Genomic DNA, 144179 nt, shown 5'->3' with positions numbered 1-144179 from the left:
TTAGGGGCTGAGAGAAGGCTCGTTGCCTCAGCTACACACCCAGTTGATTTGAGGAAATACAGCCCGACAATCTGGGTTTTTATGTGAGTTAAAAGGCATTTTATGATCTAATTCAGATGGCTGGTTAGGTCTTGAAACTCTGAATACTTGCAGGACATGAACAGTGAAAAGAATAGAGTTAACCCTTGCCAGAAGGCTTTTGTTGAATTTGACTAGGTGCCTAACTTGGTGCCACTAGGCACCAGGTTTACTAGTTTCTGCATCTCAACTGATGGTGGCAGGGGAAAGTAGCCCCCAAAAGCTAAAGACTAACAAATTATGAGATGATGTCAGAGGGCAGCTCAGGGAGCATGGCTTCTAGAGAGCAGCAGAAAAACAGCACTCAGCAGAGACATGTCCAGGAGACATTGTCCACTCTGCAACCTAGGGGATGTGAATTGTGTCAGTTACAGATGAAAGCTGACCATGGCTGTTAGTTTTCCATGCTGCTAGTAAGGTGGCATCCAGGAGAATATATCTCTGTATAAGGAGGTGCCACAAGGAAGAATCTCATCTTATCACTGAATTTTCTGTGCTACTTCATTTAATATATTTTGTTTTGTTCTATTGTGTCCTTTCTGATAAGGTTGGTAAAAGTAAACATAGTAGAGGACTGTGAGCTAAAGTTTTGAGAGAGTAGTGACGCATTTCCCCATCTTGCCTTAAATCTGGAGTAGCTCATAAGATTTTTGATTGAAAGTTGGAAGCGACCTCGGAGGCGATCTAGTCCCTAGTTTCTTAAACTGTGGATTGTGACCCCATATGGGGTCTTATTACTGAAAAATTTGGCAACAGTAAAAGCTTATGTATACCTATTTTATATACCTATATACCTTGGATCATGTAAAAAATTCTCCAGTGAAAAGGGGTTGTGAGTGGAAAGTTTTAGAAACCCTGATCTAGTCCCAGATCCTGATGGTAAGGGACATGTTCAAGGTTTAACAGGTAGTGGGTGATCCTCAGAGGAGAAATTTGAACCCAGGACTTCTGATTCTGGACACTAGAATCAGTGCTGTTTTCATTGTACCAGATGGTCTCTACTTCCTGGGGACCCATCCTTGAGGAGGGTAAAGAATACTATACACCTTTATTTGAATATTGTAACACTGATATAGAGCTCACTTCTCTGAATGGGAAGAAGAAATAAGTGAAGGAATGTGTTTAATTCAGTTAATAATTGTTCAAAAGGACCACAAGAACATGTGGAACTGCTCTAGGAGCTCTTTAAACAAAGAACAATACATCAAAAGAACATAGCATCAATCAGAACATGCAGGACTAGATGAGGGCCAGCTCTTTTTGTACAAGTGAACAGTGCTAGAATGCATTTCCATTCCAAGTAACCATTCCTAGCTGTCCAGATTAGGTAGCATAGAGAGGAATATGTACTCAAAGGCAGTTTTGATCCAGACTCCCAAAGCAATTCCTGCAAATATATATTATCAACCCCATAAAGCAAGTGCTCTAAATAAGCATACTGTCTGAGTATTTGTATAGAAAATTAATATAATTTTTTTCAAAATAGGTGGCTGAATTGTATCTTTTAAGATCCTCCTCCACCTCCATTTGCCCTAAAATATCAAATTTTGAGAAGTGTTTCTCTTACAGGCAACAAACAGTATGCAGCTTAAGCTGAAGAATGGAAAAGGTTGGTTCCCATTGGATTAGAGTGAAAATAGGCACTGGCAAGCTGTTTCTATCCCTGTAATGAAACACCATGAATTTAGAGGATAATGGTTATTTGTTGTGGTTGTTTATTGGGCAGGGTTAAAAAGCCTTTTGTAAAAATCCCTCCCAGATTTTTCTTGATCCAGTTTTGTTCACAGCCTACTTGAAAATATGCATCAGGGTCCCAGGTGCTCTTTCTAATTGAAAATGGCCACTGCTGGGCCCTGAGCCACATAAGTCCTCATTAGGTAGAGCCTTTGTAAAATGTTACCTTCCTTCAAAGCTCCATGCCTGCCGCCCTCACAGGAATCTTTGAATGGAAAGCTTAGAAAAGAAAAAAAGAAGTTGGAGTGGCATTTGGGAACCTGGTTTTTCTCCAGCCTAATCGTTTCCATTAATTAAAGCTGCACAAATTGTCATTTTGCCACTGTGGGACCTTGTGGGAGATGGACAGTTCCAGAAATTTCTTGGTTGCCAGTGAGAGTGAAATGAAGAGTTTTTATTTATTAGACATGGTTAATCTTATATGACAGGGGAGAGCTAGAGATGACAGGTTAAAAAAGTTTGTTTTGCACATCTTATCTAGAAAATGCCAAACTCATAATTATTCCTTTTTTTCCCACTATCTTGGGCCAAATCTAATGAACAGAAATTACACTACATCTATACACTTCGATATCCGAATGGGATCTGCGATCTCATTAATATGGGGATTCCTTCCAACAATGCAGATCCCAACCTCTGGCTATATGTCCAGGCTATGTTGCTCTTTCCTAATTATCCCAAAAGTTCACTATAGGGAACCTGATGGAGTCTTCTCTGTATTTCCTTGATGTCCAAAGTCAACGGGCAGCTAGGTGGAACAGTCAATAACAGTGTTGGGCCTGAATGCAGGAAGACCTGAGTTCAAATCTAGTTTCACATTTAATAGGCATGTGACCCTGAACAAGTCATTTAACCTCTACCCACCTATTTCCTCATCTGTAAAATCTGGATAATAATAGCACTTACCTCTCAGCATTGTTATGAGGCTCAAATGAAATATTTGTAAAGCACTTAGCATAGTACATAGCATATAGCATGCACTGTATAAATGTTAGATATTATTATTAAATATACCAAATGGAGCATGTGGGCCATCCACTCTCACTATGTGCCTGGCTCATCTTTTTCATTATTCATTTCTATTTTGCTTTCTTTCTGATATCCTGAATGGTGGTCATACTTTGCCCTTAGAGAGGAGTAGTGCTTTTTGGAAACAAGTGAAAGCCATTCAGAATTGATGAAGATGTACAATAAATGCTAGTTGTATCATTTTAACTCAAAGATGTGCTATAATTATAGACAGTGAAGAAGTAGATTTGTAAAACTAGGACTTGAGTTTTAGCTGTGTGACTTTACAATAATGATATGACTTTATTGAGTCTTACCACACTTAATTTTAAAATATAAGTATAACCTAAATAGCATTATAACCATAAGTGGAGGGATGAAGGAAATGCATTCCCTCCTTCCTCTGGCCCTTATCTTCAGAATGTGGGCATTGCTAGTCAGGTCCAGATATTCCTTTCTCTTTGGATATAAATGTACCTTCTCCTCAGCTAACTCCTTGAAATCCACCCCTGTAGAGAATGAAGGGGAAAGGACTAAATGAGGAGTCATAATTTGTCTCAAACATCAAATACATCTCCGAATTACTTTAGTCTGAAGGCAGAAAAACACATGCACACATGTCCAATTTAGTTCTGCCTTTTAAGCAAGCTTGTGAAAAATAATCTATACATGAAAACTATAAGATTCATTTTCAATTTGCTTATATCCTAGTCAGGAGTAAACCTGGGGCTTTGGAATGAGGGTTTATATCTCAGTACTTTCTTTTCAATAAACATTTATTGAACACCTACTATGTGCCAGGCACTATTGTAAACAAGGAGCATTATTTTCTCAAGTGAGTTATAAACTGGTTCTGAGAGTAATATTGTAGTGGAAAGAGAGGCTAAACTTGACTTCTTACAAGATTTACTATTTAAGAATAAAAAATGAAGTTTAATCATGACATTCCTTGGTGATTAAAACTTTAGGTTTCTCTCAGTTGATGATCTATGGATTCTATCAACCAGTATTATGCTGTGCTTTCAATAATTCTGGGCAAATTTTCTTAAGTTGTTATAATATTGAATTCAGAATTTTCACTTCATTGTGTGTGTATAAGACTTTGAATCTTTAAATCATCTCAATTGTCCTTAACTCCAAGGTCAATTACTTTGTTTTGTGTAGAACTTATGTTTTTCCAATGTTCCAAGTACTTGGCTCTCTTTTTTCCCCCAATTTCTCCTATATTTGTATTTTAAGTTCTTAAATCCATTTATTTATACAAAACTTATGTTCTGCTGGAGAAATTCTCTGTTGCACATTCTAAATTTTCTATTATTTCCTTCAATTTGTTGTGTCCTTTGAGTAATTTTATTTCTATCCTAATTTCAATCTTAATTTCCACCTTTATTCCCCCTTTTTAATATTTCTCTTTTGAATCATTGCAAAATTTCTTGTCAGTGATTCGTTATTTCTTTATATAATGTGTTGTTTTGTTTTCTTTTTCACTGGGAGCTTATTGTTAATTTTACATAATAGGATGATTTTTCATTGCACTTTAATCTTGTTTTCTTTTTTTTTTCTGACTATGTCTCTGAGTCTGGTTTTTGTCCCCTATAAAGGGAAGCATTGAGAGGAGTTTAGTACTCCACCCTCCAGACCTTCAATCAAAGCAGAGAGGAGGCTAAGGGAGGTGGAATCTATCAAGGTTTGAGTTAACAGCATGGTATTGAGATTAGAAATGATGAACTTCTATAATAGGGAAGCATAATTTCTCCTTTAGCTCTCTCTGATGATCTTCTAGCCTCCTAAACCCTTGTCTTCTGATGTTGTAGTTTTGTATTAGGTGTTAATCACACATAGATATCTACTATGTTTTCTTCCATACCTACTGATAGCCTCCAGGAATTTTCTTATCCAGGTTAAGAAGCCTAAATAAATTCAGAGCTCTCCTCATGTTGGAGGTTCTGAAAAAGTCTAGTTGTCTACAACATGGACATTTTTTGTATGGCGATCAGCTACAACTGTGTTTCAATACCTCTCTTCCCACTTCCATTCCATACCAAAAAGAAGGCATAGATGATGGTAACATCTTGCTCCACAGAGTTCTTCCTGCCTTCCAGTGGGTCTAGGTAAGTGTTCTAGTCTCCCTTTTTCTGATCTTGTCTAGGAGTCACACTAGTTTGATGTCATTGAGTGTATATTATTTGACATCTCAGGTAAAACTGCAAAGTAAAGCTGATGTAGTCAGTTGTATAGAGTATGGGGGCAAGGTGATAGATGAGGTATTCATCTGGTGGCATGAATTCTTAACTCATTCATTCATCACAGTTATTTTATATCAGAAAGCTCTTACTTGTGCAGTCACTCCTCTTCTCTTCTTACTATACTTTTTTATGAATTATATGATGCTTTCATTTGAAGTGATAGACTCTGAGAGTTATTCTGAGACCCAGCTTACTCTGACATCTTTATTTACCTGACTCTCAGAAGATAAGCTTTAGGGAGTTGTGTGATTCAGATAGAAATTAAGTGACTTAGCCAGTGTCACAGCTAGTAGGAGGATAGATTTTAATCAGTAAAGGATTTACATGTCATCTTACCTAATGTCTTCATTTTATAGATAGAAAACAGGTCCACAGAGGTTAAGTGACTTACCTAATGTCACACATGTAGCAAGTGGGAAAACATCATAGATTTGACAACAGCTTTTCTGGCTCCAAATCCTATACTCCTCTAAGTGACAGAGTTCTTATTTGAACACATTTTGTTTTGTTGTTTTGTTTTTTTGGCGGGGCAATGAGGTTTAAGTGACTTGCCCAGGGTCACACAGCTAGTAAGTGTCAAGTGTTTGAGGCCAGATTTGAACTCAGGTCCTCCTGAATCCAGGGCCAGTGTTTTATCCACTGTGCTACCTAGCTGCCCCTGAACACATTTTGTTTTACTGAAAACTCAATACATTTTCTACCATGTCATGCTGTCTACCACAATCCCTTGTTTGTGGCCATATGCATACATACAACATAATCTCTAAAGAATCAGAATTTAAGGAAAAAAGACAATGAAGAGACAGCAATTTTATGCAAATAGGTTATAGCACATAATTAATAACTCATGTGAAAGAAATGTCATAAAATATATCATTGTGATATAACAACAGAAAAGTACCTGGATCAGTTATGTAGTAGGATTAAGGGGTAGCAAATTAAATTCCTGTCTGCTGCACTAATACTTCTTTAATGATAAAAGACCTGGAGGAAGTCCCTTAGGACATTGGGTAATTATTCCATGGGTAATGTTTTGGTGAACATGGAGAAGATGAAGAACACAGAGAAGACTCATATAGTTTTATAAAAGGCACAGCTAGGTGGTTGGAATCTCCATAATTTGAGAGACTACCTAAATTGATGAACAGATTTTCTGAAAGATATGCATACAAAGACATTACTTTTCCATGTTCCTTACCTTTAAATTGTTCTTATCCCATTTTTTAATCATAACCAGAGAACCAGTGCTTCTAGTTCTCCTATGACATCCAATGAGCTCTATGTACTGCAAGAGTGCTGAATAAATAATTTAATTTTTAAAATAACATTTATATTTGATCCTAGGCTGATATATTTTGGCCTGACATAATTTATTTCATTTCTTGGACCTCAAGTCATGTTAATTTGTCTTACTTGGGGTTAAACTAACAAAATAAGAAACTGAAGTCACTCCTTTATACCTTAATCCTTTTGGACCATGAAGAATTCTACCTTTTTTTAGTCCTCCAGGTAAGTAGCCTCCCACAGGGAAGCCATTATAACTCCAAAGGGTATGCAATCAACCATTTGTAGGGGGGGAGGATGGATAACATTCCATCTTCCTTGAAATAGCCTATGATATATTTTTTTTTAGCAAAGCTGCATTTATCCATTTCCTGCAATATTCTTCTATTCATCCTTTTGTTATTTAAATTCCCAACCTTGCCCATACTGGCTACTCATGGCAATTATAATTTTCACACTACAGAGGTATCTATAGCAAGAGCTGTGAAGATGCCATTGGAGATCTCTTTCTACTTAGCATATCAACTGCTTACTTTCTAGGTCACCTCTTGGCTTTGTCTGAGACTCTTTTGATAGTAGGATCTTCACTCTTTGGAAATGATGAATGAGTAATGACCCACCTTTAACATTTTCCTTTTGGGTGGGGAAGAGGGAGTCACACAGGATGAGCAGAAATGGATGGATTATAATCTTTACTGGGAAGCCACCCCCCCAAATCTAACCCTCATTTAAGCACCCCTATTTTTCTTGATGAATCATCTTGAGTCACAAACTTGGTGTAATCATCAATTCTTCCATCTTATCTCACAAATATAATCAGTTGCCAAATCTTGTCTTTTCTACACCAAGACATACTCAAATCTTCCCATATTGCTTCTTTACTATTTCAGGCATCCATGACCTCTTGCCTAGACTATTGCAGCATCTCACTGTGGGCCAATTTCTACCCTCTTCACACAAAGCTGACAAAGTGGTTTTCTTAAAATTCAGATCTGTCCTTTTCACTCTTCCTACCTGATAAACTCCAGGACCTCACTGGTTTTATAGTGTACATTATTATTACTACAAGAGTATATGCTTAAAGGGTATTCCAAACATCTTAGTGTTCTTTTAATCTATTGAACTTTAAAGTTTAAGATTGTTATCAAAACATTTAAGATATCAAGTACAATTTGAAAAATAAGCAATTATACCCATATTGTCAGTATGTGCAATTTTTTCTCTTTCTTCTAACTTATGGGATATATGATCAATAAAGTGTGGAGACACTATTTTCTTTTCTTTCAGCTTAACGTCACTGAGTATAACCCTTATTTGTGCTTGTGTATGTACAGTACAACATAAATAAACATATATATTTATCACATATATCTTTGATACTATATATCCATATATATGTATACACAAATGTATATATACACATATGAGTGTGTATGTCTACATCTATTTATCTGAATGTCATAGATATTTTGGAGGGGTTTTCTCATAATGTACGAATTAGGTTGAGTGACCATTTAGATCTCTTCCAAATCTGAGATTCTATGATTCCTTAGAACAAAACCTGAGAAAAAGATCTCATCTGCAATCTAGTTGCAGAGATGATAGTTACTCAGTCCTCAAACCTGTGAAGGGCATGTGATCCCAAAGATCTGGTCATCATCTAGAGAAGCAATCTCCAAGTCAAAAAGATCACATACCTCTTTAGTAAAAACATTTTATGTGCATATAGATATAGTACTACATTAATAATTATGAACTAAATAAAACTTATTTAAAATATAATTCAAAAAAAGATAAGAAACCACCAGATCCAATTCAGTAGTGAGCCACTGGTGTTTAGAGAAGGGAAGTGACACAGTCAGACTCCAACTTTAGGAAAATCACTTTAAAGTGTGTGAAGGATAGATAGGAAAAGACAAAAGATTGAGACTGGGAGGGCAATTAGAAGACCATTGCAGATGAGACAGAGACCTTGACCTCATCTGTGAGATGTGAGAGGGAGTATACAAACACACACACACACACACACACACACACACACACACACACACACACACACACACACACACCCTGACCATAAGCAAATTGACACCTAATTTAGGATAAGCAATTAATTCATAATTTAATTTATATATATGCATATATGAGCATATATGCATGTTATGAAACACCAGTATAAAAACATAAATTAATCATCTTTACCAAAACATACACAAAGGCATTTCCACACAGTATCTTTCAGATATAATTTCATTTGCAGAATTTGATTTTCTTTTACAACTTTGTAGGAATATTTCTATGGCAATAAACAAGGTTCACTATTGTGTAAAGTTCTTGCTTCCCTGGAGTCCCTTTTTGAAGAACAATGGCCCCCCATTCATTAATTCATTCATTAATTCATTTCTTTGTTCTACATCCATTTCTTAAGGAAACACTATCTCTGGTGTTAAAGGATGAAAATTGAGCTGTTTAGGAATAAGTTCCATTGCAATTGCCAGGTGAATCTGATCTTTGGAATTTTTGCAAAGCAAAGCTGTTGCTACCATACTATCAAAGTGTTAACATTTATATTTGGCTGGCCATGAAAAATTCCCCATTATAAGAATTCATTTAAAATTACTTTCACTGGAGAAAACCTCTCACATTACAACTTGTGATTTACTTAGGAATGTCAAACCACTGTATCCCATTGGATTCTAGTTGTTTCAGTCTTCAAACTCCTCTCTTGGAAATTAATTACTTGGTCAGAATCAGAGCCTGGTTTACTTAAAAATGTCCTGGAGTCTAAATATTCATCTTTTATGGAAATGGAAACTAAACAAGCTCAAAGGTAAGAGCGGAATCCCCCCCGCCCAATTTGACAGGAAGTCTTGAAATTCCCTGTTTAACTGGCTTAAAATGGATGAAAATTAAATAAGTCTAAATGAGAAACTCAATTAAAAATCTTTAAAAAAAGAAAAACCTGGTCACTGTTTTATTGCTACAGGTTGGCATTTGTATTGGAATCTCACACTTGAATGGTGTTATTCAAGACAGGAGTTTGGCCCCCACTTTTTTAATTGAAACCTGTCTATTAAAAGAAACTGCAATCTGGATTTGAGAAGCCTAACCAGAAACATAGATGGCATCAGTGATGCATTAAGTCTTTTAAACTACTCCAGTTATTTATTGGGAGTGAAGTAATTTAGTTTGAGTGATGCAAATTTTACACTGTGTGAGGCGAGCAGCATTAGAATTCAAATTGTTTTTACAGAGAATACAAAAATCAGAGCAAATTCACATATGGTAATTTAGAGGATCAGCCTTTTCACTCCAGACTTTCTCTTGCTCTTCCTATAGGCTTGCTCACCCTGGCAAGCATTGTTTCTTTGATGACACCTGCGGGGTATAACAAGCTTTTTTGCCTATGTAGATTAAAGGAAAGGATGATGTATGAGGTCATACAGAAAGATAACATGCTGGAGACAATATGGACAAATGAACTTTAAGGGACTATGTCCCTCCTGTTTGTGTCTTGAGCAGGTCTTTCCTTTTTCCTGTCTGGGGGAAATTATAATTTCCATGAATGCTAATAGGAATGTAGGATAAACTTAGCCTCTTGCATATCTCATAAAGGAGATGATGTCTCTGTGAGGTCTACTTTATAGGGTGCATAAAGTATACATCTTTAACTCTTTTGGGAAGAGCTATCCTTCTTACTTTGAGTAATACAATTTTGACCCGTGGTGGAAATAGCTTTGTAGAGGTACCAGTTCTTTCCATACCCTCTTCCAAAGTTGGAATCTAGAGCAATAGTATAAGCTAAAACAGTTACCATGCAGAAGATAGGAGATAGAAACACAGGATAACCCAGAAACAGAGTTTTTTGGAGAACTTTAAACCTTAAGAGCATCAGAGGTTATAGAAGAAGGACAGTAGTAAACAGGACTAAGAAAGTAAGCTGATTTTTGTTGGAAAACAAACTTATTGGAGCAGTATAAGAAGGACATATTTACATTGTGACTGAAGGAATTCTTTGTATGGAAAATAGTATTGTGGAACTTGTACATAAAACCACAAGAGGTTTTAAAAGGCTGAAATTATTCTGCTCCCAGGCCATGAAAGGACTCTAATAGTCAATCAACAAACATTTATTAAGAGATTATTAGCAGAAAGAAACAATTCAAGTACTGTGGAGCCACTGTCAGGATAGCAGAAGATCTAGCAGCTTCTACATTAAAGGATCAGAGGGCATGGAATATGATATTCCAGAGGGGAAAGGAATCAGGATTAAAACCAAGAATCACCTATCCAGCAAAACAGTATAATCTTTCAGGGGAAAAATGGGACTTCAAAGAGATTATTAGCATCATTATCTAAGGCACCAGAAAAATTTCTCCATGGGCCAAATGATTGAGAGCTGATCCTTTAGACAAGATAACAAGTGCTATCTGCTATAGAAGAGTCAGATGGAGTGGAGACAGCAAAACTGATTTGAATGACAGTAGCAATGAAAGAATCTATAATACTTAATGGGAGTGGATGAGATAAAAGTTTTGGGGGGATCGTGGGGAAAGAACAACATTGGCATTCTCTCTGTGCATGAAGTACAAAAAGCTAATAATTTCTGGACTTGTTTTAGTGATCATTTCATACTTCAAAAGGTAGAGAAAATAGGAAGAGTAATCATATTCTAGAACTGATTTTCACCAAGGGGGTAGAATTTGTTGCTGGAGTGGACAAGATGCAAACACTATGTAAAAGTGATCATTTGAAGTCTGTTTTCAAGGAGTGGAAAGCCAGGAATAGTCTGACATCTAATGTAGATATAGGGAGAGAAGATTTCAGAGATTTAGAGAAAGAAGAGATGGGATTACATGAACACACATCTATAGTGAAAATCATTCCAGGAATAATGGGTCAAAATGGAATTCTGAAGACATAAACAATTATATTGATGAGGCAAAGGGGGAAGTTGTTTAAACAGTTAAATATAGTTGCATAAGAAATTCACAAACCTAGATTTTTAAAAGACATACAGAAAGGGGCAGCTAGGTGGCGCAGTGGATAGAGCACTGGCCCTGGAGTCAGGAGGACCTGAGTTCAAATGCAGCCTCAGACACTTAACACTTACTAGCTATGTGACCCTGGGCAAGTCACTTGACCCCAATTGCCTCACCAAAGGAAAAAAAAAGACATACAGAAGATGGAAGCAATGGCAGGTGACAAATCGACTTCTGTACTAGAAGAGTGACAAGAAAAGTGTCAAAAGTTCTAAAGTTCAAAATAAACTAAATTTGGTAAAGAAAGTCTAAGAAAACTACACTGTTTTTACTTTTTTTTTAACTGGATAGGGATAAAGCTAGATCAAACATTTTAAAAGTATGTGCCAGGAACAGCATTCTAATTGCTAAAATTACAAATGTATGCATGATAAAAGACAAACACTACCCTCAAGGAGTTTACATTCTAGTGAGGGAGGAGAGCACAAACAAAGGAAATGGAAAGTAGGGAGATTAAGGGCAGGGTATCCAAGTCCAGAAAGGCAGGATACAAGCCAGGAGAGAAGTGAATGTGAATGACATAGGCACTTTCTGAAATGGGCCCTGGCTAATAAGTCACCAATTAAAGAAGGGAGCTGCAGGCATGGAGACATTTACAAGGTGTGAAGTCTGTTGGTATGGAAGTAGAAGAGTCCTGACAATCAGGAGCAGACCTCCAAGGTAAGTTGCATTAAGGGAAAAAATAGAGTATCAAAGACAGGCTAAAACTTTTGGTGGAGTTGTGAATTGATCCAAATATTCTGACGAGTGATCTGGAACTATGTCCAAAGGGTTATAAAACTGTGCATACCTTTTAATCCGACAATACTATAGCGAGGTTTATATCACAAATACATTCCAAAAAAAGAACTATTTGTACAAAAATATGTATAGCAGCTATTTTTGGGGTGGCTAAGATTTGGAAATCAAAGTAATGCCCATCAATTTGGGAATGGCTAAACAAGCTGTGTTATATTATTGTAATGAAATATTTTGCTATAAGAAATGATAAGCAGGATGATTCCAGAAAAAACCTGAAAAGACATGTAAACTGTTGTATAGTGAAGTGAGTAGAAGCAGAAGAACATTGTACTCAGTAACAGCAATATTGTTTGATGAAGAACTGTGAATGTCTTAACTATTCTCAGCAATACAACATTCCAAGACAATCTCAAAGGACTAATGATGAAGCATACTATCCACATCAAAAGAAAGAATTAATATTAATTGAACACAGAGTGAAGCATGCCATTTTTCACTTTCATTTTTTCTTTTGTTTTCTTATGAAAATGACTAATATGTTAATGTTTTACATAATTGCATATGTATAACCCATATCTGATTGCTTACCAGCTCAGGGAGGGATAACAGGAGGGAGGGAGGAATAGAATTTGGAACTCATAACTTTAAATAAAATGCTTATTAAAATAAAAGACTACCATTTCAGGGAGCGAGAAAGGGAGGGAAGGAAGCAGGGATAAAATTTGGAACTCAAAACTATAAATAAAAATCTTTATTATAAATTTTTTTTTAAAAAAAAGACAGGCTAGGGCTACAACTCAAAGTTGATATCACCTGACAATATAGAAATATGAGGCTACTCCATTTTTGCATTTATTCTGTTTTTTCTATCTAGGAGAATAATCTTTAGACGGGAAAGGATAGAACAAAAATGACATAGGGTAATTGGTAACCAAGACCCATAAGGAAAGAAGAACTAGGTACTGCTGATCAATTCCATTTATCTGGTTTAGATGAACTAAACCCTCTGATTGTAAAAGAACAGATTGTGTGTGTGTGTGTGTGTGTGTGTGTGTGTGTGTGTGTGTGTGTGTATGTACAATCACTGAGCTTCTCTCAATGATTTTTGAAAGAAAAGGGGAAAAGTGACACAGGATAAAACAAGGGCAAATGCTGGCCTAACTTTCCCCAAAGAGAATGAGATCTGCAAAATATAGGCCAGTAAGATTGACTTCAATTTCTGGCAAAATTGTAGAATGCATTATCAAAGGATTGGACCTAGAAAAGGAAACAGCATGGATGGCTTCATCAAAAAAGAGGCAATGCTACAGTAACATTAATGTGTTTGTTTTTTCATGGTTTTTGAGTGGGTGGCTAAGAGGAATTTTGCAGTTATAGTTTATCTAGATTTTAACTACACATATAGTACTAACAACTTTTATGTTATTCTTATGGAAAAGATAAAGGTAAATTTGAATATAGTAGTTAGTGAAATTCTTAAATGATTGAATGGCTAGACCCCAAAAATAGTTTCATTAATAATTCAATTTCAGCTTGATAGAAGATTTACAGGAAGGCATCGTAGAACTCTCTGTTTGACCTTGTAATATTTTTAATATTTGAACTGATAATGCCTTTCTTCACCAAACCCATTTGTAAGTATGACTGATGCCACATTTATAAAATCTCAAGTTTCTATGAACTTGGGAAAAATACCTAGCAAACTAAATCACAAAGTCAGAATTCAAAAAGATTTTAACAGGCTAGTAAATTAGGTGGATTCTAATAAGATATAATTTGGTAAAGATAAATATATCTTTAAAGTAATAATAATAAATAATCCTCTATAATAATTTTGTTTGGAGTTTATCTGCAAAATATATTGGTATTTTAGTAGATTGTAAATTCAGTGAGTCAATGGTATGCTATGGTAGTACCAAAAACCAATCTAATCTTTGACTTCATTTAAAGAAGCATAGATTCCAGGAATATGGGAATTACAGTTACATCATATGCTGCATTAATCAGTTCATATTTAGAATATTGTGTTGAATTTGGGTACCACATTTTGGAAGGACATGTATTTGATCAAATATATTTAGAAGGGGCAACCAAAATTGTAAAGAAAATAGGCTCTGGGAAAAGAGAGGGGATAAGGATTATTGCTATCTTTATTCAAAGGGTTGTTTTACAGAAGAGGAATTAGAATCGTTTTGCTTGATCCAAAGGAAAAAAAAAACTAAAAATAATGTTTGGAAATTGAAAAGAAGAAAATTTATTCTAATATAATGGAAAACTTGGTAACAAATATAACTATCTGAACATGCCTCTAAAAGTTCTGCCTCAAAGAACAATAGGTTCACCTGAGAGAGCCATCAGTGGGGATTATTCACATGAATTTAGTCAACAATTTGTTTGTCAAGAAACAATGGGCACTTGGCAAGTCACTTAACCCCCATTGCCCGAGGGGGAAAAAAAAAAAAGAAACAATGGGCAAATAACTGAGTCATGTGGATTTGTATATGGAATTTGAGGGACTTATGATAGCTATACAAGACTGGGTCATTAACGCTAGAAATTATCCTTAAGTTATCCTTAAGTAATATGAACTTGTTTATCATTTTTGATAGTGCAAATAAATGGTAGAAATTTTGAAATGCATGACTACAGTGTTCCCAAATTTAACATCTACCAAATGTCTAGGAAGATATGACCCATTGTTAGAATAATATATACATAAAATGTATGTAAGTATATATTTTTATAAGAAACTTGCTTTCTTTTTTGGATGGACAGATGATAGATCTCACTACAAGCAACACAGATAAAACATTCTTGAAAACTCAAACAATAAATGCTATTGGATTAGCCCATAAAAATTGCAGAATAATGTTTTTAATAGAGGCCACCATGCTAGATAATCATAATCTCCAATATAGAAACCTAAAATAAATTAACATCATGTAGGTACATGTCTTTTTTGTCATCCTGCCTGCTACTGCTTTTGAATCAAGGTTGCTTTCAGTGAGTGGGCGGGAGGTGAACTTATATCCCATTTTATCCATCAGTGCAATAGACCATAGAACATTAAATATAAAATGAAATCAGGCTGTCAAACTATCTCAGGAAAATGTGGAATTGAATTTCATTAAACTACTTATAAAGAAGGAGAAAGAGAAGGAGGAGAAGAAAATAATGGACAAGTACCTCAGTCTCCTCCAGGAAAGACACATTGAACATAAAGTTATGAATAGTTTTGACTATACATAAAGAGATTTTTGGCATCATGAAATTAAAATTTAATGAGAACATATTTAAAGTAATTAACACCTATGCTATACCAGAGGTATATACTTTTAGAAGTGTTAACAAGTTTTAAAAGTATCCTAACAGAAAACTGTATAGTACTAAGAAAACATAGGATTTTTTGCCCAAAGGCAGCTATGGAAAGATCAGCACTTCTTCATGTACGAGGAAGAGATTAATAGACTTCTCAAATCATACCTATCTGTCTACCTTCCTCTGGACTTCTCCATCAAGCTTCAGGAAAATATTCATCCTGCAAGATCACATCAGCCCTGGAACTCACATTTTATCAATACCCTTTGTCTATGGGGCCCTTTTGATTGTAGGAAAGAGGGGAGAGAGCTTTTTCCAGAATTTTCATTTAATGAGGGAGTCCAAGGAAACCATCTCTTAATATCCCATTAGGTTGTACTCCTATAGAGTGCTAGGTACTTTCCTCCTTCCTTTTGAACTTCTTTTCTGTTTATCTTCCACTATTAGATTATAAGCATCTTGAGGTCATGGACTCTTCTTTTTCCTATTTCCATTCCTAGTCAGTGCTTGGCACATGGGAGGTACTTAATCATTCATTGACTAGCTGACATATTAAGTAGATTAAATACATAACAGAAATGATTCTGGCACATGTAGATATCACTTCAATGAGCAGTAGTAAAGCCTGAAAATAGGTACATGCTAAAGAATATGTAGAATGAAAGTGGAAGTGGCTTACCTCCAGATGGAGCCTAGGAAATGTCCATGATCAAAAGATGGAATCAAAAGCCTCACAATGGGCAATATTCTCGTGAACCAAACCAACAACATGCAGATAAAGTAGCTTCAAACAAACAGTTTAGTCATTAAGATTTGTAAAGAACAATGGCATTCTGGATAGTACTTAAGAACCAGGTCATCTCCATCAGAAAGTACAGACTGAATATCCTTAAAGAACACAGATTTAATGATCAATGAATATCATGAAGGAAATGCTAGAAATTGCAACCATCACTTCAAGGTTATACAAATTTAGATCTACTGATTGCTTAGTAAGACATTACCTTGTAGCTAGAATTAGACATCCAAATTTCACTACCTTATATTAACAGATGATATATCTCCATACTACACACATATATGGACCCTAAGCTGTCCTGAAACTGAGCTATCCTCAGAGACAGCACTATTGCCCACAATAAGCTGGAAATAACTTTGATATATAAACATTTAAGAGCATTTGAAAGTCTGTTACCAAACTAAACACTGATAAGCTCCAAGTTATGAAAATAAAAAGCTATGGAATTGGGGCAGCTAGGTGGCGCAGTAGATAGAGCACTGGCCCTGGAATCAGGAGTACCTGAGTTCAAATTCGGCCTCAGACACTAAACACTTACTAGCTGTGTGACCCTGGGCAAGTCACTTAACCCCAATTGCCTCACTTAAAAAAAAAAAAAAGCTATGGAATTGTAGAAATCTAGCAGAAGAATTCAAAATTATGTGGAAAAAGGATGACACCTATAATCCCTGTCATCTCATCTGCTACTGGAATTGTACAAAAAAGTGTTTTGGGTGAACTTAAAGATAATGAGTTTGCATCCTATTACTTGTATTCAATTACAAAACAGTTATTTTATCTACTTATTCAATAGTCACCGGAACATCAAATATAAAATAATGATACCAGGATAGTTACATGGCTCTGGCCATTTTCTATCTGAGCTTCACTGAAAAATATGAAGAATGATGATGGTGGTGGTGCTAGTGGTGATGGCAATGATGGTGATGATGATGGTGGTGATTGATGATGAAGATGAAGATGAGGAGGATAAGGATGAAGAGGAGGATGAAGATGAAGAGGAGGATGATAGCAGAGTTTAGGCCTGGAAGAGTATTTAGGGATGATCTAGGATTCATCAACCCACTTATATAGGAAGGAAACTCAGACCTAATAAATCAACTAATTTATTCAAGATCATACATGTAGTAAATTGGGGCTTTATATATTTCTAAGCATACATTTCTCATTGTGTTGCCATAATAACCATAGGAGAAATAAAGGGTAGCTAAATTTTCCAGCAGGCTATTGGAATAATTCAGGCTTGAAGCAATGAGGATCTACACTAGAGTGGTGGTAGTGTCAGAAGGAAAAACAAAAGTGTGCATTTGATAGATATTGCAAAGGTGGAATCAATAGATCTTTCTAACAGATTAGATATGGGGAGGTGAGAGATGGTGAGGAATCCAGGATGACTCCTAGGTTGCAAACCTGAGGGATACTTGGAAGATGGTGTTGCCCACTTTAGTAACAGGGAATATATGAGGAGGGGGAAGAAATAGGGTAAAAATAACAGTTTCCTTTTAGGACACGTTGAGTTTAAGATGTCTACTGGAAATCCAATTTGAGATGTCTTAAAGGGAGTTGGAAATGTGAAATTGGAGGTCAACAGAGAATTTGAGGCAGGATAAGGAGACTAGAGAATCATCAGCATAGAAATGGTACTTAAAAACCTCTGAGTGCTGATGAGATTACCAAGTGAAGTAGTATAGAGAGAGAAGAGAAAAGGGTCCAGGGCAGAGCCCTGAGGGGCATATAGAGTTAGAAGGCATGATCTGGATGAAGATCCAGCAAAGGAGAGAGAAAAATAACAGTCAGATACGTAGGAGGAAAACCAGGAGAGAGTAGTATCTCAAAAACCTAGAGAGAAGAGACTTCTAAGGAGAGAGGGATGAACAATGTTAAAGCCTGTGGAGAGGTCAAGGGAAATGAGAAAAGTCATCATCTCCTATTCATACTATAGACAGCTTGCTGTCTATATATTTGTTTGCATTGTCTTCTCCATTAAATCAGAAGTTTTTTGAAGGCAGGGACTGTCTTTTGGCTCTTTTTTATTCCCAGCACTTAGAACAATGCCTCGAATATAGTAGGCACTTAATAAATGTTGATTGATTGATCCTGTCTCAGGAATCTAAGGACTAGGATTTTGAAGTTAAGGTATAAAATGAGGTATTTTGCTAAGTTTTATTTCAACTGCAATCTGAGAGGTTATCTTATGTTTCCTCAGTCGAAAAATTTCATTAAATGAGTATAAAACTGTTGAAAGTCTTTCAAACCCCAGCATGCACTAAATGGGAATGAAAAGTGGTATATAGCCCATAGAATGCCTGGCAGGCTTCCTTGTCAGAAAGAACCTGTCAGAATAGGTGTTTTAGGATGTAGGGAAAGAAATAGCATGATGGAAGGTGAGAACAAGATTTATGAGAATAAGATTCTATGAGTTTCCTTTATAAGTTTCCATACAGGAACTCTGCAGGCTTGAGTATACCACAGAGAAGATACTAGATGCAGAAAAAGTATTTATTGAAAACACTATCTCATTCCATAACTCTCATGGGGCACGTAGGACTTTGTCAAAAGATATCAATTTCTAGAAGGGGTGTGTTTTCTTTCCATCTGGATATTGACATGGAAGGGGAAGAGGCAAACTTTCAGTCAGGTAGAGTAGGGACACAGGACCAATAGAGGACCATGAGGAATAGTAGACCCAATCTTGCAAAATTACCTTTCCTGTCAAGACAATCCCACTTTTGAATTGTATTAAAAATTTTCCAGATGACCTTCCTTTTGGGGCTTTTAACTTGGAAATTTACATAATTTAGATTTTTTTGTTTTTACCACAAACATTGTTAAAAACGTGCCCTTCCTAGGGTAGTACATTTTCTTACAAGATTTTTGCTGATATCAACTATGATTGTTTAAATCTGGTTGGTTCCCTGAGAGACAGAGCATAAGATATAGATGGATAATGGCTCAGAGGTAGAAGGAAAAGAATGCCATTTATATTGACTGTTTCATATGTAGGACAGTAGAAATGCTACCTCATATTCAAGGGATAATGTAGGTTCATATCTATTCAAAACATAGCTCAGAAGCCTTTAGTCAGCCAGAAGATATAATTAATTCAATGCAATGGTTTTTAATGAAATAGAGAAAGAAAAATAATAATAGAACATTTACTGCCCCCCAAACCTGGGTCACACTACACTATACTTTCCAGAAAGAAACATAGCATCTGTAGGAAGGTAACTCCCACCTAGGGAACACCTGTGTATATATCTGCATCTGTCTGTCTGTCTCTGTTAGAAAATTCCCTCCCACATTTTGAGACAGGGTTTATATTAGATAATCTCCCCTATAAGTCTTCTCTACTCCAGTAGTTCATGGGGTTAACAATATTTCTATTTTACAGATGAGGAAAATTAGATTCAAAATGAGGTTCAGAGGAACTGAGTGACTTTTTCAGGTCCAGCCAGCAATGTCCGAGATGGACTATATCTTCCTGACTCCAGATCCAATACTTTATCCCCTTTGTCACAGTGGGAATACAAGAGTGCAGCCTATTCTCATCTATTTTCTCTTCTCCTGTCCAGAGAAGATGTGTATTCAGAGCCATCACTCTGAGGCATAGCAAGATGATCACCAAAGAATGATGAAATTATATTTTCTCCTAACCAATACATGGCACCCCTGAGAATTCAAAGTAATTGATGTTTTATTATAAACCAGGAGATGAAGGAAAACTTTCAGGAAATTGTGTCTACACATTTCATTCAAAGGGGAGGGAAGGGAAGACAATTTATCTAAGGAAGAAATTTGAGCTATCTTATGGTACCCTTCTCACCCTCTTAAATGACAATCTTAGGATCCCTCTCTATGTTAATATCAAATCCCCCACTCAATAAGGAGTGTGTGAAGACCAGGTAAAGGGGCCAATGTTCAGGTTCCTTGTTGCTTAAATGGTCTGTGGGTGATAGTGGTTTAATTTGTCAGAGATGGGAGAAGGTCTCCAAATTTTATGGTACTTGAAAGAATAGTTGTGGCAGTCACCCAATAAAAGAATAAATATTTGCTTCCTATTATTTGTTTTATATGAAATGTATGAGACATCTGCTGCCAAACTGGCATGATGAAGGTGTTTTCACTTTGTAGGAAAGGAAACTTAGATGAAGGGAAAAGTGAGACCTATGAAAGAGGAGAGGCTATTCCCAATGGACAGCAGGGAGAAAAGAGGCAAGAACCTTAAGTGCAGGATTAGGAGTGGGAGTAGATGAAAGAGAGAAGGGGAAACCATTTAATGGAGTCATGTACTTATAAGAATGGTTATTGGACACTGAATTATAATGTTCTATGATCCTTCATTTGAGTTCACATAACTTCCTTCCCTCATACTTCCTTAAAGTGTTGTATTAACATATATTTTTAAACTCACCTGGTCCCCACTTTAGTCTGAGACTTCACCATCTCTCACCTGGATGGTAATAGCAGTGTCCTAATTGGTTTCCCAGCCTTTAGTCTCCTGTGTCTCTCATCCTCTAGACCCACAACTCCCAAATAGGAATTTCTAAAGCACAGGCCAGACCATGTCACTCTACTACTCAAGAAACCCATGGCCCCCTATTATCTCCAGGAAAGCATACAAACCCCTCAATTTGATACTTACATTCATGTAGAATCTGACTTTAACCTATCTTTCCCATGTGATTAAACTCTTCTCAAACTCAGTATTTCAGCATATTACCCTTTTTAGTGTTCCTTGTATGTGCCATTTCCTCACTCAACTCTATGCTTTTGAACTCACTGTTTCTCATGCCTGAAGGACCTTCCCACTTCACCTCTACTTTTTGGAATCCTATCTTCCTTCCAGACTCAGATCAAGGGCCACCTTCTATGTAAGGTCTTTATTGATCTCCTCAATTCTTAGCCTCATCCCCTGAAATTGTTTTGTTTCTACTTTGTGTCTACTTTGCATTTACTTAGTGGTAGTATCTGTGTTTTTTCCCCCAGGTGGAACATAAGCTCCTTGAGAACATTTCATTTTCTTTGTATTTGCCAGTATCTGTTAGAGGCACTTAATGAACATTTGCTAAACTAAATTTTTGAAGTTCTGGGTTTCCAAGTCCCAATATATACAATGACTATGACTGTAGAGATGTAGCAAGATGTACTGGAAGGAATATATCAATTCCTGGTCACCAAGCTAATCAAAGAGATAGCTGAATCCCAGATCTTTAAGAGAGAATCTCTGTATACAAAAAGGCCACCATCCAACAGGCAACTTCATTCATCTTTCTTACTTTGATTGGGATAACAGTTCAAAGACTATGAGCTTCTTGAGGGCAGTTTTTTAATTTTAATTTTTACCTTTCTTTGTATTCCCAGAGTGCCTGAGCCCAGTGCTTGACAGATAGTAGGACCTTAATTAATGCCTGTTGAGTATTTGGCGGTAAACCATTATGTTTTCTAACACAAAGCTAATAATCAACCAATCAATTAATTTCTTTGCTCAATTCATTAAGTTCCTAAAGTGAACAGAGTAGCGCTGAAGGAATTAGGGAGAGAAACAAAGATAAATTAAGATTGGTCTTCAAAGAATTTATAATCTACCAAGGTGGTATTAATAGTCACATATATGTAATTGTCTACATTATGTGACAATTCTGTTGCAGAATGAAATATACTGCAATAAAAGCATAAGAGAGATAGAAACAACCATGTGAGGCCATGCATGTGGTCAGTGCTCAATAAATATTTGTTGCCTTAATAGGTGATTTCCTGCCATATCCAGAGCAGCAAAGATAACTTGAAGGGGCAATTTTTTTTTCCACCTTTGGCTTCCAACAGTCTGGTTGCTGCTTCTGTTTTGCTTCCCATCTCAATTATCTCCAAGCATTATCTTGTCTTCTATAAGCTGCAAGTGTCATGGGGTATGACACTAAGGAATCTGGCAATGTGTTCTTTCCTCTTATTATTTCTGCACACTGATCCAGCAAATCTATGCCAGATATTTTGCTCCATCTGCTACACATGTGTCAGCTGAGAAGATGGAGAACCCTGGGGAGTCTCAGTGTGAAAATGTTTTATTTTATCTCTGGAAGGAAAACCACTGATTCTGGAGGTGAAGGCCACCTACCCCAGAGTCACAGATGGACAGAGAGATGATGCTTGTAGGACAGAACATCAGACTCAAATGTTGCGCTCTGATTCCTGGTGCTTAGCTCAGTTTACTTCTTCCACTTCAATAGTAGGGCTAAACAACAAGAACAACAATAAATCATTCTTATTCTTATTATTTTGTAGGGGAATGAGTCCTTGAAGAAGGCATCATTTGCTTTTGGGGAGGCATTCTATTTTTAATTCCTGAAAATAATGAGCATGGGGTCGAAGAAAGGTGAGTTTGGGACAATAATGGATAAGGAAGGACTCAGTGGTCTTTCTAGATATTTGAAGATGTTGTAACATTACCAGGTAAGCAGAATAAAGAAAGTGTGTGTGTGTGGGGGGGGGGTCAGGGAATATATACAGCCATGTGGAAAGATTAATGTTTCAGTAGAACATTTATATCAGACTAGCTGTCATTTCCCTGATACCATAGTTAGTGTATGAGGGCAGCTAGGTGGTGCAGTGGATACAGCACTGACACTGAAATTGGTAGGACCTGAATTAAAATCTTATCTCAGCCATTTACTAGCTGTGTGACCCTGGGCAAGTCACTTAACTCCAATTACTTTGAACATTCAGGATAATCTCCAGTTGTCCTGATATATATCTTGCCAGTGGACCCAAATGTCTATGGAGGAGAAAGAAAGGCTGAAGACATTGCACAGCCCTTCATCACTTAAATCTAATTCACTACTAGTCATGACATCGCCCCAATGTCTTGGTTCTCTTTGAGAATGAAGGACCACCACCACCAACAACAACAAGTTAATGTATACCTCTTCATTCTATGCAAAAATTCCCTGGCTGAAATCCTGTACAGTATCTTTCATTCTTACTACTGTCTCTACCCTTGGACATTGGCATTCCTAAGACACTGATTTCTGATCTGGTCTGATTTCTAGTTTACTACTTTTCTTGGACTGAGGCTTGCATCACTTCTCTCTTTTCCTATAAGAAGTTTCCAGGGGCAGCTAGGTGGTGCAGTGGATAAAGCACTGACCTTGGATTTAGGAGGACTTGAGTTCAAATTCGACCTCAGACACTTGACACTTACTAGCTGTGTGACCCTCGGTAGGTCACTCAACCCTCATAGTCCTGCAAAACAAAACAAAACAAAAAGAAGGTGACATGTAGAGGAGCCAGCATTTGGGGCAGCTAGATGGTGCAGTGGATATAGCACTGGCCCTGGATTCAGGAGGACCTGAGTTCAAATCTGGCCTCAGGTACTTGACATTTACTAGCTGTGTGAACCTGGCCAAGTCACTTAACCCTCATTCCCCCCACACACAAAAAAATTCCTTCTGAGGCCTGGTGATTTCTTTAAGCAATGCATATGTTGGCCAACTTTGGTCATTCAAGAAAGGAATGTCAATCATTCAATAAGCATTTATTGTCTGCTATGTACCAGCCACTATGCTAAGTATTGGGGGATACAAAGAAAGGTAAAAGACAGTCCTGCTCTCAAGAAGTTTAATGGGAGAGACAACATAACAAACAACTACACAGAAACAAGATAAATACAGAATAAAGTGGGGATCATCTCAAAGGGAAGGCACTAAGGTTAAGGAGGACTAGGAAAGGCTTCTCACAGAAGGTGGGATCTCACCTGAGATAGTAAGAATCAGAAAAAAAAATATTTGCATTCAGGTCTTTTAACTGAAGATCCAGTACTTTTTCCTATGTTGCTATGTTCATCACATTGAAAAACAAGGTTTGTTAGGATTCTGGCTTTGGACTCCTTTGTCCAGGAATAACCACTACCTAAATTCAAGAAGGACCTGCCCATCATTTGTAGGTGTTTCTGTGATGTGATCTGGCCCCCAAAGCTTCTAAGATCATAGATTTCTCCTTGAAACTATCATAATGACAGTGCCAGTTCTTATAATATAAAAATAATTCTATTGAGTCTTGGGAGTATACATTAATTGAAAATATATAGCCCTGAGACTATTTTTTTTTTGGCCAGGGAACATGGCTGCTTACTTTAGTTATGTACAAACAAATAATAAGATGGCATTTAAATCTTTCTAGCCTTACACTCTTTATATGATAAAGCACATTCTTTGGAATACCCTGGCTTCTGTCCTGATGAAGTCTGTTTAAAATAATTTTGGTGGGAATTATGGTGAGTTGGAGAATTTATCCTGTAAAGACAGGTAGCATCACCATTGGGAACTCTGAACTTTCTTAAAGAGCTCTCAGACTTGGGTGTAGTGAGTATAAGATATTTGGAGTGAGTTGTTTCATTTCTCAGACAATTCCTTATAATGATTCTAAATCAATTAATCAACAAATTTGATTAAATGCTATCATAGAGCCAAGCCCTGGTAAGAATCTCTGGTTTGCCTGACATTCTGAAGAAAAGATGCAAAATAGCTGGTTGTCTTTTTTTTGTAGCCCACTGATTCCTGAGAAGGCCATTTACTCTGGCTTAGAGTTTTTTGGTCTTACCTTAGGTGGTAGAAAGACCTTTGAAATCTATTTAAATCTTTGCTTTAATAGCTGAATCACACAATACCTAGTCCTTGCTTTATTCTGACCACCTCTTTCAGTTTTCCACTGGGTCTTATTTAAGTCTATTATCTTTTTTTTTTTTTGGCAGGGCTATGGGGGTTAAGTGACTTGCCCAGGGTCACACAGCTAGTAAGTGTCAAGTGTCTGAGGCCAGATTTGAACTCAGGTACGCCTGAATCTGGGGCCAGTGCTTTATCCACTGTGCCACCTAGCTGCCCCCTATTATCTTCTAAAGTCTTTATTTTGTGCCCTTTTTTCTATTCTCTTTGAATCTTTTTTTCCTCCAAAGGGAAGCATCTTCTACCTCCCTTTCCTCATCATCTTCATTAAAAAACATATAACAATGAGTTTTAAGAAACAAAAACACAAGAACATATATTATAGATTATTAAAAACTGTTCCTGGGTCCAATGTTGGATCTCTTGATACTGTTCATTAAAATTTAATGAGGAAATAGAATATGTCTTAAACCTAGAACTACAGAAAATCCCCTCTAAAACTATGGCCAACATAGGAGGGGGCTACAGAAAAAGGACCTTTTTCCTTCAGTCTAGGATAAAGATCATTAGAAGTGACGCAGAAGAGAGGGAAATACAGTTCAACAGTTTTCTTTTGTTGTTAAGCTAGAATACTCTGGAAATTTTCTCTAGGGAGTGTTTATTTTGCTTTAGGAAATGACTTTCCCTTTCCATTGACAAAACCCAGGTGTGTTTTGAGAGAAATTCAATTTAAAAATGTATTTTTGTAGCTAAATGGAGGTGCTCATTCTTGTAAACAGCAGCAAAGACCTCCATGGATAATAATGGTGTGGGTCTGTTGATATTTTTCTTTAGGAGGTAGGTCAATCTTGACTGGGGAACAGTCTCCCTAGAGATGGAATTGCCTTGAGGAAGTCTGACCAGCAGATCTGTCATCCATGATGTATTGGGTTGCCTGCATTATGCAGTTCACACTCTCTATCCACCTGCTTCCCTTCCCTCAGATGGCTAACATTTCCTGGTGGTAGGTGAGTGTTCAATATTTAAAGCATGGTCTCAAACCTGCTGTTATCTTTTTTCAATGAAATGGCCTTTTAGTCTAATCATTTTTTTTTGCATGGATAGCCTAGAGTCCTGTGCCAAGCAGGATTATCTGTCAAGCTAAAACTTGAAGAACACCTTGCAAACTCCACCCCCCCCCCAAACCTCTAAGGACTATATCAGACTAAGCTGCTGGGCCAAAATATTAATGACCATTCTTCTTGAAAAGTTAAATTTATTTCAATTCAATGGAGTAAGTATTATTTTCTCTGTCTACTATGTGCCAGGAGCTATGATTTTTTGTGGGGTTACGAAAAAGAGGAAGCCATAGCCTATCTTTGTAACAAAGGGGCTTGGAGAGACATGACAGGGATATAAATAACTATAATGCAGATCAGGATGTGGCATATGCAGAGGTAAATTGCAAACAGAATGCCATGTTGAATCTAAAGAGGAGGCGATGACTTCAAAATCATGAAAAATGGCATATGTGGCAAGATATCCTTATTTAATTTTCATTTGATCCCAAATTGGGAAAGATAGTTAACAGATTATATGACACAGTTCAGATCCAAGAAATATCTTGACAGACTAGAACACTAGGCTAAATCTATTGAGGTGGAATTTATTCTAACTCCAAAGCTAATGAATCTGTGATATTATTAATTAGGGCATATTTTCACCCACAATGAAGTTATCTATTCCTGTTCATTCTATGCAAATCTATTCCATACATTCTTATAAATTTTCCATGGGGAGTGAGCAGGCTTCCACCCAATGTTCTGCAACTTTCTTCCTCTACATGAATAAAACTGGGATCTATGGGTTGTTCATTGCTTCATCTATCACTCTCAATGTGTTATATACTTGTCTTCTTTTTTTCTGGTCACACATATCCTTAAAGATATTATGTTTCTTCTCCAGCATAATTCCTAGTTTATAATGAATTACAGGCTGCTCACATACATTGTGTGCTAATCCGTTGTCCCATGGTTGATTCTCAACTTCAATTCTTCAGAGATTGTCATATTCTAAGACTTACAGCCATACCTTATCAAGAATAGTATTATGAAAAAGATGGGCATTTGTTTTAAGAAGGTTAGGGGTAATTGAAAGAACTTTACATTTTCCCAAAGGCCTTCTCTCCTCCTGTTCAATTCTTATGTAATCTCATTACCCATTTGAAGTGCCTGTCCTACACACACACACACACACACACACACACACACACACACTCACTCACTCATTCATACACACACACACTTACTCATTCATACATACACACACACTCATTCATATCTTAATATGTGGCATTATATCGATGTATATATGAATATAGATTCATATCTGTTTATTTGCAAAAATGTACACAACAGATATATGACAATGTTGCAGCACTCTTGGTGAGTATATGTGTGTGTATTATCACATACTTTGATTCTGATAGATGAGTTTCATAGGTTCAAATTGTTGACTAGACAATAAACATTCTTTTTCTATTTAGTCTTTTTTTTGTGTGTGTAGACAGACTAACATTGTACTTATTGCTCTCATATAGGTAATTCTGGAAAGTTCTAAGGATTGGCACAGTCAGTATTATGTCATATGCAAACAGGAGCTCCTCCAAATAGATGAGCTGACAATTTCACAGAGAACTCTTCGTCCATTTGGACTCTATAGTAGATGAAATTTAAGAGCTAAGAAGTCATATTATAATATAGGATGACAGATTTAGAAGAACAAGGATACTTAGAGATCCTTAAGTCCAAGGTTTTTTATCCTTCCTTTGCGTGTGTCACAGACCCTCCCCTTCTCTTTGGAATCCGGTGAAGCCTGTGGACACCTCCTCAGAAAAATGTTTTTTAAATGCATTAAATAAAATTAGTTGGATCACATAGAAAATGAATTCTACTGAAATCAAATTATCTTCTTAAAATTCTATTTCTTTATTCGTGTATTTTCTTGCACATTAATTAATTGTTTAATTTGATTTTTTAAAAATAAAAGTGTTTTATTACTTTCCAGTTACACCTAAGGATACTTTTCAACATTTGTTTTCATACGATTTTAAGTTTCAAATTTTTCTCCCACACTCTCTTCCCTCCCTCCTCCCCAAGATGTAAAGCAATCTGATATAAGTTATATATGTACAATCACATTAAACATATTTCTACATTAGTCATATTGTAAAAGAAGAATCAGAGCACACGGGAAAACCCTCAAAAAATAAAGTAGAAATAGTATGGTTCAATCTGCACTCAAAATTGACAGTTCTTTTTTCTGCATGTTGAGAACATTTTCTATCATGAGTTCCTTGAAATTGTTTTGGATCATTGAGCTACTTAGAAGATCCAAGTCTATAACAGTTGATCATCACACAATGTTGCTGTTACTGTGTACAATATTCTCCTGGTTCTGCTCTTCTCACTCAGCATCAGTTCATGTAAGTCCTTCTAGGTTTCTCTGAAATCCTCCTGCTCATCATTTCTTACAGCACAATAGTATTCCATTACATTCATATACCACAACTTATTTAGCCATTCCCCAATTGATGGACATTCCCTCAATTTCCAATTCTTTGCCACCACAAAGAGAGCTGCTATAAATGTTTTTGTACATGTGAGTCCTTTTTGAAATCCAATTATCAAAATATTTTTCCATAAATTCTATAAATAGGTTCACAGGCTAAGAATTAGGTTAAGAATTTCTAATTTAATCCAACCCTTCATTTTATAGATATGTTCTTGAGAGACTTATACAGGGTAGCCCATATAATAAGTGACAGATCCAATATTTGAACCCAAGTCCTTTGACTCTAAATAATTGCAGTAAAAAACAATATCACAAGTACAAGATGGAAGAAGCATGATTAGCTAGAGTGTTGTTTTCTGCAAAAGATATGTATATTTTAGAAGCCTGTAAGAGCAACATGAGTCAACAGGGTGATATGGTACCCTACAAAGCTAATCTCATCCTGAGAGAGAGAGGCAGAGCTTCCAGGAGTAAGGAGAATTAATACCATTTTTGTCATGATCACTTCACATTTGGAGTCTGGTGTTCATTACTGGCCTTAACACCTTAGAAAAGTGTTTAATGGCTTAAAGAGGGTTCAGAGAAGACAACCACGATGCTGAAGCCTTTTAAGTTCATAGCAAAAGAGGATTGGTTGAAGAGAATGGGGATCTTTTGGCTAGAAAAGACAAAATTGGGGAAGGAAGATTAGAACTACTTTCCAATATTTAAAGGGCTCATGTGTGGAAGAGCTCTTAAAAGAGATCGTGTTTGGTTTTAGAAGATAGAACTAGGAGCAATGCATGGGAATTGGAAAGAGGGATATTTGGGCTTGATGTGCGGAAGGGCTTCTTAGCAATAAGAGCTACATAAAAATAGAGCCGCTTACCTTGGAAGGTGGTGGGTTCCTCCTTATCAGAGGCCTCCTTCCAAATGATAGATTCCATCTTCTTGGGAAAGTATGAGATTGCTACTGAAATTCTATCCAATTTGGAGTTTCTGGCTGTGCATTGATGGCAGAGGTGGAAGAGGCAAGGAAGGATTCATGCAGAGACAGAGATGCCTAAGAACAACGAGAAATGAGCTGCAAGCTTAAGTCAAGCAGACTAAAGGAAACAGTGATCAGGCTGTAATGTACTCACATGTTTCTAGAAGCCAAAACGAGCAGTGGGGAAAAAAAAAATCATAGAACCAGAATTCAGAGAATCTGAATTCAAATTCTGCTGATATTCAGCTATGTGACCTTGGAGGTTGGACTAGGTAATCCCCAGGTTGCTTCCAACTCTTTAAACCTCTGTATAGCAATCGTAGTCATTTGATGGAGCTATAGCTCTATCTTATGAACAGGAAGAACTGCTTAGCCATTCCATAGCCAGCAAAGAATACAGAATTTTTCAGATTATTTTGATGCTAGTTTATGTCTCCTATGATGAGAACATTTCCTAGTGTGATAAAGTAAAATGTGATAAAATAATGGGACTTAGCAGATACTCAAAGGCCCACCTGGAGATTAATCTAAACTGATTGAATTAAGTGAGAGTGATTGACTGCTGATTAGCCTACTTCCGTTTAACTAGATTGTAATCACACCTGGCTAGCCCTTAAGAAGGTCTTGTTCTCAGAAGCTAACTCAAGAGAGACCACCTTCAAGTCCAGTGAACCAAGGGATTTGGATGATCCCTACCAACCATCTTCAAGCAGTGTGTAAGGACCACCCATGCTCCAGACGTATAAAAAGCTTCCACACTCTGTTTGAGAGGAATTCATGATTGAAGCACGTCTCATGGCAGAGGACTTGAGGAAGAACCCGACCAGGCTGGAACTCAAGGCTAGATAGGCCTTTTCTTAATTTTCTGAACTCCAGGTGAATACCTGGTATGCTTTAATAAATGCTTAATGCCCAAAGACTGGTGCTAAAGCTTCTCATTTAAGGTGGCCACACATTAGATTTTTTAGACATCCAATTTAGATTTTAAACATCACACTAGGTAATTATTGAGTGTGGACTTTGAAAGTGAGATAAGAATGAAGTTGAACCTACTATCCTACATTATTTAGTAATTGGTCTCATTCCATTTTCTGGTGTGTGTGTAAGGCTAGAGAATATAGAGAAAGAAGAGAAGAGAGGAGAGGAAAGGAGAGGACAGGAGAGGAGGGGAAGGGAGGGGAATAGAGGGAAGGGGAGGAGAAGAGAATTTTGTTTTTTGCTTTTAAACCTATTGCTCTGAGAAGGGGTCCATAGGCCTCACCAAACTGCCTATAAGGCACACACGAGTGCACACACTAAATGGAAAAAAAAATAAGAAGCATTAAGAACTCCTCCCCCAAATGAAAGATAGAAAAGATTGTCCTCTCTTAAAGTGAAATGAAGAGAAAATTGGCAGAATAAGATTTACTAAGCAGAAATGTGGAGAAACAATTTGCTATTTTTTACTTAATATAAGAGGTTCAGAAATTCTGAGTTGATTATTAAGTTAGTTATTTTTAAATTAGATTATGTGTTGGTTTTGATAAGATATTTCAATGTTTACTAAGATATCATCCCTTTTTGGAACAGCCTTTTAGTGTTGATATTTCATTGTATATGCAAATCCGAGGTTATTTCTTCACTTCCCACTATAATTGGTGTTTTGCTAAGTCACTAATTACAGAATTAGCAAAGGCAGTTTATTTAAATTAAATCATCAATGGATGTCAGAATGAAGACTATAACTCTAAAAGTGCAGGGGATTTGAACAATAGGCTGGCATTCATTTTAAACCTTTTAGTTCAGATAACACAGTTGGATAAGCCAAAATTAGAAGGGGAAAAAAGCAAAATAATCCATTTGTTGAGTGGAACAAAGTCAATGTTATTGGAAAACAAATATGTTCCCCTAATGTCAATAATACACATCTTCTGCTCTATTAAGTTAAAAATATAAGGCTCTTCAAAGGTCATTGGCTTCTCTCAATCAGACTTCTAAATGGGCAAACTGGAGGGAATGGCTGAACCGTCAAATAATCCTGGTATAGTCTCTACTTTTTTCATGTGATATGTTTTGTTAAATAAGCACAATCTTTAGCATACTTTATCATTCTTCCCCCTTTGGTAATAATTACGTTACAGTGTGTAGTGAAGGGATGAGTACATAGTAGATATTCAATACTCATTAATTCTATAAACAATTGTGCTATTTTGTTTAAAGCACTTTAGTTAGTGCTGGGGATGCAAAGATTAACAATAAAAACAATAAAGATAGTCAGATAGTTTAATAATCATCTGCTATGAGCCAAGCACTCTGCTGAAGGCAGGGGACACACAAAAAAGCATAAGACAGTACCTGCTCTCAAGATGCTTACAGTCTAATGTGGGAGACAACATGCTAACAACTATGTACAAATAAGATATACACATACATGTGTTGTTGTTATTGAGTCATTTAACTGTATCCAACTCTTTGTAACACCATTTGGGGTTTTCTTGGCAAAGATATTGGAATGGTTTGGCATTTCCTTCTCCAGCTCATTTTACAGATGAAGAAACTGAGATAAATAGCTTTAAGTGACTTGCCCAGAGTCACACAAATAGTGTTTGATGCCGGATTTGAACGCAGGTCTTCCTAACTCCAGGCCCAGTATTTTATTGTGCCACATAGCAAACATAGTTGTATGTACACACACACACACACACACACACACACACACACACATATATACTCATTTTATTATATATAAATTAATTTTATGTATAATAAATTGGAGGTAAGCAAAGAGGAGAGGAAGATTAAGATTAAGGAGAACTGGGAAAGGTCTTAGAAAAGGTGGATATTGAGATTTGAAGGAAGCTAAATCAAGAAGTATGTGGGGTGGGGTTGGATATAAAGTGTAAGGAGATAGGAAAGTTTGGAATTCGTCAGGTTGTAGAGCACCTTATAAGCCAAAAAGAGGGTTTTTTAGTCTGCTGGCTAGAGGGAGTCACTGAAGTGTGTGTGTGTGTGTGTGTGTGTGTGTGTGTGTGTGTGTGTGTGTGTGTGTGTGTTTTTAGAGAAGGGCACTAGAGTTAAGGAGAAAGACAAGGGAACTCATGAGAGGATGAGATCATCAGGAGAGAAAATGTAGAAAAACACAGAAGTACTGAGGATAGAACTTTATTGGGTTTAATTGAATTAATTTAATAGGATGGGAATCTCTCCCTAGTTCCTTTGCAGAGGGAACATAACTATTCACATACAAGCAACTAATAAAACTTTGACATTTTTATGTTTCTAGACTTACACCCTTTCTGTGGAGAAGAAAGATCTTTGGAATAATACTTGTTTCTGTTCCAATGGGTCTGTTTAATATTTTCTTTTTTCTTATTTTGGCTGGGGACATATAATTTTCAGGTCTCAGGAACAGGGTGAATTTTCTTGAAACTAGACCAGATGGGACTATTTATTTAATGCTTGGCATATCGGTTTATTCCAACAAACATTAATTATATAGTGCAAAGAGAAGAATCAAGGGAAGGGGCATGATTGTTGTCTTCAAGTATTACAAAGTCCACCACTATGGATTTTACTTCTACTGCTTGGCCTGAGAGGGCAGAACTAGGAACAGTGTAATGTAGTTAAAAAGAGATGAGTTGGGGGGCAGCTAGGTGGCACAGTGGATAAAGCAGGGCCCCTGGATTTAGGAGGTCCTGAGTTCAAATCTGACCTCAGACACTTGACACTAGCTGTGTGACCTTGGGTAAGTCACTTAACCCTCATTACCTGGCAAAAAAATTAAAAACAAAACAAAACGAAAAAGTGATGAGTTGGGGTTTACTGTAAAGAGAAACATCCAAGCAGAACCATCCAACGATGGTGTGGGCTGCCCTTGAATGTGATGAGTGCTCTCTCATTACATGTCTCCAAGCAGAAGCTTGATGATACCAGGGAAGGATTCTTATTCAGCTATGGGTTGGTGGCTAATATTGCTTTTCTTTCTGTTCCCAGTGCTTAGCAGAGTGCCTGACATATTAATATGTGCTTATTAACTGAATGACTGATGATCTCTGAAGTATCTTCCAACATAATTTTCTTGGTGTAGTAAAGGCCCTGATAAGTGAAAGAAAATTACACTTTAATATTTCAGGAGAAAGGTGTTTTTTTTTTCTTTTTACAAAAAGTGGTGCATGAACTAGGAAAAAGTAGACTGAGATATTGGTAGAATTTGCAAATGAAGGGGAAGCTTTCTAGTTTAAAAGACCTAGAGACAGGGAGTCCTGGGATTGGATACTGATTTGGATGTAGTTTAACCATGTAATTGGTTAATAGTCTTCAAGGAAATTTTGCAGATTGTCTTGGAGTTGTTCATGTGTCTTTGTTAACTTATGAGAGTTTAGAGTTTTGTGTATCTGGGAATAGAATTATTCCATTTTATGTTTTAGATATTTATGAATTCTTCATACAACTTGGTAGGTAGACAAGGGTTAGCTTAAGAGGTGGTTAGTGCAATCAAACTATGTTCTCATAAATAACCGTGACTAGAATGTGTAACTAAATCTGTGAAAACACAAGGTTGTAGGAATCAAGCAAAAGAAGAAGGAAATCTTGTAGGTCCGGAGCTGGAATTTATTAACAATCGCAACCCTCATATATAGGGAGTGTTTTAAGGTTCACAAAGGGATTTCCTCACACCAAATCTGTGAGGTGGGTAATGCTGATATTATTATTTCCATTTTGTGGATGAGCAAAACTGAGCTTAGGAGGTGTTAAAGGACATATCCAAATTTGCCCAGCTAAGTCTTAGAGCAGAGATACAAACTCTGGTTTCCTGTCCCCTTTTGCTCTGCTAAACCAAGCTCTTAGCACCTGTAGTTTGTTATCAGCTCCTTTCTCTTGGTCATAATCAGTCAATTCCTTTGTTCCTTTAAGTAATAAATGGATCAGCCCCAAGAGCTGATGCTAAAGACCCTTTTGTCTGGTGTTTGATTATGTCCTGAGAAAAAAAAAAACAAAAAACAAACACTGCCGTCTTCCCGCTAAAATGCTCCTATTTCATTTATAAAATGAAGCCTAGTGCTTCTGAATTGTAAGGCTTATTTGGAAAGTGAGTAATTTATAAGCATTTTTCCCTTTAAAATACAGAGAAGTATTGAAGAAAAAAAGGGAGCGGCATTACCAGCCAGTAAATTGGTTGGGTGGTGGGGATTTCTATTTTTTAAAAATTAACATACACACATAAACAGAGAGGACAGAGAGGACCTTTCTGATATGGAATTTTAGGGTTCTTTCTCTGTGTTACCTTCTTTGTAACTTTCTATAACAGCAAGAGTGTGGCATGGGCCTGGCAGGGAGAGCTAAAGGTAGAGTCAGTCAGGATTCCCTGGGACACTTAATGTATACCTTATTGATTGCCTGTGGACAAATCCCTTAACCTCTGTTAGTCTCAGCTTCATCATTTGTAAAACGACAGTCTAAAAGGTACGTAGTCTTGGATTATCTGAGATAGATGTGTGTGTATATGTGTGTGCATGTGTTTGTGTGTGTGCATGTGTGTGGTTCCTTTACCAAATGATGACTCACTGTGGTACTGATTACAATCATGTTGCTATAGTACAGTCATTTCAGTCACATCCAACTCTTCATGACCCCATTTGTAAATTGCTAATAATAATAGCTGGAGTCGCTTTTTCAGAGGGTAGTTGTGAGGGATCAGATGGGATGGTGGATACAAAGTGCTTTCTAAGCTTTTCAGTGATGCAGAATTGCCAGTGATTCTATTCCACCATATTGAAGCACAAAAGACAGAGTGAGGTGGCAGAGAGAAGTTTGACCTTGAACTCAGGAAGATCCAGACATGAGGCCTGTCTGTCCCTTACATACATGACCTCTGTGGCCATGGTAAAATCATTGAACCTTGCAGCATCCCCTAGGCAATTCTAAAACAATTAATTACAGAGTAGTTGCCAATCTGCCTAAGTAGAATTTTCCCACTAGGAGTTGCCCACACTGATGAATAAACCACCTTCCCCCATGAAACACATGTCTATAATTTTCTAGTGAACACTAAATTATCAGAGTGGCAACAATTCCAAATATTTAGAAAGGGTTCCAATCCAGTACTTTTGGTATATAAGGCAAATCCCCTTTTCATCCTCAGAAGGGTCTGCCACATCTGTATGAGGCAGCGAATAATTCCCAGGAGTTATTCAAGCTGTAGCTCCTATCATGTTATCTATAAAGCCAGAGTTCTGCCTACTTTACATGTCACTGAGTTGTAGCATAAAACATATGTGCCATTATTGTTGTATTATTATTATTGTAATTAGACTTTCTGGAGGAATGTACCCTTTATTTTATCTTATACTACTTGCTGTAATTTTTTTTTTCTATAGAGACTGGAAGGTGGCATGGTAGAGTGGATAGAGTGCTAGTCTTGGCATCAGGAAGACCTGGGTTCATATTTTACTTCTGACATATTATCTGTGTGACTCTAAGCAAGTCACTTAACCTCTAATTATCCCATGGCATCTATTTTCAAATATTTGAAAAAAACAGAGTAATCTGCCTTAGTAGAGGGAATTTCCTACTACAAAGAAATATATATTTAATATACAATAATCTAGATTATTGAAATAGATATGTGTGTGTGTGTCGTGCATGGTGCCTTCATCAAAAGATGACCCACTGTGGTACTGATTATAATCATGTTGTTCAGTCATTTCACTCATGTTTAACTCTTTGTGACCCCATTCGGGGTTTTCTTGGCAAAGATACTAGAGTGTTTTGCCATTTCTTTCTCTAACTCATTTTACAGATAAGGAAAATGAGGCAAATAGTGTTGAGTGACTTGCCTAGGGTCACACAGCTAGTAAGTATCTGAGGTCTGATTTGAATTCAGGGAGATGAGTCATCTTGACACCAGGGTTGACTCTCTATGCACTGCATCACCTAGCTACCCTATAATCATACTAGTACACTAAACCCAGGGAACCAGAAATTTTGAAGTCTAGGCTATCCAAGAAAGCTTTTAGAATGATACCTATCATTTGGAGTAGGATCAAAGATAAGGAACACAGGCAAAGCAGGCTTTGGAGTCTGGGAATATGCTTCAAACTGGGTATGGTGAGAGAGTATAGGAAAATGAATTAGAATAGTATAGTTTTGGGGGCAGCTAGGTGGTGCAGTGGATAAAGCACCAGTCCTGGATTCAGGAGCACCTGAGTTCAAATTCGGCCTCAGACACTTGACACTTACTAGCTGTGTGACCCTGGGCAAGTCACTTAACCCCCATTGCCACGCCAAAAAAAAAAAAAAGAAAAAAAAAAGAATAGTATAGTTTTGAAGCCGAAGATCCATCTTGGACTGACAATATGCCTCTGTTACATAAATATGTTGTAACCTTACTCATCCCTTCTTAAGAAATCATTTCCATATTTACCATGATTAAGCTTTGAGGAGAAGGTAGGGGGCCTGGAAAAGGTTTGGGTGGTTATTAGTTCCTTTAGCATGTGAACCGTGGTAGCATGAAAAAGAAGATAATAGGGGAGAGAGAATAGAACATGATATTTTGCCTGGACTATTTAGGGTTTTAAGCCAGCAAGACTAACAATAGATGACATTTATATAAGGCTTTTAGTTTTTAAAGCTTTGCAATGTGATACACAGGCATGTATAAAAATACATATTTGTATGTATTTATACATAGACACATGTCTATGTATATATGCATACATTTATGTATATAATAGCTAGCATTTATGTAGAAATTTAACATTTGACTTTACATATGCTTTCTCATTCGGTTCTCACAACAGTTCTGTGAGATACGTACTATGATTATCCTCACTGTACAGATGAAGAAACTGAGATTGAGAGAAGTTAAATGACTTCCCAGGATCATACTCATAGCCAAGTGTCATACCAGGATTTGAATTCAGGTGCCCTTGACCCCAAGAGCAGCATTTAATTCAGTATCCCAAGAGTTCTTTTGATTGATAGAATGGAAGCAGGCAAGTCTTTCTTTGGATATGTTCATGGGAAGGTGTAGAAGTTGGTCTACAGTATCAAGGACACAGAGAGAACCGACTAGTTAGCTAACTAAACTGACATAAAAATGAACTTGTTTTTTGTTTGTTTGTTTTTTGGCAGGGCAATGAGGGTTAAGTAACTTGCCCAGGGTCACATAGCTATTAAGTCTCAAGTATCTGAGGGTGGATTTGAAGTCAGGTCCTCCTTAATCCAGGGTCGGTGCTTTATCCACTGCGCCACCTAGCTGCCCCCAGTGAACTTGTTTTAAAGAGGAATAGGGTCAGATTCAAATAAAGTTGATGTCTTTTGAAAACTCAAGCTTTTTTTTCTGTCCCCCTTAAATAATTTACAACAGATGGAGGTTTTCACAGACACAGGAGCCAAATGATTCCTTCATATATTACACTCAATCTTTTAATCATTCCTTTATAGAAAGATTTCTTTTTCCTGTTCCTCCTTAGCATTCAGGCTGGAATTTTTCTAAGTTTATCCATTGATAACAGTTTTAAAATCTTAGTTTTCAAAGTGAGCATCTAAACATTCTCTTGGTATTTTGGTGTATCCCTTCCTCCTAACTCATCCATTTTTCTTATGTTTATACATTGGAGCTGGGTGAAGAAGCATTTTGTATGCATTCTATTTATGACATTCAGCTTTGTGGGGTAGCATAAAGGGCAGTAAAAGACTCAAGAAGCCCAAATTCTCTATCTCTGCTTTACTTTTGCCATCTTAGGCAAGTAACTTTACTTCTCCAGGTCTCAGTTTCTTTAACTATAAAATGAGAGACTTAGACTAACTAATCTCTGATATCTTCCAGTTCTAAAGTCCTATGTGTCTATGATGCTTTTCCCTCACATTCACAGAATTTAGGGCTAGAAGTAACCTTGGGGGTCAATGGGTCCCCACTTCATTTTATCAATGAGGGAATGGAGGCACAGAGAAGTTGAATAGCTTGCTGTGGGTCTTGCATCTAGTACATTTCTAACGAAGGATTTGAACTGATGTCTCCTTGACTTCAAGTCCATTGTCCTCTCCATTAGACCACCTGGATGCTTCAGATGGTGGAGGTGAGCACTGCAAAGATCTCTTTCACACATGTTAAGTATACTTGTACTACTGTAACAACCTGGCCCAACACAGGGGTCCTTCCTTCCTTCCTCCCTCCCTGCAATATAGGCTGCACTATAGCATGCTGTTTGTTCTGCCTACCTCAAATCTCTCCCAGTTTCAATCCATCCACCATTCAGCCACTGAAATAATTTCCTCAAGAGCAGATCTGACCATGTCAATGACCCCCCACCCCTTCCCCAATTTAACAAATTCCTGTGGCTACCTATTGCCTCCAGGATCAAATAAAAATGCTTTGCTTGGGGGCAGCTAGGTTGCACAGTGGATAGAGCACTGGCACTGGAGTCAGGAGGACCTGAGTTCAAATCTGGACTCAGACACTTAACAGCTGTGTGACCCTGGGCTAGTCACTTAACCCCAATTGCCTCACCAAAAAAGAAAATGCTTTGCTTGGCATTTAGCTTTATAACTTAGCCAACACCCCCCCCTCTTTTCCAGTCTTCTTACACATTACTCCCTAATATATACCCTTCAATCTAGTGTCTAGTGTCACTAACTTCCTGGCTCTTCCACAAACAAGACACTCCATTTCTTGGCTCTGGGTATTTTCTCTGTTCCCTATGCCTGAAACATTCTCCCTCCTTTGCTCCACCTACTGACTTTTCTGGTCTTCTTTAAGTCTCAAGTAGCACCTCACCTTCTATAGGAAGCTTTCTCCAATACCACTTAATTCTAGTGCCTTATGTCTGTTATTTTTTTTCAATTTATCATGCATGTAGCTTGCTTTATATATATATTTATTTACATATTATATCTTCCATTAAATTGTAAGCTTTAGGGCAGATATGGTCTTTTACCTCTTTTTGTATTTCCAGCACTTGAAACTGTTTATTGATTAGTTGAGATTCCAAAGATCCTGGCAGAATTTCAATGTTACAACTTTAGGAAAATGAGTAGCCTAACCAGCTCAACTTTATGTACTCATTACTTAATTTATTTTTGTGGTTCAATGAATATATTCCTTCTATTTTGGGGTGGGGTAGGGCTTAATATCATTTTATAAGAAGTATTATCAGATACATTGGAAAATTTATGAACTCTTTTCTTTCAGAAAACCCCAATGCCCTTCCATATGTATAGTCAGTGGAGGTGGTTATTCCAAATTGCAATAACTTTAAACAATCCTCTTTAAGTTTTTCAGTCAATAAGCATTTATTAAGCACCTACTATGTGCCAATTACTGTACTAAACTGGAAACAAACAAATAAAAGATAGTTCCTGCTTTCAAAGAACTCATAATTTAATAAGTGATATACTTTATCCCCAAACTCTTATGTATTGGCCCAAATGAAATGATTATTTCTATTGTGATTATGGTTTGTAGAAAGCTGTTAGAATACTCTAGGACAAATTAGAATTGGGGAGTATGTATAGTCAGAACTTTTTATTGTTCTTTTTAGGGGTATGAACTTAGAAACCTTGTTTTATAAGAAACCTATGAAAGGAAGAGGAAGAAGGATTCTGTAGAGTGTTTGCAGAAGGTTGATGCATATATTAACTGTACTTAATGAGACGGAAAGCAGGTGGAGAAGATAGGGTGGCATATGGGGGTAGCTCCACATATGCTGTTGAGCACATGTGGGCAGTTGAAAGTTGAACAGACAAATAAATCAGTATTTAGCATTACCATCCTGTATTCTAGAAGATTTTCAGTGGTCTGATTTTCCTAGGTGGAAGGTGTCTGTTCCACATCATCTGTTAAAGCAATGCAAAACAAGTTTCAGCAGAGCAGCTTATACATTCTTCCCTTGCTTGGATGATAATTTGATTTTTCAGAGGGTAGAGGAAGATAGGAAGAGAATTGCCACTCTGGACTCAATTCTGACTAATCAGGAGTAATTGGGTGCTGAAGTAGAAAAAACTGGAACATTGGAAGGCAATAACCATGCTATCACAAAGCTCTCATGAAATAAGAGGGAAGGGCAAAATCTGGTCATGGTCTAACATTTTAAATTATGAGCAAAATAGATTTTAGAAATTAAAAAGGGGGAATTTGGATCAAATGTCCTAAAATTCTATGCCAGAACTTGGCCCAAGGAATAAGGAAGACGGGAAGAAGGAAGATGTAGGTTTAAAATAAATGCTTGGAACGGATAGAATGCTGATAACATATGGCCGAGAAAGCACACCTACTCAATGCTCATTTTATTTCTATTTGTTATACCAAGAGAGTGCTTTTTGGACTATGAAGCATACAATAAAAATGGTTAATGGAGAATTGAAATCTGAGATAAATGAGAACATCATAAGAGAGTAAGTGATGCCAGATTACTCTCATCTTCTTTCATGACAGGATTACTAGAATGTTAAGTCAGAACATTCTCTATCCTTCTAGGATTGGTAGAGGGTAGGCAGAATGGTTAACCTAGAGGAGAGAAGATTTAGATGGGAGTAGGGGCAGTAATTCAAATAATTGAAAGGCTGAAAGGCTGTCATATAGAAGAATGTTTAGATGTCTTTTGCCTAGCACCAGAGTGCCAAAGTAGGAGTAATGACTAGCAGTTGCAGAAAGGCTGATCCAGGCTAAACCCAATTTCACTATCTCTGCCTAGTAGAATCCTCAGCTTCCTGGTACAATATGGGTTCCACATCATACACAAGGCCTTTTCTGACATAATCAGTTATTATTCTCTCTCCCACTTGAAATCATTTTGTATGAATTTGTTTATCTTTGTATTTACTTACTTGTGTACATAGTTTATCATCCTAGTAAGATGGAAGCTCATTGATACAGGGTAAATTTTACTTTTGCCTTTGTGTTCCTAGGGCCTAATATGTTGGCTTGCTTGTGGTAGACACTTAATAAATGTTTTAGTAATGACAAAATTTCCTAAAAATTTGAATTGTCCCAAAGAAGATCGTGGTTGGTAACTGAGTTTTGGGGGCAGCTAGGTGGCACAGTGGATAGAGCACAGGCCCTGGATTCAGGAGGACCTGAGTTCAAATTTGGCCTCAGACACTTGCCACTTACTAGCTGTGTGACCTTTGGCAAGTCATTTAACCCCAATTGCCTCACACCCAAATAAATAAATAAACAAACAAATGAATGAACAAACAAATAAGCAAATAAATAAATAGATGAATGAATGAATGAATGAAAATTGTGAGTTCATCATGAGAGGTTTTCAAGAAGAGGTTGGATGACTGTAATCATAATGGGCAAGCTGGCGGAAGTTAAATGATCATTTGTCATTGATGTTGAAGTGTGGAAATATTGGTCAGATAAAGTTTGGACAAGATAATGATTGAAGTTCCTTCCATCTCTGATATTTTGTTTGTCTCTTTAATGAGAGGAGCCATAAGGTAAAGGGTCAAAATCGATCCACAACCTGACTACTTTCCTAAACCTGTGCCTTAGTATCTCCCAGCTGAAGTACAAATGAATGAATGAATGCTTAAGCAAAGCCTCTCATCCCCATTTCCATCCCCAACACTGGTGTGCATAGTTAAAGGAATGGGAAACTTGAAAGTTCAAATCAGAAAGCTCCCCTGAGCTAAGTTTCTCAGCAGAAATACTGACTGACCTCAAATGATAATTGAGTTGATGGACTCTTCACTCGAGCCATGTTGCCAGATGCTTTTATAATAAAGTGAGCAGGGAATAGATTTTTCTGTAATGCAATTATAAGCATGTAAACTAGCTTCTCAGTGAAATAAACAGTGAAATAATGTCTTTCACTAACCTGATGGCTTACTTGATACATACAATTCTTGTGTGTGTGTGTGTGTGTGTGTGTGTGTGTATGTGTCAGAATGCATATAAAGAAGTGGATACAGCTCATTGTCTCCATAATACTTTAAAAAAATCCCACCACCATAACAACTTTGCACACTGTGGAGATCTTTTAGAAAGAGGAAAGGCATATTTTTTAGGTCTGTTGGGAAACATACATTGGTCTCCTTATTCTTTGTGGCAGGAAGATTGAGTTAGATCCTCTTTGGTTTTGGTTTCCCTCTGAGTAAAGGTATTGATGAAATTACTTAGGTAGGAGGAATATGGTTTTGTAATGACTTCAGACTCTTGATGGCTTGTCAGAGGATACTGCCTGGCTACAATCCATCCTTAGATTAGATAGAACTAGTTGTTTTTTCCCTTCAGGAAATAAAGGTTTAATACTACAAATTTCAGCCTACCATACTTTATCTCACTCAAAAGAGTGAGATCAAGTATTTCATGACTGCCTGATCTATGATGGAGGGAGGGGAGAGGTGAACCCTTGATATGGTCAAAAGTGATACTTACTATCTTGTAACTGTTGCAAGAAAAAGGATTATATTCAATAACAAATATTTGAGTGTTAAAACACACAGAAATAAATAACTATACAGCTTTGAGTATAAACCATGAGTGTTTCCCCTCAGGGAAATTAGAATCTAGCTAGAGAGACAAGACTAAGACATATGAAAAGTTAATTAACCATATAGGCGAATATCTAGCATTTATATAGTACTTTAATGTTTCCAAAGGGCTTTATATAATTCATTCTCATTTGATCCTTGTATAAACCCTTTGTGGTAGATGCTATTATTATCCCCATTTTACAGGTAAGGATATTGAGGCTAAGAGACATTAAGGGACTTTCCCAGTTTCACTAATAAGTGTCTTAGCTAGGATTTGAACTAATGTCTTCCTGACTTCAAATGCAGTAATCTATACACTGCCTCACCAAGTTATTATAAATAGTAAAGTACTATGCTTTAGTTCAAAAATTTACTTAAAATATAGTATTAAGGAGATATGGCTAAACAGAGGTTCCCCTGAAAAGAATTTGAGCATTTTCATGGACTTTGAGCCAAATAAGAATGAACAGTGTCACATGGAGACAAAAAAAGTTAACATGAACTTAGGTTGCATAAGGAAAGACATTGTATTCAAAGTCTAAAATGTGATTGTTCTCTGTGATGTGCCTGAATCAGACTACATCTAGAATGTTGTGTCAGTTCTAAGCACTGCATTATAAAAAGAAGGTTAATTTGGAAATCACCAGAGTTAGAGTCAACAGGAGGTTTATGAATAACTTTGGGCCATATAACAGAAAGAACAGTAGAACCCTGGAATGTTTAGAATGGAGAGAAGACTTAGGAGGCACATGACACAAGTCTGTCTCTTTTGTCTTTCCGTCTCTATTTGTCTGTCTCTTCTCCTCCTCCCCACCAAGATAGAACTACAATGACCATTCATGGTTCTAGCTCAAGATTGACGAAGACAGGAGTTTTGACCTGCTCCATTTCCTACCTGGTTAAATTTACCCTTCCTCTGGTGGGCTGTTTATTGTCTTGCTTCTGGGAGATAGGTAGAGGGATCACAGGAAGAGTTCACTATATTGATATCTTGATGCTGGACTTAGTTTAGATACTCAATTAACTTTTTCTCTCTTTAACACATTATTTATTTATTTCATTAAATATTTTCGAATTACATATACTTTTTTTTTTTTTTTTTTTGCGGGGCAAGTGGGGTTAAGTGACTTGCCCAGGGTCACACAGCTAGTAAGTGTCAAGTGTCTGAGGTCAGATCTGAACTCAGGTCCTCCTGAATTCAGGGCCGGTGCTCTATCCTCTGCGCCACCTAGCTGCCCCTACATATACTTTTTAAAAAAAAAATTTTGAATTTAAAATCCTCCCCTCCCTCATGCTCCTCTCCACTCCTTGAGAAAGCAAGTACTTTGTTATTTATGTAAGGTCATACAAAACTTATTTCCATATTGGTCATGTTGCAAAAGAAAACACAGAGAAAAAAAATCCAAGAAAAATTAAAGCTAAAAAAAAGTATGCTTTAATCTGTACCCAGAGTCCATAAGTTTTCTTTTCTATCCAGATCCCCTATTCCCTGAAAGTGCTAGTGTTCTTTTTCTTTCTTGGATTGCAACCCAAAACTATGTATGGGAAATTCAACAAGATCCTTAAACCAGTTGCAACAAAGGGTTCTTTGTAATTTCTTTCTGAGCAGTTGTCCAACTCCCTTACTATCAGTGGGCTAAGAACTCTGCAAGCTGTTGCTGCTGATGCATCTGCCTTCAAGGCCTGCTGCCGCTGTTGCCTTGGCATGGCCTATACCTTCTTCTTGGAGGGACCGCCACTCTGATATGACAGATCTATCCTACCAACCTCCTACATTGTCTTGGGCTGGGAAATTGTTTTAGCCCAACCTTTTGTTAGCTCTGCTGCTCCATAATTCAATTAGAAATGATATTTAAAATTGTTTGAAGGGGAATTTCAGAGAGCTTAGGTGAGTTTCTACCTCTACTATGCCATCTTGGTTCCATCCTTTGCATGAATTTTTATGTTTTTCTGAAACCATACTGCTTGTAATTTCTTATAGAACAATAGTATTCCATCACAATCACATGCCACCACTTGTTCAGCCATTCCCTAATCGATGGACATACCTTCAATTCCCAATTCTTTGCCATCACAAAAAAAGCTTCTATAAATATTTTTTTTTGGTACAGATTTGTCCTTTTCTCTTTTCTTTGCTTTCTTTGGGATACAGACCTATTCCTAATTGGCTCTAACATTATGACTCAAAATTATCAAGGTCAAGACATCTACCCAGTATACAGGCATGCTCCACTACATTTGACATTTTGAAAATACATGTCTTGTAGTATTTGAAGAATTGTCATCTAAAAGTGGTACTAGACTTGTACTGCTTGTCTCCAGAGAGCAGAAGTAGGAGAAATAGGTAGAAGTTGCAAAGAGAGAGATTTTACTTGATTCTTTTTTTTTAATACTAAATCGGGGGCAGCTAGGTGGCACAGTGGATAAAGCACTGGCCCTGGATTCAGGAGGACCTGGGTTCAAATCCAGACTCACACACTTGACACTTACTAGCTGTATGACCCTGGGCAAGTCACTTAACCCCCATAGCCCCACAAAAAAAATACTAAATCAATTTTTATTCTTTTATGTTCCACTATCTAAATCACAAAAAAAAATATTTTAAGAATGCAGTAGCTCAATAGCTTTCAAAAGATTATCCTTTAAAAGTATTAAAATGATGCACGAGAAAGTGTTTCATAGTGTGGGGTAGGAGAAAGAGTGCTGATGAAGAATCAAGAGTACCTAAGTTCAAATCCTAGCCCTGCTCCCCATGACCTCTGTGATCCTGGGCAAGTCACTTCATCTCAGTAAACCCCTAAGGTAATAAAATAGATTAAATGTCTTAGAATGAACTTCCCAGGACTCAGCCAAGGCTTATATAAGTGCAACTAGAAAACAATATTTAAAGAAATAAAACAAGATTTAAACAAATGGAGAAAGAGTGAATGTTCATGATAGGGCCCCACTAACATAGTAAAACAGATGATGTTATTGAATTAGCTGAAAAAATAATCAAATTCATGTTGAGTAACAAAAGATCAAGAATATGAAGGGAAATAATGAAAAAGGAGTAGGAAGGAAAATGATCTGGCATAGCTCAAATTGTATTACAAAATAGTAATTATCAAATCCATCTGGTACTGTATAAAAATAGAAGAGTAGAACAGTAGAATAGATTAGATAAATGAGACCTAAAAATGAATACATATGTAAGTCACAGTATTTCTCACCTCCTCAGGAGTATGCCAGTATTACAAGGGCACTGAAAGTAGAAAGGAAATTGGGTAGGCAGGAGTAGCTTCTTAGTGATATACCACTAGGTGGCAATCTGAGATTGAGATGCTTCTGTTTGACTTCTGCATGGTCATAAATTGTCTGCTTGGACCTCTCAACAAGCAGTAGGACTCTCCTTTGCTGCCTGTGACTTCCAACCTGAGTCTTCTCTTTACCACTCCGTGTTAGTAAGAAGAGAATGACTATGATCCATGAGCTTCCTAGGCCTTTGTGCTTTGGTCTATGTACTATCTTGTCTTTTTTAGTCTCTTGTTGGGAATATAAAAATTATCATAAGCTATTTGGTCACTGCACCATTCCATTAACATTCTTATTTCCTTCCCACCTTTACCTGAAGTGTGAGGACTATAGGAGCTCATTCATATAGCAGCTTGGAGTACATTTCTTAAGTGGAATAATTATCAACACAAATTTGAGAGAAATTATGCTAATAACCACCGATTTGGAGAGATCCAGAGTTCCCCCTTTTTCTATAGTTCTCATTGCAAGGTTAAGTATCTTGAAGGACATTACTGGTAATTAGATTAGATTAACTATTTTAAACAATCTTGTTCAGACCCAACTCAGGTGGGGAAGCCATTTTTCTCTATTCAGGTTTGAGTAGAGAGAAATTTTTTTAATAGATTATCCAAGGCTGGGGTAACTTAGAAGTAAATGACATAATCAAAGTTCATTAGAATAGGTGCAGTCCTTCACTGTAATATTCATTCTATCATTAATTGTTAACCAGAGTTGATTGTCACCCTCAAGAACACCCCTCTTCCAAAGGCATATAAGTGATGAGCCCACTGACATGATTGTCTTTGGCATTTGAAAGTGCCACTGACCTCTTATTAATATGCTAGCATTATTAATGAAATGACCAATCACCCAGAAATTATGTCTCTCCAACTTTTTAGACACCACACATTAAAATTCCCAAGAAGTGACCTAGGGTACCAGCTCTGAAAAATTCACAACCCAGAGGTGGCAATGACTCTTAAATTACACAACTTCATCTTTGCCATGAGAAGAAATATTCCCAAAAGCCTTGGATTGAAAAAGATCATCAGACCTCTTCCAAATATCAATAACTTTGATGAGAAAAAGCAGAGTTTTACCATAGGGAAAAAGGCTATCCCTATCCTAACTCCTGTAGAAACAGAAACTTCTTGACTGATATTCAGATGAATTCTCAACTAGGGTGGTCGCTGCTGAAAGTTCCCTTGTATCTTCTATATCAGGGCTTCTTAACTTTTTTTCTACTTGTGACCTCTTTTTTACCCTGAGAAATTTTTACATGACCCTGGGTATATATGTATTTAAATAGGTATACAAATCTAACATTTATTGCCAAATTTTTCATGACCCCCACATTCAGTTGTGTGACTTCATTATGGGTTTGCAACCCACAGTTTAAGAAGCTTTGTTATATATCACCCCCTACTGCTCTCAAGTTCCTAAAAACTCATGGTGCAAGTTCATTTTCCATGTTGCTTCTAAGGTATGTTTTTTACTCTTCTCTTTCTCATGATCTTTTGTCATGAATCTCCCAAAGATCCAAAGTAGGTCTTTCATTTAAAAGTCCTTCTGAACAGAATGAACTCATGTGACTGCCTTTATAGTAGAAGACCCAAGAAATTTGCTCTTAGTCTCTTTCTTTTCTGCTTCTCTTTGCCACCTAGAAATGTAGAAAAATTAAAGGGAAAAGCCTGCGCCCTTGTACATTCAGGTGCTACAAATACTAAAAGTACAGTATTCAATCAACTTAAGAACACAAACTACTTGACACAAAAATCACTGGGAAAATTAGTAAGCAGTTAGGTGGTATGAGTTTAGACCAGTACTTTGAGCCACATGCTATAATACTATAATATAATCCAAAAGGATTAAAAAAAATCTGCATATGGAAAATTCCATCATTAATAGAAAACAAATTATATGTCTGACAATTGTTATTAGGAGAGGAATTAATAATCATGGAGAAGAGATTGTTAAATAGAAAAAAAGAGACAATTCTGATTTACATATAAATATATAGTATATACATGTACATATGTATGTATATATCTTTAAAAGTGTTTACAAAGACAAAAGTAAAATTTAAAAAATTTTATTTATTAGTAAAGGGAAAAAAACATTTCACTAAAAATGTTTTTAGAGTCAGATATTTCCAGCAATAAAACTCAAGACAAAATATGTGCCCAACAACTGGGGAATTGATTGAACACATTGAGTTATAAGAAAATAATGAAAATTATTATGCTATAAGGAAAAAGAAATATGAAGAATTTACTGAAACATAGTAAAGATTGTATAAGATAATACATAATAAATAATAGTCAAAACAACAATATATAAATATTATAATATAGATGAAAACAACAGTGAGAGGTGATTAATTTAGGTCAAATACAAGAGACAATATTGAAATTAAATCATTCAAGTTAAAACACATATTCACTTTCTCCTAATAAGTAGAAAGCAAAAAAAGTGGGAAGAGACGAACTATCCATCATTTTTCACTCTGTTAGGTAGTTGGTTGGATATTTATTGGGAAACATCTGGTATGTCAATACAAAATGTGTAAATGATAAAAAAAAACAGAAATAACAAGTAAACTAGTTCATGTGGCACAAAATTTTATGAAGTTTAATATAATTAGATTTTCCAATATTAAAGGTGAATCTGTAGATGTCTTTTAATGCCTTGCATTTGAGGTTGATCATGTCAACGAATTGATTCAGTGAAGGTTGTTGAATAAGGCAGTATTGCTGAGTGGTGTTTTATGAAGATGTTTATTCATGGCAGACTTGCAATCTATGATATAGGTGAAGAAATCCACCAGGGAAGGAATGATTGGCAGATACTTCCCCAATAGGAGGGCTCATATATGGTAATTTCATAGCATCTTTGCCTGCTTGTATATTGGGAAATAATTACAGTATATCAAGAAACATACACTAAGCTGTACTTCAGATGACCTCTTCTAAGAACAGATGTGTTATAGAAACAGATATGGCTTTCACTGCTATGCACACAGTGGGAACTCAGCAAAGATTTACTGCTGACAATGAAACCTACAGGAGTGCTGAGTCAGCTTGGATTTACTTCTAGAGCCTCACTTGCAGTGATTCTGACAGTAAGTCTGTTATTGGTAAATATTGTTCTTTCCTTCTCTCTTCTTTGTAATGCTGTTTATGAATCAGTCCTGGTGAGAGATGCCATTTCCAAATGGCTGTTCAATCCAAATTTCACCCTTTAAACCCCTGCAGCAGTTATTGATTTTCCTTTGCTGAATTCTCTCCTAGCAGAAGGTAACAATGGGATTAGGAGGGATTCAGATGCTTAAATCTGAGTTGTAGTTAGCAGACTTGCCAGGATTTGGGGGAAATCCCTTTTTGGACACCTCTCTTTCACTACTATGTTTAGAGTTCAAAGTCCAGGGAAGTAAACACATCTTTGCCTACAAACTGTGAGGTCACATCATCCTCATTCCTTTGTGTTACTCTAGTTAAATCTGAGTGACAGTACACAATGGGTAGATTGTCTAGATTGGCATTCATAATCTTTTTAGTGTCATAGACACCTCTATTAATCTGGTAAATCATATGGGACACTGTTTAGAAGAATGTTTTTAAATTCATTAAATATATCGGTTTAAAAACATTTAGAAATACAGTTCTTTGTACTTAGGTATATAGGTATGCACATACACATATATGTTTTGCATATATCTATATGCCCACACTTTTATACACACAATATACTTATATACATATGCATACATTAAATTTATGTGTACATATAGATAAAATGCATTTATACCTGTATATATGTTCATGTGTATATGTGTATGCATGTATATATACAAACACATACATGTATATATATATATATCCATCTCTCTCTCTCTCTCCCTCTCTCTCTCCAAGTAGACTTACCTTGAGAACCCTTTGGTTTAGAAGGAATTCTATATGGGAGCTGGGTTTTTTACTTTTTACTACATCACATATCTTTAGGTTTTAGATAGACTTTTAAAAGTAGATTAGGGGCAGTTAGGTGGCACAGTGGATAGAGCACCAGCTCTGGATTCAGGATAACCTGAGTTCAAATCCGGCCTCAGACACTTAACATTTACTAGCTGTGTGACCCTGGGGAAGTCACTTAACCCCAATTGCCTCACCCAAAAAAAAAAAAAAAAGGAGATTATATGATGGATTAATGTATTTTCCAAAAGTTGAATATTTCAGATATTCTGTGTGTCCTCAACCAAAACAGATCAAGAACCCTCAGTGCTTTAAAGACATGAGTGGATATATCAAAAATAACATCACCAAACCACTAAACTAAATAAAGATGGTGATTTTTTTATATTTTGATGATTGTGCATTCAGTACAGTCTCTGAGACTGAGACGTAACAGAGTATGGATTAGTTCTCTACCATGTGTACTAATTTTGGCCTGACAGTCAACACCAAGAAAACAGGTTTTCCACCAGCCAGTACCACACCATCCATACAGGGAACCATTGGTTACAGCAAATGGAGAAATTTTGAATGTTGTGGATAAGGTCACTTGTATCGGCAATATACTTTCCAGGGATGTACACATAGATGTTGAGGTTGATGCACACATTGCCAGAGTTCGCTCAGCATTTGGAAAACCCCAAAAGAAAGTTTTGGAGAGAAGTATTCGGCTGCACACCACACTAAAGATCTAGGGAACCACTGTATTGACTTCATTGTTGTATGCCTGTGAATACCAGTGCCATGCCAGAAAATTCATTTGCTTCCATTTGAATTGTCTTAGGAAGATTTTGAAGATTACCTCACAAAATAAGGTACCAGATACTGAGATCCTTTCTTCAGCTAAATTGCCAAGTATTCAAACTTTACTTCAGAGAGAGCAACTCTTATGGGCTGGCTATGCATCTCAAATGTCAAATATATGTTTACCTGCTCACACTGGAGCCAGAAGAAATAGTACAAGGATACTTTCAAGGTCTCTCTGAAGAACTTTACCATTTATTGTGAAACATGGAAGATGCTGCCACTTGACTGCCTAGTGTGAGAAAATAATTATTAACAATGAATTTCCAGGGCAGCTAGGTGGTACAGTAGATAGAGCACTGGCCCTGGAGTCTGGAGGACCTGAGTTCAAATCCGGCCTCAGACACTTAACACTTACTAGCTATGTGACCCTGGGCAAGTCAATTAACCCCAATTGCCTCACCAAATAATAATAATAATAATAATAATAATAATAATAATAATAATAATAATAATAATAATAATTTCTTTGGGGGATCCAGACGTCAGTTTTAGTCCCTTCGCTGCCCCCTTAAGCTCCCCCCCACCCCAACACACACTCTCTCCACTCTAAAAACTCCAGGAACTATAGCAAATCTTGTTTGGGACAAGCCCAAGGGAAAGAAAGAAATTGAGACTGAATCTTTTGTCTACCTCAGTGAACTGATGGGATTAAACCACGCCTATCTTATTGGACTCTACCTTTGCCCTTCAGGGAGGGTCACTTCCCTTAGCTCATCCGTAGATTTCATCTTAAATTGGATCACCTTTGAGTCTTCAAGTCATGTGAACCAATGGAATTGAATGATGCTAACCAATTAGCTTTAATCAATGTATAATGACCCACCTCTATCAAAAGAGGATAAAACCCTTGGGAAAGGTGAAGTCAGCAACTGAAATAATTAATAAAAAAATCATATATTAAGAACCTACTACATGCTAGTGAATGTTCTGGGTACTGGGGTTGCAAAGATAATAGCAAAAGAAAATTACTCCCTGCCTTCCGGGGAACTTACTTAGTACCCAAGAAAGAAAATATGTAGATAAAAATAAACAGAAAAATACGTATGAAATGGATATAAAGTGATTTTTTGGTAAAGAGGGAAAACACTGGGAATTGGGGTGGGGGAGAATCTGGGAAGATTTCATGTAAATGGTAGTGTTTGATCTAAGGCTTGAAAAAAACTAGGAATTTTGAAAAATGACAATTAGGAAGGAGTGTATTCTAGGCATAGTAAATAGCCACTATAAACGAATGGAAATGGAAGATGGAGTGTTACATGTAAGTAATAGCATTAGATCAATTCATCTGGCTCTCTGAGTTCATGGAGTGGTGTAATGGATAGAAAAGTGGGTTCAGACTAGGTTGAGAACTTGTTTAAATGCTAACAAGAGGAGTTTATGTTTGACCCTGGAGGTAATAGAGAACCACTGGAATTAATTGAATAGTGGAGCAAGATGGCCAGGTTTGTTCTTTAGGAAAATCACTTTGACAGCTATGTGGAGGATGGATTACATGGTTAATCAATGTGCTTTAGGAAAATCATTTTGGTATCTGTGCAGAGGATAGAATGGAGTATAGAGAGGCTTGAGGCAGGGAGAACAATGAGGGGCTATTGTAATAGTCAAGGTGAGAGATGATGAGAGACTGAACTAAGCTGATGGCTGAGTGGAGAGAAGTGTATCTGGGAGATACTGACATATAACCGACAAGATTTTGATACCATGTGGGGTCAAGAGTAATGAATTAAGGATGACATCAGGGTTGTAACCCTGGGTGATTAGAAAGAGAGTGGTATTCTTGACAGAGATAGGGAAGTTTGGGTGTTTGGGGGGGAAATGGGGAGAAGATTCTTCATTCTGTTTGGGGTATATTGAGTTTGAGATGCCTATGAGCCATCCAGTTCAAGATGCCAGTAGGAAGTTTGTGATGAGGATTAAAGTTCAGAAGGTAGACTAGTGATAGAGATATAGATCTGTAAGACATCCATAAAGAAATGATAATTGAATCTTTTGGAGTTGAGGAGATCTCCAATGAAAGTTTATCAAGAAAAAGATAAGGCCCAAGACAGAGCTTTGGAGTACATCCAGAATTAGCATGCTGGATATCATATAGTCATATTAATATCCATCATGTCATATTGATAAATGCATAGAGAAAGACAATGGGAAAGAGTAGTCAGGGAGGTAAGAGAAGAACCAGTACTATAGCTTGTCAGCAGTTCATTTTTCATGGAATATAATTATTTAGCTCACATTTTTCTTCAGTCCACTGAGGAGAGGCACTTGTCCCATGTCCTTCTACTTTCCGACAGTGAGTAAGGGGAATGAAAGATGAACAACTTTTCCCCATCCTACTACCATTGCAATGAGATGTGCTTGAACCTAGGGAAAGCCATATTGCTCATGGAATCATAGGATCAAATTGGGCCCAGAAAGGAAACCCAACCAACTCATTTTAGACTTGAAGAAATTGAAGCTCAGAAGAAAGGATAAATAGCTCAGCTAAAGCCATGTAACTAATACATGAAAGAATTCAGATTTTAACCCGGTCTTCTAACTTCCAAATTTCCATATTTTTTTCTACTCATAGCACAACAATTCACAGGTTATTTTCCTATTAAGCTATTAAATTAATTTTAAAGAGTACATTGAAAAAGTTAAACCTAAGACTCATTAGAGGGTCACTCCCCCCGTCTAGAAACACAAATAATGAGCTGAGGAAAAGCTATCAGGCCTATGTACGTTTCGTAGTTTGGATTTGCTGGTTACAACCTGGGTATTATTTACAAGAGGTTTTGCTGTGCATCATACACATTGGAAGTGTTTCTATCGTGTCTAGTGGGCAAAGGGAGGTGTGTGTTATCCCTTTCTAAATCTGGGCTGCAGAGGTGGATGTTCCCAGGAGCCTCTATTGCTGGGAAAACAGCTTGTTGGGGCTCTCAGATCAAGTTAATAAGAAGTGAAACATATGCCTGCCTGGACCTGCTTTAGATGTTAATGCTCTGGGTCCTCTGAGTTATTGTAAGTAGATAGTCACATTGACCACCCAGATGAAAATGATACTTGAAGCACTGGTTGATTTTTAGGGTATTGTGTTGGTTCTTCTTCATCAGGGTGAGGGTGTCTCTGGGCACAGCATGGCTGACCTTAATGCTCTCTATAATTTTGGACACAAAGGATTCATTTGTATCATTAATCAGCACTGAGCTTTTCTGAATCACTTTTGTACCTGCTGGAATGCAAATAACACAGTGACATCTTTCCATCAGAGAATGCTAAGCAAAGGCTGAAGTTTTATTTAGGGGCATTTGAACTAAGAAATATAATTTAATTCTACTTTTATTGATTAAGCTCTTACTTGGTTCTAAGTGCTTTAAAATGAAAAGTGGAAAAATCCTTGACCTCAGAGATCCTATCATCTAGTAATCTACTGTGTGAGGGTTAAGAAAAGTTTATATTGAAATACAACTTCATTCACAGAGCAATTCTGCTATCTACTGGGTGGCTGACTTTAGGCCTTTTACCAACTTTCAGGGCTTCAGTGTCTAGCTCTGTAAAATGGGAGTGATGATTTCAAAAGTTTCTTCCTGCTGTAAGTTTGGTGCCTCCCTTATCATAACACTGTGAGATTTGTAGTCCAAGTAAATTAGTTAGATTTAATAAATGAGGTAACTGAGGCTTCAGAGGCTTTATGGCATGGCTTTACGAACATAGCTCCTCAGGGACAGAATAATATAGTGGATAGAATGATGAACTTTGAGTCAAAAAGGCCTAGGTTTGAAGCAGGCATTTAGTAGCTGAATGGCTTTGTTGTTCAGTCCAACCCAACTTTTTGTAAGCCCATGGACTCATAACACACAAATAATATCCATGGGTTTGCTCATCAAGGATACTACAGTGGTTTGCTTTCTCCTCCAGGGGATTAAGGCAATCAGAGGCTGAGTGACTTGCCCAGAATAACACATCTAATAAGTGTCTGAGTTTGGATTTGAACTCAGATCTTCCTGACTCCAGGACCAGAGTTCCATCCACTGAGCCATCTAGCTGCCCCAGCTGAGTGACTAGAAGTCACTTAACCTTTTTGAGTGGTGGCTTCATCGGTAAGATGAGGTGATTGTACTAGATTAATTCTAAGCTCCTTACCAGCTATAAATCTGGAATCTTATTTCCTAGATGATTGCAAGACAGTGGCTTTCAATTTTTTTGTTTGTTTGTTTCAAAATTTCTTTACACTCTTAAAAATTATTGAAGACTCTAAAGAGCTTTGGTTTATATAGGTTATATTATTCTATTGATATTTACTGTATTAAATTAAATGTGATAAACTTTTAAAAATATTTATTAATTCATTTAATATGAATGGACTATAATAATAAACCTATTACATGTTTACATAAATAATATATTTTTGTGGAACAATAACTATATTTCCCCAAACAAAAAATAATAATGAGATTGGCAGTGATTTAGATATCTTTGTAATTAAAAAGATAAAATGAAATAAATTATTTTTACTTTATGGAACAAAAGAAGCACTTCCATAACACAATACAATAAAAGATGATTGTACATGAAATGTCAAATCTACTGTGCATAACTCACTATTCTTTTCAAATATACAAGAAAATTACCATGTAAATTTCTTCCCCCCTGCCCCCACCCCCCAGAGATGGGTACCATCAGACACAATAATAGCAGACAGCTGGATTCTATCTGCTTCTGCATGCAATCTGTAGTAATGTGTTGTTTTGGTTTAATTCTATGAAGAAAATCTGGTGTCACAGAAATATATAGCTTGAAAATGCAGTCTTTTAGTAGGCAAACAATGTCTTAAATAGTTTTGATATCACTGATGTACTGAAAGTATCTCTGGGACTCCAAGGGGTCCAAAGATCATATTTTGAAGAACTTTTGCTCTCAGATAAAATACTAACTCCTCATTTTAGTATAAAAGGCTTTTCCAGACAGCCCTTGAGTACTTTCCAGTTCAAATTCCATCTCAGTAACTTATACTAGCTATGTGACCCTGGACAAGTCTTTTGACCCCTCTTAGCTTGTTTCCTCATCTATAAAATGATGAGATTGGACTCGATTAACCTCTTAAGCCCCTTCTTTTTCTAATTCTATGATTCTTGAGGGCAGGAATTGTTTTTTATCTTTTTATTGATTTTTATCTTTGTATCTTCAGAACTTCCCCAAAGCTGTCTTATACACAGGCATAGAAGATGTTTAATAAAGCTTGTTAAACTGAATTGAGCAGACTTTTTGCCAAATAACTTTCAAATTTTTCAAAACTTCTATCTTGGAGACTATGAACTTATAGCTAATTCCCCTTTCCTTTCTCATTACCTCAGAGGAGAAGTGTAGCACTCTGGGAGTAAGTAATTAATCGTTATGTCTTCCTAATTATTATTAATCTCCCACTAGAAAAGCAAACCTCAGCTGTTTTTCTCTCAGTGAAGTAACTAGGGCCCAAGGGGACAGAGAGCCCTGAATAAAATTTAGTGGCTGGGTAGATTTCCTGAGTGTGAGGCAACTGGGTGTATTTGAAAGAACACCTGAAGAGTAACTGGGGGATTGAGGTTTTAGGCAGGATTGTGACACAAACGGAATATGTAATCCATGACAAGATGTTCTATTGCTCTAGGTCTTAGTCAAAATGAGGGTGACAAAATGACAGTGGGAAGAGCACCAAACTTGGAGTCAGATGACTTGGAATCAAACATTGTTTCAGACAATTACCAACCATGCCAGGAGGGTCTTTTTGACTATGTGTAATCTCTCCTGATACTCAATTCCTTCATTTTAAAACTGGAAATGACATTCCTTACATTGACTGAACCCTAAACTTCTTGTGACTGAAGTACTTACTGTATTATAATGTGCAATTATAGACATAAAGCGGTCATCTGTAAGATTGGGGGGTGGGGATGGACTGGATTGGAAAGGCTGCCAGGATCCCATTTGGAATCAGAGGACCTAACTATACATGCTGATACATGATGTCCAAATGGCCTGGTTCCGTTTGTTCCTTTCTTTGTTCTAGTGCAAGTCTTGACCAGGCCATTCCATACACATTGACATAGAACATGGGAAGGAAGCCTGGAATCTGTTCAGGGAGCTTACTGCTCTGTCAGTTTGTCTGGGGTTTTCTGTGCTAAGACAGAACATAGCCTTCCCAACAAAAACAACAACAACAACAATAACAAGCAATAATAACAATAATAATGTAGTAACAGTAATAGTGATAATAAAAATAATAATAGATGATGGATGAAGATCATGGTGATGTTTTTGATGATAATCCCTGGGAAGAGAAACGAAAAAAATTTCCACAAATATTTTGAATGGATGCAAGGATGAAAGACGTATGGTTGGGATGACAAACTGTGAATATCTTCCAAAAAAATTAAAGTGTGGCCTACAGACCCAGAACCACCCAGTTGTATGGTAATTTTAGATATTGTGAGTAAAAAAAAAAAGCTAGAGGTTCTAAGTAACAGCAACAACAAAAAGAAATCTTAGAGTGTCCCTGTGTTTATTCAACTGAGGTTACTCTCTCCAAAGTAGTCAATGATATCTTAGTTACTAGATTTAATAGGTTCCCCTCCTTCTTGACCTTTCTGGAGCCACTAACACCGTTGCTCATCCTCCTCTGTTGCATAATCTTTCCTCTCTGGGTTTTTTGTGATTTTGCTCTCTCTTTCCTCTCTAATATGACTGACTACACCTATTTGGTCTTCTTAGTCAGACTTACAAATTGTGGTTGTACCCACAGGCTCTGTCATAGGTCTGGAAAAGAGAAATATTCGATCTATTCTCTTGATTATTTATTAGATTCCATGGATTAAACTAATATTTCCATGAAGATGACTTAGAGTTCTGTAATTCTAGCCTTAGTTTCTCTCCTCAGCTTTTTTCATAAATTACCAATTATCCTTAAGACATTTCCAAATAGATGCCCTTGTAGGCATCTCAAATTCACTATGTCCAGAACAGAACTCATATTTTCTTCCAGTCACCTTTCTTCCCTGTTTCTGTTGAGGGCACCGCTATCTTTCCATTCTCCTAGTTTTACAAACTTGGTATTGCCTTTGATTTGTCACCTCATTAATCCTACTTATCCAGCTATTTATGGATTGTCATTTCTATGTTCACAATATGGCTGAATTTGTTCACTCCTCTCTGTTCATACAACCTCCAGCCTTGAACAGAATCTTGCTATGATTAATCATCTCTTGCTATATCTAGTGTAATGACGTTTCAATTGGAATCCCTGTCTCAAGTCTCTCCTTACTCCAATCACCTGTCACACAGTTGCCAGTGAGGTTTTCCTAAAGGTGAACTCAAACCATTTCAACTCTTAACTTAATAAAATCTAGTGGCTCCTTTTGACCTCCAGGATCAAATATAAATGCCTCTGTTTGGCATTAAAAATTTTTATAACCTGATCCCTTCCTACCTTTTCAGACTGGTGACCTATTACTTCCTTTCAACCCTCTCTATGGGCCCACTGGCCTGGACTCCGTGTGTACTTCACATTGGACCCTTTATCTCCAGTCTCTGAACCTTTGAAATGGCTATCCTTCATTCTTAGAATTCTGTCCCTCTCATCCTACCCCCTGGAATCCCTGGTTTGCTTTAAAACCCAACTCAAGTGCTATCTACCATGGAAGCCATTTCCTGCCCCCCCCTTCCCACTCATATCCAACTTCTAGAACCTTCCTTTCTAAGGTGCCTTTGCATCATACACACACATATACACACACACATACACATATATACACAGAAACACACATGCATATATGTATGCAAATATATAAAAATTATAAAAATATATGTATACATATACATACACATATACATATATATGTATATTTCTATCTATGTATGTATATAGCTATCTATCTATAGCTATATACATTGTCTTCTTCCCTTTAAAATGTAAGCGTCTTGTGTGGTGGAACTGTTTCAATTTTTGATTGTATGTCTAGTGCCTAGCATAGTACCTGACATTAAGTAGACTATTAATACTTGTTCATTGATCGGTTTATTTTATGATCAGTTTATTTTATTATTGCTTTATTTGCTAGAACAATGTGAGTTTTAGTGGATGAGACTTCTAATTTCTTCTGCTCCAGGGAAATTCTCGGAGTCCTAAAGTTGTATAACATGGCCTTGGAACACACTGATTTGTGTGTCCCTGAATTGTTATTATTATTTTTTTTTTGGTGGGACAATGAGGGTTAAGTGACTTGCCCAGGGTCACACAGCTAATAAGTGATGTGTCTGAGGTCGGATTTGAACTCAGGTCCTCCTGAATCCAGGGCCGGTGCTCTATCCACTGCGCCACCTAGCTGCCCCTGTGTCCCTGAATTATTAGCAGAAGGGGAATGTACCAAGATTCTCTTTTGTTTGGGGCTTTGTGTGATTGCTACAGTGATTCAAGTGGATGAGAAGAGTCTATGTGAGGAAGAAGTTGGCATAGGTTTAAAGTTTATATATTGAGTGCATAGACCACTATCTGACCTTTCATAACCAGATGTTATAATGAAAACAGGAGTTGAGGGCAGGCTTGAGACATGATTCAGGAGACAGTGGATGACAGTCACAGGAAGATCATAGATTTATAACTAAAAGGAATTGTAGAGGTCATTTGGTCCTCTCTCCTAATTTTATAAATGTTAACTGAGAGCCTGACACTTGAAGTGATTTGGCTAAAGTCATACAGAGAGTGAGTAGTAGTGCCAGGATTCAAACTCAGATCCTGTGACTAAGTTCTCTTTTCTTTCCATTACACAGAAGAAATTAGCCCCAGGTAAAAGAGGGTGGTGATGAGGGAGGGGCTTCATTCGCCCATATCATTCCTTCTAATACTCAAAACACTTAAAAAATTATTAGCTGATATGTTACTGATCATGTCTTAAAAAGTTGGTTCTTTCATTTCTATTCATATTACTATGGTGCTATAGATATGGGTAAATATGGATAGATAGATGAATATATATATAGATACTATATATATGGCACAGTGGATAGAGTAAAAGCTCTGGAGTCAGAAAGTCAGAAAAACAACTTACTAGCTGCTTGACCCTGGGCAAGTCACTTAACCCTGTTTGCCTCAGTTTCCTCATTTGTAAAAATTATCTGGTGAAGGAAATGGAAAAAAAAAAAACTCCAGTATTTTTCCCTATAAAACCACAAAAGGTGTCACGAAGAGTTGGACATGACTGAAAAAATGACCAAACAACAATAGAGACTAAAAAGTTTTTTAAGACTCAAAGAAATGAAGCCAAAAGGATAGAAAGACTTATGGTAGTAGTGTACCCTGGGGCAGTGGAAAGAATACTGGATTCAGAGTGAGGAGACCTGAGTTCAAATCCTAGCTTTTGAGTTAACTAGTTTGCCTAAGACATCTCCTTTCACTGGTTGGTGGCTTCCTGAGCTACAGAGAAGCATCATAGCCTAGTGTATAGAGGACTAGATTTGAAATCAGAAGAAACCTTAATTTAAATTCTACCTCTGGCTCTTGTGAGCTGTGTAACTCTAGAAAAGTCACAACCTCTCACATACTATTTTCCTATCTATAGAGTGGGTATGGGGGCAGCTAGGTGGCGCAGCAGATAGAGCATGAGCACTGGATTCAGGAGGACCTGAGTTGAAATTCGGCCTCAGATACTTGATACTAGCAAGTGACTTAACCCTCATTGTCCCACACAAAAACCCCAAAAACCCAAAAAACCAAAACCAAAACAAACAAAAAAATAAAGTGGGGATAACAATAGCACCAACCTCACAGGTTTGTCTTGAAGATCAAATGAGATATTGCGTAAGATAAAGTGCTTTTCAAATGTTAATGTCCACATCAATGTTAACTCTAAAATGAGAGAATTTCTTGAGATGATGCCCTGAAATTCATTCTGTTTCTCAAATTCTATGCTTCTCAGAAGCTTGTTGTCTTCATTCCTCCTTTCCCTACACACCTTAGATAATTTATTTATTTATTAGTTTGTTCATTCATTTATTCATATACTTATTTGTTTGTTTTATTTAATTCATGAAATAAAATAAGCATTTTTTACAGGTTAGTTCTGGCTGTGTAAAGGTTTACAATGTTCTGAATGTCTCAGGGTTCCGATGTGGCTAATGACTAAGGGTTGTCACAGATATGTGTGGTAGCAGCTGAGGTTCAGACAACAACAGGGAGGCTGTCAAGATAGAGATTGAACATGTCTGTCATATATTGGCAGATTCAGCAGACACAATGTACAAATGGCTCCTACCAAAGAGCTGGCAGATTTTTTTTGATGTCTTCATATCTGAAATCTATAACTTTGATGAATGAGCCTTCTCTAATGTGAGACAAAATGACAGGCGAGAAAGGCCTAATCTTTCTCACTAGCGATTAAAACTGGCAGCCAAGAATAATTCATTTAGACTCGGTGAGGATATCCAAAATACTTTAGGACTTTTTCTTGCAGAGATATTCTTGTCCAGACCTGGAAAGCCCAGCATCCAATTGTGTTTTCTGGTGAAGCCCAGCGAAATGAAATGAAGTACAAGTGTTAGGGTTGGTTTTTTTCTTGGTCCCCACAAATATGAAGAGCCATTAATATTCAATGGGAAAAAAGAAAACATGTATTGTGGAGCTCTAGCTATAGAATACTAAGTGCATTTGTGTCTGAGTCTGACTTCCAAGTAAATGAGATTGAGATTCATAGACTAGTTGTCCATATTTTCCATGGCAACCACTATCATGAAGCCTACATGTTTTAGTCTTGTATAAATGGCTTGGCAAGGCAGAACTAGCTTCTATTGCACATTCATTGGGCACATAATGGAGGATCTAACAAACAGCTGATCCCTCATCCCAAATTTAAAATCACTTCCTATTTTAGATAAAAATTTATTTTTCTGGCTATTTCTAGGGATGTTTCTTCCCATGTCAGTTCCTTTTTTTCTTACAATTCTGACTTGTGCCAATCACTGGCTCTTTCTTTTTTGTCCCTCTCCTCTTGTTGTGGGATCATATAGGAAATAACCACAGTGATTGCCTGTGTCACTGACAAAGAAGAATGTTGTATATCATGGTGCAGGGGACTTGATGATACAATAGCCCTTTGAGCATTTCTTCAGAATACCTAATCAGAGGTTAAGAAGGAGGAGTTTCATTTTTCTCTTTATAAACCTATTGATCAGGTAAAATGCCAGGTTAATCCCTGGAAAGGGAACTCAAGTTTATTGGCATAGAAGGAGGGGGGAATAGTGAAGAGAAAGGAAGTAGGGTGGTTGTGCCTTGATCAACTCTGTTCAGGATATCAGATATATACTAAGAATCAGGGCCTACTGGCAATCTTGCTATAAGTCTCTATTTTCCTCATCTGAAATAGCTACCCATTGCACCTAACCTCCACAGACCAAGCCTTTGAAGAAGGTTTCCTGGGATTCAGAGTGCAGTCTTGCTTGCCAATTGATCAACAAGCAAATGCATTTATTGTCATTTGTGCCAGGTACAGGTACTGCGCTAAGCACAAGGAATACAAAGAAACTAAAGCCAGCAACAACAACAAAAACCACCACCACCACCACCACCACCACCACCACAACTACAACAACACAATCCCTGCTCTCAAGTAGCTCACATGGTCATGATGGAGACAATATACACAAAAACTACATATATGTATACAAGAGATAGATAGTATACATGGGAGATCATCTCAGAAGGAAAGGTCACACAATTTTATCAAGCCAGCCCCCATACCAGGTTTTATATCCCATCCAGACACATACCAAGAAATTAGGGTCTATCCGGGCATTCTTCCCTTTGCTGATTCCCTCCCCAACTCTCCTTCTAGCCCAGCTTTCTGGAAACATTTGGTCTTTTGGTCTTCAAACAGTAATCAAATTAAACTCCTATTGCTACCATAAAGGCCATGACAATCGACTCCCCTATGGTTCTATTCACAGCCCCTGTAACTTTCCATACCCTGGTAACTTCTCTATTTCCTGATCATCACTGTCTATACATTCTGTGTTTTTCTATTAGAATGTGAGCTCCTTGAGGACAAGATCTATTTTGCTCTAAGAGCAAAATCTATTTTCTATTTATATTATTATTCTATTAAGAGCCTCTAGCTCTGAGGAAGATGACTGGCACCTTATGATTGCTTGATAACAATTGTTTTTTATACATTCCTACTTTCCCCAGCTTGGGGATACCACTGATGTGAGAGGTTAGATGGAAACCTACAGTGCTCATTCAGTATTTCCTTTCTGATTTCAATGTAATTTCTGCTTTGCTGTAATTGTGTCTCCATTGCCTTAGATTAGAATGCTTAGAAACCATCAGATGATATTTTTTTTGCCTAAATAAAGGCTCAAATCCAAATACCAGGGGTAGCCCTGAACAAAATTGTTATGTTTATATTTGTTACCTCTCTTTTTTAGTGACTTCTGGCCCCTTACCCTTCCCTAGATACATATCTAGGCATCCATTTCTAAGAGTCTGTGCTCTCAGCTGTCATGATTTGAAAGTGATATAATAGAGTAATCCCTGATGTTTTCCTCCATGTACTATGTACTCCATTTAAACTGAACTATTACAGGGCAGATAGGTGGTGCAATAGATAAAGCACCAGCCCTGGATTCAGGAAGATGTGAGTTCAAATTCAGCCTCATACATTTGATACTTACTAGCTGTGTGACCCGGGGCAAGTCACTTAACCCTCATTGTTCTGCCCCCCCCCCCAAATCAAATAAACTGAACTATTCTTTACACTCTGAGTATATGTTACATGTTTCCCCTGGTATGCCTTTCTTTACTCTCTTTCTTATGCCTGGAATATTTCCTCCCCACTCCACCGTTCCTCCTGTAAAGAGGACTCTTCAGCAACTTAATCCTTGGTAAGATCATAGCTGACAACTGTCACTGAGGATGTTGGAATGGGGAGGAGAACTAGAGAGACCAGCCCCTCCCCCACTTAGCTTTTGCCAGTGCAGGAATGTTTGCTAAGGGTCATGAGACTTTCTATTGTGACGTGGAGTGAGTTCTTTTTGGTTAGGAACTATGGTCCCTAATAATTTATTTGGCCTGGATATAAAAAGTGGCTATCAGGCAGCTAGGTGGCACAATGGATAAAGCATCAGTCCTGGATTCAGGAGTACCTGAGTTCAAATCCGGCCTTAGACACTTGACATTTCCTAGGTGTGTGACCCTAGGCAAGTCACTTAACCCTCATTGCACCACTAAAAAACAAACAAACAAAAAAACAAAAAAGAAAAAGTGGCTATCAGTGCAGTCAAATATCTTTGATTCCTAAATGAATCCTTCACTGGAAAGGTTTTCAAGGTAGTTCTTACCCTTTGCGAGAGGAGATGAGGTACTCCCTTGGATCTTATTGGGAGGTCGCATGACTGGATTGGAGCAAAACTAGTTTATTGGGCAAACTTTTGACTTTGCTTTCCCTTGTTCTCTTTCCCTCTGAATGGTGACACAATGGAAGCTTCTTAGCCTGTACTCAGGAACTTGTTTCAGTGTAGCCATGAAGTAGCAGGCATCTCGAACCCAACATATCCAAAACAAAACTCATTATCTTTATCCCCAAATCTTTTTCACTCTTATTGCCAGTGGTATCACCATCCTCCCGGTCACTCAGGCTCACCATCTTAGTGTCATTCTCAACTGCTCATTCTTACCTAGTCCAGTGTGTTGTCAAATTTCATCATTTCTACATTTACAACATCTCTCATTCCTTATTTTACATGGCCTTCTCTCCACTCACACAGCCACCACCCTACTTGAAGCCCTTCACACCTCTCACCTGGACTACTACAATCACTTTCTAATTGGCCTCTCTGCCTCAAGTCTTTAGCCACTTCAATCCATTCTCCACATAGCTCTCAAAATAATTTCCCTAAAAAACATACCCCTTTACTCAATAAACTCCAGTGGCTCCCATTGACCTCAAGAAGCTCTGCACAACCCATCCTATTTTTCCATTCTTTTGAAATTTTTAAAATTTCTTTTATTCTGAACTTAAAAAATAAAACAAGCATTTCCCTAATATAGTAGAATAGGAAAAAAAGATGCTTGTACATGAAACTGAAAATCTATATACAATTTGCTATTTCTTTCTTTTTTTTTTTTTTGGTGGGGCAATGAGGGTTAAGTGACTTGCCCAGGGTCACACAGCTAGTAAGTGTCAAGTGTCTGAAATTGGATTTGAACTCCGGTCCTCCTGAATCCAAGGCCAGTGCTTTATCTACTGCGCCACCTAATTGCCCCCTATTTCTTTTAAATATAAAGTTATTATGTAACTTATTTCCTTACATACTACTACTACCTCGTGCCCATTAGAATTTTATTCTCATTATCCTAACCTACTTTTTTTCTCTCATACATGATACTCCATCTTACATCTTTAGACCTCATGCAAAATGTATCCCATATGCTTTGAAGGGTCTTATTTGTATCATTGGCTTCCTTTAAGATCCACCTACTGAAAGAGGCATTTCCAGATCACTGTGGAGGCTATCACCTTTTGCTTTAAGGTTATTTTCCATCTCCTCTGCATGTACCTTGTATGTATATAGTTGTTTGCCATGTCATCCCTCCCATTATGATGTAAGCTCCTTGAGAGCAGAGACCATAGAAATAGTCTTTGTACCTCTAGTGCATACAAAGCACACATCTGTAACATATTAGGTGTTTAGTAAATGTGGGATGATGGATTGCTAGTGTGACTAAACTTTGCTTTCTTCTGTCTCTAATATGACCTGAAGTTGATCCAAGGAGTAGGCCCTGACTTTATTGATTCTCTTTCTGTCTGTGTCTCTGTGTCTGCTTCTCTCTCTCTGTCTCTCTGTCTCTCTCCCTCTCCCTCTCTCTCTCCCTCTCCCTCTCCCTCTCCCTCTCCCTCTCCCTGTCTCTGTCTTTCTCTGAGTTACCACATTTCCCCCAACATCTATATTTCTGAGTTCAAATATTCTATTCTCTTTCTCTCTATTGTTTTGAAAAAAGATTCTTTTTTGAATGTTATAAATTTCCTGTTCTGTCTGATATCTTTGAGAGTTCTGATTTCCATTCTAATTTCCATCCTGATTTCCATTTTCATGTAATTTTCTTATTTGTCCTTTGATCCTTTTTGAAATGTCTTATTTCTCTTCTATTATTTCTGAGTGTCATAGAATTGTTCTTGCTTTTTATTGTCATTATGGGTTTTCACCATTAGATAAATAATCCCATCAATTATCAAAAGAAGAAATGGTAGTCTATATGCAAGCCCAAGAAAGATTTTTTCCAAGTCAATAAGAGAAATAAAATTTAAATAAATCTGAGGTTTTGTATACTATCCCTTTAAAATAGCAAAAATGATAAAAGGGGGAATTAATCAATATATAAGAGACTGCATTATATTAACACATTATTATATTATATTGACTCTTGGTGGCACTCTAAATTGGCAGAACCAATCTGAAAAACAATTTGGAATTATGTGAGAAAAGTCAAAACTTGCATACCCTTTTATTTAGCAATCCCACTATTGAGTGTTTACCCCTAGCTGTTGAAAAACAAAGAAAAGCACAATGTATATCAACTTTTAAAAAGAAGCAGTCTTTAGATTTTATTCAGGTTTTCTCTCTTGAACTTGTCTTTTAACTTTTCTCTTGAATTCTCAGTTTCTTTCTTCTGATTTCCTTCCTTACTCTTTTGGGCCCACCCATTCCACTGCTTCACAATACCCCAAGGCTGAGCTGCTGATTGTCTTTAGCCTCCTCTTGTTCAGGAGTACTGGATTTTCTGGTCTCATGATGGTGTGGAGAGTAAACACCATGGAGAGAGGACAAGCTCAAGTACCCATACTCTTGGATGCTCATTTCTCCGTGGCTTATAGCTGTACATGTACTGCCCATTTCTCCAATGTTTACATGTTGGCATGATTATCTACTGATTCCTGTGGCAAATTGGAGCATTTTTTTGTGTTTTTTTTTGTGGGGCAATAAGGGTTAAGTGACTTGCCCAGGGTCACACAGCTAGTAACTGTCAAGTGTCTGAGGTTGGATTTGAACTCAGGTCTTCCTGAGCCCAGGGCTGGTGCTTTATCCACTGCGCCACCTAGGTGCCCCCCAAATTGGAGCATTTTGGCAGAGTTATTGCTGTGGGGGAAGTGGTCAGGGATACCTGTAGTCATACTGAGATTCACAAGACTGATTCTTTGCTCACATCTAGACTGCTTGGTCCATGCTCTGGACTGAGAATTAGGAATACTGAATGAGAAGCAATTAGGTGGCATAGAGGATAGAGTGTTAAATGAGTAAGGAAAACCAAAATTTGAATTTTGCCTCAGACTTTTACTAGCTATGTGTCCATGGGTAAGTGACAACTTCTCTCAGCTTTAATTTCCTCAAATACAATGGAGATGGCAATAAGAAGACATCCTTCAGAGTTGTTTTTTTTTTTTTTGTGAGAACCAAATGAAATAATGTATATAAAGTGCTTTGTAAACCTTAAAATGCCATTTAGATGCTTATGCTTTGTGGTTTTTATTGTTCTGATGTTTCCATCATGTTTGATTCTTTGTGACCCCATTTGGTTTTTCCTGGCAAAGATAGTGAAATCTTTTGTCATTTTCTTCTGCCCATTTTACAGATAAGGAACTGAGCCAACTTGCTCCAGGTCACACAGTAAGTATCTGAGGCTCAATTTGAATTCAGGAAGATGGGTCTTTCTGACTTTTGGCCTGGCACACTACAGTCTATCCCTTGTACCATCTAGCTTCCTTCATATAAATGCTAGGTAGCAATTAAATGGAAGTGGTTTGATTTTTTTTTGTTTCTTTTTTATTTTATTTTCTATTATTAACTTATCTATCATCAACAAACAATATGATATAGAAAGAACAACAATCCAGAGGGTTATTTATGAAGCTATGAATTTGTAACATATAGTTTGCTTTAAAAGGGTATATATCAAACTTTACAGAGTAGTATGGAAACTTCCTGTTTAATTTGCATTGTTTTTAGTTTGCATCCCTTTCTGGAACTCATTGGTTTTCTCCTAAGTGTTTTCAAAATATCTTATCAATATTTTTTAAAAAAAATTCTTCCTAGGGGCAGCTAGGTGGTGCAGTGGATAGAGCACTCTCCCTGGAGTCAGGAGGACCTGAGTTCAAATCCAGTCTCATACACTTAATACTAGCTGTGTGACCCTGGTCAAGTCACTTAACCCCAATTACCTCACCAAAAAAAAAAAATTCTTTCTGTTTTGGTTGTTGACCTTTGTCTCTTCCCATTATCTTGCCTTTCCCAATACTCCCATATGTCATTTTCTTTTGTAAGAAGTATCACTAAGCAAATCCAATGGACACACTGGTCAAGTCTGACAATTCATGCCCCATTGTGCATCTCCAGCCTATCACTTCTGCAAAGAGACAGGAGTTTTTGCTTTGTCTTGAGTCTTCTGACATCATGTTTGGTCCCTGCATTGATGAGAGTTCTGAAATCTTTCAAAAAAGTTTTCTTTGGGGTTTTCCTTTGCATGTTGTGGTCATCTTTGAAGTTATTACATATGATTTTTACCTTGTGTTTCTGTCCATTTTTGAGGCTTGGGGTTATTGAGGGTTGGTAAAAATAACTTTTTGACCATCTTGGCAGTTATGTTCAGGTTAATATTTTAAAGAATTGAGGACAGTTATCCCTTCTCGAAAATTTCTAGCAATAGAGATTCATAAGCTTTTTAATGTCAGTACAATCCCATGTTTCCAATTCAGTCTCTTCCCATGGGAGAGGTCAGAATCTGAATAAAGGACCTTGCAATTATTTCCCTTACTTTTTGAACTGTTGCAAATTGTGTGGATTAAATTAAAAATTAGTTGTAATTGATTCACAGAAATACTGATCTGCTGGGCAAAAGACATTATCAAATGAAGTTAAGATGACTAGGCAAGCTGACTGTTTGTGCAAGATAAGACATGTTATACATCCAAGATTTAAATTGTTCCATTACTGTTGGGTTTGTTGTAGTGGGAACATCCATTTGGGAGACAGATTTAATTTTAGTTTCTCCAACTGGACATTAAACTTAGAGTGTAGAACACTGTGCTAGGCACTGGGGAAAGAAAAAAGGCTAAATAATGAACGAATGAATGAAAAAAGTATTTTTAAGTGATTGCTATGTGCCAAGCATTATACAAAATGCTAAGGTTACAAAGATAAGAAGCAAGCAAGTTCTTGCCCTTGAAGAACTCATATTATGATAAGGAATGATAATATATGTGATTACCAGCAAGGAGTTTTTGGTCAGAGATGTCACAGGGATGGTGAGTGGAATAGTAGGGAAGTTGTCTGAGATGTCCTTCCCAGGGATGGCAGTATTGCATTGATTACTGTCCCTACCAGAAGAGGGAGTGGGACAGGTGTAGTTGCATGACATAAATGGTTGGTCTGGGTAAGGTTAGTTGGGGTGAACACTCACCAATGAGAATCTCAGGGCCCTGGGCTGGAGCTGGGGAGAGAGGTGCAAGAATGCAAGTGTATATAGAGTATATAGTATATCCTAGAGTATAGGACCATGACATGAAGATGTCTGAAGAGTAACAGCTACTTAATTATCCCAATGAAGCTCATGTTAGTAGCTCCGCTAATTATTTTATGCAATATGAAGTGATATGTGCATCAATAAAACTGAACCAAATCCCCAAAGGGATCAAGGAAGGGAAAAAAGGTATTATTGGAACTAAACCATAAATGGTAGGTAGTATTTCAAGTGAGAAGTAGGAGGAGGAGAAAGACTAGAGGCCAGAGGAAAATAGGATGAACTGGGTATGGTTAGTCTAGAAATGACTAAGCTACCTTAAAATATATGAAAGGTTATTATGGGGAAGGGAAATTGGATTTATTCTGCTAGGCTGTAGAGGGCAGAAGTAGGAACAGGGATAGAAAAATACAGAGATTGAGACGTTAGTTCAATGTAGAAAAAGATGTCCCAAAGGAGCTGAGTGCAATGGGCTACTTTAGAAAACAGTTGCTTTTGGAACTCTGGGAAGACAGTGGAGTTTAACACTGTATAGGATCTATAGGGGTCCAGATCCCCTAAATATATCCTAATAAATCTTTAAAAATGAACCAGAGGAAACAAAAATAAAGAAAACCAGAGAAAAACTTCTATTAATTCCTTCATATAATATGGGACTTCCCAGAAAGATTGAGAGAATCCTGTGGAAATGCTGAAACCAACCAAAGTAGGACATAGGAAAATCATTCAAAAAGCAAAGTCTCTAATCAAGAGATGGAGTCAGAGGAGCTGCAGAGCCCCAGCCCCTGAAGAAGACAGAGTCCGGCCAACAGTCAGCGGCAAGAAACTCATTCCCCAGCTTCTTCAGGAGAACAGTGCTCTTGTTCAACACATAGTCTTTTGGCAGCTGCTAAAAGGAGAGGAACTCGGAATATAATATTGCAAAAGGCAAAAGATAAAGGCTCATAAGCAAAAAATAAGCTAGAGACCTTGCATTTAATCTGACTGAAGGGGAAACAATGAAACTTTGATGAAATAGATTACAAAAAGATGTTTGCAAAATTAAAATTAATTAGAGATTAATAATTTAATCCTAAATAATTGGTAGGTCAAAGAGCAAGCAGATGGTTCTTCATCACTAGATAGCTTCAAGCACAGAGTAGATGATCACACGTTGGAGATGTTTCAGAGGAGATTTTCCAATTCCTTTCGAAAGCTGTGATTCTGAGCGAACAAAGGCATGGGGTTCAGATGAGGGATAGTAAGAAGTCCAATTAGGCTGGAGCATAGTACACCCAGCAGGGAGAAGTATAAGATAAAGCTGGCAAGGTAGGGTGAAACTCCAGAAAGAGAGAGAGAGATCTTTCCCTTCCTTTTGCTAGAAATGACAGCCTTGGTGAGGGAGGCAAGGGTGTTGGTATATATCTAAGGACAGCTGCTTATTTACTTTGCTAGTCAGATACACCTGAGTGCTCTGATGCTTCCTTAATTTGTGGAAAGCTGCTGATATATCTCAGCACTCCTACTTGCATTTACTGTGCATCTGAAGTTCATGTCTCACCAGGGTCCTAGGAGACAGAGGCACTGCTACTGGAGCCCTTCAGCATCTGGGAGAGCACATTTCAAATGTGAACTCATGTCTCAGGGAAATCTATCAAGTTCAAATCTATGAGGCCTGCATTTTATAAAGTCAAGTGAATTCAAGCAATAGCAACAAATCAACAGAGAGACAACCTTGAAAAAGCAGTGTCTGGCACAAGCCCATACTTGGTGGGTAGTGTAAAGATTGCTAATGTAATAAATGGGAAAAGATGTTACATAGAAGACATGGAATTTGAGAATTAAAGACTTTTACTGTATCAGAAATATGGCTCCCACTGATTTTATTGGGTCATAAGAAAGATTTGTTTGCATTTTTTTTCCTATGCAGGAGGAAGTCTCATAAAGAATTTCCCAGTGGGTTCACATTCTAAAGTCACTTCTTCCTTCTCTGTAAGTCACTCCTCCTGTATAAACCTGACGTGTTTAATTACCCGTGGAACGCATTTGTGGCAAATGGGCTAATTAGGCATTTGTAGGCCCCTTACCACAAAGGTTATTATTTTGAATGATGAAATCAGTTGGGAGTAAGATCAGTGCGATTGAGTGGCCAGAATGAATGGAATGGAGCATTTAGCCCTGAATTTTATGTCTCATAAACTTAATTTGGAAGATATTTTCAAAACTTTATTTATTATGAAATGAGTTTGTGTCATGGTAAAAGCTATTTAACTTAATAGATTGCTGGGTTTTTAGAGGGGGGAGGAAAAAGAAGAATGAAACCTAGGAACATCTTAGCTATTATAGTAAATTCCTTTCTCTCTTTCTTCCATTCTGCTATTTATTTCTTAGGTGGGGAAACCAACTTAGGAACTTACAGTAAATTTGCTTCTGGAAACACAACATTTTCCATAAAAGATGCTCCTTCTCCCCCCACCCCCTAGTTTGCTAGTCTTATCCAATGTTCTGCTAGTGAAAATGGAACAGGGATGTGGGGGCTTGGAGCAGGTAAGAAAAAGGAGGAAGGATAAAGCATTAATATGTTAATAGGACACTTGGGTACATATTGAGCCATGGAAATTGAGGTCAGGGACAGGAAGAAGTGACTGATATAAACAGGGAGAAAGATAAAAACAAAAACCCTTAAAAATGAGTGGTTGGCTAATTCATCTGTGAATTGAATGCTTTCTCACTGATGTGACTTATACTGGAGACCAATATCACTGAGAGTAATTTAAATGATTCCACCAAATTCAGATGAATACTAATGTTAATGCTCCTCTTCTTTTTAGCACTCATTTTGCTAATTGAGGGGTTGACTATGACTGTGTCAGAAGCCTGCATTCATATGAAATATAAATTGGAAAGGCCTCAAAAGGCAAGGGTGGGTAGGTAGAAGGGGGATTCCTTGATCTCTATAGAGGACTGTTAACTCTACACTTCCACTGTTACAGGAAGGGAATTTTAGTACAATTACATTCAGGATACAGGAGAACCACAATATAATTTATCTACACTGTATTTATTTGTTTATTGTTGTTAGTGAGGCAACTGGGGTTAAGTGACTTGCCCAGGGTCACACAGCTAGTAAGTGTTAAGTGTCTAAGGCCTGATTTGAACTCAGGTCCTCCTGACTCCAGGGCTGGTTCTCTATCCACTGCACCACCTAACTGCCCCCCCATTTTATTTATTTTAAAGGGGGATGTTAAATTTATTTATATAAACATCCCCTTTGAGATATTTTCATTTTTGTTTGCTTACTTTTTGAAAAAGAAAGGGATAAGGGTTAATAAAATCCTAATAAGAAAAAGCATCTACTCAGTTATGACATTTAAACCAAAAGAAGGCTCAGGTTTTCTAAAAGAAGGGAAATAACATTTCATAATCTGTGATGTGTCTGTGTGCATGTATGTGTATACACACACACACACACACACACACACACACACACACATATATATATATATATGCAGTTTTACCAAAAGTGGCATAAAATAAATGATTAGGGAACAGAAGGACTCATGTGTAAATGATGTTTATATAAAAACTTTAAAGTTTGCAAATGAGACACATTTCAGTCTCATGACAACTCTATCTACCTATATTATCACTTTTATCAATGAAAAAGTGAAGCTTTAAGAAGTTAAGAGTACCATTGTCCATTAAAACACAGCTAGTAAGTATCAAAAATGGAATTTAAATTCAGGTCTTCCTGACTCCAGGTTGGGGATTCTATCCACTATCGATTTTGCCACGAAGTATAAATATGTAAATCTGTCTTAATATAGGCCATGATGTTAATGTTTAACTTTGAAAGTCAACCCTCTATTCCTATCCCTATTCTAAGTGAGTGAATAGTGAATGGTGCTTTCCAGTAGATCAGTCAAACTTTTTATGTTTAATTTTTTTTAAGTTTCTACTTAGATACAGTAATAACTTTTTCATAAACTCAGTTGGTAAAATGTGATAATAATATCCCTATTGCCTGTTTCAGAAGTTTGTTGTGAACATGAAGCAAAATAATAAATGTGAAGCAATTTGTAAATTGTAAGTTAGTACTATATGAATGCCAGATACTATTATCATTATTGTTCAAGGAATCACAAAATTTCAGAGACAGAGGAGACTACAAAGACAATTTCATCCCATTCAATCCCTCACCAACAATCAATTATATAGTACAGTCAATGGGTAGTCATTCAGACTTGATTTAAAGACTTTTGTTGAGGAAGAACTCAAGTGGCCTTTTCCACTTTTATACTGCAATAATGCTTAGAAGTTTTTTCTTCAAATCAAGCCTAAATTTGCATCTTTTTGTTATAAGTATATCAATAGGATATCAATGTATCTATTGGTATTATAAAATTATGAAACCACTAACTCTGTTGATAGAACAAGCCAGTCAAATACTGGCCATGTGATAATCCAATTTCCTAGCTATGTGACTTGGGGAAGAGACCTTAATTCATTGAACATTAGTTCCTTCATCTTCTTTAAAACGGAACATAACACCTCAAATTGCTGTGAGGAAATCAGTTTAACCTTAAAACACTATATATATGAGACATTACTGTTATTCTTATTCTTGCCTCTCCTTCAGAAAACCAAAAACAGGTATAATCTTTTTTATGTAATAGTTTTGATGTCCATGAGAAGAAGAAATAAACTGGGAAACCATGTTGGTTAAACATCTACTATGTGCCAGGCACTGTACTTTGTGCTGGAGTTTTAAAAAAAAAGGTAAAAGATATTCTCTACTCTTTTTGTTTTGTTTTTTTTCTTTTTAGTGAGGCAATTGGGGTTAAGTGACTTGCCCAGGGTCACACAGCTAGTAAGTGTTAAGTGTCTGAGGTCAGATTTGAACTCAGGTACTCCTGACTCCAGGGCCGGTGCTTTATCCACTGCGCCACCTAGCCTCCCCAGTCTCTACTCTTAAAGAGCTTGAAGTCTAATGGGGGGAGACATCATGCTAACAACTATGAACAAATAAGCTATATATAGGATAACTGGAAATCCTTTCTAATCAATTTGGGGAGATACAAATAAATGATAAAATAAAATAATTATGTGAAGCAGTAGATGCATGTCAAATGCACAAGTCTCTTGATAAGCACTATAGATAACCAGAAGGGAGAATATAACAAATTGGACTGGTTAGGGAAGGTGATGCCATAAAGATGGGAAAATTATTGTAGAAAATATATAAAATGAAGTGTTGCAATTTATTATTATAAATATATCAAAAGATATCACTATTTAAAGGATCATACTACTTAGAATAATGCAGTGAATCTTTTATGAAAGTTAATAATCAGAATCATGGAGTTGGGCCAAAATGGCCTGCCTCAAGAAGTTGTGGTTTCCCCTTCGCTGAAGGTCATTATGTACAGGCACAATATACAGGTTTTTTTTGAAAGTTGGAGATAATAGTCTAATTTAATGATGGCTTGGATCTAAATGACTTTAGGTGCTCCTTCAAACTCAGAGATATAAATATATAAATTCTGAGGTCCTTCTTTGCTCTGTGATTCTGTTTTGAAGAGGGAACAGACTTGTTTTATTCTACTTTGGAATGCTCATCTCTAACCAGTTTGGGAGAGTGGCAAGGAAGCAGATTGTGTCTCATCATAAAAAATAGTTTTCAAACAGGTCATCTAGGTAGTGCAGTAAATAAGATCATTGGGAAGTCAGGAAGACCTGAATTCAAATCTAACCTTAGACACATAATTACTGTGTGATCCTGAGCAAGTAATTTAAGCTCTATTTGAGATACTTCCCTTAGCTATAAAATTGGAATAATAATAGCACTTATTGAGAATCAAGGGACAAAGATTCTACTCCCAGTTCTGTCACCATTTTTGTGTGACCTTAAAGCAATTGTGAATCAGGGGTTTAAATTTAAAGAGATTTTAGAGATCATCTAATCCAAGGATTCTTAATCCAATGTCTTTGAACTTGGCTTCTTTTCTTGATAAGTGTATTTTAATATAACTTATTTCCTTCACAATCTTTTTTATTTTATTCTATATATTTAAAAAGTATTCAGAGAAGGGGTACATGTACTATAAAAGCATACAAAATGGTCCATAACACAAAAAATGTTAAGACCTTTCAATGAACTCCAACTTGTTCATTTGTCTAATAAGGAAACTGAAGCCAAGAGAAGTTAAATGGTTTGCTTCCACCATCCTGACTATATAGAATTTCATTGCTATTAGTATTGTTTCTCCTAATGAAGTTCTAAATTTGTGATTGTTATCCAAACTGGCCCCAAACTTCACATTCTAGAGTCAAATGCCTGTTGACTAACCCCAGTGATGAGCTTTTCTCAATGTACTAGGCTGGTCCTCAGACAACAGCCCCATAGTTCATCTCTGACCCTGTACCTGGGATGTTTTCAGCTTCATGATGATTGAGTGTACTCTCCTTTGTTCTCAGGGCATGGTAAAAAATAGTGCTTTATTTGGAGTCCAAGGACCGGAGTTCAGATTCTGACTCTGCTATTGACTATCATTTAACCTCTCTAGGTTTCATTTTTGTCATAAATAAAGCAAGTCGATTGCACTGGATGATCTCTAAGGTCTATCCAAACTGTGATAATGTTATATACAACTTTGTAAGGATTATCTCTTTTGATCCTCACAACAGCTTGGTGAGGTATTATAATTTTTCAAATGGGTAAACCGTGGCTTAGGAAGCTTTGCTGACTTGTCCCTCACTATTAAGTATAAGAAGCAATATTGGAACTAATACTTTCTGTTTTGTCTCTAGTCTCTCCGCACTCTAATGTAGTTGTCAGAGTGATTTTCTGAGAAAGAACAGTTATTTTGCCTCCTTACACAGTAAACTACAGCGGCACTTCCAGGAACAAATATAAGAAGCACTTTTTGGTATTCAAATCTCTTAACAATCTTTCCTCTTCCTGCCTTTCTACTAATATTATACTTTATTCCCCTGTGATCGAGTGACACTTGGCCTTCTTGCTACCTAGCCACTCAACTCTCCATCTTCTGAGTCCCTGCCTTTCTTCTAGTTATTTCACATGCCTGGAATGCTCTCCCTCTCCTCCTCCCTCCTCTCCTTCCTCTTCTCCTCTTCTCCTTCTGCCTTCTGGATTCCATGACTTCATTTAATAATCGGTTTAATTTTCACCTTTTATAGAAAGCCTTTTCATGAGTTGCCCCTGCCCCATCTTCCCAATGCTAATGCATTCTCTCTGAGATTACTTTCCATTTTCTCTCCTTTTCTTTCCCTGTCTCTCTTTCTCTGTCTGTCTGTCTCTCTCTCTCTATAAATATATATGATGTGCACAGACACACACACATCTTGCCTATGCATAGTGGTTTGTATACTATCTGCCCTATTAGACTAGGAATACTTTGAGGGTGCTCCCACTGGCAGAGAATATGCTTTTACCTTTGAACTTAGCACAGTGCCCGAAGCATAGGAAGCCCTCAATAGATGCTTGTGGACTGACTGACTTCAAGTCCAGTATCCTCTCATAGGAACTTACACAGCTGAGTGAAGCATCGGATCAGGACTTATTCTCATTTATAAAATGAAAATAATAATTCCTTCATGTACTCCTTTCTAGGATGATAAGGATAGAATGAAGGGATGCAAATGAAGGCAAATTGAAGAGAAGAAGGCATAACACAAAGGTTAGGTAAGGTATTACTTTTAGCAGCTATTTAGCCTTCTCTTTCTCCATTCCTTCCCCCTTTCATATGAACAGAGATTGAAGCCCAGGGAACAGAAGTATGATGAAATGTTCAACAGAGGCCAAATTAGATTCAGGAAGAAACTTTAGGCAACTCAAAAGGGGGGTGGAGTGGGGGAGGGGTGAACAGCCTTTGAGGCAGACATTAAATTTTTATTTTGTTCAAATGGGGAGGTACAGGAAGTTTAGACTTATGTTTAGGGAGAGTGGGGACTATTTTTGGTAACATAAATTGTTGAAATCGAAGCAAACATGTAAAATATTAAATACCCAGCAGGCATAAACTGGTTGTCCATATAAAGGCCTGAGTGAAAACAGAGGCAAGACAAACTTGTTTTCAATGCACAAAAAATCCATGGGTCAATCCAAATAGGAGATATGATGACTCTGGCTGACCATTGGCAGGCTTTCACCTCTGAAGAAGGCAAGAAATCATCATTCCTTCTGGAGGGAGGTGATACCTTTGCAATGTCTCTGGGAGCAAGGTTAGTGCTCTATATGAGGCCACTAATTTAATTTGGTAAGTGAGCTTTGTGGAAGTTGTATTTACCTTTGATAACCAAGTCAGGAATGCTTGGACAGAAACTACTAAGATTAAGATTACTGCTGGGGGGGCAGGGTTCTTTCAGAAAAAATAATATTGGTCCTACAGTTTGGTTAGGGTAGCAGTACATTTGTTTGAGAATGAGTTGACAGCTCATGAGTACCATGAGCCTTGCTTGGATTTTATGTTGTTTTTTTTTTCTTCAGAAGGAACCCAGGTGAATGCAAGATGGCATTGTTGAATCATCATCTGTATCATACAAAGCCCATAAGCTATGTTTAAATCCTATAATCCTATCATAGGTACTTTGATCCAGGTCAGTCAAGATACTTCAGTCTGTTTCATCATCAATTTCCTGCTATTGTCACAGGCTGAAAAAAAAAAATACGGACCTATGGCAAAGCAAGCTTACTTCCTTATAGATTTCAGTGTAGATTCTCAGGTCCTGTCTCTCTATTTTTCAAAATACATGTAAGTGGGGACAACTAGGTGGCACAGTGGATAAAGCTTTGTCCTTGGATTCAGGAGGACCTGAGTTCAAATCCAGCCTCAGACACTTGCCACTTACTAGCTGTGTGACCCTGGGCAAGTCACTTAACCCTCATTGCCCCACAAAAAAAATACATATAAGTGAAAAAACAAAACAAAACACGTGTAAGTGTTCACTTGAAACTTTCCAGCCAGAGAGAACAATCCACTGTATATGTAGCAAACTAGTCAGCATTCTTAAAAGTTACCATTTGAGGGGCAGCTAGGTGGTGGATAAACCCCTGGCCCTGGATTCAGGAGAACCTGAGTTCAAATCTGACCTCAGATATTTGACATTTACTAGCTGTGTGACCCTGGGCAAGTCACTTAACCCTTATTGCACAGCAAGGAAAACAAAAAAAAAGCTACCATTTGACAACACAAGAATGGGAAACTCATATATTTTTTGATCTCCTTGATGAAAAAGTCCTTGGCCCAGTTCATAGAGAACAAAGGGAAAAAAGAGCTGGGTATTTCCTTAAATCAAATGCTTGAGATTCCTTGGTAGAAATCCAGGGATCTTGTTTCTCAACAACACTCTTTCCCAAAGATCCCACTGTATTATGGTATATATAGGCATATGGGATGTAGTCCTGAAAGAGACATTAGAGATAAGATAGTCCTGATTTCTTCTTTGAGAAATGAAGAAACAGAGTCCCAGAAGATCAAATGATTTGCCCAACTTACTCAGGTAAGTACCTGACTTCAACTATAGTGTTTTATACATACCCAATCCTCTTCAAAATTATAAATCACACTTAAAACCCTTAATTCATATACATCATACATTTTAGTAATAAAAATTGACCAAATTAAAAAAAAAACAATGAAAAGGTTTTGCTCTGACTCCCCCCCCCCCCACTTTGCCTTCAATAATAAAAGCACTTTTGTTACCTGAAGTAAGGCAGTAGAATACCCTGGAGTATCAGAGGTACTTGGGTTCAAATATCACCTCTGATGATTATCCTGTGTGACCTTAGACAAGTCTTTTTACTTCTTGGGCCTCACTTTTCTGTAAAATCAGATGGCTGGATATATGGCCTCAGGGCTCCTTTCCATCTCCAGCTTTCTGACCTTATGATCCTATAAATCAAACAGACCAATGCCTATAAATAGGAAAGAATTGTTAGCACATTTTGTAAAGTTTGTTTTTGCATATATATTTTCTTTCACAAGGATAACCATTCAAGAAAGGCCTTCTGCTTTGATTATAACCTTTAGTAAATGAAAATTTGATTGCATTTCCATAAGTGTGTTTGCATTTTTCCCATGGAAAGTTTTTTAGTAATCACTTTCATGTATTTAGGATTCTCATATGAATAAGAGGCTTTATATAAACCATAGCTTCTTATACTATGGGTCGTGACCCCATAGGGGGTCAGATAACTGAATGTGTGGGTTGTGAAAAAATTGGCAACAGTATACCTATATATATACCCATTTTATATACCCATATGCCCAGGGTTGTGTAAACATATTTTAGGTCAAAAGGGGACACAAGTGGAAAATGTTTAAGAAGCCCTGATATAGATTAGGGCTTTGTTAGCCTTGAAAACAAAAGCTTGTATAGAACAACTCTTGAAAGCACTTTACCTTCTCCCCTGGTACAAATATTAACCAAAATTTAATATTTAGTTTTAACACATATGCAATTATATAGCATAATTTCTAATAATTGGGCACCAAGCTTTGTGATTTATTTTGCTTTTCCTAAGTGTTTATGGGGTGCTTCACAATTTCCCCCAATCTTTGTACTTGTTCCTTTTACAAATTACCCATCCAGACTCTTTGGTGTTGGATTTGTTCCAGAAACACCCTTGTGTTTTTGCAATATCTGCTATTTCCTGGATGACTCATTTTCTGTTTCTGGCTGATTGAAAAGTGTTAGAGATCAGCAAGTTGGAACTTGACAAAGCATCAGGGATGGAAAATGCTCACAGTAGGACCTGCTGACTTGATTGTCTCATCACCATGGAAACTCTCATCGGTCAGCGTACCCAGGTAATGAGATGGCTTAGTTCAATTAGAGTTTGAAATTTTCCTCCACCACTGCATACAACATTTACAAAAAACGTTTATCTAAAAATAGGTCACACTGTCCTATAGCTGTGGCCCATCACAATCTGCATATGTGTGTGAGAGTAAGCTAGTGAACAGACAGCTGTGAAATCATACATTTCCTTTTTTCTCCCTCCATCCGCCTCCCAAACCAGGAGTCTTAAATATGATTCCTGATAATAAAAAAGTGTATAATTTCTAGATGAATAGTAGGTTCCTTTGGGGAAGAATTTGAATTTTTTAATGATATTAGTCATTTATATAGTTAGTTTTATTACAAATTACATGACGACTTGATGGTGTCAGTCTAAAGATACAGTGATACACAATGTTTAAAGGTGGTTGCAGCATTTAGTTTAATGGAGAAGCAGACTCTAGGTCGAAGATGAGGTTTCTCCAGACCATAAGGCAGCTAGGATGCCAAAGGGAGTACAGTGACATTTTCTAAGATATTGCCTAGGTTCCTGCCAATGTACAGCAAAACATTAGGTTTAACCTAGTAATCAGTGCCATCATTTTTTCATGGTGATAACACTTTATCATGGTTATGTCATCGTAATAGGTTGGAGACCCTACCAGTTCAGATCTGTGTTAGGAAACATTGGAGAGTAGGCAAAGACTTATTTGGGGATTTCACCTTTGATCATTCTTTATCCCTATCTCCCCCAATTTCATTTTTTCTCCATCTTATTAGAGGGAGTTTTTGAACAATTTGATTGGATTTGGGTGCCAGAAATTGATTTTCTGAATTTTTAGTAGTCATAGCTTCTGAGGAGACAGGAGCTCCAGGACCAGCACAGAAAGTTTTCAGGTTTCATCTCTACAAAGGCTGCTTCTCTGAACAATGGCTATAGGTGTTGGACTGGAAGCAGAGATCGTGGCCTGGAAGCCAGGGGACAAACTGCTATTTGTAAAGCTCTTGGGTTTAACTCCCTGTCCAGAGCAATTGGTAGGCAGTTGACACAGGAAGCAGTATTAGGGATATGGGGTCCCTACTCCACAAGGGTTACTCCCCTGAAACATGGATAGATGATGGTTATGGCTAAGGTTTGAAGAAGGACTGTTGGGTGGGAGAGATGGTATTTACTATTTCTGGAATTCTTGGGTTCAGGCTCCGAGGATGTCTGAGGGTAAGTGATGTTCATGGTGGTGGCAGTGGTTGGACCCACCAGGTAAATGCAGACTCTTTTCTCTTTCTTAGAGTGTCACTACATCTATACACGAGAGACTAAGTGAAATGCTCAGGAATACACATTTAGTAAATATTAAACCCTAGACTAAAATTCCTAGTTCAAAGCTCCATTTACTCTAAAATACTGCCTTTCATAACTGAAAGACTTAATCCCATGTAAGATTCCAGGTGCTTGGTATTATTGGATAGGTCATGTTGGATGGGATGGGAGCCCATGCTGGGCTTTTTGGATCCTGGGAATCAGAACAAAGGGAAGGATGCCATTCTACTTAAGAGAGTCACCTATATTGGTAAGGAAACATTCTGCTTTTGATAAAGTGAAAGTTGAGTCTCTAAAGTAGAAGAAAATAACTCAAAACTCCAAGATAAAAGCAAATTTAATGTTCTGGATAAGTTCATTTCTTTTCTTCTCTGGAGATATATGTCTGGATAAAATGAGTATTCTTCATTAATGCATTTTCCTAGATTTCATTTATTTATTCATTAAAATGATTTATTAAAAACCTATAATTTTCATAATAGCATATAGAATACAGGATCAGCCTTTGAGTATGTTGCACCAGGATTCCTGTCTTTGTATTGTCCCACCTATGACATATACAGGCAATGTGACCAGGGATAAGTTGTTTAACCTCTCAATGTCCTAAACAAGTCTTTAACACCATAAGTTAAGAAATGTGAATGGAAGAAGTTTCTACACTAGAAGCTCCCCATACCAATAAAACCACAGCTCTGAATGCATATAAAAATGTGAGAAGTACTATGCTGTCAGTGGGGGTGAAATAGAGATAAGCAGAACACAATTCCCACCTTCAAGAAACTGAAAATATAGTAGATGATATACCATGCTAACTATAACTATATACTATAACTATAATAGAAAGTAAAGTGTGGTGAGTTCATAAGAGAGGTACTTACTATTAGCAGCTCAGAGAAGGCAGAGATCAGGTCTTTCTGAGGATATTACAGAAGACTTCATGATAGAGGATGTTTTTCAGCTGGACCCTAAAGGATGTTCAAGACTATGTGACCATGACCCAAATGGGCATTCATGGAAGGACCCAATGAATGAGCATCATGAAAGAGTGAACAGGAAAATTCAAAGATGATTGACAATTAAGACCCAGGTCCTGAGCCATTTCAGATTTATATATTTCATCTCAGAATATATCAATGAGAAGTTAGTATGTTATGTGATTATAAAGGCAATTATATAGTGCAAAATTAAATGAAGTTTCAGAATGACATCATGTGCTTGTTAGATATGAGCCTATTGGTGATTCTGGTACCTAGAAATTGTGGCAAGTGATGAAGAATTCTCCCTAGAGCCAAGAGCAACTGCCAGGTCTCTTCCTTCACTATTGTTTTACATTATTTTAAGTGGATATTTCCTTCCATCATGGAGTCCTTGGTGAAATGTTTTTTCCCCCTTTTCTGTAGTATTCTTGTGGCTTATATCTCCATTATTTGTATTTATTTATCTTCAGTAACAAGAAACAAATTAAAATTTTCTTTTGAAAATAAAAATATGACATGTCACTCAAAAGTAAATTTACTCTGGTTTTCACTCGATTTACAGCTGTCTGTCTAAGGCATAAACACAGGTTAATGACAAATAAGCATTCCTTTAATAAACTGTGGGCAAGAATCAAACCTTAATGGCAAATTTTAAACCTTTAATGTGCCCATGTTCTTTGTGGGTTTTGGTATTTGCTAATCTAGGGCCAAAGAATAGAATGTCATTTCAGAAATCAGATATGACACTTCCATCTTTCCTTGCCTCCACCCAATTTCCATAACACACATTTCTTTCCTAAATGGATTCTTGGTATCTGAGACAATCTTCCTAGATTGATAGATTGTTAGAGGTAGAAGAAACCAAACATATTATCTAGACTGAGCCTTTCAATGTTTTTGTTAAGGAAATTGAGACACATAGTGTTTTAATGACATAGTTACACAGTGAATGAATTGGTTTGGATTTTAAATTCAGTATTTCTAGATTTCAGGAAAGGATCTGACAAATTCTTCCAGGGAATTCTCATAGACACATGTGGACTAAATGATTTTATAGTTAACTGAATTCTAAAATGGTTGAATTATTGTACCTAAAGAGGTATTACATCATTGATGACTCCTTGGAAGGAGGTCTCTAGTGATGGACTCAAGAATTTTTGTTTGGGCCTGTAATGTTTAATATTTTTATCAATAACTTGGTTGGAAGGATCCATGTTATGCTTATTAAATTTCTAAGTGACATAGTTGGAAAGAATAGCTAATACACTGGTCATGATTCAAAAAGTTTTTGATGTCCTAAAATGATATTCTAATTCTAGTGAGTAGAACCAACAGGGATAAATGTAAAATAATCAAATTTACCAGTACAAGATGGGACTAAATAACAGGTCATATCAGGCAGTTATAATCAATCCAAAATCAGTTTGTTGGTAGTGTGTCTTGGCAACCAAAAGAGCTAGCAAAAATCTAAATGCTGTATTGATAGAGGGTAATGTCTAGAAAGAGATAATTGATCAAGATTACAGTACCACCATACTGGACCTTGGTCAGATCATGTCTTGAAAATTGTGCTCAATTCTGGATACAATGTTGTTTTAAAAAAAAGAAAGAAAACGACAAGCTGGATTGCATCCATAGGATCAAGAAGAAATTGTAGATTATATTATATGAGGATTGGTTGAAGGAAACTGGGATTTCTAAATGAGGAAAATAGAAGATTTGGGGCGGGGTACATCACAAACTATGTTCAAACATTTGAAAGTCTCTTATTTAGAAGAGGAATTAGACTTTTGATCCTTGGCCTCTGGTGCCTAAATTGGTAGCAATAGGTGGAAATGGAAAAGAGGGAGATCCAGACTTAATGGAAAGATGAAAAACAACAACAACAATAACAACAACTTTCTAATGACTAGAGCAGCTTTGGGAGGTAAGGGGTTCCCTGTCATTGGAAATCCTTGAGAAAAGGCTATCTCCTAACCAAGTATATTATAGGAAGGAATCCTGCTCAGGTACTATTTGAATTCAGTGACCTTTAATGTCCCTTTTAACCTTAAAGTTCTCTTATTTTGTGATTCCTCAAGTCTAATGCTCTTTCTCTTTTGTTATGCTGCAAAGGCTACTTAGATTTTTTTTTTTAATGCACCAAAACCCAAGAGCTGAGGGTTTAAGAGCACCAGGTATTCCTAAATTATTCAGCACATTCTGGGAGCCTGATAAGACTCTCCCTTGCCTGGATGAAGCGATATCTCTCCAAGGACTCAATATTTTAAACCATTTGAATTCCAATTCAGGTTATCTACCAGATGCAGGATTTCTTGATCCTGAGGTCTTGCTTCTCTTCTATAGCTCCTTTTCTAATCAATTTGTGTATAAAGGCTTCTTTGTACATTGCTGCTGTTTTAAAATTATGCTATCAGAACATTTTAATATTTGCAGCAATTATGATGAAGCAGAAAGTAAGTTTCATGTACCATGAGCACTGATGAGTATATATTATCACTTTAATCTCTCTCCCCTCCTCTCTCCCACTTTCTCTGTCTCCCCTTATCTCTCCCCTCTCTTTCCTCCCTCTTCTTATCTTTTGTACCCCCCCATACCTTCTCTCTCCTACTCTCTCCCTTTCTCCCATCCCACCTCACTTCTACCCCTTTTTATTTCTCTCTTTTTCACTAAATTGCTGTTTACTTAGTTGTCACCTTAATGTGTGTTATAGAAGTCAGATGCCCTCATCTTGTAAGTGCTAACTATAGTTCATCACAACAGGCTTATCTCTGCCAAACCCTGCTCATTCTTCATAGAAGCATAACTCTCTTTCTTAAAAGTCACTCCCTTCACATTTTTTTTTAAACCAAGACTTTATTTCATGTTTTTGTAAAAATTTCCTTTAAGATACAATATGCTTTAATTTAAAATAGTGACTTCTTCCAGAGTCTTTCAGGTTTACATTTTTTTTATTGCTTACTATTAGTAAATGTGAATGTAAATATACATTCAAACTGAAGTGGAAGTAGAAATTGCTTTGTTTGGCCCCCCATGGTAGAATGAATAGCAATGGGTAGATGTTACAAGTATTCTGATTTTGACTTGATTATAGGAAATACTTCCTAAGAGAGCTATCTAGAAGTAGAATGGGTTGCCTGGAGAGGTTGCGAATTTCCCCCTCCATGGAGGTCTTCAAAAAGATGTAAGATGATCACTTGTTATATATGTTATAGTGTAGATTCCTTTCATGTATGAGTTGGACTAGAAGGCAACTTAGGTTCCTTGCAGCTCTCAAATTCTGTGATTATATTTAGATTTCATTATTGTGGACCTAGATTCCAGCAAAAATAAGACTTTTAGGATGGGACTGGGGAATTTAGAGATTCCTTATTAATGAAATATTAAATGTAAGTTAGGTGACTGTCACAGATTCTGTATAAAGAGTTTACACGGGTATAAAACGTTATACCAGTGGCCTCAATCATCCCTGATTTTATAATACTATGAATTCAGGCTCAACATAACTGTATTTATCAATGTATAATGGGGGGTGGGAAAGTGAGGGAAAGGCTATTAATGGGAATAGCTTGAAACTGATTAGGGAAAACAAATTTAACAATACAAGTACAGCAACGTGAGTTCTGGACCTGAAGAATGAAGAGTCACTGTCACCTTCCCTAGTCTTCTGTACCTCCTCATGCTTCTTGGCTTTGTACAAACCACCCTGAGAAGTAGTTTTGTTTTACATAAACCAGTATAGGAATCAAGTTGCTGAAACCTTCATTTGGGTTCTAGATGAATTATCTTGCTTATATTTTCTGTTTTCCCCTATTTCCACCTAGCCAAGGAAGGCAGGAAGGCAGGAAAGAAAGAAAGAAAGAAAGAAAGAAAGAAAGAAAGAAAGAAAGAAAGAAAGAAAGAAAGAAAGAAAGAAAGAAAGAAAGAAAGAAAGAAAGAAAGAAAGAAAGAAAGAAAGAAAATGCTTCCTCTTCTTCATATTTCCTTTTACACTAAAAACATTGAATTGCTCTTTTTGGTTCCTAGACATTTTCAAAGGGCATTTACTACAAATTATTGTGGAGGAAGCAAGTATGTACAGAAGGTAGTGGAAGGTACATGGGTGTTGAAATGATAAGAGATGCAAGAGGTAAGGATTTATAAATTGAACATATATTTTAGTTTAATCCTTATTCTTTGCTCCAGCTACAGGGTTTTAAGTTCCATACTTCATAGTTCCCTCATGCACTACCTTTTGTCCAGTCTTTGCCCTGATTCTTGCTCAATTCTCTTTCTTTTAAATTGATTCAGATCACCAAATTACATATGTTTTGACCAGTCAGTCTTTTTCCTAAGTCTTGATTTTGGATTTAGGAATCAGTGGCCTGGGTAGGTAAATTTCTCTTATGGTTTCTCTACTATAGTCCTTCAATAGGATTTTTACCCTATACCTCTGATTTAGGAACCTAGAAAGGGCCATCTTACTTTTTTGTCTGGTAGGCAAAATTTACCTTTTTTAAAACTGGGTGCCGAAGAAGCTTCCTCCTATGGATTTCAGAACATATACATTCTTGGATTTCCACTATTTCCCTTTGCTATGAGATTTCTTATTGATTCTGGTTATTCTTCCTGAAACAAATTTGAGTGGTGAGATTTTCTTGGTTACCAAGGCTCTTGAGAGTGATGTTGCTTTCTCTGCCTGTGTATCAGAGAAACTTACTGTTTTTTTTCTTGGTAACACACTTTTCTTCTGATTTTTGGCTGCATTAGTTTTATTTGTCCAAATACTTTTTAGATTTCTGTAATCAAAATTATCCATTTGATCACATCTGATCTTCTTTGTCCCCTGTGTGATCATGAACTATCCATAGATCTGACAAGTAATTTCTTCCTTACCCTTCTAATATATGTATTATGTTTTCCTTAATGTCTAAGTCAAGACCCATTTGGGTCTTGGCATAAAATGTGAGATGTTGATTGATGCCTATTTTCTGCAAGTCAGCTTTCCAATTTTTCCTAATAGTTTTACCAATAGTGATTTTTTAAAAAATGTGATTTTTTTTTACCCCAAATAGTTAGGATCTTTGAGCTTATCAAACACTAGACTACTGTGACTCATTTGCTTCTGAATATTCTATACCTAATCTATCCTACTGATCAATCTTTTTATTAACCAGTATCAAATATTTTTTATGATTATTGCTTTTATAATATCCTTATCCAGAACAGTCACTTATGAAAGAGAGAATTTTTTGCCCACTGAGGCCAGGAAAGAGGTATTTGGAAGTTGCACCATTTTTCCTACCTTCCCCAACCTATCTCTGATCAAAATACCCCACCTTGGGACCTATTAAGCTATCATTCCTTCATCCCACCAGCACCTAATCAAGTCAAGAATTAATTCTTTTAAAAAATGAACAAACAAACATTCTTCTACCTATGTTCCTAGGAATCCAGTCAAATGTTGGCTACCTTTTCCTGACCATTCATCTAGGAAGAGGACAGGGTTTCCTGTGCCCAAGTTGGGTTGCTTCCAGTAGGAAGGATTTCAGGACCAATAGGGATTCAGGATTCAAAGGTTGCAGGATTTCTGGTCACTTTATCAGAAAGTTAACACATCCTTTTTTCCCTCCTTTATTCTCTTCTGAGCAGAACTTTAATTTATTTTGGGAGGCTAAAGTCATTTATTGACTAAATAACATAAGAAGAAGGAAAAAAAAAAGTTATAGAGAAAGAAATTAAATTTAGGATTTGACCAGAAGATAAAGTTTTCCTTTGGGACATGTGAAATTCAATTAAATCCACTTCTAAACATTCAATCCAGAGTTGTTTAAAATGATTACATTAAAGAATTGTTCATCAAGAAAACAGTTCTTAAATCCAGGAAAATGTATGATCTTTCCTGGGTTCTGGCGGTGGATCAGAGAGGATGGCTGCATAGTGACAATCTAATTTTTATTGTTACCTGAGACTGGGTTCTAAAATTCACAGAGTTAACATAGGCAGAGCCGAACATGGCAGCAGAAGCAGCACCAACATGCTTTAGCGGGTAATGGACACAGTATTTACAGCTATGGTATAATAGCAAGAAAGACCATAGATCCAGGACTCTTGACCTTTTTACATGTGTCATGGACTCCTTTGGAAGACTGATAAACCCTAAAGGACCCTTCTCAGAATGTTTTTAAAGTCATCCATCTAAAAAAAAATAAATAAAAAATAAAGTCATACATCTAAAAACACCACCACCACCACAGGATTACAAAGGAAACTATATTGTTATCATCAAACTTAATCTCAAATTCATAGACTTCATCTTATGAACCCCTGTCATCACCTGAAAGCATCAGCCACATGCCAAGAGAGTAGAGTAAAAAAAAATGGCAGAGAGTTCTGTAGCCTTGGAACCACAGAGAAATTCTGAACACCACCTGGGCATATGTTAGGACTTAGGGAATCAGGAAGGAAATCCATTACCAAATCTGATGAGGAGCAAATAGAATCACAGAATTCTGGAGGTGAAAAGGACCTCTGAAGTAAAATGATCCAAGCCATATCTAAGTAGAAATTCTCTCTCTCCCAACAAGTTGCATGACAGCCTTTGCTTAATGACCTCCAGGGATGGGGAATTTAGTATCTTTTGAGACAATTTATTCCACTTTGGGATACCTATTAATGCTAGGAAGTTTTTCCTTGTTCTAAACCAGAATTCCTCTTCGTAACTTTTACCTATAGATCTTTATCTAAACTTAGGTGACAATACACTCTCCTCCAAAGTGTAATAATCTGCTTTCTGCACCACATCTCTTTGTTTTTGTTTTTGTAACCACCTCTATTTAAATACCTGAAAATTATTATGTCTGTTCCTTGTCCCTGTCTTTCCTAAATAAAACATACTTTATTTCTTCAGCCATAGCATAGTTTCCAGTCTCACCATTTTCTAAACAAAATCCATCTTGTCAATACCCTTCCTAAAATATGTCACACAGACTTCAATGTAATGTTTAAGGTTTGTTCTTACCCAAGGAGAGAGAATACATGGGAAGTATCACTTTCTTCAATGTGAACATTATGTTCCTATTAACATAAGAAATTTGCATTAGAGATTTTTTTTTTTGGCTATTCTGCCATACTTTCAATTCATATCAAGACCATAGTTCATTGAAACCTCTATATCTTTTTGTATACAAACTATTATTTAGCTAAACCTCCCTTATCCTGTGTGGCTTTTTTTTAACCTAAGCATAAGATTTTATACTAGCTCAACTTTACCATATCAGATTCTATTAATCATCCAAGCTTCTCAAGGCCTTCTAGAATTCAAAACCATTGTCTAACGTTAACTATTCCTTCCAAATTTGTCATCCACTAATTTGAAAGTAATGGCATCTGGGCTTTCACTCAAGTCATTTATCACAACTTGAACAGAATAATGCCAAGGATAAATCCCTATGGTACAATAGCATGGAATTCCATTCGGGTTGGTATCAAACTATTAATGATCACTTTTTGGATGTAAGTATTCAACCAAGTCCAAATTCATATCATCTAGGCCACATGTCACCAACTATTCCACAAAGATATTATGGGAAACTTGGCTAAATATCTTGCTAAATTTCAGGAATATCATGTAAACATCAGTTCTTTGATTTATTTGTTATCCTATGCAAAATAGAAAATGTTGTTAGTCTATCTTGACTTGTCCCTTATAAATACATGCTAGTTGATAATGACCATTGCTTCCATTTCTATGTGCTCAAAAAACATCCTTTTTATTAAAATCCATTCTAGTTTTTTGTTAGGAATGCAAGTCAAGCTCATTATCCTATCTAGTTTGGGGAATCCAGACTCCTCTTTTAAAAATTGGCTTCTTTGCTTATCTTTATTCCTAAGGCACCTCAATCATTCTTCATGATTTTTTCAGAGGTCATTAACAATGACTCAATCATCCCACCTATAAGGCAATGTTATGGATAACCTGGTGGTTTAAACTCACTGATGGCAGCTAGGACCTTTCTTGCTATCTTTTCACTTTTCACTCTTTAACCAAAATCCAGAGAGCAGGGTTGCTAAGAGCCAAGAGGAAGCTGAGTTATAAAGACAAATGATCAGGCAGTGAAGACAGAAACCCATTGACCCTTGACATGGCTCTATGGAAAGGGATGAATAGATACTGTAGGTCTGTCATACTCCCCATGAGAATTTAACATTAACAATGTGTCATCAGACCCAGTACTCTCTTACCTTAGCTGAGCCAGAAAAAGAAAAGAGACATTAAATTGTGGGGAAAAACAAGCAACACTCAAATAATCTGATGGAATCAGCATTGTATCTTAACACACTTTATAGCTACCACCCTCAGAGATACGTTTGGGGAGTGGCAAAGATATATTAGTCATGGTAATGGTGATAAAAGAATAGCCTCAGCTCTTTCAGAGAAATGACTTTAATTAAGTTTTGGTAAATACTTTAAACAGAAATACACACTGTAAATCAACAAGATTAGGAGAAACTATGCATTTTCTCCCCATATGTCAGGATTAAGGCTTTTCCCTCCATCTCCCCTCCTTCCCCACTTGAATTTAGTTTCAGGCGACATTGTCAGAATATTTAAGCTCCCAGATGAAAAAGCTCAGGATTTTGACAAGGTTCTATTGCTCTTGGCAAATGCTCCTGTACAGTTGGCCAATTTAAAACTTTAATAGTTGGTGGCAGCTTAAAAGATGCTTTAAAATATCTCTTAGGGAAATTTACATGAAACACAGACATGCTAGACTAGTTTTGAGGTAACAGACAGGGGAGTTTTAGCTATTGGTAATTCACTTGTGAAATCCCTAGGAGTCTCAGGAAAGTCAAAGTCATGCAGAATGAGAAACTGGTGTTGCATAATGGAAGGAACACTGGATTTGAAGTCACATCATATCCTAAGAGGGACACATTGGGAGGAGTGGCATATTGACCAATGTGAGCACGAGTATGTTGGAAAAAGAAATGGAGGCAATGTTCATTTGGTGAATGGAAAGGGCATGATATCATCAACACACCAAAACATTTCTAAAAATTTAAATTACTTCTTTGTTTCTAGCATCTACATAGTTACAAATAGTGGTAAAGAAAAAAGGAACAGATACCTGATTCTGCTGGGTGAAGAATTAAAAGCAACTATTCTGGTAATGGTGTAAGCAAGCTGATAATTTTGAACCACTTCTATTGTCAGAAGGGCTAATTGTATATCTCAAACCAGCACTTGGCCCTTTGTTGTAGACCATGGATCATCAGAAATAATCTATTTCATCCAAGCCCCTCTCATTCCTGATTAAGTCAGTGAGACTGTCAGATAGATTATCCAAGTTATCAAGTCATCATTATTCTATTTTTTTTTTTTTGGTGGGGCAATGAGGGTTCAGTGACTTGCCCAGGGTTATCCAGCTAATAAGTGAGGCTGGATTTGAACTCAGGTCCTCCTGAATGGAGGGCCATTGCTTTATCGACTGCGCCACCTAGCTGCCCCCTCATTATTCATTGTTAAGGTCTTATTATGTGTCATACACTGTATTAAGGGCTGCACTTAAAAAATAATTTAAACAGAGTAAAAATAGAGTATGCTACTTATTTCTAGAATAAAGAGCTAGTAGATATCTTATGGGCAGCTAGGTGGCACAGTAGATAGAGCACTGGGTCTGAAGTTGGGAGGACCTGAGTTCAAATCTCACCTCAGACACTTACTAGCCATGTGACCCTGGGCAAGTCACTTAACCCCAATTGCCTTAAACATCTAGGGCCATCTCCAGTCATCATGATATATATCTTGTCATTCAACCCAGATGGCTCTGGAAGAGAGATCAAGGTTGGTGACCACATACAACCCTTCCTCACTTAAATCCAATTCCCTGCAAGTCATGATATCACCCTAATGTCATGGTCTTCTTCCAGAACAAACAACAACAAGAAGAAGGGACTTTAGTGATTATCTAGTTAAATTCCCTCATTTTAAAGCCAATTAGCAAGCATTTATCAAGCTTCTCATATATATGGAACACTGTTCTAGGGAGAGGGCTACGTAGATAAAAATTAAGCAGTCACTCAGGGACCTAAACCCATTACAGAGGAAGGAAATATGTGCACATAAGGAGGAAAGTGAGGTGGCCAGTTGTTTAATGAATAGCCCAAATTGTAATTACTAGAGCTAAGACTCAAATGTAGGTCTTTCAACTTCAAATCCAACATTCTTTCCTTTACACCACTCTGTCTCCTTTGTATAATGGGACACTCCCAAACTTTAATGTGCTTCCCTTGGATTACATATAACCAAAATGATTATTGTATGTAAGGATCTGTAGAGTGAACTTGGTCCTTAAGGAATTTTCTACCATTTGTTTCTGATGATATTGACCTTGGATTTAGTTGAATCCAAGTTCTGAAACTGTTTGGGGAACTGAGTAAATTACCTATTGTCTCTGACCCATAGTTTTCTTAACCTATGTTTCCAAATTTATGGTGCATTATATCATTTATCTTATATGCTAGCCAAACTGGCCTCCTTTATGTTCTTCATATCATCACCCTCCCAATCTCGTCTCCCATCAACATTCCTTTGCACAGGCTGTGCCCCATGTGCTCTCCGTCTTCACCTCTATGTCTACCAATCCCTAATTTCCTTTGGAACTTAAATGTTACTTCCTTCATCAGACCTTTCCTGATCCCCACAGCTGCTAGTGCTTCTCCTCCAAAATTATCTTATTTATTTTATATATACTTATATGTATATCCATTATTTCCTTGAGAGTGGAGCAGGCTTGATGTCATTTTTGACCTTGTATCCCTAGCATCTAGCACAGTAATTGACTTGTATAAAATGTTTAAAAAATGCTTGTTGATTGATTGGTTGATCTGCAAAATGGAGCTAACACATAAAAAAACTGTCAGGAAAGTACTTTGTAAATTTTCAAGTATATAAATGTGAGGTTATTAAAATGATGAGGAGGATGTGAAGAGCTGAATGGCTAAAGGGACCTCCTCTGCCAGCTTTTAGGTGGCTTGAGCATTTATTTTTTTTTTTAAGCTGCTTTAGTATCTAGCATTCCCAGTTTGGCATTATTACTACATAATTTTAACGAAGTTCACAAGACTTTAATTTTTCAGTAGTTTTTCCATTAATAGTTTATTAAAATCATCTGAGAGGTATGTTGACATGGCTATATCCTTTATCTATGACCTGATAAGCATTGGGGGTGGGTGGGTAGCATATGGGGAGAGAAAGGGGAATAAAGAAAGGGAGAAGGGTAGAGACCTGTATCCATTTAGGGCAATATTTTTCATAAGTAGTGTAAATAAAGTCCACCTACAGTCAAAGTCCTTTGACCTCTGAAAGTCAGGGATCTGAGATTTCTGACCCAGGCATCCATATAGGAGGGGCTCAGAAGGTGTCATCAAGGTTGTGTGCCAATGAAAGGTCATTACCACCAAATTTTGTCATGTTCCCAGTGACAAAATGGAGTAACATCTGGCTTTGCTCCATACTTTGGCCTTCTGTAGGGACTTCAGGAAAGCACAAACAATGATGAGTCAGGAAAGCCTCTAGAGAAGACCCGTTACAACTCAACTCACATCTATAGTGTACTTTAAAGTTTACAAAATACTTTCCTCACAATAACCTTGTGAGGGAGATAGTAAAATATTGTTGTCCACTTTTTTGCAGGTGAAGAAAATGAGACTTAGAGGAATAAAGTAGTGAAGAGGTACACTATTATTAAGTATTGGGATTCCAATTTGAACCCAGGTTTCTTTTAGCATGCTATAGTACCTGTGGAGATACCTACCACAGTTTTACTCTCTGATACAGATTGAGATGTAGTGATTTTATTTCTAGTAGGGTTAGAAACGCATATTCTATCATGAGAAGTTCTTACCTTATCGGAAAGAACAATGTATCTTGGCTGAGAAAACATGGTTTCAAATCCCAGTTCTGTCACTTCATATCAGTGTGACTTTAAATAAGTCACCTGACCCATCTGGGCCTCAGTTTACTAATCCATAAAATGACATGGCTTCAAAGGGTCCTTCCAGTTCCAAGTCCAAGATCCCATCACTATGCCTCCTTTCCTCCAAGACAGCCAGCTTTGTCACAACAGGGTAACAGGTTAGCCTTTGCAAACCACAATCAAGAGCTTTAGTTTTTCTGTTTTTCTGTTAGCTTCCAACATCAACCATGTGGAAGAGGAGCTACTGTGCTGCTTAGGGCCTTATGTATCCCATGGCTCACTACCATGTGTTTTTCTTTTTTCGGGGGGGGGGGCAATGAGAGTTAAGTGACTTGCCCAGGGTCACACAGCTAGTAAGTGTTAAGTGTCTGAGGTCAGATTTGAACTCAGGTCCTCCTGGATCCAGGGCGGGTGCTTTATCCACTGTGCCACCTAGCTATCCCAACCATGTCTTTTTGACTGTAGTAACAGTTATCTTAGTCTCTGACAGCCCTGGACTGAGTATACATTGTCATTTCATAACTTGTCTGAATCATCATAGAGATGATTCCTCCTTTGAGCGGATTTGGAATCAATGACCTTTGAGGTCCTTTCCCACAGTACAATTCTACAGTTCAGATTCCAGACATTACTGACCAACCCCTTTTCAAATGAGTGTTTTTCCACCCCATGCTGAGGCACATCCATCAAATGTCTCTGGATATAGCCCTACTTAAATCCCTGCTCACAAATTCTCTGCCCTGCATCCAACTCCAGCAATCTGAAAACAAACTTTTGTTTCACTACTAGATCCAATAGTGCTTTGAATCTTTCTTTTTTTTAATGAGGCAAATCTCAACCACAAAATATTTGTGTTGAAGACACCCCAGAGGTCATCTGGTGTAACCAGTACCTGAACAAGAACGCCACCATGATATACCCAACAAGTGGTCATCAAGAGAAGACCTCTAGTGGGGGCAAAACCCACTATCTGGGAAAGCCCATTCTGATTCTGGATGCCTCAATTTGTTAAGAGAGAGGCAAAAAGACAATAGTGTAGTATTGACTATGAATGGAAATCATGGTGAGGAAGGACACGATAGTTGTGTGACCCAGGGCAAATTACTTAATCTCTCAATTCCCTAGGCAACTCTCTAACACAATAAATTAAGGATGAGCTCCTGATTTATATTAGAGTGAGATGGGTTCCCTTTAGGAACCTGGATAAATTCAAAGCTTCAAAACAATGATACAACAAATAACTATTGAAAAGCCTTTCTTTGAATTCAAGCCTAAATGTAAATACAACTTCAAATCCTTCTGAAGGCCAGCACAGGATTTCCTAAGAAGTGTGGGAAATTAAAAGATATATTAAGTGCTTTAAAAATCAAAATTCAACCCATACCATTTCCTGTAAAAGTGATGATTTACACGGTTCACAGATATTCAATGAATGGTTTTATTTCTTGTGGGGTTAGAAATCCAAGTTCTGAAAGAATTTTTAGTGTCAAACTATAACAGCTTCTTCTACTTATTATCATTTCAGTTTGGAAACCCTGTGCCACATGTGTGGAAAAAAAGAGCAGGGAATCTGGATCCTACAAGGATTATCAGGCAGCTGGGAGCACAATGGGGAGAGTACCAAGTCTGGAGTCAGGAAGACCTGAGTTCAAATACAATCTTATTGAATTTCAAATCCAAATACTCACTAGCTGTGTGACTTAACCTCAGTTAAGTGTCTCAGTTTCCTCAACTGTAAAATGGGGATAATAATAGTACCTATTTCACAGAATTGTTGTGAGGATCAAATGGGTTAATATTAGTAAAAGCACTAAGCACCCAACATATTTAGCACAGAGAAGGAGCTATGTAAATTTGTATTCCCTTCCCTCCTCTTCCCTTTGTATCATAATCATTCAAATCAAATAAATAAGTAGAACTTACAATCTCATGGAGGGAAACAGCACATAAAAAGAAGCTATATAGTGAGGGTACATCTCTGATGTCCACTCTCCAACCTCTCCAATCAAAGGGAGGGCGTGGGGGCAGCTAGGTGGCAAAGTGCATAAAGCACCAGTCCTGGATTCAGGAGGACCCGAGTTCAAATCCGGTCTCAGACATTTTACAGTTGCCAGCTGTGTGACCCTGGGCAAGTCACTTAACCCTCATTGCCCCACAAAACAAAACAAAACAAAATAAAATAAAAACAAAAAAACCCCAAAAAAAACAGGGGCAGCTAGGTGGCACAGTGGATAAAGCACCGGCCCTGGATTCAGGAGTACCTGAGTTCAAATCCGGCCTCAGACACTTGACACTTACTTACTAGCTGTGTGGCCCTGGGCAAGTCACTTAACCCCCATTGCCCCACAAAAACAAACAAACAAACAAACAAAAACAATGAAAGGGAGGGAGGGACACTCAGGGCAAGAAGTACTGGGGAGATGGGAGTTTTATATGCTTTTAAATTTTACATGATTTTACAGGAAGTTGTGTTGCTGGTGACCATGATGAAGCTCAGGAGATCAACAAGGTGGGAAATGCTGATATTGTTTCCCCTGGATATCATCTCTAAGCAGCAAGAAAGTTGGAAAGTTAGCAAGGGAGCACACAATATGTACTTAATAAATGTTGTAATTGATTAATAGATGGCGCACTTGACCACAGGGTTTTATCCATTTACAATTACCTAAACGACACTGATCATTGATTCTCAATTTAAGGCATTTAGCATCTTGAAATTCCCTGATTCTTTAGCTTGCTTGACTTCTGGGATTCAGGGATCAGCTGGTTCATATTCCTCACTTCTTTTTTTTTTTTTTTCTTCAGGGCAATGAGTTTTAAGTGACTTACCCAGGGTCACACAGCTAGTAGGTGTCTGAGCCTGGATTTGAACTCAGGTCCTCCTGAATCCAGGGTTGGTGCTTTATCTACTGCACCACCTAGCTGCCCTGTATTCCTCATTTTTTTTCCTTCTCTTACTACATATGTAACGTGCTACTTGATGAGTTACAATCTCTGTCCATCATAGTTTCCTCACAATAAAATGGAGAAGATAATAATAATACCCACCTTCCAAGGTGTCTCAAATGAGATAGTATAAGTAAAAACACTTAGCACAATGTTTCCCACAAGGAGGTGTTATATAAATGCTGTTAATATTAATATATGGATCACCTGCATTTTATGGAGGTACTATACTATCCAAATGGATTTTATGAGACCCTGGAAAATGCCTTTTGTCTAAAACTTCAGGCTGAACCCAGATAGCTAGAAGATAAGTCCCTATTTACTAACTTTTCTCCCCAAGAGAGTAAACAAATCAAAATTCCCCTTTTGACTAAACTTTAACTAATGAGTTCCTGATCACTATCTTTCTCCCAAAGAGTAAATAGATCTTATCATTCTCCCTAGCAAATATCTAGACATCTTTGTCCTTAGTAAACCCTTCCTATGTCTTTAAGCTGCCTGTTATAGTATTTGCTTTAGGTTAATTTGGAGCATGCTAATAAAACTGACATCACCCTGTAACTAGTGAGCAAAGAAAACCTTATATACCCTCAGAAAGAGGGAGTCCTTGAGCTCTCTTTTTTAGGAGGGGAGACTCCACATATGATCATGTTTTATAGATTTCTTCTTGGGACAAAATACTAAATTGATATTATGTTTTTTTTTTTCCTGTCTGTCTCTGATCTGGTTTGTCTTGTAGGAGACATTAAATTCTCTGATCTGCTTTTTAACCATGTTCTCTGATCTGTTATTATATTTTGTAGGAGGACAGGTATGGGAACAAATTGCAGGAGATATTATAAGATATTATAATTTCTCTGATCTGTTTATTGATTCTGTTTGTAGGAGACAGATACAAAAGCTATATTTTAATATTCAACAATGCTTATAATGATCAGATAATACTTAAAAGATATTCTATCTAGTTCTAGTTTGGTTTATGATTTATTAGATTCTAACCTCCTTCAGGGTTTGTTGTTTAGTCTTTTTTCAGTTATGCACAACTCTTTTTTGACCCCTTTTGGGGTTTCCTTGATACTGTAGTGTTTTGCCATTTCATTCTTTAGGTAATTTGACAGATGAGGAAAAATGAGGCAAACAGGTTAAGTGATTTTCCTAGGATCACAGCTAGTAATTATCTGAGGCTGGGTTTGAACTAAGATCCTCCTGACTCCAGCCCTGGTAGTCTATCCACTGGGCCACCTCACTGCCCCTTCCTTCAGGGTAGGGACTCTCTTTTGTCCTTATTTGTATCCACAGTACTTAGCACAGTACCTGATACATAGTAGGTGCTTAATTGAATTGAAGTGTACTCTCGAGGTCTAGAGCATTTGTATCCCTTGAGATTTATACAGAGCATATCCCCACATCAATTTGAGATTTACCCATTTGTGTATGGTAGATCAAACTCTGATTCATTTTATGACCTCGTGATCATTATTTGTTAATAAGGATCCCTCATGATTACATGGTTGAGATGCAAATGGATTGCACAGAGAGATTCAATGCATAGCCAGTGATGTACACTGTGCTTACATCCCACCTAATAATGGACTCTCTAATTTCACCCCCCACCAAAGAGGGTAAGACAAGGAAAAAGAGGAAGAGATAATGTTCACATGATAAAGAAAAAAATGGAATCAACTACTCCTTATAAAATATCAGTTAGAAGTTGTAAAAGAGATTTATACCTATAACCATGCTGGAATGTGTTCAGTTCATTTATCTTCACACCACATCTTGTTGCCCTTGTATATTACCTTGTACTTACTACAAGTAAAAACTCTTAGAAAATCTAAAGGAGGTTTTTAGGCTTTGCTTCAAAGCTAGCAATATAGGAGGGAAATAAGAAACCAGCATTTCTTTCTGTAAGTATTCCGGCTGAGAATAATCTATGAAACATAAATAGACAGTGAAAATGAAGACCCAGGGGAACAAATAGGAAGCCCTGCATTCACTCAAAAGAAGAAAGTGGAGTATGGAGGGCCAGTCCAGATGTGTCTCTGGATCTTTAACACATTTAGGAGTTTTCCTTTCCCCCATGGTATTATGAGGTCAAAGTTCACAATAGGGGGTCAGAGAAGGCTGTATGAAAGAGACTGACTTTACAGTGGGCTTTGAAATATGGGAATAGATATTGTGGAAGGGGAAGGTTATACTTTGTAGGGGAGAATAGCATAAGCAAATATATGGAGATGCAAATGTATATGGCTTGTGTGGGGTTCACTAATGAGACAAAATTGACTAGAGTAGAGAATTGATTTTGAGGCATGATGAGACAAGTTTTAATGGGACTGAATTATGGAGGGCATTGATAACTACACAGAGTGGTTTAGAATTGGTTATCTTGGGGTTAATTAAATACACTGGCACATGGCATGGACTGAAGAATTGGAGTTAAGAATTACCTGCAGGGCCATGGATGGATGGATAAATAAATTTTTAAAAAGTATTTATTAAGTGCTTACTATGGATAAACCCTGTGCTAAGCTCTGGAGACAAAAATAGAAAAGCAAGATAGTTCCTGTTCTTAAGGAACTCAAACTCTAATTGGGCAAGATAACATATGAGAGATTTCAGCTATAAGGCATATGGAAAGGTCATATGATCCTTAGGGAACAGTGGCAAAACAGATTTTAATGCATCATTCTTTAATGTCATTTCAATTAACAAAACCATCTCTGTATCCAATGTTGAACCATTTGATAGTGGAAAAAGTCTTTGGTGGCAAGGATTTTATTTTCTTGGTCTTCATCATCTATGGCTGCTGAGAAAGAATGGCCTTTGGCACCTATGGGGGAATTTTCCAAGTCACATTTCTACAAGGGTTCCTTCCTTGGACCATGAGAGTGGAAGCCAGTCTAGAAGCAAGGATTGTAGAGTGGGTGGGAGGGAAAAGACTGCTATTCCCAGGGTTTTCAGGCTTACCTTCCCAGTATTGAAATGGTACTTTGTGATCTTAAGAACACTGTATCAGATTATAAACAAGAAATTGCACAGGAGAAATGATAAAAAAGACATTATCAAAATGTGGGACTGAAAGAGAGAGTGGATTAGTCATGTAAGTAGAACAAACAAAAAGCAATGGAGAACTCTTATGGTCCATTGTTGTCCTCACAATTCCAATAGAAAATAAAGAAGAACACTAACATATTGGATGGGTCACCAGTTATGAACTCATAGGTTGATATGCATTAGGCTTAATGATATGCACAGGATAAACGAGCATGAATAGTTCATGATATGCATTATTGAGAGACTATGTATATGGAAGAGATCACATATCCATTGGATTAATCAAATATTAGCCATGCTTTACTCAAGGAACAGTGATAATTCCCCATTTCCCTTTCCTAAGTGGTGATACATGTTTCTTGTGGTGATGGTGAGAGCAGACCTCTAATTGCCAACAGCCAATTAATCCTAAAATTTGGTTTTAAGACATTGAAAAGTTAAATGTTTATTACCTAGCTGGCATTTATCTAGCTCTTTAAGTTTTGCAAAACTCTTTGGAAATATTTCATTTTATGCTCGCAGCAACTCTGGGTAGAAGGTGCTATTATTTCCATTTTAAATTTGAGTAAACTGAAACAGACAATCTAAATGACCTGCCCATCATGATACAGTTAATAAGTATTTGAGATCAGAGGATCAAATGAGATAATATTTGTAAAGCACTTAGCACAGTGCCTGAAACCTAATAGGTACTTAATAAATGCTTATTTCCTTCACCTCAGATTTGAACTTGGGTCTTTCAGGCTCCAGATCCAGAACTCCATTAACTGTGCCATATATCTGCCTCTATAATCAAGTCTTTAAGCTAAGGATAAGTTTCAGAGAAGACTTTGGTGAAATAATTTGTGGCATGGACTTGTAAAACATACTTTTTTGAATATTATTATTATTGTTGTTGTTATTTTTGCTTACTGAGACACTGTTTGATGGAACAATTTGAAGAGTAGCACACTCCCTTTGCTTGGACTACTGTTCCTTGTTTGGTTTTACTTTAGGTGTTGGTCTAAAATGCTTTATATTTGACCTCCACCATGGGACCATTAGGCCCATCCGTGTAAACTCATCTGGACAGCTGAGTTTGGGCTTAATCTGAACCCCAGTGAAGAGACAGAGCATTCTCCCAGTCCAGATGCACTTGTTATTCAGGAGGAGTAGTGTAAGTCCTGAACCTTGTTACAGAAAGAAGCAAGCTGAGATAAGACCTTGGATGTGAATTATGGATCTCTCCCTCAGCTTATTAAAGCGATGTCTTTTCTTGTTTGGCCTCTGATGCCATTTTGTTGCTATCTGTCAGGGTGTTTTTTTGAGTGGTGAATAAACCGTCAGATATATCACAGTTTATCTCTCCGAATGGACATTGACCATTCGTCAAAAAAGGCAACCAACAGCCCAACAGTCACCCTCAAAAAAGTCTCCCTTTTAAAGGATTAAACAGAATTATTGATACAGTGCTTTTAGGCTGAAGGAGAGGAAGAGTTTTAGTTTTGTCAGTGGACTTTATCTAGAAAAACACAGTACTATTCTTATGGCAAAACAATCTTAAAGAAGTCCTTCGGAGCCAAGAAGTACAAATTCGAATCTTTGTCGTCTGTGGTTCTATTTTGTCACTTTTGACTTGCTGTCATTCTCTAATAATAATTCTTCGAAATCCTTAAGCACTCATTTGCCTCCTCTAACCTCATTGTGTTCTCCCAGAGAATTAGCTTTTTAATGCAAGATGGGAAGAGTGCTTGCTTATGGCTGCAAAAGTATGCTATTAAAATAAAAACATACAAGCAACACAAAAGTTAATTCCCTTTAGAAATCTTAATAATATGGCAAACTACCACATGCTAAAATTGTTTTTATGCTATGAGATGCATAACATTTTACTACACAAGCATGTTGTCAAAAAGAAAAGAAAAGAAAAACATTGAGTTTGGAGAGGCAGAGGCAAAGAGAAGGACACACTTAATATTGAAATCTATAGAAGAATTCCAGACATAAGAAGAGGACTCCCCCCTCCCCACATATTTGGATCTTAAAATGCCTTCACAGTTTTATGTTTAGGTACAATAATAAATGTTATGTAACAGTGTCATGGTCTGAAGATAGGATTAACATTCTTTCAGGGAACTTTCAAAGTGGAAACCCTTTGTAAAACTCATTTGTTGTTTGTATTGTTAGAGAGTTACTTTGGGTACCATGAGGTTCGAGGAATTTGATCTCAGTGTGCTTCTGAGGTAGAATTTTAAACCAGGTGCTCCTGACTGCAAGGCCAAACTGCTTTTCTTAGTAATGAGAGATTGAAGGACAGGTCAAATTAAAAGATGAAAGGCTTCATGTCAAATTCTTGTAAACTCTTTTCTGTCCTTTTCTTGTCTGGAAATATAAATTACTTTTCTTCCTTTAGATAAAACTATGGTACCTTGGAGAAGACCATCTAAATGAGAACTCAGAAAACAGTAGTTTCAGTCTATTTACACTAAACAGGGAGCTCAAATTGGTGTTTTCCCTCTGGAAATCACACCTAATCTCCATGTTGTACAGATGTGTACTCTCTAGGATACAGAGACCTATAAAATCAGTACAGTACATACTTCCATAATGGTTGCAGTGTTGTTTTTAAGAAGTTGTATTTGCCTTTCTTTGTATCCCTAGTGTTTAGCAGTGTTTGATAAATAGTAAGCATCACATAAATGCTTCACAAAGATGATGGTGTGGCACTCCTAAATTAAGTTGTTGATTTAATAATAATTGCCATTTTTTCCATAGAAGCCGATGTTGAATTACAAGAATGTGGAGGTTCCTCTTGAAAATCTTGCAATTGCCCATAACCTAGAGTTTGTGGTTATTTATTTTACCCGTTTTAGACTACACCTGCCATTGCTTTGTAATAATGAAATTGAATATAGTCTGGTAGGGACAACTAATGACTTATGCTTCCTGGAAAAGTTCCCCTACTAGAGGAATATTGTGTAGTAAACACCCGGAGTGTAGCATATGGTCACAAGCTGTGACAGGCAAAGAGATTAATAGGTTAGAAATTTATAGATATTGGTAAAAGCAATAGGATATGACACTGAATATAGCTCAGGTGACAGGTGCTAGATTAAGTCATTTGAGAAGTCTCAGTGAACAAGAATTTCCCCTTATGATTGAAATCACTGAGGTTTCTCTCTTCCTCTCCTTTCTTTACCTTTAATCTCCCCACCATGTTTTCTCTTCTCCTTCCCATACCCTCTTATATTTTCCTTCTTTGCCTTTCTTCTTCTTCTCTCCCCTCCTCTCCTTTCCAAATCTTTTTCCTCTTCCCACTTCCACCTCTCCCTTCCTCTTCTTCATTCTGAGTTTCCCTCTCTTTCTTTCCCTCCATTTCTCTTCTCTTCCTTTCCTATTCTTTTCTCCCTCCTCCCCATGATTTCCCCTCCAAATCCATTTCCTTTCTCTTCCAATTCCTTTTCCCTCCCTTTCTCTCAGCTCTGAATCTCCTTCCTTTTTCCTTCCTTCCCTTTCTTCTTTCCATCAAAACATTAAAGGAAATTTTTTTGCAAGTACTCATTGAAGCAAATCTGAATTTACCTAACTATACTATTATTTATTCCCAGGAGATAAAACCTCTATCTAGCCAGCACTTATCCATCTTTTTCAAAAGCATAGCTGTAGAAAGTTGGGAAGATGTTTTAGGAAATCTAGTTAAACTATATCTATGGAATTCCCTTGCTCACCCAGTTTAATAACTTTGTCAAAAAAAAAAGTGAGTGCAGTCTAAAAGGATCTAATCTGGATGAAGCTAGGCTTCCTCTTTGTAATTTCTGCCTCCTTTTCCATACTATCACTAACCATCCCTTTAATAATATATTCTAGCATTTTTCTTTAGGAGTTGAACTAGTTGACAGGTCTATAGTTTACAGAATCTACATTTTTTGTTTTTGTTAAAAATCAGTACAGTCTTTACCCCTCTTCAGTTCTCTGGCATATCCCCATTTTTAAAGATCAATGAGAGTAATTTAGCAATCAAAGCCACCAATTCTGTCAGTCCAACAGAATGTAGTTTGCTTGGGCTTCATGACAACTTTATTAAAGTCACTTAGCTGCTTTAATGCTGGACTTGGAGTCAGGAAATCTTGTTCAATACAACTTCTGGTACCAGTTTTGTAACTGTGGTTAAATAACTTAAATTATATGATCCTCAGTTGCTTCATTTTAACATGAGGGTAATCATTTGTGACACCTCTCATAGGGTTGCTTGATGGTTCATGAGAGATAAACCATGTACAGGGATTAACTTTTCAAAAACCACAGTTTTTATTTCTATAGAACAGAAAAGTTTCCAAACTCTCTTTTTATTTTGAGCATAAGTATTGGAATTTTTGTTCTGTCTTCTTCCATTCCAAGATTCATTCTTCTTGTAAAAGGAAACAGAGCCAAATGAAACTTAAGTAACATTTTTTTTCATTTCATACTTTATCATCATCTTATCTAATCCAATAGGCAGTTTTTTTCCTTCTTTGATCTCCCAGATTCCCCCAATCTAACTTTTAAAAATTCTCTCTTGGAATACAAATCAATTGGGGAATGGCTGAACACATTGTGATATATTAATGTAATGGAATACTATTGTGCTGTAATAAATAATGAGCAGTCGGATTTCATAAAAGCCTGGAAAGACCTTAAGTGGATTGATGCTGAGTGAAGTGAGCAGAACCAGGAGAACATTGTACACAGTAACAGCAATATTGTATGATGATCAACTGTGATAAACTTGGCTCTTCTCTTCAGTGCAGTGATCCAAGACAATTCCAAAGAACTCATGATGGAAAATGTTCTCCACATCCAGAAAAAATAACTGTGGATTCTGAATGCAGATTGAAGCATACTGTTTCTACTTTTTGATGTTTTTTTCTTTATTGAGGTTTTTCCCTTGTGTTCTGCTTCTTCTTTCGCAATATGACTAATGCAGAAATATGTTTAATTTGATTGTACATATATAACCTATATCGGATTGCTTTCTGTCTGGGGGGGGAGGGAAGGGAAGGGAGGGAGGGAGAAAAAAATCTGGGATGAAAAATCTTATGGAAACAAATGTTGAAAGTTATCTTTATATGTAACTGGAAAATAAAATATTTTTATGATTTAAAAAAATCCCTCTTCTCCTTTACTGTCCTCAACATCATCAACTCATTCTAAGCTTCAGTGTTCCCAACATTATAGTTATAGAATTGTGCAGCAGTTTTATTTTCATCATCTTCTTCATCTATCCTTGAACAATGAACTCCTTGCCATCCATATCAGGCTCTTTAGACACCTTCCTTTTTCCTTTAATTCCAAATTTAGATCTCTTTCAATTTTACCATTGCTGCTGTATCTTGCCTTTACACATATTAATTTGAACTGTCTTCTGGTTGACTCTCTGTGTGTATGTCTGTCTGTTTTTTACCCTTTATCGTTAGCTCTTCAGGCTCAGGGTATGTATCTTCTCATGTATTTCCAACACACTGCTAAATGTAGTAGTAAGTAGAGTAAGTAAATAGTAAGTAGTAGTAAGTGAATAGTAAGTAAAGTAGTAATTAGTAGTAAGTAGATATATGTTGTAAGTAAATATAGTAAATGTTGTAAGTAAATATATGTTGATTGACAAAACTTTTAAGAAATCATGAATTGTTTACCACCTCCAGGGGATACAAACAAAGAGGACATGGAAACATTGCATGAGGAAGAATTCTATATGCTTTTGTTCATACATAGATATTTCCCATTGGGAAATTCTTAAAATAGTTGGAAGTTGTCCATAATTGAAGTTTCATTTGAGAAACAAGGAATATGGAAAGTAGCACCAGAAGTCAAGACTCAGATGGATGACAAAGGAGAGTACTCATTATAATGAACATGAAAAATTGAGTTTGAACTCTTGGCTCAAATACAAATTTGTTTGGGCATCCAATTTCTCTGAACCATAGCTTGACTGTGAGCTTAATTTTCTACTTGTCCTTTGTATAATATTGCTGCCATAATCCTGTTCCATCCTTCTGGTTCTGAGATACATCTGCTTGGGTGCTGGGCATTCCATGCTAATTGCTAAAGAAGCCAGCCTTTTTTCTCTGGTGACCAATCTTAATTCTGGATCCATTTTACTTCTTATTTTTTGCAAATATAGACACTAGCACTATTCACTTTCATAATCCTAGGCTACTTCTGTAGCAGCATTTCTTAAAGCATGGTGGAGTTTTGGATGGGCCCTGATCCTGGTCACATTGGACCCAGCTTAACACCATAGGTAAAGATTGGATTATAAATATTTTCTTATAGTAAATAACAGGAAATTACTTTTCCTGAATTACCATAACAATAGATAGCATTTACACAGTGTTTTAAAGTTTATAAGACACTTTATAGAAGTTGTCTCATTTGATGCTCAGAAAAACTTTTCAGTGTCATTATTATTTCAATTTTACAGATCAGGAAACTGGGGCTAAGAGAGTTTAAGTGATTTACTTAGGGTTGCACCAAAAACTAATCAGTGTCAGTCAGGATTCAAACCCAAAGCTTCCTGACTCCAAGTCCAGCATTCTATAAAAAAAATCAAAAGAATAATCTGCCTTCCCAGGCTGACAAACCACGGACAGCATATCCCTGCTCTAAGGTTCTCAGCAACTTTTCTTTCCCTAGGGAGTCTATAGTCCTCTAAGGATTTTTTTTTCTTTTTGTTTAAATCTCAAGTACCAAAGTGATTCCTGAGACATGTATAAATGTTCAGGCATCCTGGGGATCCCACGACCTCATGACAGGAAAGGATTTGAAGGATTGTGTTTAATTAGCAAAGAGATTGGCAGAGTGGATATCGAGATACAGGACATGATGCTAAAATTTGATTTGAGTGTAATTCCATGACTTGCTAGCTTTATCTTCCTGTATGAATCTGCCATATGGACTTCCACAGCAATGAGGGAAAGAAAGTTGATGACTTTGATAAGCCTTGTTTTTTTAGGGCATGTTTACTATCTGGCAGATGGACAAGAATAGAACTGAGAAATCTAATCTTCCACACACAGCTGTTCTTCAGTGTCAAAGCCAAGTGAAATAGGATGGATGCTGCCCCAACAATAAATACCTGATGAAGGCTTGTGAGTCAGTGCATGTGCTGGCAAGATTATGATCCACAGTAAGGAAGTAGAACTATTTCTATTGAGAATATAGGATTGCAGGAGGCAGTTAGGTGGCGCAGTGGATAAACCACCGGCCCTGGATTCAGGAGGACCTGAGTTCAAATCCAGCCTCAGACATTTGACACTAGCTGTGTGACCCTGGGTAAGTCAATTAACCCCCATTGCCCCAGAAAAAAAAAAGAGAATATAGGATTTCTTGGGGAGAGGGGAGTATGCCTTATCACTGATGGTGTGGTGCCATGAGTCTAGTGCATGATTCCCATCTTTTTAAAAGTTTTACCATAAGAATCCCATCAATGGACTTGCTAAAGTCATTTTCTAGTTTCTAAATGATGGCATCTATTCAACTGGAACTGACTCCTTACCACTGTCATCCTGCAGACCAGGAGTTGGTTCAGGATTCTTCCTTATAACTTATTCTGTTCCCAGAAAATATCATATTGACTTTTTTAAAGTCATAGGAAGAGAGGGAATCATCATTTCCTGCCATAGCATTCTCTGTATTTTGGGATCAATGGAGTAATAAGGCCAGTAATAGGTATGAAACCTACTATGATAGACTTTTGAACCTATGTATAGTTACATGTTGATATTTTTCACTTTTTAGGAGAGGAAGACCCTTCCCTTGAACTCAATAAATTAATAAATGCTTACTAAGTGCTTCCTAACTTCCCAATTACTTTTGAGGTTACCAAAATCCTTCTAGTAACCTCCATTAGCAATCAAGTTATCATCCTCAACTCCTCACCCTCTCCTCCTCACCATATCCTATCAAGTGTCAAGTCCTTTCTACCTTCATAACTTTTCTCATAGTCACTGCCTTCTCTCCTTTAATCCTGCCATCACCTGGTGCAGGTCCTGTTTATCTGACTACAGGTTATTGCAATAGCCTTTTGCTCATTTTCTACTGGCTCAAGTTTCTCTCCACTCTGATCTCAACTTTACTCAGCTGTCAAATTGATCTTTCTAAAGCACAAGACTAACCATGTCACCTCTCCCCTGCTACATTCAATAAACTACAATGCCTCCCTATTATCTCTTGGATCAAATATAAAATCCTCTGTTTGGCTTTTAAAGCCTTTCATAATCTGGATATTTCTTACCTTTCCAGAATTCTTACACCTTACATCCTTCTATATACTCTGCAATTCAGTGACACTGGCCAGCGACACAAGTTCTTCAGACATAATACTACATCTTCCTAATCTGTACATATTCACTGGCTGTCCCCCATACCTGGAACTCTTTCCCTCTTAATCTCTACCTCCTGACTCTTCTGGTTTCCTTCATGCTTCAGCTAAAGTTCCACCTTTTGCAAGAAGCCTTTTTTAGTGGCTTCACTCTGAAATTATTTTCATTTTATCCAGTATATATCTTCTTTGTACATAGTTGTTTTCCCATAAATTCCTTGAAAGAGAGGAGTGGGGTTTTTTTGGCTTTTTTTGTATCCCCAGCACTTGACACATAGGAGGCACTTAAAAAATGCTAGATGACTGACTGAATGAAAAAAAACAACACCCTTCATTATCTTGCTTCTACATTTTCCCCCCTAGGTCCTTCTCCTTCCACATTGATATTGACAGTTGCTTAGTTTGATGTCTCTGGCCTTGGGAGCTCTCTCTGTCTTTGACCTGTTCTTTCTGTACTGCTTAGTATGCCTGAAGCACATTTCCTAGCTTAATTTTCATGGCTTACTCTTCTCTTGTTATTGAAATAAGCTTTTCTCTGCTTTTGCCCAAGACATATCTAGGATTACATCTCTCTAGGCCACATGGCTCAGGTTCATTTGATCTAAGCCTCCAAGATAGATCCTTTTCCCTGAAGGTAGAGATCTCCTGCTGATTTAGCCTGAGTCCCATTCCTTCCCTCCAGGACTCAGCTTCTCTTAAAGGTTATACTGCATTCTCTCTGAAGCCCCTCAAATTAAATTTCCATTGCCTGGCTCCTATATCATTGGTTGAGCAAGCATAGCAGACATCCTGGGGTCAATGAACAGAAAAGGCATTCCTATTCCTTCTTCTAGCTCTATTTTCTCTCTCTATAACTCTCAGATTACTGTCATTCCTAAAGCACCACATTTGGGGACTATTTTTCTAAGGTCCAGGCATCAGTAGGATATATTTTAAAGCACTCAGCATACACAGTAAATAATAGCAAGGAATTCCTCCCGTGAAAATGAACATAACATCACTGAGAGACAGTGAATCACTGACTAGTTTTGGAGGCCAATGTTTCCAATTCTCTTTGCTTATTTGTTTTTTAATACTGCATACTGTGTTTTCATGTTTTTAAATATACTCCATGCATAACTTTGATGTCTAGGCTTCCCCATATATCCCATGAGCTGTTCTCAGGTTTTTAAGAAATGCAGCTCAGTTAGACACATGTAGAGTATTTATTGCTCCACAGACTTACTTTGAATCCTTCTTATCTTTTGTACCCTGGTGAATGACACTGGACATCCTAGGAGGATTCCCCTTTACTGTTTATTTTTTTTCATGCCTTAAGAAACTAGAACCCAGGGGGCAGCTAGGTGGTGCAGTGGATAAAGCACCGGCCCTGGATTCAGGAGTACCTGAGTTCAAATCCTGCCTCAGACACTTGACACTTACTAGCGGTGTGACCCTGGGCAAGTCACTTAAATGCAATTAGGAAATTTTAAATAAAATAAAAATGCAATAAAGATAATGTGAATTTGTGATTTTCTAAGTCAATGTGTAGCATTAGAGCTCTGTTTCTATTTGAATTTGGCACCATTGGGAGTAATCCTGCTTCCTCTCCTCTGTACTATACATTAGCCCCTCTAGTTTTCCAGAAACACAGATGCCTTCCAAGCAAATATAGTTTGAAACTTACTCTAACCTAACAAAAAAGATGACAGGAAGCAGAAGTCCCAAGACCAATAGATTCCACTAGATCATGGATTTTAAAAAATTGTCTATAAATCTGTTGGGATCTCTGTTAGCACTCTCTTCCTATCCCCAAAACACACACACAGACACACATGCTCAACCTTTTTTTTTTTTAACCTAAAGACTGGGGTTTTGGAGAAGGGAATATATATTTTAGAGTACAAAAGGACCTTAGAAATCACGTCCATATGTCTACTTCGTAAACTGGTGTTAGTCAACAATGGTATTATAGGCAAAGTCTACTAGGAAAAAGGACATTAATTGTAGGGGCAAGATAACCCTCTATAATCCCCTGGGTGAATTCATATAAGCACAAAACTTTAGAGTTGAAGTGACTTCAGTGGCCATTTGGTCAAACACTTACAACAACAACAAAAAGAAATTGCTCCAATAACTACCTGATAAATGGCCATTAATTCTTTGCTTGAAAATCTTCAAAGAGGGAGATGCCCTCATCATTCTAGGCATTCCATTCCACTTTTTATAGCTCCAATTTTTAGAAAGTATTTCCATATATTAAACCTATTTTTCTCTTATTGTAACTTCCATTCATTGCACCTAGTTGGGTGCTCTGGGGTAAAGTAAAACAAATTGACCTTGTTCAAATCACTTACCCACTGTGGGTCTCAGTTTTCTTATCTATAAAATGAGGGGGGAGAAAAGACAGTGAGCTCTCAAACTCATAATTGCTCAAAAAAACATCCAAATAATGCCATAGGACAATTCCTGGAGCAGCAAAACCCACAGAAAAATGTGCTGAAATTATCTTCCAACAAAGGATGGCTTGGAAGGTTGGAAAGAGGGAGCTGCTGTGCTTAGACAGGAGAGGAACCCAACCCTACAGTCATGCTGACACAGATCCAGTCCCAGGAAGGCCCTGCCAGAAAAAGAGACTGCCCCCCTCCCCAAGAGCCTCTGAATCAGCTGCAGCACCAGTGTTGTTTAGAACTAAGCTCACAGTCTGGTGAGAGGGCTGAGCCCTCGCCAGGGGGGAGATTACAAGGGTTTCTGCTGGTTCTTAGGCAAAACTTGAGTTTTTCACCCCTGCTGGGAACCAGGAGGTAGGCTTGAGGAGCAGTGGCCCAGGTCAGGGAGGGGCACAGGCTCATCAGAGCTGAAAACTACAGAACACAAAACTGGTTGATTAGCAAGTTGGTCTGGAGTCATCTGCAGACCAGGGCACAGGCCAGGCAAGTGAAGAACCTGCTCCTCCTTAAATCACACCACCTGGGACCTACTGAAGTTTGGGATAGTACACGATGAAAACAGTGCCTCACTTAAAGGAGCTAAAAGTCAAGTAAAAGAAAGGCAAGATGATCAGACAGAGAAAGTTGAGGACCATAGAAAGTTTCTTTAGTGACAAAGAAGATCAAGGTACACCCTCAGAGGAAGATGTCAATGTCAGGGCCCCTTTATCTAAAGCCCCGGTTAAGATAGCACAAAATCTACCAGCTTCTACATTAAAGGACCAGAGGTCCTGGAATATGATATTCCAGAGGGCAAAGGAATTGGGATTACAACCAAGAATCATGTATCCAACAAAACTTTGTATAATCTTTCAGAGGAAAAAATGGGACTTCAACGAAAAAGAGGATTTTCAGGTATTCATGATGAAAAGACTTGAACTGAATAGAAAATTAAACTTTCAAATACAAGACCCTAGAGAACCAAAAGAAAAAACAAATTAAAAATAAAATGATAGTCTTAGGCTAGATGACCTCTGATGTCTCCTTTGGTTCTAAATATGTGATCCCATGACCTCAAGTGTGGTCTTTTTTCCACATGAAAACCTTTCAAATACATGAAGAATACTAGGATATTTCCTCTTAAGTTTATTCTTTTTTAGGCTAAATAGCCCTAGTTCTCATGGTCCACATTTTTATCTCAAGACCCTCCATGATACTACTACTTCCTCCTCCCACCAACTATGTTTTTCTTACATATCAATGTCCTTCCTAAAATGTGACTAGATTTGAACTTGATCTGATTATGTTCCCCAATATGTCTTTTCTCCAAACTATCTCCACTTCCTTCAAGACTCTCATCAGAGATTCAATTCAACAAACTTTTCTTAATTAGCTACAATGTTTATGGCATATAAAAGTCAAGTTGAAAAACATTTTTTAAGCAACTACTCTATGGCAGGCTTTGTTCTAAGTACTGGGAATACAAAGGAAGGTAAAACCAAATTCTGTCCTCAAGGAGCTCACAATATAATGGAGGAGGCAATATGCAAATAACCATGTACAAACAATATCAATACAGGATAATAATCAGGAGATAATAATTGTTATTATTACCATACAGGAGATAATTTCAGAAGAAAGGTACTAAAGATTAAAGACTTGGGAAAGCTTCTTGGAGATTATGGGTCTTTAGCTGATACTTGAAGGCAGCCAAGAAGTTAGAACAGAAAGAGTTCCCTGTGTGGGGGACAGCCAGTGAAAATGCCCAGAGACAAGAGATAGACTATCATACATGAAGAACAACAGAGGCTAGTGTCACTGAATTGTAGAGTACATAATGAGGAATAAGATGTAAAAAGACTTCAAAGGAAGGAAGAGACTAAATAATGAAATGCTTAAAAAGTCAATCAGAGAAATTAATATTTGATCCTAAAAGTAAGGAGTTAATGGTCTTTCCTTTTCTTTTCTTTATTTCTTTGTTTCTTTCCCTTCCTTCCTTTGTTCCTTCCTTCATTCCTTTGTTCCTTCCTTCCTTCCTTTCTTTCTTTCTTTCTTTTGTCAGGGCAATGAGAGTTAAGTGACTTGCCCAAGGTCACACAGCTAGTAAGTATTAAGTGTCTGAAGCCAGATTTGAACTCAGGTCCTCCTGAATTCAGGGACGGTGCTTTATCCACTATGCCTCCTAGATGTCCCAATGGTATTTCTTAAATAGAAAAGTGACATGGTTAGACCTGTGCATTAGGGAGATCATACTGGGGTGGGGAAAGATGAAGCAAGAAAACTACTACAGGAGGCTATTATAATAGACCAGGGATGATATGATAAGGGCTTCCACCAGGGAAAGAGCAGTTTCATGGTACTGTGTTTTTTAAATTAATTGTGCTAAACTGTGTTTTATAAATTATTTGCTATTTACATATTAATGGCTATTGCAACTATTTTGGCAGTAAATATTTTTTATTAATATCATATATACCAGTAAAGAATCAACTGTGTGTCTCCCTAACTTCCCTACTAGTCTCAGGCCTTCAAGCCTACATATCTACATACCCCTAAGAAGGAGAGCTCACACCAAGCTGCAGCATTCCAAGCCAAGGAAACAGGTCCAGGAAGCCTAGAGAGAGCCAAGACTGTGACCCTTGCATTTGCAAGGGTTTTTACCCTTTTTTGTTAGAGGTGGGTCATTATACATTGATCAAAACTTATTGGTTAGCATCGTTCAATTCCACTGGCTGACATGACTTGAGGGTAGTCCAAAATAAAATTAACTCTACCCAGTGACCTAATGGGGAAGTATGCAAAAGTCCATCACTAAAGGCAAAGACTAAATCCAGTATCTAGTTGTGGTATAATCCCATCAGTTCACTTAGCTAAACAAAAGAATCAGTCTCCATTCCTTTTGTTCCATTGGGCTTGTCCCAAATAAGATTAGAAGTTTGTCAAGAATTGGACTTTGCGGGGTGGGGTGGGGGAGAGAAGGGACTGAAACTGACCTCTGGATCTCTGAGAAAGTTGTTATTATAATTATTTTCTCACAGTACAAAGACAGAAATGACAGGATTTGACAATTTATTGGATATTGGGTGGGGAGAGAGAGAGAGAGAGAGAGAGAGAGAGAGAGAGAGAGAGAGAGAGAGAGAGAGAGAGAGGAGTTGAGGATGATACATAGTTTGAGAGCCTGGGCTAATGAGAAGATTATAATACTCTTGACAGTAAGAGGAAAGTTAGAATGAATGGATAGTTTTAGGGGAAAGATACTTAATTCAGTTTCATGTATGTTGAGTTTAACATGTTTCTGAGATATCTAGTTTAAGATGTTCAGTAGGTTGTTATAGATGTGAGACCAGAAGTCAGGAGAAAGGACTAAATAAATAAAATTTCAAAATAAAAGATAATTGAATCAAGGGGAGCTGATAAATCACTAAGTGGAAACTATACAAAGGAAGTAGATTTCCAGTATAGAGTCTAGGGATTTATACATATTTTGGGGGCATGATCTGGGTGAAGAACTGGCAAAAGGAGAGTGGGTTTGTGGAAAACTCAAGAGAAAAGAGAATCTTGAAGAAGGGGGTAAACAAAAAAGGCTACAGAGAAATCAACACGTTTGAGGATTGAGAAAAGGTCATTAGTTTTGGGACTCAAGATATGACTGGAGGGGGCAGCTAGATGGTGCAGTGGTTAAAGCACCGGCCCTGAATTCAGGAGTACCTGAGTTCAAATCCGGCCTCAGACACTTGACAGTTACTAGCTGTGTGACCTTGGGCAAGTCACTTAACCCCCATTGCCTACAAAAAAAAAAAACAACAAGATATGACTGGTAACTTTGGAGATTATGGTTTTAGTTGAAAAAAATCACTTTGGGAGCCAGCCTGCAGAAAGTTAAAAAGAGAACAAGAAGAAAGGAAATAGAGACACCAATTGGGGACAATCTTCTCAAGAAGTTTAGTCATGAAAGTTAATGAATATCATATATGCCAGTAAAGAATTGACTGCAAGTCTCCATAACTTCCCAACTAGAAAGGGAGAAGAGATGTCAACAATAATAGTTAATGGGAATGGATGAATCAAATAAGAAATTTTGAGGATGGAGAAGGCATACAACTATTTATGGGAAGTAAAGAAGCTGTCAATAGTTTAGTTAGAGACAATGGATGATGAGGGGCAAATATGCTAGAGAAAGTGAGATGGAATAGCATCATTTGTGCACATAGCATGAGTCTTGAGAAGAAGGGCCATGTCTTCATGGGAGATAAGGGGATAACGGATAATATTAGAAGAAGAGATCTGAATTGCACAATGAAGAGGAAAGAAGACGGAATACTTGGTGAATGCCCTCCATATTTTCTCTCCAATTTTGTGTAGTGATTAATGACAATTCCTGATGTATAAGTGGTAGAGTAAGTAACTTTGTATAACTGGAAAATTATGTAATGGGAAGGAGTAGAGTAAGTTTTGAGCTAAGATGGTGAAATTGAGTGAACCAAAGAAGTAGATTCAGTGTGACTTAAGGCTAATGTCTGCATCTAAGTTGGGGCTCTGGAATGCATTTTAATTAAGAGTATAAGAAAACAGTTGTATTGTGTTCTATTCCATAGTAACCCTATTAGAATGTGAAATAAGAATTGAAAAGCTGTGATGAGAAAGCCTATGCAGCCTCTGTATCTTAGTGATGAGATTCTGAGCAGCTAGCAAACACCTGAAGGTAAGAAAATGTGCCCAGGGGGCACAAAGGAGACCTAAAAAACAGATCATGATTGATTATGACGACTATTTTTGAGATGACCCAAATTAGTCATATCAATATATCCTATGGAGGCAAATCCCTCCAGATCACTTAAGATAGAAATTGCTAGGATGCTGAAGAACTGGAAAGGGTAGTGCTATGGACTGTAGCACTAGTGCATTTCAAAGGAAGGGAAGTGATGGGAGAGGAGGAGTGAAAGGAAGAAAGGATGATAGTTTCTCATGTCTGGTGCTGTGCAACCTGGCACCTAGCCTGGAGCATTGTGTTTGAAATCGAAGAGACCCAGGTGGTTAACATCATAAACTAATTTGGCAGTGTTGGGGATTTATTACTTTGGATAGTGCCTTTAATTGAATAGGATATTTTATGAAGGAATTGTCATTGTTTTGAAATAAAGTTTAGGGGAAATATTTGGCTGGCCTCATTGAACATGGGGTGCTGCAACTTCTATGGTATTCTCTTACCCTTATCTCCACAAAGAGGAGGGCATAAAAGCTGGCATACTCTTAGAGTTGGTGATTACTATAAATGACAGTAGAGTAGTTGCCTACAAGGGACAATTTTTTTTCTGAGCCTGTTTCACAAATGTCAGTAAAGTTACTTTGTCATTTCACTTTCTTTCATTTTTTCTTTGATTTGAGTCTTTTCATACAAAATTATTAATTTGGAAATGTTTTATATAATTGCACATTTTTAACCTATATCTAATTGCTTACCACCTCAGGGAGGGGGGAGGAAAGGGAGGGAAGTGTGATGTTTAAAATCTAATGTGTAATCGACTTATCTGCCCCTCCTGCCATGTGTGTGTGGGGTAGAACTAGCTAAGTTTACTGATAAATTCGGCAACAATTTAGGCTTTTAAGCATTTATTAAAGTATATTAGGGGTCAGGAGAGAGAGAGAGAGAGAGAGAGAGAGAGAGAGAGAGAGAGAGAGAGAGAGAGAGAGAGAGAGAGCCACCTTCAAGTAGCTATCTGCTCTTCCAAAGAGAACATGTAAAGTTCTGAAAGTTAGGATATCTGTCTACTCTGCCTGGCTCTGCCACCACATGTCAGTTCCCAAATGAAAAGAGCAGTCCTCAGAAGGATGGATAGAATTTGGAATTCAAAACTTTAAATAAAAATGTTTAAAAAAAATAGAAGTAATGTTGACACACCCTTGATTGCCTTGATGCATCTTTTCTCTTTTACTAATATTGTTCCTTAATGACTTTAATGGTTTCAAGTAATTTTTTCTCGCATACCATCCATCCTTTTTATTGTCACTAACATCCTAGTTATTTTTCCATTTAAAAATATATTTGTTTAGTAATTGGCTTATGATATTCCTCTTTATTATATTTCCTACACCATCTTCAGGGAATTTGAAAGTCATATTGATGGCCTTCAATCACACTAATTACTTAAAACCTCAACTTCATTGACCTTAATGATCACCACCTCATTTCAGTTAAAGACCAATACAGCAGCATTTTCGACCTTACCGTCTCTTGAAATCATACTATTTTCAAGATTTGAAACTTGAAATTCCATGTTCTTATAACAACCACCTATCTCTTCAATCTCTCTTTCTCTCATTGAAAAAAATAATCGAGAGTTTTATATTTGATCTAGATAATTGTTCAGCATGGATAGATTTGAATCGTGTTTATTAACCCAACCTAACAGAATGGAGAGCTTGACGACAGAGGTCTAGACTGGAGTACCTAAAATATCTGTTCTAGGCATATTTTTCTTTAATATTTTCACTGGTAACTTGGATGAAGACATTGATGACATGCTTGTCAAATTTCAAGACTACAATAAATTTAGGAGAGACGTCCTATTATAACAGATTATAACAAAAAACTAAAATGATGGTCAATCTAGTAAGATGAAACTTAATAGAAAATGATGCAAAGTTCTGCACTTTTTAAAAAAAAATCACCATCAAAACAAAAATTCACCATCAAAAGCATACAGTTGGGGATGGTAACCAGACATTAGTCCATGGATGGCAAGAACAATATGAGTCAACAGTGGGCTAGGATAGCCAAAAAATAGATAAAATCTTTGATTGCATTTATCAAAGAATGGTATCCAGAACACAGGAGATGATAAACAAGTCCTTTTCTATAGTTCAACTATGCTTGGAGTGTTGTGTTTAGTTCTGGGTGATATATTCTATGGAGATTGATCAATTGGAGAGCATTTCGAAGATCACATACAGGATGATGAGAGATTTGGAGATTATGGCACATAAAAATCAATGAAAGGGACTAGGGACACGTAGCCAGGAGAAAAACTGACTTGATCAGGTGGGGATTATAAGATTAGGAGTAATAAGGGACATAGTAGAAAGAATCTTGGACATGGAGCCATGAAATTCTTGGCTTCAAATCCTTCCTCAGATACTTAGTAGCTCTGTGAGCACAGGAAAATCAATTAACCTATCTAAACTGCAGTTTCTTCATCTGAAAAATGGGACTTACAATATTTAAAATCCCTGCATCACAGGGCTATGTGGCTCAAAAGAGATAATAACATAATTTCTTTCCACCTCAGTTTCCCCACCTCCCACAAAATGTTGACAATAGTACCTATAATGACAACTTCACAAAATTGGGAGAATCAAGTGACAAGCAAATTGCAGACTTCACAACACTCTAGAAATAACAAATTAATAACAGAATTTATGTAACTTTTAGGGTTTACTTAAAACATTTTATATAATATCTCATTTGATTTTCACAACTATGTGAAGTATATGAAATTATTATCCACATTTTACAAATGAGCAAACTGAGGATGAGAGAGGGTAAATGACTTGCCAAGGATCAGGCAGGAAGCAAACATCTGAGGTAGTATTGGAAATCAGATCTTCCTGACTCCAAGTCCAGCAACCAACCATGTACCACCTAGCTGCTATCTATGATCTTTATCATGCCAAAAAAATTTCCAAATGAATCCTGCTGGTAATGAACTGCTATGCATTTTAATTTGACTGGTCCTTGGATATCAGGCAATCTGTTGACAAAATTATATTTTTCCATTTGGTAGAAACATTGCTTCATTGGTAATGCCTTAAAGAACTCAGGAATATGCTTACAACATAGTAAGGCATCAGAGTAAGACATTACACAATATCCATCTATGTGGATCTCCTTCCACTTGTGGAAATGGCAAAACTTCCATGATTTCTTGTCCTATGCAATGTGCTTGAATTTTATATATATATATATATATATATATATATATATATATATATATATATATATATATATATATATATATATATATGTATATATATATATATGTATATATATATATATACACACATATATATACACGTGTATATATACATATATATTTATACACACACATACATACATTTATAATACACATATACTTGTATATGTACATATACACATATGTGTTTATACAAACATGGGTTTGTAATGATTGGAATGACGCCACCTGCTGGAGACTTACTATAGAAGAGTTTCGCCCATGAAGCAAAGGTCTTTGAGGGCAAGACCAGGAGTCTTTTCTTTGGCATCAGGAAGTGATGTTGGGTAGTGGGAGGAAGAAGGAAGAGACTAGCGCTCTGTCTCGGGCTTTCCTTTGGACTCTGGTGGAGAGCGGAGCTAGAAATGTGCTCTCCCTTTAATAGATAGGAATCTAGGACTTTCTCTCTCTCTTTACCAAATTCTTATTCTCTTTAATAAACGCTTAAAAGTCTAACTCTTGCTAAAGCTTATAATTTATTGGCGATCACTCATTGGATATTTTAGACAAACTAGCTAGAATTTTAGCCCTTAACAGGTTTGTATACACACATACATATATGTGTATATATGAATATATAATTTATTTTTACATTACTGACATTTCACAATTCATCCCTCTCCTCCTCTCCCTGTCTCAGATCTCATAATAAAATCCCATCTTATACAGGAAGCCTCTTCCAATTCCTCTTAATTCTAGTACTTTCTCTTTGTTAATTTTTTTCCTATTTATCCTATATATGGCTTGTATATATTTCCTTGTTGTCTCTCCATTAGTCTGTGAGATCCTTGAGGACAGGGACTATCTTCTGCTTCTTTTTGTAATCCCAGTGGTTTGCCTAGTACCTGGCACACAGTAGGTACTTAATAAATGCTTATTGATTGACTAATTGTCATTGACCTTCCAGCAATGAGATCTTTGGTCAAAGGTTTAGATATTTAATTATTCTCTTAGCATAAATCCAAATTGATTTCCTGAATGCTTGGGCCAATTTAAAGCTTCACCAACAATTTATTAATATTATCTAGGTGGTGCAGTGCAGCCCTGGAGTCAGGGGGACCTGAGTTCAAATCCAGCCTCAGACACTTAACACTTACTAGCTGTGTGACTCTGGGCAAGTCACTTAACTCCAATTGCCTCACAAAAAAATTCTAATATATTTCTGTAAGTATTCTATATGAATCTATTTAATACACTGAATGCTTTCCTTTACCGCCTCAATTGTGGCAAAGTTATAATAAGTCTGTCTACTACTGATGAGATTACACAGCTATGTAGATACCAAAGTAAGTAAATCTGCATAGTAGTAAAGGTAGAAAATTTATGGCTAGAAAGAACAATTTTTGAGAATATTCTCAAAAATATAAACATATTAGTTGATTAAGACAAAAATAGATGTAACTTTGTTCTCTCACATTATTAACTGGGAGTTCTGGGCCATGTATCATTTCTTTCTTCTCTATCCTTTGGAGTAAAGAAAAACTGCTTAATTTATAAAATTATCCCCATCAATTGCATTTCCCTTAATGATACATCAGGAAATTGATAAGAAAATATTTCCCTTCTTTACTTCTTGACTCTGTGTGATACTCAGTGAAGATACCCAGGGGGATACCACATTCAGTTTCTAGACTGTCAAGTGGAAAATGTGTACCAGTTGGATAAAGTCCAAAGAGGAACAACAGAAATGATTAGGTAATGGGAGAAATGACTTAGGAGAATGCATAAAGAAATTTAATGTTTGTTCACTTAAAAGACATTTATAAGAGGAAAAAGGTAAAAGAACCAATAAATATTAGTAAATGTATGTATGTATATTTATACATTTGTGTGTATATATATGTTTTATAGAGTGTGTATACATACACATACATATATGTGTATGTATATATGTATATATGTGTGTACACCAAAGAAGTAGAAGGAGTCGGAAGCATAGTATATGGAGATGTAATTAGAGCTAATGGAATGAAATTAAGGGAATTACAGAGGAAGTCAGAATTGCAAGTAATTAAGCAATAGAAACTCATCTATGCTGAATATTAGGGAAAAGATTTGGAGTTGGAAAAAATATTAGTTTGATGAAGCTAGTTTCCAATGGGAATTGACGGAATTATATCATCCTATGAAATATATTAAAGTTAATTTAGGGGGGGTACAGCTGGTGAGTGCCCAGGCTTTAGGGTATGCACAATATATTTTGCCTGTTATCAGCCCATACAGAGGTTTGATAAGCCTGCTTTTGGGCATATGTAATGGAGAGAGATTTCCCTTGATTTCAGAGCATATGTAGATATCATTTGATTGTTCCTTATCAGTCTACTTGGTGGGGAAAAAACCCAGACGTTTATGTGACTGGCCAGCCAGGACTGAATGTCCATGCCAAATATTTGAGCAGAAAATCTCTCATTCTCTTCACTTGTAGGTTCCTATTTAGGAGGAAGCTCCATTGTAGGCATCCAGGATGGGTAGGGTTTTGAATAGTGGCAGGACCAGAAAGAACATTGTTTTCAGAATTTCAGAGTTAAAGTGTACAGGGAGAAGCATTAAATCCAGGAGTAAGGGGGTGATAATCTTTTTATACTCCTTCTGTGATTAGGCCTCTTCTGAAGTACTATAAAGTACCATATTAAGTTCTACATGCTGTATTTCAGGAAGGATATTTATAAGTAGAAAATGATCAGAAGAGGGCAAACAGAGTAGTAATGGGCTTTAAGTCCATGACATATAAGAATCAGTCAGAACTGGGGTTCCGTCTGAAGAGAGAGGTGTCAATGGTGATATTATTGCATCTTCAAGCTTTAAAAGGATGGCCATGCGAAAGCTTAGATTTCCCTAAAGGACAGGAGATGCAAAAAGCCAAAATTAGGTTTGGTAACTTAACAATTCTTAACAAGTAGAGCTATTGGGCATTGGGATGGACTGCCTCAAAATAATGAGTTGTCCCCCATTTGTGGTGTTTAAAGAATGGCCACTTGCCAGGCTTGTTGGAAATTCTTGTTCAGAAATCTTGTTCATAATAGAGTAGACTATTTGGGTTTTGAAGTCCTTCCCACCTCTGATGTTCATGGATTCTGTCCACATCATTCCTCATAGGGCAGAAAAACCTGTATGATAAACCCTGAACTATCTACCTCAGAAATGCCGGCACTCTTCTTAGGCACTGATTCTGAAATCAGTGAAATATTCCCTTCCTCTCCTGGGAAAACAAATCAGATATCTTTATGAGGATAGGTCAGAAAAGACATTTCCTCATAAGAATAGTTGCATAGCATTCCTAACATCAATTCTAACTACCGATAGGCAGTCCAGTCTGCTTTTGATCTGGTAAATAGCATATTAAAAAGAAGAAAACAAATATTGATTTAAATTACTAATAAGGTAGCAGACGAGGATTTCTTTGAACTGTTGCCACATGAATCTATCTACAACACATATAATTCAATAGCCTAAATAACATATCCAACATTAAGAAATTAAAAAAAAAATAAAAACCTGAAACTCAAAAGGTAATTCTCCCAGGTCTGCAGAACATAAGCAGCTTTGGAAAACTGACAAGAATTTTTTTTTCCTTTTGTTTGGGCAACAATCCGTGAAGGATATCTCGGCGGATGTAGTTGTCAACAGATTTCACCTGAGCTGATTTTAAATAAATCCCTGAAGAGGGAGAAATGCATGGGAACCCAATTTATAAATGTAATTTTCCCCTCACTCATCCTTGGTGGTAATTCAATGTGATAGCCAGGATGCTTGGGGTTTTACAGCTTGTTTACCATAGTCTTTTTCAATGAATGCTTGGTCTCCCATTGCTTTTTGTAAGGGAGAGTAAAAGGGAATAAAGAGGTACCATTTCTACTCACTTGAAGTGAGAAGGGTCAACTAATCATCTCTGTTTGGATCTGGGATCTGTGACATTGTTGGGCCTGGTCCTAGCTTCTCTCTTTGCCTCTGTCTCTGCCTTTTTCTCTCTGTGACTTTCCTGTTTCTTTTCTATATCTGTCTATCCCTCCCTCCTTCCTCTTTCCCTTCCCCTCGCCTTTTCTTCTCTTCCCTCTCCCCTCTCTCTTCTTCCTCTCCCTCTTCCCTTCCTCCCCTCTCCGTCTTGCTCTTCTCTACTGCCTCCCCATCCCCCTTCTCTTTGACTAGAGTAGGAAATGGAGGTACTTCCCGTAGTCTGGAGGGAATAGTTTGTGAAGGTTTGAAGGTGTGTTGGAAGTCCTCTGAGGCTCTGGTTGTTGCTACAGGAGCCAATTCAGAGCACAGTCACTGCCACCGAGCAAACAAACAAAAAGAACTTTTTCCTGTTTATGATTCAGTGTGACAGCTGTTTAGCATTCGCCTAAGGGCTGTTTCCTTGTGTCATTGAAGCTCCTCTAAGGATGGGAGTCACTACACGGGCCATTCTGTTTTCTTTGTCTCTCCAGAAACAAGTCCATTAGCTTGTAGGCATAGAAGCCCAATATCACCCACCCAAAACAACAAGCTATCTCCCCAGACTTCCCACCGGTGGGTTCTAATGAAAGATATTGCCTTTGTGTGTACTGAACACCCAATTAGGCTTTGTAAATTATTTATGGCTATGTATTATGGCTGAAATTTTCATTACAAATGGTCCTTGTTGAATAAGATTCTGATAGTCATGGGATTTAATTTTGATACTTTTGTACATGAACCCTATCAGAGGACCTTGTGGGTTTTCCCAGAGGGAACCTTCTTTACCTAAAACAAAGACAAGGTGATTAATTATTCTCAGAGCTGTGGGTGATTTCTGGAGATGAGCCTTGTTCATCCAAGCAGTAGAATCATCTTGGCCCCTTTTTTCAGAATATGGCAGGTGCTTTCAACATTTGCAGCTGAAATCAGTTCTCCAACTGAAGGTAACTAAGAAACAAATCTGTCCCTGAAGATATGGGCTTTGCAATCTTTTATGCTGGGCTCAACACTGTCCTGCATATATCTCCAACAATAAACACGCGTTCTGAGGTGCCACATGTTTCCATGTCTGTGGAAAAACTAAAGGAGATGGAAATGAACTCCTTTAGGCAGAGGATGGGAAAGAAAGCTTACCTCAAAGCTAGTATTTGTACAGATTAGTACAAAGTCACAATACTTTCCCTAATCAGCCAGGCCCTCAAAGACAGATAGTCTTGTTCTTTTTGGGCTATCATAAAATTCTTTGGTATCTAAACAGTTCTTGGGCCCACTCTAGAACCTCATTAATGGAAAGTTATTCTTTGGTATTTAAATTCCACAACAAATGTCAAAATATTTTTTTCTCTGCTTTTTCCTTAGTTGCTTCAAATCTTTTCAGGATTCTGGGAAGAGTATGGCTTTCCCCCCACTTTGTTTTCCCTCCTCCAACCATGGTGGATGAAGAATTAGAAATAATTAGAACAAACAGCAACTGGAAAATGTACAGCTAAATTGTACAAACTAATTCTGAAAGCTGGAAACTCTTATGAGAAACCCATTACTGTAATTGGCTTTTGTGCAACAAATGCAATAAGTTCCTCAGGGTTTTCCAGAGGCATGAAATAAATTGAATATAAACTAGATTACCATTCCTTCAAGTACTTTGAACTAGACTGTGCATTCCAATACTTCCAAGAGAGCTGCCATCATTATGAACCCTCCATCCCCACTGCATGTCTAATTGATTTGTTTTCTTATTAGAACACAGCAAACAAGCCCATGGAAAGCATCAGAGAGAGTTAACTAAAGCTAAGCACCCCATATTAATAAAGATTTAATTTTGCAGGGAATATAACATCACATTTGCTTCCCTGGTTGGTTAATGCTTGCCAGAAAGTATCAGTACCTTAACCTTTGAGGTTAAACTGAACCACTCAGTTCCATTGCACAAATTGTCCCTTGTCCCTGGAGTACTCTCTTTCTTTACCTCTTTCTCTAGGATTTGCAAGCACCTTTCAAGGCTCAAGTACCCTTTTATACAAAAGGTCTTTCCTAATTATCGCAGTTAACTTTGTATTTATTTTGTATTTTTTAAAAAAAATTAACTCATCTATGGAATACTGTTATCAGCATAGTAAAATGTAAACTCCTGGAGGGAAGGAACTGTTTTGCTGTTGTCTTTATTATTTCTGTGCCTTAATAAATGGGGCAGCTAGGTGGTGAAATGGCTAGAGCACTGGCCCTCAAATTGAGAAGACCTGAGTTCAAATTTGAAGTCAGACATTTACTAGTTGTGTGACCCTGGCAAGCCACTTAACCCCAATTGCCTTAAACATCTGGGGTCATCTCCAGTCATTCTGATATATATCTTGCCACTGGACCCAGATGGTTCTGGAGGAGAGAGTAAGGTTGGTGACTTTGCACAGTGCTCCTTCACTTAAATCCAATTCAGTGCAAGTCAAGACATCACATGATATCATTGTACTCTTCAAGAATTAAGGACAAGGGCCAGCTAGGTGGTGCAGTAGATAAAACACTGGCTCTGGATTCAGGAGTACCTGAGTTCAAATCCGGCCTCACACACTTGACACTTACTAGCTGTGTGACCCTGGGCAAGTCACTTAACCCCCATTTCCCTGGGAAAAAAAAAGAATTAAGGACAAACAACAACAACAAGCCTTATTCATACTTTAAAAATTGAATTACTTCAGGGAACTCATGATAGAAGAGGATGTCCAAATCCAAGAAAAAAAAAAAGAACTGTGGAGTATAGATGTTGAAGGAACCATACTATTTCTTTTGTTTTTGGTGCTGTTGTTTTTTTCTATTTTGAGGTTTTTCATCATTGCTCTGATTTCTCTCTTATAACATGACTAATGCAGAAATAGGATTGATGTTATTATGTGTGTGTATATATATATATGTATATGTATATATATATATATACACACACGCACACATACACGCACACACACATATATACCTATATATGTAAATATATATATATATATATAATATATATATAAACCTATATCAGATTTCCTGCTGTCTAGGGAAGGGGGGAGGGAGGAGAGGGAGGGAGAAAAATCTGAAATTGGAAAGATTGTATAAACAAAAGTTGAGATCTATCTTTACATGTAACAGGAAAAAAATAAGATACTTTATTAATTAAAAATAAATAAATAAATGAATGAATGAATGAATGAATGAATGAATGAATAAATAAATTGAATTACTTCCAGTTGGCCATATTCTCCCTATAAAAACCAGCTTACATTGGCTTCCATATGAATTGCCCCTCCCTTAAACAGATTTTCATTTTAATCCAACTATAGAGATCTGTATTGTTCACCAGGAATGCAACAGCACAGACAATTGCTTTCAAGTTTCTTCCCCTGATTAGTAATGGCATTTGAATTAAATAAAATTAATCAGATTAATTTCCTTTTTCTTTGGACTGAAGGAGGCAGAAATGAACATTTGTCCTTAACTTCTTACTCAACATAACTATTTCTCAGATGCTTCATGGATGAATCACTCTTGAGTGTACCAATTCACGCTAGTGTTTTCAATTCCTCATTCAGATCAAATCAGCCTGAAATTTGCCTGAATTATTGGGCTTTGTCAAGAAACTTTCTCTATATTAATTACTCATTTCAATCCTAATTCTTCTATCCTATAGTCATTCACTTCAAAAAGTATATTATTGTAAGGATGGAGATTTACTATACATTCAGAAAGCCCTGGAATCAGTCAACAAGATCAATTAAAGGCTGATCAATATAGTAAGGGCAAACAAGTTTTTTAACTAATTTGGGAGAAAGAATTGTAGTTGGTCCTTGTTCTCCAAGAGGACCAATGTTATCAGGAGAGGGATGTCTTGACTTCCAAGTGAATTGGGTTTAAGTGAGGCAGAGCTATGCAAAATCATCATTCTCACTCTACTCCAGAGACATTGAGGTCCAGTGGCAAGACATAGGTCAGGATGACTGTTTATGGTCAAGGATGCAGTGGGAGACCTCGGCCTTTTTAAGCTAATGTTTTTCCCAGGTTGTCTGACACAACACCCATTCAGTAGTTAAAAACTGTGTAAAAACTGAGGCAAAAGAAGGTCTAGTTTGCCTTCACAAAGGAATCAGTTTAAGAGGGGAAGACCTTCAGTATGGCCAGAACAGAAACATTTAGGGAGAAGAGCACCTTGAAAAGTCAGGCTTGGGGCAGCTAGATGGTGCAGTGGATAGAGCACCGGCCCTGGATTCAGGAGTACCTGAGGTCAAATCCGGCCTCAGACACTTGACACTTACTAGCTGTGTGACCCTTGAGCAAGTCACTTAACCCCCATAGCCCCACAAAAAAAAAAAGAAAAAATAAGAAAAATCAGGTTCTTACACACCTATCCCCTCTCCCTACAGACCATGCCATTTCATCATTTCATACTGGACAAGTAGTAGACAATGCATCTAACCGGGAGCTAAGAGACATGTTAAGGACAAATGAAATCTACTAAATCAGACAACTTCAGGACTCTACAAAGGCACTAATCTTCAGAGCCTGGGAGAGTACATCTAAGGGGACTTTCATGAGAACTCCATAAAGGGAGAAAAATACTTTTAATTACCAGAACTTACCTTTTTGCTATACATATTCTAAAGACATGTACCTCACAGTCATTGTACTTTGAGTTTAAGCCCAATATTCACCCGGATACTGTGTGAATTTTGTGGAACTGGTGTGCTCTTTTATGGGGACATTTAAAAAAATCAATTGTTCTTATTATATCACTTTAGGAAATATCCTCTTTTAAAAGTTAATTAACTCTGACTGATAGTCAATGAACAGGACATCAGAAGGAGTTTGTGAAAAAAACAAAAACAAAACCTCAGTGTTCCTTCTCAATCTTCTGGGGACCCAGAGCATCAACTCAAATGGGGGTTGGAGAAGTAGCCCTGGAGTATCTAATACACTATTAACAATAACAAGTACATGTGCATGTATGTTTGTGTGTATGAATATATATATATATATGAACATATACAGACACATATACCTAGATACATATATGCATATGTATATGTATAAACACATATATTTACATATATAGAAATACCTATCCACATATAAATACAAATGAATGGATAGCAACTATGGAAGGGAAAGCTATTAAATTTGCCACAAACTATAACTGATTTGTGATTTATTTGATAGAAATATACGTTATAATTTTTTCCAAATACTAATAAGTGTTGCTTTTTATTTCCCTCCTAAATATTCCAAAGCAGGAGTTGTTATTTTTTTTTCTTTTTTCTTCTTATTCAAGTTGAGCTATATAAATAGTATGCAATGAAGTCACCACTTCAATTTGGTTTCAGGAATGTGTGGTGTTGACTTTTTTGCTTGCCAAGTGTTAAAGCAAGTAAACAGCAATGTTTTATTAGGCTTAAAGCTGAGGAAAGACGGATCACATGCACATAAAGGAAATCAATGAGCCATAGGTAGTCATAACTGTGCTACCGAAATAAATAAAAATGAGAAGCACTTTATATTCCCTTGCCCTTCCCCCTATGATGGAATTTAGATAACCATGCAATTGATAACTTTGAGCATCGTTAAAAGGTTGGAACGGTACACATATTAAAATATTTTTCCTCTGGCCGTTTATTACTAAGCACCCCTGGGAAAATAAATCACTAACAGGGAATGAACTTTGGAATGGTGGAAGTCAACATCATTATGAATGAATGAATATGTTATCATTTAGCATATCACACACTCATTTAGTGTGTCTAGAGTCCTTGTTATATTTCAATGTTGGCTTTACTTCAGTACAACACTGAGGAGGATCATTATTTCCTTTTTTCCCCCTTTAACCAACTGGGAAATTAAGGCACAGATGTGCCTAAGATCACATGATGAATCAATGTGATTTACAAATGTGAAATCCCAGAGCCAATAACTCTTGGATCAAAAAAATAAAAATAAGAAAAAGGAGCTCCTTCCTAGCCTACTAATCTATCCAGTATATTTTCAATATGCTCAGTTTCTTTTTTTCATTATAGACACTCAAATCTTTGACTTTATTATAGAAGTTTAGAGCTAAAATTGAATTTAGAGATTGTAATACAACCCCCTGATTTTACAAGGAAAAAAACTAGGGTCAGAAAAAGACCTTTGTGAAGTCATGTAACAAATACCACACAATGCTATAGCTAGAACTAAAACTGAGATCATTCAGTTGACATTCTAATGATTTCTAATGATCTTTCCATTATCTCACACTAACTTTTAGGAATCCATTAACTTCTGGGTGATACTATTGCTGGGCAATTACCAGTCTTAGCTGCTCAGCTGATGTCTTCTGAGTTCTAGTAATCATATTTTCTTTTGTATTATCCTTTCTTCTCTCCTCTTACACTTTACAACAAGTTGTGTTCAGTTCAAAGTAGACTTTTCTGGTTGCTTTTTTGTTTTTTTTTAGTGAGGCAATTGGGGTTAAGTGACTTGCCCAGGGTCACACAGCTAGTAAGTGTTAAGTGTCTGAGGCCAGATTTTAACTCAGGTACTCCTGACTCCAAGGCCAGTGCTCTATCCATTGCACTATCTAGCTGCCCCCGCCCCTGCCCCATTGCTTTTTTCTAAAAAAAAAAAAAAAGTGTCTTAGCTATTGACAATTCTACACAATTACTTAATTTCGTCCAACTGCACCAGCTGAAGTTTTTTCTCCCTTACTGTATATGTAAATAGAGCCTCTCTTCAGAAATTTACCATTCAATATTTAAAAGAACTTTTGCAACTTGAGTCACTCCTACCTTGCACAGTGGTTTTCTCAAACTTTTAGGAATGGGTGGCTACCCCAAATAAGATTATCCTAGGTTTAAGGTACTCATTATGTTGTATGTATTCAATACTATAGCTTATGAGCCCCAATCAAGGTATTTGTATGTTTGTTTTTTTCTAGTCAACAAGAGCACACAATTAGAAGACAAGCATTTAATGAACCAGCACAGTAATAAGTAGCAATAAAACATTTTTTTTCTCTTAAACCATGGGCATACCTTTCCATACAAATATCAGGAAAAGAAATAGAACTCATCAGAAATGCATATAGAGAGCCTTATACATAGGGTTCACATGTGACCAAAGCTAATGGATGCAGGGGCAGCTAATGTCTCTGGTACTAAAGTTATTCTGGTATTGTGATTGCAATATTCACAGTGGACTTGTCCCTTGCTGGGTACTAAGCCTTGATGATATTCCACTGGTCCTGAGGTCACTTCTGGTCACTACAAACAATGGCATCACTGTATATAATATCATATAATTCATTTTTTCTTTCAACTTCTGGCTTCTTTTGGAATCATTAGCTAAAGTACTGATTCTTCCTTATGGAAGTAGGAGAAGACTGAAAAATCTCTATGTGCTTTCCGAACTGTTACAAATTGCAGGTTTTTAATAGTTTGGAAAATTGTATTTTTCAACTTTATTATCTATTTGTGATTTATAAACATTATAGAACATTGATTTCTTCTTTTCCATGGATATTTAGATCCATATTTAGTTTTATAAAATACTATATTGTTTTGAGTTCCTGATTTTTATTCATTTTATCATTGAAATGTGAGTTGAACATTAATATATTTCAATTTAGTTCTGTATCTGCAAGAATTATTTAAATTTCAAAAGATATAATGAAGACAATCACCATTTGGCTCCAAAACGTTGTGTATTTTGGTAATTCAATGCACATACAAGCTCATTGATATAGGCAATTCTTTCACCAGCTCACGACCTACACATGCCTTCCTAGCTGATGGTGTTCTTATTCAAGTACTCCCATTAAATCCATATACATGATCTCAGCACTGAAAGCCTTCTACTTTGTTTCTTAGTATTTCATGAACCTGCTATGGAGCATGAGTTATTTATGTCCTTGTAGAAATATTTTTAATAATTCATTGTATCATCGCGTATTCATTGTATGCATCTTTCAAAACAAAAAAAAAAACTGGGGCAGTTAGGTAGCACAGTGGACAAAACACTGGCTCTGGATTCAGGAGGACCTGAATTCAAATCCTACCTCAGATACTTGACACTTACTAGCTGTGTGACCCTGGGCAAGTCACTCAACCCTCATTGCCCTGCAAAAACAAACAATGCATCTTTCCACTGTCTTTTTGGTCACTAGATACTATGATTCTTCTGAAATAACAGAATTCCATTATTGTACACATAATTTTATTGTACATTTGGAAGTTTAGCCCCTTGAATTAGTCTTTCAACACATACATGCTAGAAAAGATTCTTCAAATGGTCATAGTACTCCTGACTCCAGGGATGGTGTTCTATCCACTGTGCCACCTAGCCGCCCCTCTGTGTCTATTTTTCCCCCCATATGTATAATGGTGATAATATTTGTACTAACATATCAGAGGGCTTTTTATGTAGTATTTTATTTTCCAATTACATGTAAAGATTGTTTTCAACATTCATTTCAATAAGATTTTTAATTCCAAATTTTATTCTGTCCTTCTTTTACTTCTCCCCTCCCCAAGATGGCAAGCAACCAGATGTTATATATATACAATCATGTTCAACTTATTTCCATATTAGTCATGTTGTAAAAGAAGAATAAGAACAAAAGAGAAAAACCACAAGAAAGAATAAATGACAACAAATAAAGTGAAAATAGTATACTTCGATCTCCATTCAGATTCCATAAATTTTTTTTCTGGATGCGGACAGCATTTTCCATCATAAATCTTTTGGAGTTGCCCTAGATCATTACACTGCTGAGAAGAGTCAAGTTTTTTACAATTAGTCATTACACAATGTTACTGTTACCATGTACAAGATTCTCCTGCTTCTGTTGTTTTTCCAGGTTTTTCTGAAATGAGCCTGCTCATCATTTCTTAGAGCACAGTAGTTTTCCATTACATTCATGTACCAAAACTCGTTCAACCTTACCCTAATTGATGAGCATCCCCTCAATTTCAAATTCTTTGCCATCACAGAAAGATCTGCTAAAAATATTTTTGTACATGTGGGAATTTTTCTTTTTATGATTTCTTTGGGATACAGACACAGAAGTGGTATTGCTGGGTCAAAGTGTATGCACAGTTTTATATAGCCTTTTGGGCATAGTCTCAAATTCCCTTCCATAATGGTTGGATCAGTTCACAACTCCACCAACAATGTATTAGTCTTCCAATTTTCCTACATCTTCTTCAACATTTATCATTTATCAGAGTTGTTTTAATTTGCATTTCTCTGAGCAAAAGTAAATCAGAGGGTTTTTGTAAAGCAAAAGTTCTACAGAGTTCACAGGGCACAGTAGATAGAGATACAGCTTTGGAGTCAGCAAGACCTAGGTAAAAGTCCTACATTCAGTAAATACTGACTGTGTGACCTGGGGGGGGGGTAATCCTTTCACCTCCTAGTGCTCTAATCTAAATAAGTCTCTTAAAATATAAATTGTAAGGAAGGTGTTGATTTTCATTGGTAGAGTTTTCTAACCTGGGAGTTCCCAATACAATGAAAACATAGTTCCAGTCCTTATCTTTCCTGATAGGAGGGTAGAAAAACTATGACTTTCAGCCCAAATCTAGTCTAGAGATAGAGATAGATCAATCATCTATCTATCATCTCTATCTATCTATATCTCTTGTCACTGGACCCTGATGGTTCTGGAGTGTGACATTCAAAATTTAATACATGGTTGCCTCATTCCTGTCCCAAGTGTAGGGAAAGCTAGCTAGGGTTTACTTATAAATCAGGGGCTTTAGCACTAGTTTTGGGGCATTAATAATTTATTAGAAAAAAGAGAACACCTGAGTCAGAAAGTTAAGAAAAGGCCTATCTAGCCTAGCATTCCAGCCTTGCCTGGTTCTTCCTCAATTTCTCCACCACCAGCCTGTTTGAATGACGAACTGAGCATGGAAGCCTTTTCTGAGTTCCAAGGAGATGTGGTCCTTCCACACTGCTTCAAGCTAATTGGCTAGCATCACCCAAATTTATTGGATCACAGGACTTGAGTATGGTCCTGTGTTGAGGTCAGAGTCTATAGTCTCTGAGAACACACCCTTCTGAGGGCCAGGCAGGTGTGGCTTCAATTGAATTAACTTTAAGTGAGTTAATCAGTGAAGTCAGTCAATCCAACCAATCCAAATCAATCCCCTTGAGCTGGGGCCTTTGGGCATTGGCAAAGCCCATTATTTTCTAACAGGAGGAGAGAGTAAGGTTGGTAACCATGCAGAGCCTGATTTACCTAACTCCAATTTACTGCAAGTCATGACATCACATGATGTCATGGTCCTCTTTGGGAAGGAAGGGATAAAACAACTCCAGAGTAGTACCTAGCACAGTCCCTCAGTTCCTAGAACAATGAAAGTAGGTGCTTAATAAGTGCTTGTTGATTGAATATATCTTTTCCCTCTTCTTTTACCTAGTAAATCATATCTCAGAATAAAAATTGTAGAAGGAAAATAAAATAAGCAGTTCAACAAAATCAACAAACACATTAAGTCTAATGGTGTATGGACATGTAGTCCCAAACCCTTAGTCTCTTAGCTCTCACAAGAAAGAAAAGAAGTACAGTTTCTCAAATCTCCTTTGAGGTCAAGGTTGACCATTTTAATTGCTTAGCATTCTGCATTGTCATTTTATATATTATTTTCCTCTTTCTGTTTGTTTCACCCTGCATTAGTTTTTGTAAGTCTTACATTTGTCTGAATTCTTCATAGTTGACATTTCTTATAGCACAGCAATATTTCTTTCATATATCATCATTCATTATCCATTCCCCAAACAATTGACATCTAATTGATTTTTAGTTCTTTATTACCATAAAATTACTCCTGTGAATATTTTGACTGTTTATGATCAGCTTGGAGAATATGTTGAACAATGAGATCTCTCTGTATAAACCAATCTCTTGATATATTTCAATCGTTTTATGAGCTCCTTGAGGGCAGAAACTGTCTTTTGCCTCTTTTTGTAACTCCAGGGCTTATCACAGTGTCTGGCCTATAGTAGAAGCTAATATATGTCTGAGGTCAGATTTAAACTCATGAAGTTAAGACTTTCTGACGTCAAGCCTGAACTCTATCTACCCTGACTACCTAGCTGCTGCTAAGTACTATTATGTAGTTACTTAGTTTACCTGCTTTCATATAACTCCTCCAATATTGGCTATTTCCATCTTTTGTCATGTTTGATCATTTACTAGGGTAAGAAAACACCTGGGAGTTGCTTTGATTCAGTTTTCTTGTTATAAGAAGCAACATGGGATAGAAGACCTCTGATAAATGCTATGCTGTCTCTGATAAATAATGGCTGTAGCTCTTGGCCAAATTACATAATCTTAGTGCTCAAGGCAGATCTTTAAGTTACAAAGCAGGTGCTGAGCAGCATAGGTGGAGGGAGTTTCCTCACCTGAGATACCTATATAACAATAAAATCCTAATTATAATAGATATCATTTTCTTCTGTTATTATTGATGTGGAACAATGTTTCCTATGGTTGTTCATAGTTTGCAATTTTTTTTTTGATAAGTGTTTCTTCTTTCCTTTGTATCTTTATACATCAAGGAATCACTCTTTTTTTTAAGGTTCATCATAATTTGCTATTTTATTTGTAGATAGTAGGTAGTAATATCTTGGATATTAAACCCTTCTTAGAGATACTTTATGAAATGACTTTTAAAAAAACAACAACTAGGGGGTGGCTAGGTGGCACAGTGGATAAAGCACTGGCCCTGGATTCAGGAGTACCTGAGTTCAAATCTGGCCTCAGACACTTGACACGTACTAGCTGTGAGACCCTGGGCAAGTCACTTAACCCCCATTGCCCCACCAAAAAAAACAAACAAAAAACAAAAAACAAAAAAACCTAATTGAAACTTTCCCTTCTCAACCTTGGTGATAGATTTTGCTTTTCCAAAACCTTTTCAATTTTTTGTATTGAAAATTATCCCCTTTATGTTTTTATTTGTTCTATCTCTTTGGTTAAGAAATGTCCCTTTAGCCATAGGTATGAGAAATACCTGATCTCATTCTCTTATAATGTTATTAATTTACTCATTCATCTATCAACCTGTCAGTCCATCCATCTGTCTATTTGTATTTATATGATGTGACCATTTATCTTCAATTTGGATATCCATTTTGAATATATTGTGGTTTATGGTCTAAGATATTGATTTAAATTTGTTTTCTAGCAAACTCCTTTCCAGTTGTCTTAGAAGATATTCTTAAATAGGAAACTTTTCTCCAGGAAATTTTTCTTATTAGATTTATTCAACATTGGATTATTAAGTTTATGGGTTTCTGATGCTTACCTGACTAGTCTATTTCTCTAATGTACTTTTCTTATTTTTTAAATCACTACGCATTAGTTTTGATGTAATAAACACTGATATATGGAAATGTTATTCTTCATTTATAGTATTTTTTTATAATTCCCCCTGAAATTAAAGGTCTTTTGTTCCTCCAAGTCAATTTTGTCATTTTTAGTTCAACAAATTATTCCTAATTATCATTTGAGATAACTTTAAATATTTAATTTGGTAGTATCACTTTTATTATATTGGCATGCCCCAAACATGAACAATAAATGCATCTCCATTCTTCACTCTTCATTTTTATTTATTTCTTTTGGTGAGGCAATTGGGGTTAAGTGACTTGCCCAGGGTCACACAGCTAGTAAGTGTCAAGGGTCTGAGGCCGGATTTGAACTCAGGTCCTCCTGAATCCAGGGCCAGTGCTCTATCCACTGTGCCACCTAGCTGCCCCCCACTCTTTATTTTTAAATAACAAATTATACACTTTGTTTTTGTTATTTAGTCATCATGATTTTCCTTTAACAATTTTTATGACAGGGAACTTTTCCCCTCATAAAGCAATTCATTTTATTTGCAGATGAATAGATCCTGATTTTAGGAAATTTTTCCACCGAATTAAAATCAGCTTCCTCATAATTTCCATCCACTGGCCCTAGATTTCCCATTTAGAACCAAGCTCAATAAATTAGATTAATTCTGGGGAATACAAATACAAGCAATCAAGACAACTCATGCCTTCAAAGAACTTATATTGTAATAAGGGAAGATAACACATAAAGGGAATCTGGAAAGAGAGAGAGAGCAGGGACAAGGATTCTTATGGAGTCATGGTGAGGAAATACCTGGGAAGTGGCCTGAGACCAGACTTGGAGGATTCAAGGTGGTCTTTAAGTTTCCAAAGCAGTTGACATGGTTGGAGAGTTGGGTTATGTTGAAGAGACTCTCAGGAGGTGTTACGGAAGCTTGGTCTCCAGCAAGAAAAAGAATGATGGAAAAGTAAACAAAGCATTGTAGAATTTTTATGGGGAATAGAATATCTTGTGAGTTTTAGAAAAAAAAATCATTAAGATTAAACTATGTTTCCATGACATTAACCTGTTAAAAATGGAAGCATTCAGTAAATCAGGTGATTTACATGATGCCACATTACTGGTTAGATAATTTTCTTCTTTTTTAATTGACTGCTTGTGTCATGCTCTTAGTGTATCTAACAAGTCTTTGAAAGTATAAAGTGCAGGTTATGGAGACCTGACTTTATTTGCTTCGGTCCCTGCCTAAACATTGACTGTTAGAAGTTTTTCCCACGAAGAAGAAATTCTCCCTCCAGCAGCTAAGAAGATTTTGGTCTGGCTCTGTCCTTAGTAAAATGATAGGAAGGATGGATTTTCTGATAAGATAAAGGAATAATAAACATAGAGAGGGAAAAGATAATCTGAGGACCTCAATGGAAACAATTTTTGAAATAAATTCCAGACTAGGTATGTCAAGATAAGCTGAAAATTCTAGACATTAATTTGACATTCATGGAAATCTTCAGGTCGAGGACTATTTTAGGAATATTGTCAATGCTTTCAATATCAAATCATGAATTTGGACTTTTTCCAGATCCAAATTATTCTAGAAATCAGATGTAGGAGAAGTGGATGGACACTGGACCCACTCAGGAATGTGACTGAGAGGATTAAAATTTTTTTTTAAATGTCTCACTTAAGTTTATACACTTTTACTTCTTTTCACCCCCTGTAGATTTCTTTGAGCAACTTAAATATTTAGATTGATTTCATATTATAAAATCCTACTGTTTCTGCTTTATGGGAGCAAAAGAGCCCATGAGATTCATGATACTACTAAAGGTCTGGACTATTTGTATCTGAGTTTATTTGCATCTAGAAAGAGAAGTGAAGGGGAAAAGGAACATGTAGGCTACATAAGACTATTCTACTTAGCATTTAATTATAAATATTGAATATTTTTTTGATTTGGGGCATCCATAACATGATTTTTGTAGTTGTCCCTCTCTCTATTCAAAACTGCAGAACTCCAGTTTTCAAAATCACAGCTTCTGCATTGGTCTAGATATCCTTTTATGATTTTCCACACTCCATTGCAGTTATATTAGTAAACTGCAGAAACACTTCTATTTATAACCTGCCCCATACTATGATCAATAGGACAATTGAAATGTTTGGTGGAACCCATATCTTAATAAGTCTAAATGCATCCCCACAATAATTGAGATTCACTACTAGAAATCTTTCATCAATCCTACTTAGTACACTAAGTTCCTCTGCATAATTAATTTCAAACAAAATACCCACATCTCTATTAAATTCTCATTAGTGACAGACCACATTGATTTTGCATCAGCTTCCAATCCCAGTTTCTTATTGCTTCCTACCTCTAATAAAAGTAAGTTGCATTACTGCAAATTAAAAAAAAAAGTGTGGAAAAAGAATTTCTACATTATCACTGAGATTCAGAAGATAGAAATAAATTATTGATAATCACTCATTTATTTAATGTCAGCATTAGACTCATAAGAACAAATTCCATTTGATATAGAATTCAGTGAATATCATCATCATCATTATTCAGAGCCACCTGATCTGAGATCAATAAATAAACACTTAATAAATACCTACTATATGCCATGCTCTGTGGAAAACAATATATATATAAGTGAAATAGCCCCTGGTCTCAAGAAGCTTATATTCTATTAAATAAAACATTGAATTCATTTATCTCTTCTTTTCATGCTGGCTTCCTCCATTTGAATGTGAAATTCTTTTTCTTCTGGTGCCTTCTTTTACCCTGGTGCCTGCCTCCTTGCAAAATTATATTGTTCCCTCTCACAGTGCAGAGCTTCCAGGTGCTCATGTTTTTACAAGCTGTCTTATTGTCCATTGTCCTTTTATCTACTTGCCATCATTTTTTTAGTAGGCATTCACACTTGGGTAATAAAAATGAAAGTAGTCCCAGTTTCTGTCCTCAAAGGATCCATCAGAAATCCAGGGTTGCATTCTTTCACACTGAGCCACCAAGAAATACAGGTAGCTTCTGATGTTCTGCAGATATACTTGTCAGTGGAAGTAAGATATTATTCAGAATCATTCATCTTGAATAGGAGCCTAACATGTGTTGTGCCATTGCCCAGCAGCTAGAGTCTGATGTGGAATCTTACTTTATATAGAGATAGAGTTGTGCTACATATCACATGATAGATACATTCCTTTAATTCTTTTTAATGATAATAGACTAGAGTTGAAGAATTAGATATCCATTCTCAGACATGGTCAATGGTGTTGATTTGTTTTGCTGGAAAATACCTATTTTTTTTTTTTACAAGCCAAGGTAGTGGGTCACAGGTTAGTAATAGATATACCAAAAAGTACATCAGGAATTATTTTTAAATGCACAAAAAAGAAGAAAAAATAAAGAAGGGGACATAAACAGAGCAGTTTAAATTTATATATATATATATATAAATGGAAATATATATGTATATACATATGTATGTGTATATATATATATATATATATATATATAGTAAGGGCCAAATTTAGTATGGGAAGAGTTAACTGGGTGGCTCACCTTAATATTGAGGTAAGAAAAGAAACAGCCTCTTTCAAAAACAAAACAGGTTTATTAATGAGAACAAATTTAAAACAATATCTGAATCACATGAGTGAGATTAATAGAACTGGAAACAATGTATAAACAATGTATAAACCTCTGGGGTAAAAAGGCCCCAGGCGCCCAAACCTGCCTCCAGCCCAGCTAGCTCTTTGGAGCCTCAAAAAACAAAACAAACTCACCACACCTGAAATCTATAGCTCTAAGGAGAATCAGTTGTAGTCTCTTCTGTTTTGGTCCAAAGGTCAAACACCCGCAGCTACTCTAATTGTCTGCCTTCCTTCCCCATTTCCCTCAGAACCCTCTCTAACCACTTTTTTTTTGGGGGGGGGAAGTAAGGCAATTGGGGTTAAGTGACTTGCCCAGGGTCACACAGCTAGTAAGTGTCAAGGGTCTGAGGTCATATTTGAACTCAGGTCCTCCTGAATCCAGGGCCTGTGCTCTCTTCACTGTGTCACCTAGTTGCCCCTCTAACAGCCTCTTTAACTGTATCCAACTGAATCTAACTGACTCCCCCACAGGAAGGGGAGGGGCAGTTCTTAGCCATGCTGAGTCTCCAATTGGCTCAGCACACCCACATAGGCTGTCCCCATTATAATCTGACCAGACCCACATGGGCGTAGGGGAGCTATTAGAGGAACTATTAGTTACTTAGTTTCAATAAATGTTCCCCATGGTCAGAGTTCTTCTTATTTTTCAATTATATCTCAAAGTACACACCCATCTTCTCTTAGGCTTTTAAGCTTACATTTTTTCAATCTGACCATACTGAAGCAAAGATAGGGTTATGAAAATCCCAAATCACAATTAATTCCTTACAATATGTATACACACACATACATACATACATATATATATATATATATACACGCACATATATATTCATATATATATATATATACATACACATACATATACACATACATACATGTATGTATCTCCTCTATATGAATTTTGATGTTTATTTCCTTTTCCTCGTATTTATTCTATTTAGCACTATTACTACTTATACAGTAAGCAATTCAGGGGTTGTGTTGTTAGTTTCAAGTGTAGGATATGTTTAGGGAAGACTAACACTTCTGGTGTGAGGGCTGCTGAGTCCTTTTTAGGGTTGTTTTCTCTCTTTGGTATCCAGCTGATTCACCTAACTCTCACCTGTGGTTCCAAGAAACTATAGCATGTGCAGTGGCCCCACCCTGGTAAACTATTTCAGATGTTGGACTAAACCAGGTTAAGGGTAACTGAGGGGTCTGAAACCCTTTGGTGAGTTAGGGGGGTGCCTACCTCAAGCATGTGAAGACTTCCCTCATTAGAATAGGGCCATGAGAACAATTTGTTCCAATGGCCAAGAAGGCAGCTGAAGCAGGTGCTGTGGAGTGCTTAGAACCTATTTAGATATCAAAGGCACCTAGTTCATCCACTGCCTCCTGAGCCTTCACCAATTGTCTTCACATTGTCTTGCCATTGAAATTTGATGACTGAAAGAGAGAATGAGGCTAACAACTTTACATAATTTTGTCTCACTTAAATCCAATTTATGCAAAAATAAAATTGCATCACCTATATCATTTTATCATTTTTACCTATCTCAACATCATGTGGCAATAGCCAAGTGATGAAGCCTCAGTACGAATAAACTGGGAGCTGTGGTCACAATACTACAAACAGTCATCCCGGGCTATAAGGTCATGCTCTCACTGGACTAAAGCAGCATTGGAATTTAGCAGCCCATTTTAAGGACCACATTGCTCATGTCTAAGTGTAAGGAAAGGGTTTGAAAAGGAGCCCTAGGGGCAGGTAGGTGGCACAGGGAATAAAGCACCAGCCCTGGATTCAGGAGGACCCGAGTTCAAATCCAGCCTCAGACACTTAACACTTCCTAGCTGTGTGATCCTGGGTAAGTCACTTAACCCTCATTGCCCCGCAAAAAAACAAAAAAGAAAGAAAGAAAAAGAAAAAAAAAGTAAGAAAGAAAAAGAAAAGAAAAAGCAGAAAAGTGCCCTATATATAGTCTGTTTTACTCAACCCCTGCCACAACCCAATCCGAGGCAGGTGGGGATCCTGTTTTATGTTCATAACACACACACACACACACACACACACACACACACACACACACACACACATGCACACAAGTACAAAAACTTTTGCGAAGATGATTCCACTAACTATTGGTACATGAATGTGTGTACAATTCTGAAGAACACACAATCAACTAGACATAAAAGAGCTATTAAGCTCTTGTTATGAGAGAACTCATCAGGTATTGCATCCAAGTAGCAACTGAGTGAAAAAAAGGCAAGCAAATGAAAGCCAGCTTACCAAAGTCAGACCAGGATACACATTTTTTCTAGAGTGGCTACAATTAAATGGAGTACTGTAAAGGTGGTATAGGTTTTGAAATCAAAACTATTCTAGTCATTATGAATATGTATACCAAAAGGAATGAATAAGGGACTCGTGACAGTGCAATTGCCACTTACAGGAAAGTGCTATTATCATCATCATTAGTGCTTATGCTTCCTCCATGATGAGCACTGATGAAATTAAAAAAAATATTATGAAGACCTAGAGACCCTTGTTATGCAAGAGTAAGCAAAGACTACCAGACATGGAAGGGAGTCCTTGGGAATAGAGTTGGAAAGCACAACAGCAATAGTAACTTACTATGAAGATTTATGCATCTTGTGACCAACGTATCACCAATACTATATCATTTTCCTACATGCACCTTTCCAGGAAACATTGGAATTTAATAGACTATGTCATTGTAACGAGAAGAGACAAACAGGATGTGAGAATGATGAAGATAATATGTGGCACAGAGTGCTGGACTGATCATAGACTTATCTTCTCCAGGCTAACTATTCCCATTCAACAAAAGCTAGAGTCCCAAGGCAAGATGACAACCAGAAAACTTTAGCACTAAAAGATTAGGGTGCTTCTCTGAGTGGAACAGTTCATTGTTAATTTGGAGGGAAAACTGAGCCAACACTTGGATGGTCACAGTAGGGAAGAAAAGGAGTGGGCAGCTGCACAGCACTGCATTTACTCATCTTGGCAAGAACAATTACAAAAGCACCATCCCTGGATTCAGGAGGACCTGAGTTCAAATCTAGCCTCAGAAACTTGATACTTACTAGCTATGTGACCCTAAGCAGATCACTTAACTCTCATTGCCCCACAAAACAAAAAACAAAAACAAAAACAAATAACAAACAAAAAAAAAACACTCGCACACTTTGAGACTGGTTTGATGAAAATGATGGAGAAATTCAGAAGCTAATAAATGAAAAACAAGAACTCTACAGTATTTACTAGCAGAATAGTTCATCTGTCTCTATCAAAAAGTAAAGGACCAATGACACTTAGAGAGATGCAGGATTCTTGGCTCAATAAGAAGATAAATGAAATTCAGTTTTGCATAGATAATAATAATCCAAAGTGCTTTTATGATGTGCTGAAGGCACATAAACAGGCCAAAGACCTATGGTGCATCTCAAATACATAGTGCTTATAGAGCCACATTGATTAGTGATAAGGATATGATCCTTGAGAGACGGTCTAACCACTTCCATAGACCAATGCTTAAGTCATTGACCATATATCTCAAATTGAAGTCAATTCCTCTCCAGTCCAATTTCCAGCTGAAGAAGAGGCTTTGAATACCATTAGACTCCTCTCCTATGTCAAAGTACTTGGTGCTGACTCTATTCCAACTGAGATTTATAAGGCAGGGGTGCCCTGCTCATATAAAAGCTGAATGAAATTTTCTGTTATATGACAAGAGGAGGTTATCCCCCAGGATTTCAAGGATGCCTCTATTTTCAATTTCTATATTTGTAAAGGAAATAGATGAGCCTGTGCCAGTCACAAAGGGATTTGTCTCTTAGCCATTACCAGCAAAGTTTTAGCCAGAGACCACTTTAACAGGATGAACCTTCATGTGGAAAATGAACATTTATCTGAGAGCCAATGTGGCTTCAGAATGGGCTTCAGAATGGTGAATATCATGTTTGTACCTGACAGCTCCAGGAAAAATGCCAGGAGCAGAACAGAGGTCTGTACACAATGTTCATCAATCTTACCAAGGCCTTTGATACTGTAAGTCATGAGGAATTTGTGGAAAATTATGCCCAAATTTGGTTGCCTGGAGAAGTTAAACAGTATTGTATATTAATTTCATGATGGCATGCTTTCCTAGTTTTTAGATAATGGACAATGTTCTCATGGTTCCCTAGATATCAATGGGGATAAAATAAGGCTGTGTGCTTGTCCCCATGCTTTTTAGCATGATTTTTTCAACAGTGTTATCAGATGACTTCAATAAGGATGTAAATGGTATCAAGATCAGGTACCAAGCTGATGGTAAATTACTTAATTTTAAAGGCTATAAACCACACCTAAAGTGAAGGGAGAGTTGATGAATTAATTTTCTGCTGCTTATGCTAATTTTGTCCTAATGATTAACACAAAGAAAACACAGATTATACACCAGCTAGCACCCCAGCATCCATACTTGGAACCAGCAGTTAAAGCAAATGGAGAACTTTTGAATAGTGTGGATAACTTCACTTACTTTGGCAATATACTTTCCAGAGATTACACATGGATGAAGTTGACACACCCATTGCCAGAACTAGCTCAGTGTTTGGGAGGCTCTAAAGGAAAGTGTGGGAGAAAAAAGGTATTAGGCTGTGTACCAAACTGAAGGTCTACAGAGTCGTTATGCTTACTTCATTGTTGTATGCCTCTGAAACCTGGATAGTATACCACTGCCACTCCAGGAAACTGAATAGCTTCCATTTAAATATTCTTAACAACATTCTGAAGATAATCTGGTAAGATAAGGTACCAGATACTGAAGTTCTTTCTTTTTTTTTTTTTTTTAAGTGAGGCAATTGGGGTTAAGTGACTTGCCCAGGTTCACACAGCTAGTAAGTGTTAAGTGTCTGAGGCCCGATTTGAAGTCAGGTACTCCTGACTCCAGGGCCGGTGCTCTATCCACTTCGCCACCTAGCT

The sequence above is a fragment of the Dromiciops gliroides genome, chromosome 2 (assembly GCF_019393635.1).
Source record: "Dromiciops gliroides isolate mDroGli1 chromosome 2, mDroGli1.pri, whole genome shotgun sequence".
NCBI classification, from domain to species: domain Eukaryota; kingdom Metazoa; phylum Chordata; class Mammalia; order Microbiotheria; family Microbiotheriidae; genus Dromiciops; species Dromiciops gliroides.
The sequence above is the reverse complement of the archived record's forward strand: the minus strand, read 5'-3'. Positions refer to the sequence as shown.